The sequence below is a fragment of the Stegastes partitus genome, unplaced genomic scaffold (assembly GCF_000690725.1).
Source record: "Stegastes partitus isolate 25-593 unplaced genomic scaffold, Stegastes_partitus-1.0.2 Scaffold355, whole genome shotgun sequence".
In the NCBI taxonomy this organism is placed as follows: domain Eukaryota; kingdom Metazoa; phylum Chordata; class Actinopteri; family Pomacentridae; genus Stegastes; species Stegastes partitus.
Genome location: NW_007578086.1, coordinates 183,226 through 327,404, shown reverse-complemented (window position 1 = coordinate 327,404; position 144,179 = coordinate 183,226). Strand labels below are relative to the sequence as shown.

At 39.6% G+C, this 144,179-nt stretch overlaps 2 protein-coding genes across 2 annotated transcripts in view; both read left to right on the top strand.

Annotated features, from left to right (window-relative positions):
* The window catches only part of mamdc2a (MAM domain containing 2a), a 54,347-nt gene extending 23,088 nt beyond the window's left edge, over window positions 1-31,259 (top strand). The window contains exons 4-14 of the mRNA XM_008284342.1: window positions 2,060-2,144; window positions 2,267-2,398; window positions 11,668-11,924; window positions 20,137-20,230; window positions 22,190-22,336; window positions 23,793-24,058; window positions 24,207-24,318; window positions 26,354-26,500; window positions 27,665-27,924; window positions 29,238-29,322; window positions 29,872-31,259. Coding sequence (XP_008282564.1) covers window positions 2,060-2,144; window positions 2,267-2,398; window positions 11,668-11,924; window positions 20,137-20,230; window positions 22,190-22,336; window positions 23,793-24,058; window positions 24,207-24,318; window positions 26,354-26,500; window positions 27,665-27,924; window positions 29,238-29,322; window positions 29,872-29,933 — 1,647 coding nt within the window. The 3' untranslated portion in view covers window positions 29,934-31,259. The remainder of the gene's footprint in view (window positions 1-2,059; window positions 2,145-2,266; window positions 2,399-11,667; window positions 11,925-20,136; window positions 20,231-22,189; window positions 22,337-23,792; window positions 24,059-24,206; window positions 24,319-26,353; window positions 26,501-27,664; window positions 27,925-29,237; window positions 29,323-29,871) is intronic.
* Window positions 31,260-41,566: 10,307 nt separating this feature from the next.
* On the top strand, window positions 41,567-124,247 carry arid3c (AT rich interactive domain 3C (BRIGHT-like)). Its single transcript, XM_008284345.1, has 9 exons — window positions 41,567-41,605; window positions 41,895-42,578; window positions 93,858-93,930; window positions 109,340-109,523; window positions 111,658-111,902; window positions 118,108-118,175; window positions 118,212-118,416; window positions 122,923-123,012; window positions 124,069-124,247. Exons 1-9 carry the CDS (start codon window positions 41,567-41,569, stop codon window positions 124,245-124,247), a joined length of 1,767 nt encoding a protein of 588 aa, XP_008282567.1.
* Window positions 124,248-144,179: the final 19,932 nt, after the last annotated feature.

The following is a 144,179-nucleotide window of genomic DNA, read 5'->3' as shown; positions in this document are numbered from 1 at the left end:
TCTTTCTGTGTGGCCCGGAACCAAATGACCCACGGACTGGTACTGGTCCGCGGCCCGGGGGTTGGGGGCTGCTGCTCTACAGCTGAAATCAGTCGACTCCTGTGAAACTTTTATGAGGCATCTGAAAACGTTTTTGTTTCAGACAGGCTTTTGAGTGACCTGTAGCTGCTTTTTATTTTATTTTATTTTATTGTTGCACTGTATTTTAGCTGTTGCTCCCCTGTTTTAACAATTTATTACCTTTATCATTATTGTTTTATTCTTGTTTTATTATTGTTGTAAAGCACTTTGTGATTTTTTATCTGTGATAGGTGCTATGTAAATAAATTTCACTTACTTACTTAATCAATTTTAATGGCTTCGTTATTATTAACCAGAGCACGACCCTCTTTAATTACAGTCTTCTCTAAAAAGAACGCTTCTTAAAATAGTAGACAGCACCAGAGAACAATAGATAGTATTGCATGGTTTTAACTTAAAACTCTATAATAGAACTATAAAGGAGCAGCAGTGGTAGTGGTTAGTGCTGTCACCTCACAGCTCAAATGTCCTGGGTTCAAATGTTCTCCCTGTACTTGCATGGGTCTCTCCAGGTTCTCCGGCTCCTTCCAATAGTCTAAAGACATGGGACATAAGACATACTTAGATTTATTGATTATTCTAAATTGTTTGTAGGAGTGAATGTGAGTTTGCTTGTCTGTCTTAAAGTGTAGCCCTGTGATAGACTGGTGACCTGTTCAGGTGAATCTGCCTTCAGCCTGAGTCAGCTGGGATAGACTGCAGCGCCTCCATGACTCTACAGGGGATAAAGCAGTGTATAGATAATGGATGGATGGATGGATGGATGGATGGATGGATGGATGGATGGAACTGTGAAGTTTTTTTTCCACGTGCCATGCTGAGTTTTCAGTGGAAAGGGAGCTACATCAGACTTCTAAAGTCACGACACAACATACTGTAGTTGACTTACTTACAAGGAATCACAAGCATGTGATGGTGCATGTACTTGTATGAATGTTTTTGAATATGTATGGCACAGAATCAGATTCTGTGTCAGTGTTGTAGTGGTGGATGGCAAGTGTGTAGAGTGTTGCCTCTGCATAACCCGCAATCCCATACCTGTGTAGCCCAAAACGTGCTCATGCAGGACTCTAATGCAAAGGCAGTAGTGTTCATGTGTGGAGTATGTAGTGACCTACTGTGTATGTATGGAATATGGTCCTTCTAGTGGACTTTAAGTGGACTAGAAAGTAGTATCAGGCTCAGTTCATGCTTTCTACATCTGTGTGTGTGGAGGGGATGCAGACTTTGAAAGCAGACGTGCACAAAATTCTATTCATATAATAGGTACACATCGATCTGTTACGCATACAGTCATATTTCCTCGTCAAACCCAGAAAAACTCACAGGGTTCATGTGGATGTTTCTCAAAAGTTGGCTGTAGCTTAGTACTTTCTACAGGATGTAGCAAATAGCTACAGATTGGACTGTAGCACTGGGTCAGTGATTACTGTGACAACCACAGCAGGCGGACTCACCTAAGTGTAGAATTTGAAACTTCTTACTGTGATTAGGCATGTACAAATCAAAGCACCTCCAAAGTCTGACAGGGACTACTTCAATTACAAATCTTTTTATGCTAAATTATAAAGGTGTGTATGAGTCCATCAATGGTGCCCAAAGAACTAAAGTCTACAGAAAACCCGTGCTATGCTCACCCACGGTACTCAGCACACCTCATGAATAATCTGTAACTAACTGTAACATTTAGCAAGCCTTTTAGAAACATCCACAAGAGCCTTGTACAATATGTGACAGATCGATGTGTACCTATTGCAATATGAATTAAACCAGGTGGGCCTAATAACACTAACTACTTGTCCAGAGCTGTCTATGTACACTGCAAGGTTTCATATGCTAGAACAGCCAGCCTGTGTGAGGCATGTCTGAAGCACAACTCTAGTGTCAGTGCAGCAATACATTATTAATTGTGCCTGCATGGAGCTTATTAGTTTTAGCTGTCCCGGTTTGGTTGTAAATCTTTTTTTTGTTTCCACAGATTTTGCTGGAAGGTCGACCTCAACATGGCTCTGGGAACAGTGTGGCCATCTTTGAAATTCACATTGTTCCTGGTTACTGCATAGGTGGGTCAAGTGAGATATTTTACCTCTGAACTTCTGTATGTCTGATTTGAAGCAGCTTTATTCTTGCAAAATACATGTGATTGGGTAAATAATAATGTCCATGTTTTTGTTCCTGTTATCAGAGTGTAATTTTGAGGAACATCACCTGTGTGGCTACAGTAATAGCTGGAACCCAAATGTCAACTGGTATGTCGGGGGGAGTGTGGCTAGAGAGTCTAACCTGCTTGAAAATCAAACCAGCAATAACCAGAGAGGTACACACACACACACACACACACACAGAGTTCCATCCATTATCTATACACCGCTTAATCCTCATTAGGGTCGCGGGGGGGCTGGAGTCTATCCCAGCCGACTTAGGGCGAAGGCAGGGGACACCCTGGACAGGTCACCAGTCCATCGCAGGGCCACACTTAGAGACAGACAACCAAGCACACTCACATTCACACCTACGGACAATTTAGAATCATCAATTAACCTCAACATGTTTTTGGACTGTGTGGGAGGAAGCTGGAGAACCCGGAGAGAACCCACGCAGAAAGATTCCGGTGCCCCCACCGGGAAGCGAACCGGCAACCTTCTTGCTGCAAGGCAACAGTGCTACCAACTGCGCCACAGCCCACACACAGAGTTTTGTTTCCATATTTGCTGAGCATAGGCATCAGCAAATATCATTTTACTAGGCCCTAAACTGATTTATTGATGGGTCATTCTGTCTCAATTCATCAAATGCCCCACACCCAACCATCTTCAATTTGACAGATTTTTTATTTTCTTTTAATGCTGAATATTTATGGAATTGACCAATATTCACCATAAAAAATTGAAGATGGTCAGGTGTAAACTTTGGTGAATTGAGGTGCAATGACCCAGACAGTAATGAGAGAGAGCGATAACTGATATTTAAAACTGATATATTTGTTGTAAAAATGTAAATGTTAATATAAACATTTTTGAATAACTCCAACACAAAGTTCTGCTGAAATGGCTTTGATTATATTTTACATCTGTTGAATTAAAAGAGAACTTCTCAACATTTATCCTTCAGTGTTGATTGACTATAACTTGTGATGTGCAACCAATCAGGGAGAGCCGTGGGTGGGACATCGCACAAGAAGAGAGTTACTACAGCGAGAGGCGGCTGCATCAAAGCAATAGTAGCAGAGTTTTTAATTAAATAATGTTATCTGTAATTGGATTATCTGTAATTTTGGGACTGTTACACTTGTCAGTGTATCATGTTCTCTGCCTCAGAGAACATGATACACTGACAAGGACTGAAGCATTTTTCCCAATAAGTTCTGATATAGCAATCGTCACATGACTCGTCATGAGTTGATGATTCTGGATGCAGAATCTGAAAAGTGTACATACCAGTAAAATGAGCTGTGACATTGTTTTGTTAAATTGAAGCCCTGCATAGTTGGACTTCTGTGGCCTGTGGTCATCCATCTCTGCTTTGTATGTCAAGTCAAGCCAGCATTACTCACACAGCACATTTTAAACAACAGATGTTGAGCTAAAGTACTTTCCAACACATAAATGATGTGTATGTTGCAAATTTGCCTGACTAATTTAAATATTCCCTTTCAGCGAGCACATTAGTGACAATGGAGAGGATGAACTCCCTTTTAGAGGAAGAGACTTCCAGCAGAGCCAGGCTCAGGGCAGGTGACTGTCGACTTTGACCAGATGGAAAGAGGGCAGTGGGTAGAGAGAAAAGGATAACAGAACAAACAGGCAGCAAACAAGAGAACATAAACACTGAGCGACTTGTTGAGGCCTGCAGATCAAAAATGTGCAGTTTGGGAGTCAGATATGCCAGCAGAGATGTGAAAGAAGAGAGAGGGCAAAGAAATCAAAGTCAGTCAGTCATGGAAAAAATTATTAGACCACCTTTGTTTTCTTCAATTTCTTGTTCATTTTTATGCCCGATACCACTAAAGGTAAATTACCTGAAGAATACAATGAACACGACAAAAAATGCAGCTGATTACAAACTACTTTGGCGTATTTGACATGCTTCAGCATGATTGTATTCCCAGGGTATATAAGAGGCCATTTCATGTCATAAGCAGCACTGCACATGAAAAAGCCTAGAGTGGTTTCCTGCTTACATTCAAGCCGTAGCACAACTAAGAAGTTGTCAGCTCTCACATAATGCCTAAAACAAAAGAATTATGTGAAGCCACAAAGGCAGCCATCTTGGCACTGCTGGAAATTGGCATGAGTGAGAGACAGGTAGCGGGGCAAGAGAAGAGTTCTTAACAGGCTTAATCTGAGACACATGGAACGTGGGGTGAATCTTCATGGAAGCGTAAGGTGAACTGCATTAGGAATTACAATTTTCTCAATAGCTAAAGGACCAATAAACCATGGGGCCTGCTTCTTAGACTTAACCTTTTGAGGTGGGTCCTTCGTTTTTAGCCCAACCTCTTGTCCGACAGTGTCGTCAGGGGCCAGGGAATGGCAACGGTTGGCCTGGTGCTCCATTTTTTGAGTGGCCCGAAGAAGCACAGTGCAAGCCTTCTTCCAGGTCCTTTCACACTGACGGATGAAGGTTTGCACGGAGGGCACGGAGGGCACTGAGATCTCCTGTTCTTGAGACGGAAAGAGAGGAGGTTGATAGCCCAGAGAACATAGAAAAGGGGATAGACCAGAGGATGAGTTGGTTAAAGAGTTCTGAGCATACTCCACCCAGAATAACTGATCACTCTAGGCAAAGGGGTTCTCTGAAATGAGGCAACGGAGAAAAGTCTGATGTTAGACTCACTGTAGCTCCTAAGGTAGAACAGAAGGATTTCCAAACTTCTGAGGTAAATTGGGGACCCCGATCTGAGACTGTGTCTGCAGGGATTCCGTACAGCCGGAACACATGGTACAAGATCTGCAGTCTCTTTGGCTGAGGTGAGCTTCGGAAGAGCAACAAAGTGAGCAGCCTTAGAAAAATGGTCCACAATAGTGAGAATAGTGGAATTACCATGAAAGTTTGGAAGTCCAGTCACGAAATCAACTGCGATATGGGTTGAGGGCTGTGCAGGGACCGGCAGTGGCTGTAGTAGGATTTGAGGTTTTGTTCCGAGCGCAGGTGGGGCAAATGGCGACGAACTCCCGGGTGTCCTGTTGTAAAGTTGGCCACCAAATCTTCTGTTTTAGAACAACCAAGGTCCGTGAGACACCGGGATGGCAGGGAAGGCGGGAGACATGAGCCCACTGGAGGACCAGGGAACAGACTGGGTCTGGAACAAACAGAGCATTAGGCAGGCCTTTCCTGGGTCAGGATGTAATACTTGTGTTTGGCGGACTTGATTTTCCAGCTCCCATGTCAGAGAGGCTATCAGACAGGTCTTGAGCAGAATTGGTTCAAGGTCACTGGAAGGCTCTTCGTAGGGAAACTGGTGAGAGAGCACATTAGGCTTGATAGGTAGGGCAACGTGAAGCGGAATCTTCGAAAAATTAAAGTCCAGCGGGCCTGCCGGGAATTCAGTCTCTTTGTCAAACGGACATACTCAAGGTTCATATGGTCTGTCCAAACTATGAAGGGTTGTTCTGCTCCTTCCATCCAGTGTCGCCATTCCTCCAAGGCAAGCTTCACTGCCAGCAGTTCCAGGTTTCCTACGTCATAGTTACATTCTGCTGGAGACGGGCGATGAGAAAAGAAGGCGCAGAGTGCAGCTTGTTGTCTGCAGGGGATCTCTGGAAGAGCACTGCTCCTACTCCTGCATCAGAGGCATCCACTGCAACCACAAACTGTTGCTGGGGATCAGGCTGGATCAGGATAGGAGCAATGGTGAATTGCTCCTTCAGGGACGGGAGAGTCTGGTTGGCTTCATGAGACCACTGGAAGGGGCGAGCTGTGGACGTCAGGGCAGTGAGTGGGGCAGCGACTTTGCTGTAGTTGCAGAGAACCAGCGATAAAAATTTGCAAAGCCAAGGAAATGCTGCAACTGTTTCCTGGTCTCAGGTTGAGGCCATTCAGAAACAGCAATCAGTTTTAGGACATACTCTGCCAGATGATATAACCCAAGAATGAGACGGTGGAGGCATGGAACTTACATTTTTCAGCCTTTAAGAGGCGATTTTTCAGGAGGCGTTCCAAAACTAGACGGACATGCTGGATGTGCTCCTTTTGGCTCCTGGAGTAGATCAGAATGTCGTCAAGGTAGACAAAAAAAAAAGATTAATCATGTTGTGGAGCACATCATTAATCAGATTCTGAAAGACAGCAAGGGCGTTTGTGAGTCCAAAAGACATGACTAAATACTGAAAATGACCCAGAGGGATGTTGAAAGCAGTGTTCCACTCATTACCTTGTTTGATGCGAATGAGATGGTATGCATTCCTTAAGACCAGCTTGGCAAAGACCATGCCCCCATGCAGAGAAGTAAAGGCAGAACAAATCAAAGGGAGAGGGTAAGTGTTTTTTTAACCATGATATCGTTCAGTCCATGGAAGTTGATACACAGCCGGAGGGTCTTATCCCTCTTGTCAACAAGATAACAACCCCCACAGGTGACGAGGAGGGTCTAATGATTTCAGCTGCGAGGGAGTCTTTAATGTACATCTCCATAGCAACCTGTTCAGGTTTTGACAGATTATACAAACAGCTGCTAGGAAGGGTGGCTCTCGGCAGCAACTCAACAGCGCAGTCATAGGGACTGTGAGGGGGCAAGGATGAAGCGTCTTCTTTGCTAAAAACTGGAGCCAGGTCATGATACACGTCTGGAACTTTAGACAAGTCTGTGGGTCTGGGGGTTGGTTTAGGAACCTCAGAGGCTGGAGTTAAAGCCAAGTGGAGGCAGCTAGCATGACAGAGGGCACTCCAGGATTTCACCTCACCCCTACACCAATCAATCATGGGATTGTGTCTTACCAACCATAGGTGGCCTACAACTGCAGGGGGATTAGAGCATTCAATTAAATAAAAAGATAGGGACTCATGATGGTTACCTGCCAGCACAAGATTTACCGGAACCGTCTTCCTCTGGACCATGGCTCGGGACAGGCCATTCAGTGCATGAGCCTCCAGAGGTGTCTCCAGGGGAACTGTGGGTATCCGAATATGCCGAGCTAGCTCACTGTCCAGAAAATTCTCTTAGGCCCCAGAGTCAACCAACACAGAAACCAGAACAGATTGGGCCTGAAAACAGAGTGAAGCAGCTAGCTACAGCCGTTGGAGGGAGGTTGTTGAGGTCCGGCTCACCTGTATTCCCCCTGTTACGGGTGAGCCAGATCTTTTGCTGACTTCTTAGGGCAGGAAAAGATGTAGTGTCCTGCTGCTCCGCAGTAGAATCAAGAATTGGTTGCTCTTCTCTGGTCCCTCTCCTGCTGCGTAAGCCGAGCCCTGCCAATCTGCATGGGTTCTGGATCGGACTCCATTGATGGAGTGACTAAGGGTTGCACAGGAATTGGACTGGTCTGCCGAACCAAATGCTGGGAGTGTTCGCGACATCTCTCTGTCAGGAGGTTGTCCAGGTGGATGGCTGGAGAGGTTAGAGCGTCCAGATTTGATACCTCGTCTCTAATTAAGGTTTCAGTCAGTCCCTTGTAAAATGCTCCTTGTCCTTCCCCCTGCTCTCTGCTGCCAAGGTCTGGAAGTCCACTGAGTATTCTGCCACACTTGGTGTCCCTTGTCACAGGGACATCGGGTGAGTTGCGGCGTCCTGTCCACAAAACGGTCGGTCAAAAACTTTCTTCATTTCTGCCACAACGAGAGAGTATGAAGCACAAATGTCATTCTGTTTTTCCCACATAGCAGTGCTCCAATCTCTTGCTGAGCCCCTCAACAGTCCGATCAAATAAGCTATCTTAGTTTTCGCGCTAGCATATGATAATGGCTGGAGATTTTTTTAAAAAACTAGTTTAACTTGCGTTAGAAATGCTTGACAAGGACCAAAATCCCCAACGTAACGTTCTGGGACTGGAACCAAAGGTTCACAGATTACCTGTTCTGAGGTCAGTGGCGTGCCAGTGGCTACTATGCTAGGAATAGTAGCGGTAGCTAGGGGGTTGCTAGGAGGAGGAAGAAACTGTGACGTAAAAGTAGTAAATTTACCTGTTAGCTGGGAGACTTCCTTGATTAGCAGGTATGTACTCTCCATAAAATTTTTGATTAACTCGTCATGTCGACCGAGTAAAGCTCCATGACTATCCATAACCTGTTGGAAAACTTGTACTGCACACAGAGCGTCAGCACCGGTCATGTTGTCCGCTGAGTTCATCATGGCTGGTCGGTACTGTCACGGATCAGGTTCAGCGACTCAAACGCGGACAAAGACTCGGCAGACGAGAGTGTGCACTCAAAAGAGGAATTATTCACAATAAATAAGGTTTTACAGGATTTCAGAATCATGAACTACAAAATCAAAACAACCAGTGCTGTCTAGTGGGCTTGCGGGAAAACTTGGGAGAATCAATAAACAGAACTAATCTAGCAATTACACTACACAAAAACTATAAATCACGTCTTAAACAACTACAGGCTTGCTAAAAACACTAAGCAAGAGATCAAAAAACTTACTGACAGACTGGGCAGGAAATCTGTGGGAGGACTCCAGAGATCAGTTGTGTGGCAGTGTAGCATGTCCAAGAAAGAAGCCGGTCCAGGCAGGCATTTCTGTGGTAGGAGATGAATGTAGATAATCCAGATGAGATGATTGGAAGACAGAATCAGATGATTAATAACCAGTGAGGTCTTCAGGCAGCGGAGAGGGTCAGAATGGAGGTAGTTTTATGGACTGGCATCGAGTTGTGGTCTGTTAGTGTCTTATATGTAAAGTGCAGAATGACCAATGAGGAGCCCACTCCCCACGGCAGCTGAAAATTATCTGGTGATTGCAGATAAGCTACACCTGCCCTCCACCTGCATGCACACACTGTCTGGAGAAAGGAGGTTAGGAGGAGGAGGGTGAGATACTGTCACTAGATGGAGCCAGAGGTGGAAGGCATGACATAGGAACCTTAAAAATGAATGGGCACTGTCAAGAAGTGTGACTTGTTCGGCAAGGACAGTTGGAAATCGACTTCTTGAAGCTGGTTGGAAGTCACACAGGGCACGGAAGAAGCCCTTCATCAAAGAAAGGCAGAGGAAAGCCTGGTTACTCTTTGCTGGGATTGGACTGTTGATGATTGGGCTAAGGTTCTCTTCAGTGATTAATCCAATTTTCAGTTGATGCCCACTCCAGCCAGCTTAATGGTTAGGAGGAAGCCTGGAGAAGCCTACAAACCAGGCCGTCTTGCCCCTACTGTAAAACATGGGGGTGGATCAGTGTTGATCTAGGCTTGTTTCAGTATGGGTGGAACAGGGCAAATGCAATGGCGTGAAGGGCAAATGAACCAGGTCATGTACAAGGCTACTCTTGAAAACTGTCTACTTCCATCAGCTGGAAAACTCTCTCCAGCCTCCAATGACTGGATTTTCCAACAACACACTGCCCCGTTGCCACACAGCGAGGTCAGTTAAAGCCTGGATGGAGTACCAGAACATTGGAACCATGCCTTGGCCTGCTCAATCACCAGATCTAAATCCAATTGAAAACCTGTGAAAAATCAAATGCAAAATGGAGAAGCACAAGCCCAAAAACAAAGAAAATTTGTTTGAATTTGTGCAACAGGATTGTAATGTCAGAACAATGTCTGAAGCTGGTGGAGAACATGCCAAGATGCATGGCTGCAGTCATCAAAAACAATGGTTGTACAATCAAGTACTAACTCCTGTGTGTATCATGTGACTAAAACAGAAAAGTAAACATGTAATGCCTAAAAGCACTGTTTTTGGCAGTGCAAAGCCATAGCTATTGATGTAAAAACTGAAAATAAGAAAGGGATTTTGTTTAATGGTCAAAAAATTATTATCAAGAAAACTGTCACAACGAGTCAAGGACGTGAACCCAAATGCAAGACTCAGAAACTTTGGTTCAAAGTTCTAACAGATTTATTTAAAGACAAAGTATCAACTTAAAATCTCTGCAAAAACGATAAACACAAAATGTCACTCAAGTGAGGAAAAATATCAAAACCAAAAATCACTCTTACGAGGAAACAAGTAACTTGGAGAATCAAAAAGCAAAACCTTAATTTGGCAGGATCATAATATACAAAGTAGCAACAAAACATTAACAGGATCAAGGCAATGCAAAGTAGCAAATAAAACGTTAACAAGACTGCGGAAAAACAAGGAAGGAAAACAAAACCTGAACTTGGCAAAACTCGTGGCGTGGATGGCTAGGACGACTGATCTGGTACATGGAACAAGACGAACTGGCACAGGACAAAGGGAGACGCAGACTATTTATACACACAAGGGGCAACGAGGAACAGGTGGAGAACATTAGGGCGAGGTAGACAATCAGACACAGGGAACACAGGAGGAAGGGCAAGTCACCTAACACAGAAGGGAAAAAGATTTTCAAAATAAAACTCACAAGACAAAAACCTAACAACGGGTTCGAGACATGACAAAAACCATGGAAAGTGGCTAGATATCAGGTCTTAAATCAAACTCTTGTGAGCTATTTTTGTTGTTATCATTATATTTGTCCAAACAAATATATCTTTAGTGGTACCAGGCATTAAATGAACAAGAAATTGAAGAAAACAAGGGTGGTCTAATAATTTTTCCATGACTGTATATAACCTGCAGCAGTGCATATAAATGCATGAAGTGTGTCTTAAAACAAGAAAATGAAAACAATAGCCAAGGATAGAGCATGTTGGCTTAAATGGTACAGGTAAAACTATATTACTAAAGTCAAAAGACAGGTAAAAGATTAAGAGAGGAAACTGAGTAAAAAAAAAAAAAGGGAGGGGCGGGGGCGCAATCATTGCTGTTTGTTTGTTTATTGCAGGCAATAAACAAACAAAAAAGAAGAGTGGACATGACCAGGGCAGCCTTAGGAGGAAAAGCAAGAGATAAAAGATGAGATTGTGAATTTAAAGTGAAGTTGCTAATTGTAGGCCAGGATTTAAAGATATAATGTTGAGCGGGACACCTGGGATCTTTCTGTGTGGATTCTCCATGGGTTCTCTCTGGGTTCTCCAGCTTCCTCCCATAGTCCAAAGACATGCTGAGGTTAATTGGTTATTCTAAATTGTCCATAGGTGTGAATGTGAGTGTGCTTGGTTGTCTGTCTCTAAGTGTAGCCCTGCGATACACTGGTGACCTGTCCAGGGTGTACCCTGCCTTCACCCTGAGTCAGCTGGGATAGACTCCAGCCCCCCACGACCCTCGTGAGGATTAAGATGTGTAGATAATGGATGGATGGATGTGGAATGGGAAACTTTTTCATAGCCTTGCCATAACTGAAAAAGCCCCATCACCTCTGAATACAATGGCATAGTCATGCTGTTTGCAGCCCAAAAACAGTTGATTAATCTCCAACACTGATGGAGGTGTGTGTGAATCACTGTATGAGTCAAAAATCCTTTTCAAAATGTCTCATAACCCTTGTAAAACTGTGCATATGCTATGAATGTGAACATGTCAGACGTTACTTCAGCTCATCTTTGTCTTACGCTGCTCTAGGCCACTACATGTATGCAGACTCAGTGTATGCCAAACACTTCCAAGAGGTTGCCAAGCTGACCTCACCCATGACCACAGTGCCCATGGAAGGCTGCCTGTCCCTCTATTATCTCCGAGACCAGGAAAGAGGAAACATTTTTTCGGTTTTCACCAGAGACCAGCTGGGCCACTATGAGGAGATCTGGAGGCCAGAGGTGTATACTACAGCGGGCTGGACTCCGGTCAGCGTTGACATCAAGGCCCCACACCCCCTGGAGGTTAGTACTGCTACCAAGAAGCAGAGGGGGGCAATAGGGATGGGTACCGAGCCCCGGTATTAAACAAGCCCTCAGGCAAAATTTTTAAATACTGGAGGATCAATGTGTTCTGGCGCTACCAGTTCTGCTAATGGCACTTTAGAAAGTAAGAAGAACGTTGTGTTTCACAATCTATCTCATCACTGTAAGATGTGTCTGATGTATATGTGTCTATGAAGCACTTTTGCATCAAATCCAAAACAGACAGGTGTTATGTCTGTCAGACTGGTGTCTGAGGGGTGGAGTGGCTCTGTCACTTATCTGCAGCTCCGTGCAGCAAGCACAAAGAATGTCCAAAAGTATGATTACACCTCACGACAGCTGATGTAGAAAATGTTTGTTGCCACAAAAGTAACAAATCGCTCAAACACGGTCAATCTGTTGAAACATTCAGCAAAAGTTCATTACAGATGGAGAAACGTTTGACTGCTGAGCTTGTGGCTCATGCTAACGACGTATGTCTGCTAGAAGCCTGCACACAGACTTATTGACATTATACAAACATACATTAAGCGTTTAACTGTGACTGTGCATCACCTGAGCTGTGGTTCAGAGTTTTAGTTTCACTTTCAGAGCACAGAGCAGCAGGATTAAGTGGTTGGGTGGCTGCAGACAAACTGTCTTACTTTATATTCAGTGTTTCTCTGACTGAATGTTAGTGTTGCAGTGTTAGAAGAAGTACCTCAACTGTTTTGTTTTTGTTTTTTTTTTTTTTCATTAAAACTTTTTAAACCACACAGTAAAAATCAGTGGTGGGCCGTGCATTTTACTCCTAGGCTTTCAGTGGCAGCCTGCCTGAATCAAACCATCTCCTAACACTGTCATTATGACGCCACGGCTACAGAAACCATCAGTATGATGCAGGAAGGCAGTACAGCAGGACGTTGCATCGCAGACAGGTATCTCATGGAGCAAGAATGAATGCCATCAGTAAAGCAAGAAACCAGTTAAAACAATTCAACAAGTCTCCTTTCGCTGCAGCCACAGCTGCACCATGTACATCACATCTAACAGAAGCATCAATATCAGCCCAATAAAATGACAAAAATATATATTTTACTCACCATAACGTGATGATTTGAACACAAACTCCATCCTCCTTTCTTTCATCATAAACAGATCAGTCACTCTGTTGAGCAGCTAATCCGTGCATTTCACTTCCAACATTAGTCCTGTTTTATCGCCATGGAGGCTAATGCTGAAAGTCAGGTCTGTCCAGTCGTGTTTCTGGCATAAGTTTTAATTCACTTTAAGGCTGAGAATGTCCGCTTGCTTAACTTTAAAAAAAACCCCAAACAAACAAACAAAAAAAAAAAACAATACTTTTACAATAAAGTTTTAGCTTGTGCAATTCGCTATAGATACCAAACGCAAGCTTTGGCTAAGCTCTCTGACCATCCAATCAGAGAATGTGAAAGTGATGACATCATCGTAGGCCAGCTAGCTGGCCCTGGGATCCCCAACTCTAAATCTGATTGGTTAAAGCCACAGTTTCATTGCAATGCATTTTAAGCTACCTGTGCCTGCACTTTTGATTCTGAAGGCCTCAGGGCAGATTCCTGTGACCCTGGCAACACATGGTGGCTGAAATATGATTGGATTAAAAAAAAAAGAAGCTCTAATATATACACTGCTGGAAGCACCACAGCCCAGAGACACGCTATTAAATTGGGAATAATGTAAAAAGATTAATAGGAAAATAGGAAAATATTACAACGCAAGTCAGTGATTCTGATAGAGTTTAGGCCAGCAGAGAAGGCCTTGCTGGCCCTGACAGCCCACCACTGGTAAAAATACTGTCAGAGTCCTGCATTCATTTTATACTCTAAGGTGTAGAGTAAACCAGGTTTTATCGGTGCAATGTACTGACAGTTAATATCCGTTCAAGGTGAAGTTTTTAATTCTGATATAATGGTTGTCAGTTCATTGAAACAAACTGCAAAATGTTTTATTTTGTGAGTAGAACCTGGGACACTGTCCTCAGAGATCTGGTCATTCTCATCAACACATTAATGTCTATACACATTTTAACTGATATACAGTACATATGAGAAAATTAAGTGATTTTTAGTCTGGTCTTAATCTGTGTGTTTTTTTTTTCTTTAAAAGTAAACAAACAAAAACAATTGAAAAGGAAGATAATACAGTGAAAGTACCAGGTAGATAAGCAGTATCAGTAAAAGTAGTAGTACCGTTGTAATCTTAACAATACCCATCCCTACTAGGAGAGCATGCTGCTTTTGATCTGAAAAAAAAAAATCGTCATCATTTGATTAGTATAAAGTAGTAATAATTAGTATTTAACTCCTGCCGGTCTAAACAATAACAATGGAAACAGAAACGCAGTTGGGACTTGTGCCATGCTAAAAATGATATGGAAATGTTACTGCCTGACCTTGTAAGATTGTCATCATGACTTTGACAGAAAAGGGACCAGGGTACTTATTTAGACATGAGGCCGACATATTCAGATGCCATCAGATTAACGGAATAGAAAGCAGATTTTTAGAGAACGAGGCAAGCTTTCATTTTGGAAAAATAAGACATTTTAGGGGCAATGCCAATAGTCCACTCTTATCTCCTCTTTTTACATGGGCAAAGTGGTACTCAAAGCGTTCACACACATTCATACACCAGTGGCGACAGAGCTGCCTGCCATTGGGAGACCTTTGGGTTCAGTGTCTTGCCCAAGGACACTTCCACTGTGGAGGGGTGATCGCCAAGCTTGCGATCAGCGGACAACCACTCTACCACTTGAGCCACATACAGTGGGGAAAAGAAGTATTTGAACCCCTTGCGATTTTGCAAGTTCTCCCACTTAGAAATCATAGAGGGGTCTGAAACTTTCATCTTAGGTGCATGTCCACTGTGAGACACATAATCTAAAAAAAAAAATCCGGAAATCACAATGTATGATTTTTTAATAATTTATTTGCATGGTACTGCTGAAAATAAGTATTTGAACCCCTGTGCAAATCAATGTTAATATTTGGTACAGTAGCCTTTGTTTGCAATTACAGAGGTCAAACGTTTCCTGTAGTTTTTCACCAGGTTTGCACACACTGCAGCAGGGATTTTGGCCCATTCCTCCACACAGATCTTCTCTAGATCAGCCAGCTTTCTGGGCTGTTGCTGAGAAGCATGGAGTTTGAGCTCCCTCCAAAGATTTTCTATTGGGTTTAGGTCTGGAGACTGGGTAGGCCACTCCAGGACCTTGAAATGCTTCTTATGGAGCTACCCTTAGTTGCCCTGGCTGTGTGCTTTGGGTCATTGTCATGTTGGAAGACCCAGCCATGACCCATCTTCAATGCTCTGACTGAAGGAAGGAGGTTGTTCTCCAAAATCTCGCAATACATGGCCCCGGTCATCCTCTCCTTAATTCAGTGCAGTCGTCCTGTTCCATGTGCAGAAAAACACCCCCAAAGCATGATGCTTCCACCCGCATGCTTCACTGTAGGGATGGTGTTATTGGGATGGTACTCAGCATTCTTTTCCCTCCAAACACGGCGAGTGGAATTAAGACCAAAAAGTTCTAGTTTGGTCTCATCTGACCACATAACTTTCTATGAGTCCTCTGGATCATCCAAGTGGTCATGGGCAAAGACGGGCCTGGATGTGTGCTGCTTTAAGCAGGGGAACCTTCCGTGCCATGCATGACTTTAAGCCATGACGTCTTAGCGTATTACCCACAGTAACCTTGGAAACAGTGATGCCAGCTCTCTTCAGGTCATTGACCAGCTCCTCCCATGTAGGTGAGATCTTGCATGGAGCCCCAGTCCGAGGGAGATTGACAGTCATGTTTAGCTTCTTCCATTTTCTAATAATTGCTCCAACAGTTGATTTTTTTTCATCAAGCTGCTTGGCAATTGCCCTGTAGCCCTTTCCAGCCTTGTGGAGGTCTATAATTTTGTCTCTGGTGTCTTTGGACAGCTCTTTGGTCTTAGACATGTTAGAAGTTGGAGACTTGCTGATTGTGTGGGGTGGACAGCTGTCTTTATGCAGCTAATGACCTCAAACAGGTGTGTCTAATCTAGAATTATAAGTGGAGTGGAGGTGGACTTTCTAGAGGCGACTAACAGGTCTTTGAGGGCCTGAATTTTTGCTGATTGGCCGGAGTTCAAATACCTATTTGCAGCAGTAACATGCAAATAAATTATTAAAAAATCATACATTGTGATTTCCTGATTTTTTTTTTTTAGATTATGTCTCTCACAGTGGACATGCACCTATGATGAAAGTTTCAGACCCCTCCATGATTTCTAAGTGGGAGAACTTGCAAAATTGCAGGGGGTTCAAATACTTTTTTTCCCCACTGTATATTCTGATTTATAACTGGACTACAATTGTTGCACAATGGCTCAGTTAGTATAAAAAAAAAAATCAATAAACTCATAGCTGAGCCTGCTCTGATTACCCTAAACCCAATAATTAGTATATTTTCCTGGCATACCATGAAATGTTGCGGGACAAAACGCCTTTCCTTATCCTGTAGTATGAAATGAAGAATATCTGCCAGGTGGAAAGGGCACTTTAGTTATGGCATTAAATATTAAATAATCCTTTCTTACTTTTTAGCATTATTTTTCTTTCTTTGAATAGTTTTATAATGTTCAGTATGCAATCTTACGTCTAATGTACCCCTTTAGGCCATGTGGAGTAATTCCTGTTCAAAATGAGAAAGAGTATACATTTTATTTTAGAATGTTACACAATTTAGAGCTCCCTTGTCACATAAATGATTAAAAAATTGAATTGAATAAGAATGATTGGACCAAAGCAACACATTCACATTTTATAGTCTTCAATATTTAACAAATGTGAATTCCAGGTCTATGCAAATTTCACAAACCCTCCTATCGGTCTGATCGTTTCCCCTTATTGAATCTTTTTGCAAAGTCCTCATAATGGAAATTGATTTAGTCTTTTATCTGAAATGCTCACTCATCCCCTTTTCTCCTTGATGTTTATAGGAAAGATATTAGAGCTACATAAATATGAACTGAACCTTTTGGAAAAACTTTTATTGCTTCCAAGCAAATCTCTGTTACTCAGATGGATTGATGTTGATATGTTAATATGAGGTATAATGCAAGGTTTAGGATTCATCCTCTAGAGAGGTTGTCTGCAGTTTTGAGTGGGCATGAAAGGGATTTAATCCAATATTGAGCTCTTTTGTAAATTATGCACTCCAGGGGATTGGAAATAAACTGGAATATATATTGGAAATATACTTCCTCGCTTGTCAAGTATTTAGTCAGTCATCAAATTGTTGATGAGAAAGGTCAAAGGAGAGTGTGGCAACTGACAGAAAGAGAGAGAGAGAGAGAGAGAGAGAGAGAGAGAGAGAGAGAGAGAGAGAGAGTGTGTGTGTGCGTGTGTGTGCGTGTGTGTGTGTGTGATAAGTAACATTAAGAAACACATTTGTGGGACCTAACTTAAGTTAAAAGGCATTAAGTGCAGACCATGTACAAAGCTCACCTGAGCAGAAACACTTGTGCAGTTATCGGATTAATAAGTCAGTTTATTCTCTGCACAATGTCAAGTTAGTGTTTTGTTTTTGATTACATGACACACTGAAGTCTAAAAATGGCTTGAAAAGCAGTCATTGTTACAAAACCTTAAAAAATATATCACATAACAGCATAAAATGTGCAAGTTTATGGACTAAGATAAATCAGAGCAGTTGTGAGCTAAAGCTCATTAGGTTGGAACTCGATTGTGTGGATTTGTTTTGTCTCTACAATGTATGCCCTAATTATTTATAAAGATAAGATAGAATTTTACTAATACAGAGTGCCAGATATTGCTCAGAAAATTACAGTAACATGAAAATAAATGCATTACCTAATGACAAAGCAATAAGATAAAAATATGATGTAAAAAATAAGTAAGAATAGCAAAATAAGAAGTGACACTGGCAATGATACTGAAGTAGTAAAGACATATTGCACATATAATAAAACATTGCACCGACTATCGAGTAATGATGTTGTTGTTCAGTGTTAAGTGATCAGATGTATCTCCAAATCTGGTGATTTTAAATGTTTGTGATAAACTGAAAGATTAAGTGCTTCTAAGCCAAATAAATTATTAAAATTGTCTTTCACAGCTCAGAAAAATGACTATATCTTTTTTAAATGTTGAGACAAAGCATTTTCAAGCTAATCCAAAAGATGAACCGTTTGTTCTTACAAGCCCTGTCTCCAAAAAGTTATGTCACTTTGTATGTGACATTCCACAAATACATTTCTAGTCAGCATATTGTTGTCATTCATTTTGTTGCTTTACTATCTCTTCTTTTTAGCCAACCAATTGTGTATTAGATTGGGCAGCACTCATTGTCATGGTTGTTCCAAAAAATTGGAGAAGTCCCAATTGTGGTTGTGAGGGTGTGTTTTAACCCAAAGCATAATATTTTCCTAAACCCAACCAACTAGTTTCAGTGGCTATAACTAACTAAAAAGCGAGTGAAAACTGACATCAAACTTGAGTCTAACAATATTGTTCATACAGTCTCCTGTGTGAATGTCCTGAGTCAGACTTATGCCACCACAACCCGCGCAACCTCCTAAAACAGACTTTATAGCTGGTGGAAGCTAGAAACATTTCCTACGGCATAGTACTGAAGATGTTTTTTAAAAACATAACGAGGGATGGTATGTATTTGAGTTGTATGGAAACATAATTCTTGGTTTGTTTCTTACAGGACAGGGATGCTATGGGTATCTTGATCATACAGGAAGCACTGCTGCAGGTTAAACAGCATATAAAGTAGTTAAAAAATAGTTTAACCATAAACATGCACAGCAATAAAATTCAACTTATGTATTAATGCAGCAGTAGTAATAATGCTCAGACATCACCTATAATAGTAAAACACTGATAGGGATCATTTATATATTTCACATATTTTAGTGATGCAGGGTTTCTGTGTTCATAATGAGGTATAGACCTTTTTACTTAAGTCAGTGCTTTGAATACCCCTTCCAACGCCACATGGACATGTGCATGTTACATGCAACATTATTAAATCCAATGACTTGTTGTAGAAATGGGTGTGTGGAGGGAGAGATGTGCGACAAAAATACTGTAGCCAGTGAATGGCATAGTTCCATGTGTGAAATTCATTATTGTGGTTTGTCCAACCGACAAACAGATGGGCAGTTGGCGCTACAGCAGTTGCTGAGACACACAGCTTGTTTTTCAGGTGTGACTTAAACTATCAGGAAGATGCAAATCAAGCATCATTCTGCTGAAAAACATAGAAAAATACACTCCTTATATTTGCAGAACCTGCCTGAAAAAAAATAGGTTTTTGTCAGGTGTTATCTTCAATATCAAAATAATCCAGTGACAGCTAGCTCCACAGCTTGTTGCCAGAAATCAGGTTGTGTTCTTTGCTGAAAGTTGCAGTTGTTACCACACCATTATGTGTGAAGTACTGTAAATGCTTTAAATGAGCTGCTTCTTATGCTTGGTTTTAGAGGTTTGTTTCTGCTTGTTGAGTTTGTAGAACATAGCTGCAACTCAATTCTTGTTGTTTTCTTTATAAGTAAGTTTGGGTAACTTTTAATAGCAGTGCATAATACAAACAGATGAGCTATTGCTGTCTTTTTTCCCCCCTTGAGCTAATTTAACATAGTTTTTATCTCATTCTGCACATTTTCAAAATATAAGGGGAAAAAAACAATATATTGCATATATATTTGGCATTGTTGTGTTTTTGCTATGTGCAGCTGAGTAGACTTAGTAACACTCACTCTGTGGCTTTCCACTGCACTTTTAAATATGTATTCTTTCCTGTGACTGCATGGTTTCCTTGCAGAAAACCTCCCACAGTCTGCTGTCGCTGTGGAAAGAAGCTTGTGTAACATTACTAACTGGGTCAGTTCCTCTCTCCAGTCGAGCCAAGAGTTGTACAGAGCTTTTCCATCAAGCAGCACTCCACTGACTAACCCATGTTCCTGAATTTTCCCGACAGTACACTGATATCACAGTCTGGCTTCTACAGCTGTCTCATCCAACAGCATTTGTCATACTTTCATTACATGTCCTTAACAATACACAGAGCATTTTCTCAGGATTCATAGCTGTGAGTCATACTCATTACCTATCTGTTGTTGGTAGTTGTGTAAGACTGTGTGTGTGTGTGTGTGTGTGTGTGTGTTACTAGGTGGTGTTTGAGGTGGCTTTCAACAGTGCCAGAGGTGGATACGTGGCCATAGATGACATCTCCTTTTCCCCTGTATTCTGCCACACTGACACAGGTGAATGACGATATCTATGTTTTTTGTTCTTGTTTTTTTTAAGTTGAAAAAGTGCAAAAGTTGACTTGTTCTGTCTATAACGTACAGTAGACTTTAAGTTTGAAGTCTCAACTGTGACCACTAGAGGCTGCAATGCTATTTACAGCTGAAAATGTGTGTTGGGCTTAGGGAAGTTTATATAGTACGCTTTTAGGTTAAGAGATTCTTAACAATTTTCCAAACCAAGTCCTCTGTTTGACATTTACATGTTACAGGTAAAGCAGAGAGAGAGAGAGAGAGAGAGAGAGAGAGAGAGAGAGAGAGAGAGAGAGAGAGAGCGAGAGAGAACGAGAGAGAAGGCAAGCAAAAGAAAGGATTATAGAAAAGAGATAGAAAACTAGAAACCATAGAAAATAGACGACTAAGGAGGAGAGAAAAAGTCAATGTGGAAAGATGCAACCAAGAAAAAAACCAAGGAGAAAGGTAAGGGGGAGACAAAAGGGGATGCAAAACACAAAATATCAATATTATTGAAAACAAACAAGTCATGCAATTATAGCAATAAAGCCTTAATAGTAAAACTAAGTCAACATTATTATACAGCATATCTAAAACAACAGCTGTTAAGCAAACAGCTTTCCCGTAGAGAAATAAATCTGAATTTATAAATTTACCAAACAAGTTAAAATATTAAGATGAAAACCACACAGTAATAATTAAAATACAAATTTACGTAACTAATTTAAATATTCAGGTAAAGACCCATAGAACGTAAGACACACTAACAAATTACCTGACTGATTTCAGTTTTTAATTAATTAGAATTAGCAGAATCAGAATCCTTTATTATTGTTATTATGTATACGTTTCAATATACACAGCAAAGTTTCAGTCGGAAGTCCTGACTTTCAGCAAAATGGCATAAATAAAGACTTCTGACAACCAAGTATAAACACAAATAAGAAAGTATAAATACAAAAACTCAGATATAAATATAAACATCCTAATGATTGTGATTATGATTGTGAGGTCCAAAGCAACTCTTTATTTTGGCAGGGAAAAGGTTTTTTGTCAATTTCATAGAAATCTGCTTATGACCACTTTTATCAATGAATTGATGTGAAGGTGATGGCATCTGACATGTGGTCATTACACTTGAACAAGCACTAGAGTGGCATTTCAGTTTAAACTCATGACACCACTGTGTGTTGGTCAGACCTGGAGCATTTCTGTTCCAGCAGGGATCAATTCTGAACTGTATGATGTAATATAAAGTCTATGGCAGCTTAAGGCTCAATACACACAGAGACCTCCAGTAAACCACAAAACCAAGTGAATGCACCGGTTTGACATTTTTTGTGGTATTTCTCATGATCAGATGAGTCCATAAAATGTGTTTTTGGTTGAAAAAAAATCAGCTCTTAATGTGGTGCAAAAGAAAGTAAAAATCCTTGGAAGAATTTAGCATATCACTTCCCCATATTCTTGCCAGCTTACAGATTGTGTGCAGCAAGATTCTGTATTCTGTTTCATAAATTCTATTAATGAAAGCCTGCTTCACTAGACTGGGAATAAGCAGGGTTATGGTCATTAGTCATCAATCATTCAATAAATATTTCCTAAAATGTATCAGTGATGCCGCCTAAGAATGAAAAGAAAAAACTTTAATTTTCTCATATTAGTATTTATCAAGCATCATTGTTCTCGAGCAGTGCTACCACTCAAATGCAATGCAATGCTAGACTCTTCCATTTCCAGGAAACAGACAGAATGCAAGTAAATGAACACATGTATGGAAGTAGTGGTTCAAAGTATGTATGTGTCAGAATGTCTTCCTTTCAGGTTCATTAAAATCTGTTGGCTAGTTAGATGTTGGTGCACTGCTCAGCCCTTGGTTCTTATTTTACAGACACTGTTCACATCATAGAGCTCTGTTAGTGAGGCAGGTTCATACTGAAGTTTCTGTGTTTTGTGTTCCAGAACCGACCTTTGACCCATCTATAGCCAACTGTGACTTTGAGAATGGCCTGTGTCTGTACTATCAAGAGAGAGCAGAGAGTAAGGTGTGGAGTACAGTTTCAGTCAAGCCTAATGTCTACAGGATAGGGGACCATACCACAGGGACCGGTGAGTCACACTGCACCACTGAGTCCAGCATCTAATACTGCTCTGTGACAGCATACTTATGGTGACAGGATGAATGCTCTTTGCAGTTTTTGTACACGGACTCTTAACACTGCGATGACCTAGAATCATGGCTCTATGGAAACATATTCCTTTTTTAAATACATATCTGCTATGGGGGTGGGGGGACAACAATGTCTTGGTGGGTGGTAAAAGTAACGTCAGCATGAATGTAAGGACCCAAGGTTTCCCAGCAGAACACTGAATTGTATCAAGATTAGCCATATTATTCACTCCACCTCTTTCCTTCTTTTCTATTACCATAAATGTAGTGGTTTTGACACCAAGCACATTTGAGATATGGTGACAAAACATCTACAGCGATGCTGCAAGACATTAAGCACCTTTTTGATAAACATATTATTTCAAACATTTTTTAGTGAACAAACAACTAAAGCTTCTAGGCTGAATCAAATGACTGACCTTGTAAAATGCAGATGCATTGTAAGGTGTCGCATGTCTTCATGTCAGGAACTTACGCAGCTGTGACCTGGACCTTAACCCTTCCTTCAGGGAAAGAGGTGACTCCTTGCAGTTGCAGTGTATTCCACATTTTATATACCATTTTTTTTAAAAAAAAAGTTATTATCAGGATCAACTGTCATTTTCATGGTTTGTTTGGTAGGACAGTGGAACGAGCTGTGGTAAGGGTGACAGTCGTGGAAGAAGTAAAGGTGACAGTGTCACTGATATGCTTTGATGCCTGTATGGAATGTGAGCTTATGTTGGGGTCACCACAACAGCATCCAGCTGAATAAATAACTACAGTTTGTATTCTTTGTAAGACCGTATTTTACCATTTATTTACCATCCCTATCTGTGGACATCTCTGTTTGAACAACTTCCTGTACTTTTTGCACTTTGACCTCGAAACACACTTCAAAGCCACCAGGCAAATACAACAACAGCAACAGTATGCCCCCTGCTGTCCAAAATTAAAATCTGCAGAAAAGCTACAAACAGATTTTAAGAGTTTTTCAGTGTTTATTTATTTATTTATTTAATTATCTCTGTTTACCACCTGGCTACATATACGTTCACGGTAAGTGTAGTCCTTTTCACAGCACTTTTGGCTTGTCATAGGAGGCACAGGTGAGGCAAGACTCAGCTCCATGAAGTGTCCCAGGAAGCCATAACATTGAGCAGGAGTGTTCAATACAAGGAAACTGGGACAAACCAACATGGAATGTATCATTTGCAATGTTATCAGTTACACCTGTGCTTTTCCTGCTACAACAAGTTCAAATGTCTGCTGTGAAAAGGGTCCGTATTTGTTTCCTGACCCGCTGTGCCATGATGGACAGGCTGATTACCTTTGTGCTGTGTACCAATGTATTTAAACATACTGCAGTAGCTTCACCATTTTTCTTATTAATGCTCTTTTTCGTTTTTTTCTTAGGATCTTTCCTCCTGGCAAACACTCGTTTCATTTCGAGACCTGGTTATGTGGGTCGGCTTCATGGCCCTTTTTTACCTGGAAACCACAAATACTGTCTGAGGTTCTACTACATGCTTCGTGGGTTTAGGAAAATAGACAATGCTCTGGTTCTTTATATTTACGATGAAAATAATGTGGCCCAGGAAAAGGTGTGGAGCCTGACTGACATTTCCCATGCTGTATGGACTGAAGTAGAGATCACCTACATGAAGCCCATGTTGTCCAAGGTGTGAAGCCATATGTGAAGGCTGATGTTTGACTAATATGTGACTGATAGGTTTTATTGACAGCATGGATGGATGTAGGATGAATGGATTAGACTGATAACTGGATGAGTGGTTGAATATTAGTACTCAGGGTTTATCTCTCTTTCAGGTAGTGTTTGTCAGCATATGTAAGAACTTCTGGGAATGCGGCCTCGTAGCCATTGATGACATCACTGTGAGCCTGGGAGACTGTCAGATAACAGCAGGTAAAACACTGACACGTACGCTAACTGATGTGTAAATAAAAAAAAGTCAGGAGCTATGTTCTGGTTGATTTACAAATGCATGCTGTTGCCATGCTGACAGCAGGTGCTGTTTAATAAGACAGCAGTGGTTGTGCAGCTGCTTTGCAGAAATACAACACCATCTTGTGTCTCTGATTACAGAACAGGCAAACAGTCTCAAGTTGTTTTAGTAATATTATGAGAAAAGCTTGAAATGTCCCACATGGTGAAAATCAGTTTTTCTATCTTTTGTGGTTGTTATAAGCTTGGAGGTGTAAAATAAAAGCTGTTAAGATATAAAAACGTTGACTTCTGCTATTCCTCAAATCCCCCCAAAACTAGTTTAGCCTCCCCTTTGTAAGAATTACTTCTGTAGCACCAAACCAACAAATACTCATCCAGCTAAAACGGTAACTGACAGACACAGACCATGTGTTTTTCCAGAAGGGGACCGGAAAAGCAGGAGCAGCAGTAGCTCAGTGTGTTTTAAGAGCAAACAGGCAGGTCAAAAAACAAACAGTAACTTCACTAAACTTACAGGCAGCAAGCAGAAAGTGGCTGCAAATCCAGATTTAACAAGAACATCTTCACATGAAAAAAAATTCAAAAAATTCAAAGAACAAAGAGGGAACAATGAATGAAAAAAAAAAAATCAGAAAAGCGTAAGGAACATGCAGAGATTTGCAGGGAACATCAGCAGCCAAGGAACACAGACAGGTGAACAGACAAACTGACAGCTGAAAAGAGGCAGGACAAGACTATAAATGCACAGAGAGGCAAGACTGGTGAAATATTTAGACAGTCACAGAAGCTGGAAAACACTGGAACCAAAGACACACAGGAAAGTGATTACTGAAGTAAGACAGTCACAAAGTTACTGAAAAAATAGGACTAGAAAACACACACATACACAAACAAACAGACACACTGAAGTCCCTTTCGCACATGAACTCCCTTCTGTTATTCTGACAGAAACTGAACATGATGTGTATGTTTATATGTAGACCATCCAGCATCATGAAGTGTTTAAATTCAAACTCATCTCTCCACGTTTTACAATCTGAAAACCTTGCTATCCGACAGGTTTTTAGGAAAAACAAACGGAACCCATGAAAAATAGCCTTAAGATACCAACAGCCTTGGATTCCGACTCCGATATGACATTTTATGTCACAAATAAGGATATCGGCATATTATCTGATTTAACAATCCGACAGATTGACTGCATTCAGGCTCAATTCGGATTTTTCTGTGAAATCCTTTTTTATTTTTTGCAAGTTCGTTCACATTTCCAATTGAATGCGACTTGTATGTGATCTGCTGTATGAACCTTATACGACCCAAAAGTGTCCTGCATGCACAGAAGAGGCCACAATGACGTCACACACAGCGAGTGTGCTCAGCGTTTCCATAAGTAAACACAGATGGTAATGGTGGAGCGTATCTTGCGATTTTAAAGTTTTTTTTTTTTTTTTAAAGTAGTTGTCAAACCGGAGCCGGCATATTTACAACGCAATCGCTATGGTTGTGGTGGTATTCTTCCCCCGCCGCCGCCGCCACCGATGATGAAAGCAGAACTGTGACCGCTAACCAAACTGGCATTAGCAGCCAAGTACTGCCTGTGCTTTCCCGGCCACTTCCACCCCATTAGAGCGCATCCCTGGGGTGGAAGTGACCGTTCAAGCATCAAGCCCTCCTTGTATCTCGACCTCCATCTTGACAATCCAACAGCCTTGCTATCCGACATAAAAGAAGGTTTGACATTTAGTGTCTGACTATAGAGTCACAACTGTAATTAGGACCAACATTGTGATATTGTAACTTAACAAGTAACGGAACATGAATGTAAATGTTTAAGAATTAAAATCACTGCGTTGTTTTCTCTGAGTATGGCAATTCTATAGAATTCCTTCCACTGAACTATGTTGACTGGACTCTCCTTTACTTAAAAACTACAATAGTGCCATTTTTTTAGGAAATCTACCTCTAAGGGTTCATCTTTACTTTGTGGACTGACTGCTTTGCTCCACAGCCTCCCTCCCAGGCCAGTGTAACTTTGAGGGTGGAGTATGTGGCTTCATACAGGATAAGAAAGGGGATAAGGCTGACTGGTTGCGAGTCCAAGGACACACCCCCACCTCCTATACGGGACCCAGAGGAGATCACACCACAGGGGTGGGTGAGTCATTTCCTCATTCATTAATGTATTTATTCATTTAATGGACATACCCTCACATATTGGCTGAATGGAAACCTGTATGTGATGTGAAAATTAACAGATTCATCATCGCACTGTTTTCAGTCTCAGGAATTCAGACTTTTACAGTTTATATTTGTATCCTTTCAGCATATTGCAATTAATTGGTGTGAGAGGAAATCAGATTCTTTTACCTCCTCTTGTGTCTGTTTTCATCCATCCATAAAATAGTTACACACGCTTAATCTTGTACAGGGTCATGGGGGGCTGGAGCCTATCCCAGCTGACATTAGGTGGGAGGCGGGGTAACACCATGGCTCTCACTTGACTAGCAAACTAAGTACTTTTTGATAGTGATGATAGTGTTAACCACGGCATCACTGTACCACCCACTCTGTTTTCAAGCTTTGGAAAATCAATCCCATGATGGAGACTTTGGCCAAAGACAGGTCTTTTCAGAGAGAGGGCGTCCTTTCTTTTGGCTCATCTAAAAATGCAGCTGTGTGTGCATGTTCCTTCAGATAGTGGAAAACCTGAGTCAATGGAGGAAAATTCTGTCAGAAAAGTTGCTATTTTAGCATTCACAACAACTTGCTACACTGCAAAGCATCCCAAAAAAATGAAGAAAAACTTATCAAAAAGAGAGTCTGAAAGAGAGCCTGACACTAAACACAATGAAACGTGTCAGTGTGCCCATAGAACTGGAGTTACATCCATTAACTACTGTTTTCTGAGCTTGCTGTTCTTCTCCTGCACAGGTAAGCTGTAAACTTCATTTTCCTGTAAAATCTAAATGTGTTTTGTTGGTTAAGGTTGTGAAGGCAGCTGGTGTTGAGTAGCTATGCTGAATATTGCAACTAATGTAATCTTCTGCTACCTGTTACCAAAGGCGAATGACTGCTGCAGCAGATAATTCAATTTCCTTGGACAGAAAGGGAAGGGAAGGGAAGGGGGGGGCAGCAGTGCCCTATTTTCAAATTCTTCAGTTGACTTTTTTTCTTTTTCTAGATTTCTGTTTTCCCCAGTTTTAAGATGTTGTAAGATTGGAGCTGTTACTGTGATGTTAACACGTGCTCTATTCTTTGTGAGTCTGTGCAGGAATCAAGTTCATTGCTATAAAGTGTGAGCACTGTGTGCCTCCTCCAGGTTATTTCATGTACATTGAGGCATCACTCATGCGTCCGGGTGACAGAGCTCGACTGCTGACCTCTGACCTGCGGGGCTCATCATCTCTTCAGTGTTTAATCTTCTACTACCACATGTATGGATCTGGCACTGGCATCCTAACTGTGTTCCTGCGCCATGGCAGCAAAGAGCAAGACACGCTGCTGTGGAGACGGCGTGGTGAGCAGAGTGTCGGCTGGATGAGAGCAATGGTGGACTACTCCTGTGATGCCCAACACCAGGTATGTCATTGTAGATTGCAGAAGTCACAGAATGACTCCTGACAAATAGGTATTGAGAAATCACCATTAAGTAACGAACAACAGCTCCATATGAAGTTGAACATACATAAAACCTTTTTTTTTTCACTGTCTGACATTATGTGTGACTAAACTTTTCCTGTTTTAGGTCAGTTAGGATTACAAAAATTATTTCTATCTGCTAAATGCCACAATAATGAGAGAGAGGATTTTTTTTCAGAAGTTGACATACATGTCCTTAATATTTGATAGCATTGCCTTTCAACTGCATGACTTGGGTCAAACATTTTGGGTTTCCTTCCACAAGCTTCTCACAATAGTTTGATGAATTCTGGCCCATTCCTCCTGACAGAACTGGTGGAACTGAGTCAGGTTTGTTGGCCATCTTGCTCCACACGCCTTGTCAGCTCTGCCCACAAATTTTCTACAGGATTGAGATCAGAGCTTTGTGATGGCCATTCCAAAATAGGGACTTTTTTGACCTGACGTCTCCTTGTAACTAATCTGGCAGTATGCTTAGGGTCATTGTCCATTTGAAGACCCATTTGCGCCCAAGCTTTAACTTCCTGGCTGATGTCTTGAGATGTTGCTTCAATATTTCCTGTTCTTTCCCCTTCGAACTGCCACCTTATTGTGGTGGGGGAGTTTGTGTGCCCAAATGATCCTAGGAGCTATGTTGTCTGAGGCTTCATGCCCCTGGTAGGGTCACCCATGGCAAACAGGTTCTAGGTGATGGGACAGACAAAGGACAGTTACAAAACCCCTATGTTGAAGAAAAAACCAAGGGCCGTGACGTCACCCGGAATGGCGCAGCCGGGGCCCTACCCTGGAGCCAGGCCTGGAGTTGGGGCTCGCATCTCAGCGCCTGGTGGTTGGGCCTTTGCCCACGAGGCCCGGCCACCAGGCGCTGAGATGCCTTAAAATACATCCACAGGTGTGCCTCCAATGAACTCAAAAGTTGTCAATTAACCTATCAAAAGCTTCCATCATCATCTGGGCTTTCCCAGATAGTTTGAAGGCATAGTAATCTTAGTGTAGGTAAACTTCTGACTTTGAAGACAGTGATAAAAAAATTCTGTCTCTCATAATTGTGGCATTTAGCAAATAGAAATAATTTTGGTAATCCTAACTGACGTAAAACAGGAAAAGTCTAGTCTGATTTAATGTCAGACAATGAAAAAAAAGATTGTACGCCTTTTTATACCGCGTATGTGAACTTTTGGTTTCAATTGTATATTGAAATACTGAATGCATTGTGTTCACAACCTTAGTCACAATGTTTATGTTTCCTACAGATTATATTTGAAGCTATCCGAGGCCCATCACTACGAAGTGATATTGCTATTGATGACATCCTTTTTAAAAGGGGACCATGTGAAGGTACAGTATAAAAATCACAGCTATTGCACCGTAAAAAGCTGTTGTTGTGTTTCTACTTGTGTCTCACTGTCACCCAAATTGTTGGGCCATGTATGTATGTCACACTTAGTTGCAGAAAAATGTTTGAAACTGTAAACAGGCCACAAGTCAGATTTTTATTGGGCTTGGTTAGCTATATGATATCTAGCAGGATTGTCATGAAATAGCAGTTCACATTTTATTTGTTATATTATTTTATTCTTTTATTAACACTGTTTGAATTTAAAATGGTTGTCTGTCGAACCTTCATACAGAGCACTACTAAGTAATGCCTGAGATGGTATTATTATAATTACTGTCAGTCATATTGCTTCAGCTATTCTTGAATGAATCCTACAATCATATCCAACACAGTCAACCTTTCTCTGAAGTTTTCTATTGCAGATTTGTTGTTACAAAATAGTAATTTTCTAATGAATTACCAGTCTAGTGATTTAGATATTTGTACAGAACTATAGATGCTGTTTGATGAGTGGAACTGTAAAATTTGTGTTGTCTTGTCTTCTTCAGATTCTGGGGACAACACTCCATACTCAGGATCCTCAGAGTATTTCAATGAGATTGAAAACTGACGTTGATGAGAAGTCTGTTGTGCTAGTTTCTCAGAGTTGGCTGGAGTGGTTTTCAAAAGGGTGAATGCCTATCCACTGTCACATTCCCATTACATTACATTACATGGCAATAAATCACACGATCACAATTCAGTGCTAAGTCTGGTAGATACTATGTACAGAAAGTTGTATAAGTTTTTTTTGTCACTCTGTTTATAAGGTATAATTTAAAAATGGTGATTGCTTTGCTACATCTGTGACCTTGTTTTCTATACTTACATCAAGACATAAATCAAGTGTTTGTCCGGTTGCTTTTCAGCAGAAATGATCGAGGACCCTTGCTTCAAAATTTTATTTCCTTTGTCCTGTCATTTACTTTATTTGGTAAATTATCACCACAGAAAGACTCTCAGATAATAGGCAGAAACAGAGGGAGAACATGAACAAGGTTCTAAAGAAATCTGACCTTTTCATACTGATGAGGCTCCTATGAAGATACAAATTTTACAGTTTTACCCTAGAGCCCTAAACAAAAAAGCATCAAGTAAAGTTATTCTGTAAGTCCATGCCTACCAGCTTGTGCATTTTGTGTTCAGGTTTAGGGAATCAAAGGTTTTCTTGTAAGCACAGATATTTTCTGTTTGGTCTTATAAAATATTTGCAAAGTAGATTTTTCTAAAAAGTTTCAGCACTGTTTATTTGCTTTGCTGTCTTTTACTGTACTGGCTGCTGCTTTGCTTCCACGTGTTGGTCGAAGGGATAACACAACACCATTGGTAGAAATGCATCCACATGTCACCTTAAGGTATGTGCATCTTTGGGAGACTGCATGAAAACACATAACAGGGATGGGGACTCACACATAAGAGATATTCTCTTAAGCAAACTCCACAGTACACCAATCACTGCTTTGTTCTTTTTTCTTTTTTTATTTATTTCTACAATGGTTTTTAAAATCTGAAAAGTACATTCAGTCATCACTCCCATCAGTGGAGTCACCTTTTAAACCTCATCTGTGGCTGCAGCTGCAGAGTCAAAACACAAACATATCTCATCTCAGAACACAAATAAGGTAGTGTAAGTTTCACCAGAATTCACTAATTCACTCAATGTTTTTTATGCTATTTTCACTGTGACAAAGGACTTGGGTCCAGCTCTTTAGTTCCTATCTATCTATGACCCAAAGGTGTTCTATTGGATTTAAGCAAGGCTACATAATTGTCCAGGTCACAGTTTTCACTTTATACCTCTCTCTTGCTTTGGCTTGTTATGCTGAAATGTTCTTCCTCTGCCAAACTGGATTGGAAGTCATGTAGTCAGCCAATAGGTTTTTCAAATCCACAAGCATTCATAATGCCATCTAAAAATGTAATTGTTCCAACACCTTTTGCACTCATGCAGCCTCATATCATTACACTCCAACATCTACACGTTCCTGTCAGGACTAGGTCGTCACTGCGGTAGTCCTGACCAGGTTATCACCAAACATGCTGGACCCTATCTGAGCCAAACAAATTCATCTGGTCTCATTTCTCATTCATTCATTAGGGTTTCTTTTGGTTTTATTGTGTGTTATTAAGCAAAATGTTCCCTTTCTTTTAGTTTTGCGGAAAAGTAAAAACAAGGGTTTGTTACTTGGACACCCTCAAAAAAGACTGATATGATGCACTGTCCTTCACACTGTCTGAGCTGTCACAGAAAGTCTGATTTCCATTGACAACCCCTGTGTCTGAAGCACCTGCCCAACTGTTTTTTAGAGCACGTTGTGCATGTAGTACTGTGGCTCATTCTATACCTCCTGATTACTGCTGCAACTGTTTCCACTGATTTTTAGTTGCATGTCAGTCTTCGTGTATCCTTTTCCATCTTTCTGGAGCCTTACCATCACATTTTTTCATGTCCTTTGGCAGTTCTACCATCTGCAGCTATGATGTACACATACAGAAAGTCACAGTCCACAGGTCCAAAACATTCTGATGTTCACAGTCAATTTTATAACAGTGTTCATGACCATTCATTCAGTTCTGCCATTGGGCCAGGAACCAAGAATGAAAAATACACAATATGGGAGGCTAACCCACAAATACTTATTATGCTTAGTCGCATCTTCCATTCTAATCTCACAGGTAACAGGGTACAGGTTACTGTTTGTACAGAGAAATGGTAGACAAAATAAACAGAATCATTACCACAAATCATAGTAACAGTTTTGTAACATTTTATTTTATTCAATTAAGCCAAAGTTAAAATGAACTTTATTGTCACTGTCTTCTACATGTGCAGTACATACAGAGAAAGTAAAATGCCAAAGACACCAAAGAAGACAAGGTTGGAGGGACTCCCTCTGAGCAAGCAGTCGGCTCCAAAGGCATTTTTGGATTGTTGGGTTCTTTGTTCAAATTTGTTACTATGTTATGCGCTGCGAGATGACATATGTTGTAAACTGCGCTATACAAATAAAACTGAATTGAACTGAAATACAAAATACACCATCACCCATAAAGTTGGAATCATTTTTGTTTCGGACACATTCCTCTTTTTATTTCTATTTATACACATGATTACATACTGAGTCCCAGTTACCAGGTGAAACCAATTCTGACTTCAGGATCTGACTGAAGAGTGGGACGTCCTGCCCATTGACACCATCAACAAGCTGGTGGACAGTATGCCATGATGTCTTAATACATTGATTGTGTCAGGGTGGCCAGACTCAATATTAGTGACTGAGGGACATTTGAAAGAGTAATATTGGACATTCTTATGCATGAAATCCCTCGAATATGAGTTTCATGTTAAATTGACCAAGGTTGAAAAATTGAAACAAAACCCTTAATCTATTTTTTTCACTACCAACCCCATTTTAGTTTAAGCCTGAATACACAGTTTGCAAAAGTTAATTGTGGTTTAATTTTTACTGTGATATGTATTGTATGTATATTGTGAAATCAATAAAGTTTTGAGAAGATATACACTTTATCTATCAAGAATAAGTTGCTTTGTGACAATCACTTCATGAGAACAGGTTAAAAAAAATTTTTTTTCCAACTTTATGGGCAACAGTGTGTAAATACTGTGCAAAATTGTATCTGTAGCAGCATACTGGGAAAAAGTGATGGGAATGTGACACAGATACATCTGTGAGTCATATTTTGCCACAAAAAAAACAGCATTTAAGGAACAAGCATCCAATACTTCTAAGTTGTACAGAAATTATAACATTTACAAAAAATGTGACATTGTACCTAATTTCCCTGTGTGCCATGTGCATGTTTTTATTGTGCATACATCACTCACACAGCATGATCATTCTATGAAAAAGTTTTACCACGCCTCTGTTTGTACTACTACCAGAGAAATGTCATCTCCACAGTTCTGTCAGTATGACCGTTAGAACAGGCCTTTTTCTACTAATAAATTTTACATGCCACAGAAAAAAAAGCACAAGTGTGAATACCACTGATTATTAGGTTTCCTAGTAGAGTAGAAAAAAGCCATTGTTCATCCATTATCTATACACCGTTTAATCCTCACTAGGGTCGCGGGGGGCTGGAGTCTATCCCAGCTGACTTAAGGTGAAGGAAGGGACACTGTGGACAGGTCAGCAGTCTATCACAGGGCTACACATAGAGATAGACAGCCAAGCACACTCACATTCACACCTACAGACAATTTGGAATCATCAATTAACCTCAACATGTTTTTGGACTGTGGGAGGAAGCCGGAGAACCCGGAGAGAACCCATGCTGCACGGGGAGAACATGCAAACTCCACACAGAAAAATCCCGGGCGTCCTAATAGGGACGCGAACCGGGGATCTTCTAGCTGCGAGGCAATGGTGCTAACCACTGAGTCACCTTGCAGCCCATGAGTCAGAATGGGTTTTAAAAAATATGTATCGAAATTGGACAATGGTCACATGTCTTTCCACAAATAAAAACAGAAGATGCAGTGTAGTGAGTTTTGATTTAGTAATTGTTTTTTTAGTCATTGACATGTAAGGCCTGCAAGACATTTTCTGTCTACATTGAGCGAGAACTCATTGTGAGAATCTTATAAGCTGCAGTGTTAAACATTTGTGTAATGATGTTTAAGAAGTGCAAGAAATATATTTGAAACCAGAGACAATTCAGATTTTCACAACATATACACTAATAATTAGCAGCAGATACATTTGCAATGATCAAAATAAATATTGAATCTCCCTGTATGCTGTAAATATCCCATACAGGGGTTTCACACAAAGGCAAAAAACTTTAAGGAAAGTTAGTCTTCTACCAATATCTGTAATCACTCTCTGCTACAGTGTGTCTGAGGGTGTACAGGAAGTGTCTATTGGGTAAGAGCACCCTCTGATGGTTAGAATATTCCTTTAATCTGAGAGGAACAGCAGCAACCTTCACAGCTTTCATTCATTCACTATAATATTTTCAATCATTCATTCATTTAACTCTTATGCATACTCGAGACATCATTGATTGACCCTCTTTTTTTTAATGACACTGAGTTAGATTTTTTTTTAAAAGAAAATATACATAACAACACAGTTCATACTGTGTCATAGTATTGTATAGTGAGTGTGTCTGTGGGGTCTAACTTTATTACTAATTTCTTATTCTAATTACATTCCATTGTGATCAGACCACTATATTGTTAATAGTAATAATGTTATTAAATTGCAATAAGAGTAAAGAACGTTGTTAGGTGACGTAGTTTTAGAGCCATAGAGTCACAGATCGGAGAGGATGGATGGTCTAACATCGCATTAGACTTAAACACGTGAGAATAACATTCTTTTAGTCACTTTTAACCATGGCTGTTCCTTCACTGCATGTTTGTAATTGTAACTATTCAGTGGAGGCTGAAGGCTTACTGGTTTAGTGGTGGCTGGCTGTAGAACAGCGTAAAATGATCAAGGTAGAGCTGAAGGCTGAGCACATGGAACATTGGCGCACAGGTGAACTGTGCGGCTGTTGCTCAGGTGGTAGGAGCGAGTTGTGGACTGATTTAAAAGTTAGTGGTTTGGTCCCCTGTCCACCCACTTGTCCTTGAGCAAGACACTGAACTCAAAGTTGCTCCCGATGTCAGGCAGGCACCTCAGACAGCTCTGTTGCCATTGGCGTGTTTAATGGGTGAATGAGAAACACACTGTAAAGTATCACTAAGATAGAAAGGCGCTATCTAAGTGCAGACCATTTACCATTGATAGCTGAGTTACAAGTAAGGCATACAGAAGATCCTACATAAGAACAGACAATGAGTCAGGAAAGTATCTCAAAGTTAACAAAAACAGAATACTCACCTGAATCACTGGAGAAGAGGAAAGTCCAGAGTTTTATGTAGCAAGTTGTTTTGGTGCCTAAACTTCACATGAAAGCTGAAAATACAATATTTTCTACTGTCAGTGGTCAGTCAGGCAACCCTTCTACCAGTCATATCAGAGGGTAGACACTAATGAAGGACTATAAGGTCATTCAGGTTGGATGATTTGTTGCAAATTAAATTTCAGCATTGGGATTTTGCCATGTTTTACAGCTGCATTATTCAACAGAACAGATGTATTGCTGGTTTGTATCACTTTGTTTCCCCACAATTCAGCAGGAAATATTTGGGTTTTCAGAACCATTCAAAAAAGCATTCCTTGTTTTGTCAAAGCTTTGAACAATACTTAGTGATCCTCGGCAGTATGATTTGGGAACACACAGAAGAGATGGCTTAGAAAAGGTTTATAAGTAAACCGGGCATTATGTTCTTTCCCTCATACTTTTGGATTTTTTTTCCAATGTCAAGAATAAACTTACAGGCTCTAAATGTTGTACAGTGACTAAATGTGATGATGAATAATACCCCAGACACCACTGTGGTCCCTCGGAGTGCAATGGCATGAAGAGAATTCCAGTGTTCAGCATTTGCTTTTTCCAGTGTCAGTTGGGGCTAATTGTAATTAAATGTAAGAGTGGAAGTAAAATTAGTAGGTGAATTATAAACAATGCTTCAGGACTGATCTGTTCTGAATTCTTGGAGTTTTTAAAGGTGGTTTGTAAATTTTGGATGAATTTGGATTTGATTTAATTGTCTGATTTGCTGAAATAAGTAGAGAGTAGCATAAACTACAGCAAGACGACAGTTAACCTGCAACAGAGGATCCCAGATAATGCTTTCTCAACCACAGGACATAGTCATTATACTTCTCAGAATAAAAAGGCTAAATAAATTATTGAAGAATCAATGACCTTGCAGTGAGAAACAACTAATTAGTTTGTCATCATTAGTGGAAGTAGTCAGTGTTTGACAGTTGTGAGGCAATTGATTGCACCTGGCGATTTGGTTGACAATCCCTGGAGGTTAATCATTGACAGGATGGAGGGGTCAGCCTCTCCATGGCTCAAGGCTTACAGGGATGGTCGATAATCCTTCATCTGGAAGTCGCTGAGAATTGGTCTTGAGAGCCACCACTCCTCAAATCACCAATAGCTCCTAATTTTATGAAGAGATTAGAAACATGGATGGACTTACGAGTTTGAAGAGACATGGGCTCAGGTGACCAACAAACAGTCTAAAAACAGCTCAGACAATAAAAGCAAAAAAATGCACACCACAAAGACTATGTGGCATTATTTCATATCATATGTAGATAATCCTGTATGAGAGTCACTCACTGAGTCTACTCAAGAGCCGTGAGACCCAAATTACAGAGAGTTGCACTGTAAAACACAATTCATGTATGATATCGCAAGATTAAAATTAAACAATTAAATGTATGCAGGCAAAAATGAAAAATTCAAATTTGCTGATTTAGGTAAACCTTCTAAGTTTCAAGCATTATTTTAATAGGCTGGGTTGATATACTCATGTTCGTAGTGAAGCAACATGCAACATGACCTCAGAAATGTGGGATTCCAAATAGAATGGGCTCAACTCAGAGTTCATCTGTGGTCTTTGTGACATCTACTTGTTATGAAGCCAATTTTCAATCAGTGGGTCTCTCTGTTATTTTATCTCTTGCATGTATGAGGTGTGTCAGAAAAATTTCAAGACTGGTGTCACAAAAGATATATTTCAAATCCAAACTACAAACTACATGTTTTCCCCTTCCAAGTAATCCCCCTGGAGTCTAACACACTTTCCCAGCCTTCTCTGCCACGCCGCCATGCAATCCTGGAAGGATTCTTCCAGGAGCCTCTGCAGCTCCGTCGTCACAGCCATCTGATGTCGTCCACGTCTTCAAAACGGGTCCTCTTGATGACCCTCTTGAGCTTGGGAAATAGGAAAAAATCCCACGGATTCAGGTGGGGTGAGTAGGGAGGTTGCTCCAGCACGGCGATGTTCTTGTCAACCAGGAACTGTCAGATGCTCAGGGCATTGTGAGCAGGCGTGTTGTCATGGTGAAGCAGCTACGACTTGTCCTGCTGCAACTCTCGCCTCTTCTCGCCACAGGATCTCTTTGTAGACGTGCTGGTTGACTGTCTGAAGGGGAAAACTCCTAGTTTGTAGTTTGGGTTTGAAATGTATCTTTTGTGACACCAGTCCTGAAACTTTTCGGACACACCTCGTACAAACAAGCAAACATAGTGATCATCAGCAAAGCCAAGTGGAAAGACAGCCATTAGCTCGTGCTGGTTTTGAATGTTCAGAAAAACTGCAGAAGAAATATATTGCACTGTTGAGGTAGGAACACTGTGGATATATGAGAAATATAAATGATATAAATAAAGAGTTATTATAAGTAATATAATATATATAAAATATATACAAAATATAGAATATAGAATAGTATAATATATAATAGTTAAAACATAATTATAATGTAATATATCCTCTTCCGCCTGAAGTCCAGCACCAACTCCTTAACTTACCTCTCTATTATATATATATATGTCTCTCTCTATCAGCAAAAAATTATTACACTGAACTGAAAAACATGCAGTTCGGTTGTTGTACATTCTATTTTGCCTTGCATTTAAATCTAAATCAGCTTTTACATATCTGGATGTCTCAGCTGTTGGCATATCGGGATAATGTAGTCTACTGCAAGTGCCCAAATGGACAATAATCAATTCAGTTTTTTTTTTAATTCAATTTTTTTTGTGTAGCGCAATTAACAACACATGTTATCTCATAGCACTTAACATAGTAAAGTGAGAAGGGAGGAGAAAAAAACCTCAGACAGAACCAGACTCAGGGAAGGCAGCCTTGAGATGCCTTGGGTTGAGAGTGGGGATTGGGGGGTGGGGAATATATAAATATATATGTATATAATCAGCCCAACCACAGTAATGTCATCCTCAAATGTATGTTTTACTGACTATTCAATTAAATTCAAAAAGACTTTATTTGTCTCAAGGAGGCAATTTAAGAAACAAAGTGCGGTTGGATCAGCATATAAAACTGAATGTAAATGTTACTTTTTTCATTTTAACACTCAGTCTTCAGACCCAACCCATGCTTACTGAAGTAGTATCACTTCAGTTTTTGACTGCTACAGCTCACACAGGAGGACATAAAGTCTGTGCACTTTCCTTAAAGCTTTTAGACGGCACAATCTTCTCTGCCATGATTCACATCAAAGCAGCCAGCGTAATAGCAGTAATCTGTTAATGTTTTTGACTTTATACATTCAAAAACCATGCTGCCATCTTAACTGCCATCTCCACAAGTTACAAAAGGGGAAGTGTTTCCATTTTCAAGATACTGGCGAGTATCATTGATCATTGTTGACCTCCACATAAATTCATTCACGAGAAGTGCTACTTGGAATTTTTGATGGTCTGTTGGTGGTGCATTTAACCATCATTTATTTATTTATTTGTTTTTTGCTTAGAAAATGAGTCTCTGCTTGATGTCTGTGTGCCGACTTGCTCAGGAACCTTCAGCTGCTTGGTGCCTTGTCCTCTGAACATCCACTAGGTAGAGCTGTTCCACAGCGCACTTTACAGTGAAGCAGGGCTGCAAGTCAAATACTCAATTAGAATCCTGTTAAACAAATAAAAATGAGGCTGCCTCAGCAGCGATTGTGCATGCCCACATTTTTAAAAATATGTTATGTTTGAAGCCAATTCAGGGAGTGATCATAAGCACAACATAGTTCTTCCTCAGCAGCTGACTAAATGCAGTTTTAATATTATGCCTCGTTCTTTTGCTCAGCCCTCGAACCACATGTGACTGATACAAACTGATAACATCAAAAGTTATACCAAAGAATTAACAGGAAACTGGATTATTCTTCAACGTGGAGAAAACCTGTGGGGATCCCTGATGTCCTGTATCTGTAAGTCCAGTCTTTTCCAGTGAAATGTATCTAGTGCAAAACACTGCTGCTTGGCTCAGTCAACATCCCTCTCCAGGTTGACCCTCAGGCACTGCACCAGTTCACTACAGAAGACGATAAGACAAAACAGTACTTTATAAATCCAGAAAGACATTTTTGATTTTTAATGGATATTAGCATAATTTGTCATAGAAATTAATTATTTTAAGTTGCCTGTCTTGAAATTTCTGTAATAAATAATTGTAACTGTAAAAAGATAATACGCTAGACACAGAGACTGGCTGAACATCTGGATGACAACTTGAAGCTACATGTTTAAGATCAGCTCTCTGTGGCAGGATCAGTCCAATACCTAAAACCAGCACAGAACCGCTCTGTGTGTTGTTTCAGTGCAGAAGCAGTACATCTGTTCTGTGAACCCTATCCCAGAATACTGGCAGACAGTTACACAAGGAAGCCACTCAAATGTTTTTCACCATACGACCTGTTTAGGAATTTAAAACTAACATGAATAAAAACAATCAACAATCATCATATAAAAGATCACACGTCAACCTAAACCCGACGAAAAAGAAAGAAAATAATAAACTAGAACTCAGTATCTCTTATTACACTTTACCTTTATTGTAAAGCACCAATATATTGAGACAGAAAACTGTTTTAGACTCATACTCAAATTCTGAATTAAAAATTAAACAGACACAACCTCAAATGCAAAGCCACATTTTATTCACCTCATTTTATTCAACTTAGTAAAGTTCTGCAATGTATTCTTATCAGTGGTCATCACTCACAAAGATGAAGAAATGAGTCTGTTGCTTTTATAAAAACATGCAATGCACATGGTTTGGTTAGCTACTAACAGATTCCCAAAATAAGCAACATTTATCTGAGATAGTTTTTCTTTCAAACCAGACAGAAAAAACAAAACACTTACTTTTAGGTGACATTTCTTTCATTTCTACAATTTCTTCTTTTTTTTCTTCTTCTTCTTCTTTTTTTTTTTTTTAGCATAAATCACCAAACCAGTGCTGACCATGCAGATGATAATTGATTTGCTTCAGTCAAATGATATACACTACATCACACAAAGCCTTAATTGCAGGATCAGTGTGGTAAACAGCAGGCAATTACAGGTTTCACCAGAATTATGTTTGCACTGCAGTACAGCCCATGACATACAGTATAACAGTTCTTCACTTGAGACAGCATTTTGGTTAAAAAAAAAAAAAAAAGTTGAACTTTTATATTGCGTGTTTTTGCTGATTTTGAGATCAATTAAAGCAGTTTGCATTTGGATTCCATTATGGATCATAGAAACACACTAGATTTGCCAAATACAATGCATTTTCTTAATGTATGTTGATTTCTGGCTTTCAGTGTAATGAACAGGGCAGGTGGACTAGCACTGTAGTACATGTTTTAGGGTACACAGGTGGCTGTAGAAAGTCTAATCTCAGAGTTGAGAATCTGAACAGCAAAAGTGTCTTCTGTCAGTCAGTGCAAAAAGGGTGTCCTTTTTTGCGCCATACATGTAATGTATCTTAAACGGTGGTGTTTTTGTGATCTCTCAGGTCAAGACACTGGACACAGCAGTACACTGCAGGTGAGAGGTCACAGTAGGGTGGTCTAAAATAAAAATATACATTTATCAAGCATTAGCAAATTTTTGACAGTGTGTTACACAGAGACACGTCTCGTTTTGTCTATCTGGGTGTATCAGGTCATCACTGAAAATCACTATGTCTGGACAACATTGAAGTTTTACATGGGTTTTTGGCATCAGTGTGATAAATACCTTGATTTTGTAGAATTAGACACAAAAACCTTTATGTTGAGTATTATGTAGAGAAAAGTTTACTTTTTTTTGTTATCATCATACCACAATAAAAACAGAAGCAGGTCAGTTTTTAAATAGTCTTGTCTGGTAAGCTTTAGAAGATACAAAAGGAAATGGAGTTTTAAATGTTTGATCACCACAGTTAATGGAAACTATTCCAAACAAAACGGAACTAGTTCAAATTATTTGGCTGAATGAATGAATGAATGAATGAATGAATGAATGAATGAATGAATGTGACGCTGGTGGGAGTGAGGTGTGCTGAGCAGTCCTGGGTGTACCTGACTACTCCTCGGTATTGACGTGTTGTTGGCAGATGGAGCAGGAGGGCTGATCTCTGCCTCCGGAGGTCATTCTCACAGTTGCCACTTGTTGCCAAAAGCAGCTCGGGCTCCAGCATTCAACACCAAACACATTTCCAGTAATTATTCAGCCAGCTATCCACACCGAAGTATCTGGATGTTGAATGCGGGCCGTTAGTCTGGACTGAGAGAAGACTCCTGTGACCTGGTTCAGAACATTTGTGCGTATCTGCCGGACAGAAGCATGGTTGATAACTCCAGTATAGCAACCAAATCTGCTTTGGTAAGCGTCCCGTCTTTATTTCTCTCAGCCCGGATTATTACACAGCTGCTCTGCTGTCCAGTCTCTCTTCTTTTCCAAATGCACGTAATGAATAATTCTACACTCTTGTAAACTTTGCACAGTTTTACATTGTTCAGCCACTCGGTGCAAGTTTTCCACCATGGTGAAATATGTCACAGGTTTATATTCGGCTCCACTTCACAGTCTGGTAGCATGAGGCTAATTAGAACAAGTGTTTTAATCTTAGAGAGTGCCGCTAATAATCATTACACGACCACCTTCCTCGCAGCAAGGCTCCTTCTCGTCCGCCAGCAGCCTTCCCCTCCAGGCTGCCTCCGCCTCCTCCCACAGCCCGTTCCCCGGCGCTCAGTCCCACCAGCCGGCCAGCGGCGGCATGAAGCTGGAGGCGGTCATGGAAAACCTGCAGCGGCAACAGGCGGCGCGGCTGGCCCTGGAGGAGAAGCTCCGCCAGGCGGAGAAGGAGAAGGACCTGCGCTCCATGGTGGAGTCCCAGATTCATCAACAAGCTCTGGCTTTCCGCCACTACCAGGCGGCGATGCGCGGCGCCCTGGCTGCCGGAGTAGGCAGCTCGTCCCCCGGGGTGACACTTCCACACTTGGACGTCCGCAGATCCGTGGAGGACGGGAGCTGCAAACCGGGCAGCGACTTTACGGAGCGGGGCGAGGAGGGAGATGACATGGAAGAGCAGGATATCATGGATGAAGAGGAGGAGGAAGAAGGGGGTGATGTCGGGTTAAACCACTTCCAGTACCGGCACTCTTCGCTCCAGGGAGCTTGTCTGTCTCCGAAGAGCGCCGCGGTGCATCTCTTGGCCAAAGTCCCGGCGGCCTTCGCTCCGGCCCGCCGCGCAGAGTCTCCGGCGGCACAGCCCCAGTCCCAGACCCAGTCCCAGCACCAGTCCCAGTCCCAGTCCCAGCACCACGAGTGGACGTACGAGGAGCAGTTCAAACAGGTGAGGCAGCAGCGACCCGAACCGGCTCTCCGGGCTTCATTCAGTTCTGTCAACACTTTGACTTTAAACTGCTATTTCAATTTCAATTTCACATTTATTCATACAGCGCAATTTACAACATAATAGCTCACAGCGCTGAACACACTGAGGTACTGAGCTCAGGGATTTTAAGCAGAAAACCCAACAATCTAAAGCTGCCTTTGGACTCAGGCGCTCAGAATAATTTCCGGGAATTCCTTCATTTAAATCAGCCAAACAATTGTTCAATTATAGTTTGTTTAAATTGTACACCGGTCTTCGACTTTTTGCTCACTGTTTTTGTTCCTTGACACCATCACACAATGAGAACATGACTGGATATGAATTTAGAACACTTTCTGAAGAGTGCCCGTTCAGTAATGGTCTGTCCACATAAGATGCTCTCATGTAGGTTTGTGTCAGAGGACACACAGCACATGCAGAATGCTGACAGTCAACCAAGTTTCTACTGGATTGGGACGGCAATTTGGTATAAATACGGTTTTAACAGGCTGTCAATTAGGGTTATTAATTTGCAATTGATAGCTTTGATAATTATGATCAGCTATAATAACCTGTAAGTTGCATGTTGTAACATTATCCCTTGACTGGACAATCCAGTCGTTCAGTTTCCAGAAGAGAGCTGCACAGAATCTGGATCTAAACACATTTATTTACAACTTATCAGGCATTTTTTGATGGGTTGCAAACATTTATAAATGCATTGTTAGCAACTACAACGTACATTTATTTTGCAACAATTAATAAGATTACATTTTGTTAAATACTTTGATTTAGTTTTAAGGCTTTTAATCTGCTAATGAAATAGGACTAAATTCTGGTGATTCATTATTAAATGATCAGTAGGTTATTAATAAATTAATTTCTGTTTAAGTCCTGTTTCAGAAGGTATGTGGTAATGTGGTGCATTTAGCTGAAGGGATTTTTTATAACCTGCTGATAATAAGTCCTCATAATAAGAATAAGAATAAGAATAAGAACAAGAATAAGAATAATGTGTCCATATTATTATCATTAATACTAATACTACTACTACTAATAATAATAATGGATTATCATTGATCCAGAATGCATTTGTAAATAATTTGTCAACCATTATTTGAGTAAATACAAGGTTCCTTGTCTGTAATGCCTGTCATAGACATATGTTTGCCTGTACAAACTAATGAAGGCCTTTCTACTAAGCAGCTCTTTTGTTTTCTTGGCGACTGGTTAATAACAGTAAGTTATTTGATTGATATACAGATGTCTGAATTTATTTCCAGCATGCAGCAGACAGATCTATACTCTGAGCGATTGTGGATGCTCCATGTCATCTTTTATTTATGATGGATCATTTTCTGACTTCCATAAATGTGATGTGTACATTAGTGACTGCATTAGTGCTGTACATTAAAGCAACCCAGTGCATGGAAATGCAATTTAAATCGGGGGTGAAACCAATAGCTTCAATATAGGGCCAATTACGTGTAGAGGATGGTGAGATGACGCTGTGGAGAGAACGCTCATCATCCACTTCTCTGTTTTCTCGTTGCATCTATGATTCATTCATTGCCTATTTACAGATTTTTCTTATTATCAGTAATGTGGCATTGGGAAATATACATTTAATGCCACAGAACATTATTTAAGTGTTCCTCTTGTCCTGTTATTGATTTTAGATACACACTCATTATAAAATGTTCACTTTTTGCTGAAAACTCTTATTTTTATTGAGACAAATTTCCTTTCGCTGTACATGTCTACTCCATGTAAAAGCAGCGTCTACACTTCAGAGATTCCTCAGGATGTGCCGTATTGTGGGGGTCATTTGTATGTAGTCATTCAGTGTAATGGTCATGGGACAATAAAAAGATGCTTATGGCTGCTAGGCAGACAGAGTGGAGCCAGCGTAGTAAGCATGCTCAAAGCTGCAAAACAAAACCACATTTGAGGGCAGTAAATGCATCTTTGGAAATAGGAACAAGATGTGGGCTAAATATAAAACGACCCCAAAGAGGCGGGGACGTTTTAATCTGATCTTAACCAAAATGGAGCAGTCAGTGTTTAGAGTAGCTCCTAAATCATCTCTTCAGACTTCTAAAAACAACAAGAGACTCAGTGCTGGTAAACAGTCATATTTTTTACTGTTATAAAAATATGAACTTATTTGCATTGCTTTTGTTTTTATTTTACATTATACTTGCTGTCTTGAATAGCATGTCAAAGTGTTACCATGACCCAAATCTTCAGTGCAAAGAGTGGTGACAGGCAGCTGGTCAAACTTATTTTAGCCTCTAATGACATGAAACGAGGCACTGTGAAGCAGAATGAGATGAGAGATGAGAGAGAGAAAGAGATGAGACTGTAAAACATAAAAGAAACTCCTGGCAAAGATGGAAAAAGTTGCACAGAAAGTTGACAAAAAGAGCTGAGGCAGAGAGAGGGGCTGTGGCGTGCAGTTTTGGCAGTGGCTCAGAAAATGTAGGAAACTGGATCTGGTGGTATCCCAGTCTGGCTCGCACCCAAAAGTGCTGGGATCTCCCTATCAGGCAGCATGTGTGTGTGTGTGTGTGTGTGTGTGTGTGTGTTTGTGCATCTAGGAGTTGGCTCAGTGCCAAGCTATTACAAAACAGAAACCCATGCTGTTGCACACTTGGCTGTGCTTTCATTCTGACATGCACACACATTGTTTACAAGCGTGTTTGCATGGACATTCAAGCCTGTAGGCATTTACATAAGCACTAGTACTCAGTGCTGGTTTCTATGAACTTTGTGTTAAACCCACGTGAATAACTAACAAAGGAAAACAAAATAACATGTAAATAGATACATTTTTCCATATCTTTTGTCATTGATTATTGTTTTTTTTTTTTTTTTAAATATATCATTTGCAGCCTTTGTCTGCTTCTTGCTGACCATGCATTGATCAAGCACTACATTACAATCCTTTGCCTAACATTGTGTAGGTTCCCTTGGTGCTGCCAAAACAGCTCTGACTCGTCAGTCCACAGACTTCTGAGGGGATCCTGTGACACAAGGAACTTTTAATGACCCTTCTAATGAAAAATCTGTTTTTTTCTATGCCAATCTCCACTAATGGCTGAAGAAATAATTTTCTAAAACACATCTCTTATTGTACATGTTTTCAACTTTAGCTCATGCTTTGTTACGTGCTGCATTTTGTGAAGTGCATATCTTTTAACCTTTGAGTTTTCACTTGTATGTATCCCAGTGTTTAGCGCATTTTGGGGATTTGGATAACATTTTTTAGAAAGTTTGTACCATTTTAGATGTTTGTTTTTTTTTATATCTGGTTTAGTTCATTGGCAATGTTATATTTTTACAATGTAACGTGTTAGACTTTGTCTAGAATTGAATGATTAAGTCCTGAACTGATTTTTGTAGTTTTCTCTGGTGCCTTTGTTATAACATCAGAGACAGACTATACAACCATCAACCACAACATTTAAACTGTCTGACTAATACTGTAAATCCCTCTTGTACTGCTTGCTTGTACTTGCTCTGACCCATCAGATCATGAACACTGGGGTGTCTGGCACCAGGATATTAGTAGTGGATCCTGTGGGTTGCGGGGCCTCCATGGATCAGTCTTGTTTCCTGAGTGAATAATGTAATTTGATGAGCCGCATATGCATTTGTGTTTGGGGAGCCACTCCTTTTTGTGGATTGTACCTCTTTCAGCTTGTTTTTCCAAAAACTATAGAAAAGTGGAGGAGGGAGCTCCATCTGTACTGGTGTATGATTTCACTCCCCTCCCCCTGCAGCTCAAATCTACTACATTGCAAAACTATCCATCTTCACACATCATGTGGTATACCTTTTAAGGCAATCAGCAAAGAGGAAAAGATACATTAGGGTTTTTAGAAATGCACGATGTACCTGCAGCTGAATGTGTATCCTGTCTTATTTGATAATGACGACTGGGTTTTGGAAAGTTCCTACCAACACGGCAGATTTATTAAATATTTCACTAAAACTGGATTTTAAGAAGCTAATAACTGGCTGCAGGTTAAGACTGGCTCGGATATTTTTGGCAGTGTGGCATTTTTTTCAGATCAGCACTAACTGGAACACAACATAGGATCACTTTCATGACTTTTTATTCCGTTCTTAAATTCTATCATTCCTAATTAAAGCCAGGCTGATAGAGGAATTGAAGCAGTTATAAATATTGATTCATGACTGTACAATATTACATTTTTATAACACATGCACACATTCATTTCCTGGTTTGATTTGCTTAACACACATTTGAAAATTGCGAGAGTCGTGCAATCCCTCACCAGTATAAAAGGCTAAAAACATTTTTAAAAAAAATAAAAATTCAAAGGGTCCATCTTGAAAAACAATCAGTCCTCCAATGTGACCCCCCTGCTACTGCACAACCCACTTTAGTGTGACCATAAAACCTAGCAGGGAAACCCCTTTTGAAGGAGACACATGCTGCCGCTCGGCTACTCCTGTGTCAACATTCTGTCAGTCCAATCTCATGAAGCTATTGTGAAATGTATTACTTAATGCTCCATATGGCAATGCTACACTTTTTTTCTTTATTTATTTTTGGATCAGGCAGTACAGTCAATAGGAGGAGTGCGTAAAGCCCCGGCCCTCCACCATGAACTTTGGCTCCACAACAGCTGTAACTCACTTTAAAACATGCTCTGTCACTGGAAATGCTTTAATGGTATCCTGGGATTCTTTCACTGTGTGCCATTACAGCTGCCTGGTAGACTGCCACATGGACAAGAGGGAGTGGGGGGGCTTTGAAGGGGAAACAGACGTGAGAGGGCAAAGAGTAGTTTGAAGTGTGTGTGGTGTGTAGGTGTGTTGTGTGGTCAACCTAGTTGGCATCAGTGTCTGTAAGGCATTAACTAGTCAGGCCCCAAAAGATGAACCATAACTGGTACAAACGATAATTGTTTTCAAAACTTCAGCCTGGGCAGTTTAAACATAGATTCATACAGTTCCTCATTCAAGAAAATATGCTGAATTAGTCACTTGCTTATTTGATTTGAAGGCCTTAAATTGTATTATTAAAGCATTAGTATAGTATTTTTAGACCTTAATTAGAGACAATAGAGAACTGACAAGAAATGGCAGAAAGAGGCAACAAAAATTCCGGAAGACAAGCCGGGGGTTCCTGTCGTTTTAATGACTGGACCACTGGGGTGTTTAAAGGTTGTAAATATATAGACAGTGCACAATTAGAATTTTAAGCATTTGGTATTTGTATTTCTTCCAGTGTTGGCATTTTTTCATAAATGGTTGGATATTCTTTCATCACTTTCCTGGGATAGATTACTTTAATTTTAAGCTCAATGGTCAGTTATATGTTCTAGTAGAACTTAAGTGAATATTGTTTATTTTATCTGATTAACAGCAAAACCCAAAGTAATTAGTTTAGAGTTTTATGGAACATAGAGAAAATCTGAGGCTGTTAGCTGCTTGACTAATACTTTCATTATCAAGATTATCAGTAATCAGTAGCAACTGAGTATTTGAGCTGTCTGCTCTGATACAAATGTTCAAAGGGTGGTTTCTTGGCTCGCTCTGAGAGAAATTAAAATGGTCATTCAGGTAAAAAGTTTGATTTTACACTTGCTATACAGTATGTTCAAAAATTTTAACAAACAAATGATCTCCTGTTCAGTTCTCAACAGCATTTAAATGGTCTTTAGGAGGAAACATCTTAATTCATGTTAATGCAAGAACTCACAGACACATCCCCATGTCAGTTCCTTTATAGAGCGAGGACAACAGTGTGTTGGGACTGGGTCTCTTGTTTTCACTCTGTATCACTGCAGGAAGGGACCTGGGAGTCTGCATGCAGTGAAACATGGGCCTGGCACAACGTGCCATTGAGACATATTTGTTTTTACTGCAAATGGCTCCTCTCTTTTCATTAAACTGGAGGCAGGGTCGGCTTGTTCAAACACCCTCCCCATCCTCAAAGTGGGTGTTACTTTTTAATCGCAGCGGCCTGGAATTTCTGCAACTGCTTGCAAAAGCCCCTCTCTGTTTACGAGATCTTAATATTAGGCAAACATTGCGTCAGCACTGCATCTCTGACTCGCATTTTTTCATTTCACCATTGTTGGGGAGGCCCCCAGAATTGCTGTGATGATGTGTTAACTTTTGAATGCATGTGTATGCCTGAACTTTTAGATTATTGTCTATCATGTCATTTCTAGAAACAATGTTGTAATGCAGTATAATGGCATGGTGCTTCAAAACACAAGTTACAGGGAACTGAGAGGCTCCAAAAGACAGAATTTAGAGATTGATGTCTCAAAAAATAAATCATGAAAATAAATATACATGAACATTGAAGTGGGGCTGCGATATTTTGTAGTGATGACTTGGTAACATTTGTAATGTGATTAAAACTAAATCTTCTTCAACATCAATATTGTGATACACTATCGACTTGACACAAAGGAAGCTCATGGCTCAAAGATGACATGATCCTGACTTTAACTCTTGGTCTCTTCTCCCACCATACTGCGATGCCATGTCGTCTGGGATCTGGCATGTAAGTGTATTGGTATGTTCAGGAATGAATTTGAGGCAGTTTTTTTTTCTTGGAATATTTGCATAAATTTTACTGCTGGGGTGTTTTAGCAGTCCCTATTTATTTGCTACAAACACTCATTGCTTACTCCAGACCATCAGGATTAGAGTCAATGGCTCAAGGCTCAAGCTCTTTATTGGATTTGCTTGCAATCGTGACACCTCTAAAATTAGCTCTGCATATAGTATGAACAATTCTGAGCAGACTTATTTTATTACTACAGGGCTCACTTACCATCATTCTAGCCCATCCCAATTGAGTTTCGCATGATTTACCCACAAATCATCAATACCTTACATTAATCTTAACTATTTTCAAAGTAACAAGATTTTTTGATTGCATGTTTGATTTTAGTTATTCTGACACATTAATATACAGAATTGTTATTGTTAGTGTTGTACTTTTTCAGAAAGACTGAATATAAAAACCATAACAGCACAAACACACATCTGTCCCTGTCGTTGGAGGTAACAGATAACAAATCCAGAGTAGAAAATTTACTTATTCTTCAATATATGTGACCTTCAGCCTCATTTGCATTCACTATAATGACCTACTCAGCATTTTTGGCCCAATGCATGTAATCAAAAGCTGTACAGTCAATGGCTGGAGATTTGCATGTGCCACTTGGGTTGCTGCTATGTGCTAACAAGATTGAGTATTCATTGATAGACAAACGCCAAGCTAGCAGATTGGATTGCTGCCATAAAGTCTGTGTTTGTGTGTCAAGGTCTTTCTAGCATGCAGAGGAGGAATCGCTGAATCGGTTCCTGTATAATGAGCTATTTGAGGTGCTTACTTGTCAGTGTATCCATAGTACAAGGCTGAACAACCTTTTTCTCTAATTTCCCATTCAGTGCCTTCAGTTTTGTCTTTTTACACTTGTATTTGTAACTCATCATAGCCTGAATAGAATAGAATAGAAAAATACTTTATTTATCCCAGGCCTGGGAAATTATTGTGATACAGCAGCAAAAAAAAGAAAAGACACTAATCACAACAGAAAAGGGCTAAAGTTAAATACTATTAAATTTCTCTACCAGCTATCCTCCTTTGCTTTCTTCTAAGTATATATATGTATTTCCTTTTCTTCGTTTCTTTTACTAAAATAAACCTATATTACTTGGCCCTCATAAAACTGACCAATTTCCAACTAGTTATTTACACTGATGTCAAAAAATGTAGGTCTGGGAAGCACAAGGGAACTCCTATAATATCTTAATTCTGTACTGATTCCATGTTCATTTTATGTGAAGTGCAGTTAGGAAATAGGATACATTTAGATATGTATGATATGCAAATAATTGCAAGTGTTTTTCTTAGAATTAAACATATAGCAATATAATCATAAAATGTTGGCATGAAGTTTACATACACTTGTAAAGACCACATATACAATGTCAGTCTTGAGTTTTCAGTGACTCCTACAACTCTTTTATTTTTCTAAAATGAAATGATTAAAACAAAAACATCTTTGTTACAAACAAAAGTCATGCATTTTGGTTTTTCATATATTTACTATCGATCTTCTGGAAATATGACAAAATCTGCTGAGTCAAAAATATACATCCAGTAATTTTGGTGATGAACTCTCTCATTACGCTACGATACAACCACCACAATAGGCCTTAAGTTGATAGCTAGACTCTTCTCCTCTGTGGTTCCTTGGTGGTGGAATGAGTTACCAAACTCTGTTCCATCTGCAGAATCCCTCTCAAACTTTAAGAAAAGACTAAAGCACCAAAGTCCTATCACACTTGAACTTGTTCTATGGCACTTAGCCAGGTTGTTTTCTCCTGACTAGATCCTTGCTCGCGTTGTATCTGCTCTCAGATGTACGTCGCTTTGGATGAAACCATCTGCTCAATCAGAATTGCAAAATTGTGGAATCACTGGAAACTCAAGACTGGCATGATGAACATAGTCTTTTCAAAGTGTGTGTAAACTTTTTTTTTGCTAAAAAAAAGTTCTTGCAGCTATAGTTTGGATCTTGACTTTGAAGCTATTAATTGTGATAGCTCTGACACGACTTGATCTATAAATGCTACTATTTTGTCTGCACTGATTTGTATTTGAAAAAAAAAAGCTGATAAGATAATAGCATGATCCAAAAGACAACTTGGTTAACTTATAAATGGCCCAGCAAAACAATAAATTTATCTCAGTTGTCAAAGTCAAGTCTCAGCTTGACAAGTTGTCTCACTTCTAGACAAGATCTACATAACAAACTTCATTACTTTGTCACAAATTTCACCAATGAATGAAGGAGTCTATGTCTTGACAACTGTATAGTCAATCTGCTTTAAAGTTGGCGGCTGTATTGTTAAGTTTGAAGTTAGTTTCATGAAGAATTTGTTGTTTGAGTTGTTGGAATTTGTTGTTTAACATTGCCTCTGTACAGTGCTTCAACTGAGTAAAATGAACTGAGGTCATGGGTTCATGGTTCGTCCCTTCACTCCCAACCCAAACTACAACAGTTTACTATCTCCTGTCACTCTACTTCTCTTGTGATCCTTGCATCCCAGCAACCTCTGCAGAATAGCATAGAGAGCATTTCATAACCAAGAAAAACACTGGTATCTGCTTTGGTCCTGGGTGGACAAGACATGTTGGAGGTAAAGTTTGGAAAGTTCATTTGAAACCCAGGAAGGACTGAAACGTGAACCAATACAGTATTTTTGGGATGGAGGGTGTATGCAAATACAACGAAGGATGGTAGCTGAGGGACACAAAAAGATATACACACCAATTCAATCTGTTGTGCTTCCTGTCATAGGTTAATGGGTTTGTGCAGGTGTGTTTGCGCATGCGAATGATGCAATGCATTACATTCCTATTTAAGGCCTCTCTGTATCAGTGCTCTCCCATATACTCACATGCCAGATAGTGAAACAGACATGTGTTTGCAGTTTAGCCTCCTGGTTTCAATGTTTCTGCTGTTGCTCCAGATTGATGGTAATCTCGACCTGTCCAGGCTGATCTGTTCAGTCCAGCAGGTCACAAGATCAGGTGTAACATAAGTTAATTAACCTCTCTGTTAATCCTGCTCATTGAGGACTTTATTTTCATAATGCTTTGCACTACAGCTTGGCATAAGCCTCTAGCAGTGGACTGAGGGACACTGTGTAAAGAATTAAATTAATCTGAGAGAAAAAATGATCATGACAAGAAAGAAAAACAGATTCAGACCAGAGAGTGACAGAAAGAAAGCAAAGTGATGATATAGAGTCACTAAAAGAAACTAGAAAGCAGAATTTGTTGTGTTTTTTGCCATCTTGATGTCAGCCAATGTATAACCTCTTGCATGTTTTGCATTGAGTACCCCACAGAGATTTTGCAGATTTATTTGTATTTGTATCTCTTTCTATATGCACATTTTTTTTTGTGTATATTGAGCTTCACCCCATTTTCTTATAAAGTCACTGCATGCTGTCTAGGCCTCATGGGAACTGGAGGTAACTGTACTGGCAGTTCTAGATGTCACCGGCCTGCCTCCTCAGTGAGTGTGGACTCCGGCTCCACTGTCTGGGGCTAGCTGGTTAGCCATGACTGATGTTTATAAATGAAATACTGTCGTAGGCCACCACTAATAAATGAACAAGGAAAACACTATAATCGACTCCATAGAAAAACACACCCGTGCCCTGACACTTTCTTCGATGCAGTGATTCACCACATACACACACATACACACGCATGCACACACACACACTTTGTGATTTTCTACTATTGCAGTTATCTGACATTGCAGAACACAACACCTGTCGGTGATGATTTTGCTGCTGTGGTGTGAGAGCTGCCTCCAATATCAGAAACAGATAGTCAAGTGTTCAGTGTCCTCAGTCCAGTAGAAGCAGCTGTCTGGCATAGCAGAAGTTGGGAAATTCCAGTGGTGGTAGCAGTTCAGAGCCTCTGATACGCAAGGTCAGTGACTCCACCCCCCCATTCCATCTTGGCTGTGAGTGACGGGGCAACATCAGCCTAACAATAGCTGCAGGTCATGTTTCCTGCCCTCCTCTCACACTCCTCTAGCCTGATGGAAAGACAATACCCTTTCTGGTTGATAGAGAAGTTTGAGGTGACACTCTACTGAGAGAGCTTCCTCAGTCAGTCCACTAATGAAGAGAAACCATAAAGAGGAGGAAGGGGCAAAGTCTCAGGTTACAGCATACTGACAAAGGTACAGAAGATACTTCTGCAGTACTTGTGTGACATATTGTTGAAAAAAAAATTTGTAGTGGACTCCAAGACATAAGATCTGCACAACAGCGACTCAACACCTTTAAACAGTGTGCAAATACAAGAAGCCGTCCTAGAACATGGTAAAACTTTGAGCAGCTAAATAGACAGATGATTTTTCAGGATTTGGTGGAGACCAAAAACAAGCTAAACTACAAGGAAGACTGTGCCTTCATGGGGTTGACACAAATATCTTTTTAAAGTCATGAAATTTTTCTTTGTGTCAGAAGGATTTATAAAGTGAGTGCAACTGACAGATGGTCAGATGGCAATAGAAACCCCCTCACTTCACATTGTTCAGAGGTAATAAGGAGGTGGCTATCTGATTGAAAATCAGAGGTGTTTATAGTTGCACCCGCTTCCAACTATGATTGGTCCACTGTACAAAGGTCCCCCTTTCAAACAGAGTTAAAGAAAGTGCTACAGATAGTTGTCCTTTTAGCAGGTTCTGTCATCACTGCAGAGGACTTCTAAAGCTCTTAGAGTGACCATTTTGTCTTTGGACTCCTCCCTGACCAAGCACCTACTTGCTTGGTTACGGAGTTTGACAGGACTGCCCATGGTTTTATACCCTTACCTGGATCTATGCTGGATCTATGCTTTATGGTTTGGTTTTTTCCTGACATACAGTGTGAGATGTGGGATGCTGCACAGGCGTGAAACATATGTCCAGGACTTGAGGTTTGCCACAGGTGGAGTCATATGTGACATGTCTGTTTCAAACGCAGCGTTTTAAAACTAGAAAGCAGCAAAACTCCATGTAATGATTAACTTGTCAGGACAGAAACTATGTGTATATAAAGAGGGATTCTCCAGAGAAACAATGCTTTTGCCTAAGATAAGTAAGATTTAAAAAAAAAAAAAAAAAAAGAATAAATAAAAAAGTTTTACAGTTTAAATTGATCTGTCGGATATCCTGAGGACTGATATCTCTTGTGTTCCAAAAAAAAACAAAGTGACTGTACTTATCTGGACCTGTGTGTAATAGAGGCAGAACTCTCTGTGTGCTTTTCTGTCAACTAAACCCATATAAGCTGCAGATTTTGCACTTTCTGTTAGGTTTTGGATCCGTGATGGTGTTGAAATGTCGAGGAAATGTAAAGCGTATTTCATGTGGAGGAAACCTATAACTTTTTTAGTACTTGTCATCCAGGACTGGCTTTGTAGCTTGCTTTGCCCTGAGATTTGTTTGGGCAGCACAAGAGAGTGAGATAGAGCCTGAAATTGGGTTTTACACCCAAAGCGTGAACGCATATAATTCTTCTTGCAAATGTACCAGTGAATCGAACTCTGAACTGTTTATTTGGAAAGAAAACCTGCAGAGCTTTGAACATTAATGACTACTGCTTGAGAGCTACTGTGCTAAATGAAGATCGGGTGAAATTAGATGTGACGGATGCTGAGTATTTGGCCATAGGTGTTAATGGGAGCCTGCAGTCAATTATCTGCTCTGTCTGAGTTTTATCCCAGATGGTCAAATGGACAGCTGGGGAGGTCAGAGATGTCGAAAAAACCTCTCATGATATTTTTTTTTTTTAGGTTTTCTTACTAGCTTCGAGCTTGCAGTGAGTGCCATGTGTTGCAGGTTCAAACTACTCATGATATGTATCATCCCATATCATTCACTTCTGTGTGTTTAAGTGTGTTGACAAGAGGGTAAGACAACTGTTGCAATATCTAATGATTGTGTAACTTGACCTTCATACAACAATGAGCTTAAAGGTAGTGCCAGTATTGGGAAAGCAGCTCGGCAGTGTCTTTGCTCGTACAAGTGATCAAAGCAACATTGCTCTGCAGAAACTGTTTTAATCATCAAGCAGTTGCTCAAAGCTGTTTTTCCATACAGCATCCTTTGTACACTGTTCTCAGTGTACATTACTTTTCTTTTTATTCACTGTATTAGCATCAGGCCATAGGAACTGTTACCTTTTTTTTGGCTTCTGAGAATTTGTTTTTATGAAATGGATATGACAAAATTTTCTTTTCTTTTAACTATTTAAGTTTCTTTACTTTTTCAGACAGGTTAGTGAGGATTAAGCCCCAAAACAGCCCAATGTGCCTTATGACATTGTGCTGTATTTGTAAATGTAAATGTCTAATTTTTTATGCTGGACAACGTTGCACTGTTACTTTGTGAATCCATTTGATAGAGAGGGCTGCATTTTTCATGAAGGGGTCAAATGTGTCTGAATGCAGCCCATTTTTACATTTAGCCAGTTAGATATTTAAACTGGGCTGCAGGGTGGCGCAGTTGGTAGCACTGTTGCCTTGCAACAAGAAGGTTGCTGGTTTGCGTCCCGGTGGGGGCACTGGAATCTTTCTGCGTGGAGTTTCTCCCCATGCAGTGTGGGTTCTCTATGGGTTCTCCGGCTTCCTCCCACACAGTCCAAAAACATGTTGAGGTTAACTGGTGATTCTAAATTGTCCGTAGGTGTGAATGTGAGTGTGCCTGGTTGTCTGTCTCTAAGTACCTGTCCAGGGTGTCCCCTGCCTTCGCCCTGAGTTGGCTGGGATAGGCTCCAGCCCCCCTGTGACCCTAGTGAGGATTAAGCAATGTATAGATAATGGATGGATGGATATTTAAACTAGAAATGTGTGTACTCAAAATCAATATTCACATACTGCAGTTCAGCTTGTTGACGTTCCTCCAAAACATAAAGTCATCTTTATGTGTACAGCACATTGTGGACCCCAAGTGCTTGACAATTGAAGATTTACAATTCAAATTTAGATGTATTAAAGAAGTAAAAATTATGAAGTTGTCATAGGGATCTTTAAACGTTCAAGTCAAGGAACTGACAATATTATATAGAGAAACCCAAGAATTCCCTTTGAGCAGGTTCTTGGAGACTGTGGAGAGAAAAAACTTGCTTTAACCAGAGAAACCTCTAGCATAACCAGGCTCAGGGAGGCTGGCTAGTTGCCTCGAACAGCTGGAGTGTAGGTAAAGCAAAGAGAGACAAATGAGCAGTGAGAAACAACAAAAAAATGAACTAAATTATAATAGACAATGGGCAAGTTGGTGAAGACTGCATGTCAGAAACATGAAACTTTTAGCAAGAAATACCTGCAGAGAAGTATTACTATGGAAGGTAGAATACACAAATGTAATGACATGTAGTAGTGGCATGTACAACCAAAAACATGAATCTAAAAAAATACACAAAAAGACAGACGGTTGCCTTTTTTTTTTTTTTTTTTAGGTGTGAATGGGGGATGAGAGGAGCAGTTCTGATGATGATCTAAGAGGCAGGAAATGAGCTTAAGATATCTGTAATGTATTGTGGACAGGCACGTTGACTTGGAGCAACAGCACACCACTCAAAGCTTTCCTCTCATTTTTTTCTTTGCTTGCTTCCGTAAGTTATTGCAATTCTGATGCTTAGTAGGCCCCATTAATGGTTTGACCCCTTAATGGTTTGAGCAAAAAAATCAATTGTGAGCAATCCCTCACTGTCCCAAAACACAGAAACCATCACCGTGCCAACAGATGCCACTTGCTTGAAGTCTTTGGGAGCTGGAGAACTGGTGTTTTCATTTTTTCTTTTGATTCTTTGATCAAAGTGGTAAACACACAACCTTACAATTAACATTGACACCCAGAAAACATCCGTCTGGCTAAAAGCTTAGTTTTGCACAAAAATACATAAAAATAAATATGGCATGTTTACATGTGAGTTGAAGTTGTTGTCTTATTCGTCTGTTATTTCCTAGTGAATGTGTACATTTGAAAATTGTTGTATTTATGTCTGCCCCTGTCTGTGGGCCAGCACAATAAGAGTGAGCATGAGAATGTTAGTTCCATTGCAGGAGAAACTGAATGTCTGCAGTCAGGTGGTGAGAAAATTGTTGGAAAATACCAGCACTTCAGTTATTGACAAAAATCAGTTACTTTGCATCCCTTACCCATTTTTATCTTTCAAAAGTGACTTGAATGTGATAAGAAATGAGGTCCACAATCTGGGGGTGACAGCCCAATGAATGCCACTTACCAAAATTGCTTGCATGGTTGTTTGTCCAGACTTGCTGCTAACACCTAATATCAAATTCAGGCAGTGTTCGTGTCCAGCCCATGACCATTTACTGCAGATCCTTCCCCCGCTCTTCTCCCCATATTTCCTCTCTCTCTCTCTCTCTCTCTCTCTCTCTCTCTCTCTCCACTTAAAGCTACAATTCAGGCTAAAAAAGTCCAAACAAAAATAAATAAATAAATCTATAAAAACGTGCTTCCAAAATCCTTATGATTATGAAAAAGAAAAATCAGCTATCACTCAATTCAAACTGAAGTGTAGCTGAAAATATAATTGAGATTCAGTTCTTCATGTGTTCATGGAGTCTTTGGTGTGAAAAAAGGAAACAGTTATACTTCCTGTCTTTGTCTCTTTCTGTTGAGTTTGCTTGAGAAAACTTGTCATGCAAACAGAAGGAGGCTCGCAGTGCTGCCAGAGGAGCTTTCATTTAGAAGTAGGCAGAATAGTGACAAATTAAAGGAAAAACCAACAAACTTTCTTATTAAGGTCTTAAGGGTTATCTAAACTCTCTCTCTCTAACTAGGAAACTAAAATGCAGAATTACTGATGATCCAACAAGAATCAATAAACAAGAACAAGCAGATGAATGTAATACTACTCTACTCTAACCACTAAGGTCAGTCTGAACTGGGAGAGCGGTCGGGGGAATGTGGGCGGGGGAGGTGTGTAGCGAGGCAAGAATGGCTTCTCAAGCAGGTGAGGGTGCCAGGTGTGGATCCGTGGAGGTAATCAAAGATAAACCAGGTCCAGACAGGTTGTGGAGTGAGCCGTGGCTTTCAGCAGGAGGTACAGGCAGGGAGCGACACAGAGAACTAGACAAAGGAGAATCAGGCTAGCAAGAGCAAGGGAATAAACTGGAGCAGAATAGTGGCCTGAGTTGACTAACTGGAGTTTGTTCAACGGTCCTGCATCGAGCGGTGGTTTGAGCCCATCTTTGAACGTGATTGAATGATGAGCCACTCCCTGCTGCAGGTGTCCTCATTCATGTGATTATCCAATGGGCAGGTTAAATACACATACCAGCGTACACACCTCACTCACGCCCACATGAAGAGAAAGAGAAAAGAAGGAAAGGGCAAGGAAAGGCTGCCACTAAGCAGAGGTGGAGGTGGAGGGCATGACAACCGGTTTCAGTGTTTTGATGATGGCAGTGGAGAGTGCTGTCTAACACAATGGGCCAAAAATGTACTAGTTGCTTACTTACTTTTAACATGGCACAGGTCTAATCTGCACCCAGGCACATTAACAGATAGACACGCACAAGCAACGGTACTTTGAGCTGTATAATGTGATTTGGGAAAGACTTTTTCAATATGTCAGCACTGATACTGGTCCTGAAACATCACCGACAGCAAAAGACATGAGCCGCAATCACAAAACACCTTTTCGTCTATAATTTCAAAGCTGTCCTCTGAGCTTATTAAATACCCGTAGCATCAGGCAGCAGCAGGATCCATATGAGCGTCTTCAGAAAGAGAGTTGGTCACATTTACCCACAGCTGTTCTGTATTTTGCTTCGTTATAAATATAAATTATTCCCTTCATGGAGAAAGGATTTATCAGGATCTAACAGCAAGTCATACTCTTCTTTTGCTGTTGGTAAAGTAGTCGTTAGATGATCATCATAAGTTCAAACTTTCAGTGTTTAGGAAATCCTAAATAAACGTGACTGTTAGTTATTTGAACATTTTGATAAGCTACTTTTAGATTTAGTCTTTTGTTTGTTGTTGCCTTATTATGTATTATACTTCACTTGATGTTCTTACTAATCTCCTGTGAATGACACATATTGTGTACATCTTTCTCTGTCACTGTGGTGGGCATGTCTGAATGAAGCCACGGAAAACAAGAATAGAAAAGTGACCTTTGTCAGGATGACAGAATGCTGGCACTTTAACAGATTGATGAAGCATCAAATTTACGTATCGTATGTTTAAAACAGGCTTAAGGGTCAAGGGTTCAAGTTTTTCCTTTCATTTGTGACCTATTCATATGTCCTTATTAGTAATTTCTGAAATTATTCCAGGTGTTTAACTTGTGAAAAGATCTGTCACAAGCAGCACTTCTAAAAGATATCAACACATGTATGAACACATATAACATGAAACCATCCTGTTCTCTTCAGGAAGAGACCTAAGGGTGCATAAAACAAATCGTCATGGATTTGTTTCCATCCCTCATCCTATCCAGGCTCCTGAAAAATGTCTCAGTGTAGTAAGAGATGGACGTGAAAAACGTTATTCAGCGTTGCTCACATGGGAATGTTAAATCAATATTGACCTTGTTGGAAAAAAAACCCAAGGGAGACCTATATAATTTGTGAGGGAATCAGCAGTAGGAAAAAGTGTTCTTGTTTTGTTTTAGTCCAGTGGGCCCCTTGTGATTGTGAGGAAGGATGTTAGCAGACAGAGGCTTTCTTTAGGAAGACATCTCTAACACACAGTCAGGAATTACAGATAAGATTATTATGAAGCTGGACCATGCTTTTACTGTTACTGTTACCTCTCTCCCACGGTCTGTCTTGAGTTACAGGGTGTGATACAGATTTAAATTCTTTTGATTAAGCAAAAATAACTACCCATCACAGACATCCAGTGTCTGCACAGTGGAGAATCTGTCTCGTCTGCCTAGCATGTCATTTTCTGTCATATTCTGTCCTAAAAGGACATTTTCAAGTTCTTAACACTAGTTAAATTGTATTTTCTGTATTGTTCTGCCTTTTATCAAATTAAAAATGGGACATCTTGCTTTTCAACTGCATTGTGATTTTTATACTGTTTAATCTGTCGTATTCAGTATTACCTCATTTAATCTTTAACTTTACACCTTTTGTATTGCGTTGCTTTTCATGTATTGTATTTAAGAGAAAAATGTCCCTGATTTGGTTTAGCTGTCCACAAATATGAAACTTCACACAATAACACATTAATCACTTCAAAACACATTTTTATTATAGATTAATAAATAGGGAATTTAAGGAGCTGCACTGAACTAATCTCAGCCCACAATGCACAGAAGTCCAGGTGACTTTGTAAGATGGACAGTTTGACCGTTGTTTTTTTTTTTTTGCTGTTGAAAGAAGCTATGACCTTCGTATGGTGTGATAAGAGATGTGACTATGTGTCTGTGTTCTTGAATGAGCGCAGTAAGTGTGCGCAGTCATTCAAGCTCTCTGTAACTTTAAGAATGTGACCCTCCCTTGTAATGTGATCCTCTTTAATTGGCATGCACTCCTGTGAAATCTAACATGAGCTTGCTGACACTGTTCCTGTTTGGCAGAAGCACTATCTGACCGCCTCTGACCTACTTGCGAGCTGATGCCCATCACAATGCTCCTTAGTCCGCCCACATACCTAAGTTGGTCAGAGATCACTGAGGGGATCAACATCAGATTAAAACAACAGATTAGCCCATAAAGCTGCAGCCATTTCTGTTCAGGGCATGGTGGACGTGGGCTATTTAAAAAAAAAAAAACAAACATTTTACCTAATTTTACTTCAATATACTTCTCATAAGCTGGTATGCATCTCCTCCTTTGATCTTGTAAAACCTGATTTTACAGTCAAAGTACTATGCACAAAGCTTAGATCTTGTTGTTGTCCATATGGTTATTATTACCTAATGGCAGCTTATCAGCTTGCCATACTAATCCTACATCCCATTTCAGTGGTCCCAAAGCCCGGTGGGTTAGCTCCATGTGGGGTGGTGTGACGTTTTCTTTTTCACCTCCAGTAATGTCATTGTTTAATGCTAAGGCATGTACTCCACCATTTGCAATTACACTCTTTTGACACATGGTACTTTATATGATCCACTTCTTCATGCACTGAAATTCAAACGGTAAATTTTGGACTTTTATTTAGAGCATGCAAACCAGAAGTGTTTGCTAATTTCATTACTAATTAGACTGACTTAATGTCAGTCAGTGATTTTTTAAAATTTCTCATGACATGAGAAATGTCTCAATGTGCAATGTCTCAAACATTTCATTCTATCTGAGAAAAATTGTTCAACACCTAAAGATATTCATTGTGTGTGTGTGTGTATATACACGTGTGTGTGTGTGTGTGTGTGTGTGTGTTTGTGTGTGGTTGTGTGTGTGTTTCCAGTGTTTGCTTTGATTCTTTGATTCAGGATTGAAATGGTAACGCCATGTCTCATTCTGGGTCACAAATCTCCTGAAGAATTCTGCTCGATAAGCCTGAAATGAGCCAAAAGTGTCCTTGAAATTTCCATTCTCTTCAACTTCTGTTTTGTGTCAACATTCAGGCCATCCATCTTGAAGGCAGTTTGCTCATCCCCAAGACGTCAGTCAAACAGCTTGAATTGAGCCGTCACTGATGTCCATGGTTTCTGCTTGGACAGTCACATGTCTATCATTAGTGACCACAAATGTCCCCTATACTTGATCGTCTGTTGTCACTGATTTTGGGCGTTCTGATCTTGGGTCATTTTCGGTGCTTTCCTTGCCTTGCTTCAATCAGCAACACACTTCTTTACGACTGAAAGCAAGAGGAGACCTCACTAAGTGTGTTAACCTGTCTTTGTGAATTTCCTTGAAGGTCATTAAGTTTATAAGGTTTTGAAGTACCCTTGTATTAGTTGATCAGAAAGCACTAAAAAAGTTTAAATCATCAATTTCTAAGTAATAACCTGAGCTAAGAGAGCCAACATGAAATGAATGAAGTTTAAAAAAGCTCTTATAAGTAGAAGTAGCTTGGGGTTCTAACAGAACCCTGTTTCAAAGTTCCTCTTTTTAACAAGTAACTGTAAGTCTTCTATGTCCCCGGTATGTTTAGCTCAAGTTTTAGCTCAAAATACTGCACAGATTCTCTTCCTATCATGGCTGTAACACCCCTGATTTTTAGCACTGTTCACAAAGGGGTTTTTCAGTGTCTGTAGCTTTAGATCCAAGTGACAACTCCCCTTTCAGGAAGAGACCAGAGGGATGTACTACAAAGCGAGATTAGTAGGTTAGCAAGGGATGTTGAGCCTAAAGTCAGAGTTTTCAGTGTCTCTCTTTTAACCTGGGAGATTGCCATGGTAACTAATGCTGTGGTGCTAACCTGGTTGAAAGTAGGTTAAGTTCAGAGCTTTGGGTTTAAATTGGCTGGAAGAAGGATGTCCTTTTAATGAAATCGTTTCCTGGCAATTGTTAATAAGTGATACAGATTCTCAGGAAATATTCAGAGGAAATATGTTTTATCTGCAAACATGCTGAGCACAGTCACATTAGAATCACCAACTAACCTCAACCTTATGTGAACGCACACAGAGTCTGAAGCAGAAATTCTGAGTTAACAAAGAAAGTTGATAACCACCTTGATGATACCCATGATGTCTGAATGGGGCTTTAGTTGTCATACTGACTAATACAAAGAAAGCTTGGCCTTGTTAAACTTGCTTTGTGGTACAGACCTCAGCAGGCACAGTACTTCCTGTATCTACTCTGTTCAGTGGCCCCATCGCCACACTTACAGACTTTAAGCTGTGATCCTGCTAAGTGAGTGAGGAACATGCAGACTTTATTAAGGGACTTGCCTATATATCATTGTGATCATATATAAACATGGTAGCTCTGGCTCCCCTCCCCCGCTCTAAATTTTTTTAAAAAGTACGCAAACCTTGCATGGTTGGTGTTGAGTGAGAAGAAACCCGAAAAGAACTTTTTCTGTCGGTGACATCTGTGACTGTTGTGTGATTTGTTGCAAGTTTGTAGAGTAGTATCTATTTTCTGTCAAGTGTTTGCAAAGGATTTACAGATGTCCATAGCTTCCCTGACTCCTGATTGTTTGAATGAAGTTTCTAGACATAGTAATGTTACAAACATTAGTGAGAGCTGAGCGGCTACTCCAGCTGTCTCTGGATGGCGATGAGGGTGAGGGTTTAGTGTGTGGGCCTTAGGGCCGTGACTGCCTACAGTCCAGTGAGTGGCAGACAGGAGGCTGGAGGCGGAGCCAAGCGGGGCTGATGTTTTTCCTGTTGTGACTTAACTGCATGCTGCTATCCTGAACAGCTCATCCAGACACTTTCTGATCTATAGAGAAAGGAGAGAAATGAGGGTATGGTCTTTATTCATATGTTGTGAGTCTGTAGACATACTGGGAGACACGTAATTATGTTGAAAAATAATGAAAAACTGCAATTTTTATAATACAGCCTTTTGAAAGGACATTTCTCTGGAAACCAGTGACTCTTCATAAAGATAACTCAGCAAAGTAAACTCACTTAGCTTTGTAATGTAGAATTATGACTTAAGTTTTTTATGTTTTTGTTGACCAACTTGCTTTTGTTTTCAGGAAATTAGGGACCCAAACTCTAAAATCAGTTGCACCAAAGTTGGCAAGTACTTCAGTTTTTTTTTCATGTTTTTTCATGTAGCTGTAAAACAAACTCAAGTGATTCTAATTGGCATGCTGTCATGTCAAATCAAACTTTATTGTTTTCTTTTTTCATGAATGTATAACATTTGCAAAATTGGGTTTAATACATAGTTTGCAAATAGGATGTGAGATAGAAATGGTTCGTTTCTGATATCCCATGCGGCTGGCATACTCAAGTGTGATTTTCATCGGAATTCTACATTCAAATCTTGTTTACTGATGAGCAACAAGAACAAATTAAATCAATATGTGACTGACACCTTCGCATCCAGAACATTGTGTCTTCATTTCCCTTTGCTCAGCCGTTCTGCTACTGGTGAGATTTTAATTGAATTTCCATCATCTAATTTATCCAATAGATGGATGCAAGTCATAGCATAATTCAAGTGACACAAAACAAGTTACATGGCAGGAAATCTGTAGGCTAAGCAATTATTTTTTTCTACATTACAAAAACAAATAAAAAACTAAACAAAAACACTTTGATACATAACATGGTGTAGTAGGCTGAGTATTGATAAAATCATTCAAGTTTTACATTGTTCAAAGAAGAACCAAGTGTAGAATTGACTCTAAATATGAGAGAGACAGTAAGTGAATGTGGAACAACGCAGATGGGGGATGGGGTGAACCGGCCGGGGAAGGAGGGGGTAGGAATGGTAAATTTATGGCTCAAAGTGCCACATCATCACACAGAGCTGGCATTTCCTGCCAGGACTTTAGGCAGCTCAGACCTGCAATATGAAAGCCTATAAACAAGATACCATAAAGTTTCATCTGTACAAAACACACACGCAGTGATGTTTCCCGTTATTTAAAGCTTTGACTGACTGTTGATGTACAGAAATATTTAAGTCCTGCTTTTTGAATTAGTAACAGTTTTCTTAGTCTGTCAACCCTAAACTTCCTGTTTTCCTGTTACACTTTCCAAGTGACAGGTCTCTAACCTGAGCCCTGAGTCCTGAACCAAACAAACATGACAAAAGAGATCACACAAAACAGGCATCTCATTCCTATCAAACTACTACTTCGGACTCCAAATTTACATTCTACAATTTCATTTATTTTACAATTTCATTTGGCAGACACCTTTATCCAAAGCGACGTACATCTGAGCAAATACACAAAAAATTTACGAAGTGCTAATTACAAGCAACCATTTGTCGACAGGAAGTCTATCCAAATTACTGTTCACCTGAGATCAGATGTGTAAATATGTGAATAGCTGAATTACTCCAACATCAAACTTGCCATTGTGTGGCATCGACTAGTTCTACTCTCATGCACTTACTGCTGATTTGTCTAATTAGATCCCTTGTGAAGTTTCTTTGTAAACAAACATTTATCCTCAGAATATATTTGCATTGCTGTTTCTATTAAAATGTTTTAGCCTTCATTGTTTACTTTCATACTCAGTATCTTTCATTTTCCTTTGGTCTTCTTGGCACATTGCTGTTTTTTTGAAATATTACTGGCCATATTTTATCAGAGGGATAAAGGCTAATCAGGATAGTTTTCAGACAGGATTTTTTTACTCGTTTTGAAACTTCATTCATACTTAAATTTGATATATCCAGTGTTTGCAAAGCAATCAGTCCTGACAATGTGTAGAAAGGAAGATTAGTTTTGAAAAAAGTTAAGAACCTCAGACTGATGTTAAAAAAATGCTAGCCAGTCTCATGAATCCACAGTGGAGTCAATGAGGATCAGCTCATCTGCTAGTGGGCAGAGAAAAGTGCAAGGGCTCTCATGTGCTTACCAGGGGTGATGTTTGTTGACTCTTCTATAAAAACAATTGTACCATGGGAATGGCAGCCATTTGGAGTGGCTTGTCAGGCTCTATAAAAGGCCAACACATACAGGGACAGGCTGTCAATTCGGCAAAGCTCCCTTTCTTTACTGCTGGGGTTAATGAGACACACACACACACACACACACACACACGATCCACATCCTCCTGCTGTAGGAAGGAGGAGAGGGACACACTTTTTTCTGTTCTTTGTCTGGCAGAGCCTGATACATTACTTGCCCAGTGTGTTTGCTAATATCGAACAGAGGCTTTTTGAGGTTTTTTTTTTGTGTGTGTGTGTGTGTGTGTGTGTGTGTGTGTGTGTGTGTGTGTTTGTGTGTGTGTGTGTGTTTTCGTTGCTCATCTTTTACGTTTGAAATTTCATCACATAACAGCCAATATACACTAAGTGTATATACAGCATATCTGACAAAAACAGGCGATTATTTGGACAGATATACTGATATGAGCCACAATTTTAGTGGCAGTGGTAATTTTCATATCTCTTTTCAACTCAAACAAATATAAAAATGATGTGATTGTTCCTGCAGCCTATACCAAACAAGCATGCTCCCTTACATCTAGAGAGTAAGATTTGTAATCTGGGGAATCTTTGCTTCACTTATTTATGGTATTTGTTATATTATATCTTTATCAAAAATTAATTAACAATTGGGCTGCAAGGTGGCGCAGTTGGTAGCACTGTTGCCTCGCAGCAAGAAGGTTGCCGGTTCGCGTCCCGGTGGGGGCACCGGAATCTTTCTGCGTGGAGTTTGCATGTTCTCCCCGTGCAGCGTGGGTTCTCTCCGGGTTTTCCGACTTCCTCCCACACAGTCCAAAAACATGTTGAGGTTAATTGGTGATTCTAAATTGTCCGTAGGTGTGAATGTGAGTGTGCTTGGTTGTCTGTCTCTAAGTGTGGCCCTGTGATGGACTGGCGACCTGTCCAGGGTGTCCCCTGCCTTCGCCCTAAGTCGGCTGGGATAGGCTCCAGCCCCCCCGCGACCCTAATGAGGACTAAGCGGTGTATAGATAATGGAGATAATTAACAATTTGGATATTGCACTTGGTCATATTGCAATTGTAACAATATTTTTCAATTAACTGTTTAACCCTAATGTTTACTTTGGATGTATTTCCTTTGATTTTACTTTGAATAGATACAGTAGTAGCTGTATGATGCAATAGCTTCAGCCATTTCCACAAATAATAGGATAATTGTTTTGCTTGCTGAGCTATCATCTATCTTTACTTTTCCAAACTGAAATCTAATGCATGTAATGTTGACATATTTCTTTTAAAGTAAGAAAAATATATATTTCTGAACAACTTACACAAAACACAAGGAACACAGCATGCATGTGTAGAATCGTGCTTAAATTACCATCTTCATTTCTGAGGTGTATATGAGCTGCAAGCTCATAAATTAGTAAAACTTAATTAAATATTATCATTATTGTAATCTTATATTGTTACGCTTTCTGTTTTGGCCTTTTGTCTACATGCCAATACAGTTTCAGGTCTTTGAAAACAGACCATTTGCAACACTCCTGTGAAGAATGTGTAAAGAATTTCAGAAACCCACTTGTGTTGTTGACATGTAGACAAGAAGAGCCACACTTTTGGAAATGATGACGAAGACACACACACATTTGGGTCGGTCACCTTGTATCCTTTCCTCATCCGTCATGCCAATATCACATGACATAAAATGCATTATTTAGCATTATACAGTTCAAAATATAGATGTAGATTTTTTATTTTTTTTTGAATGCCTCAAAAAAAAAGTGAAGCATTAAAAATTTCCCAAAGTTAATCGGAAACTTGGAAAGTGTTGTCTTTATGTGAAAACATTGCAAAACTGAGTGCAAGAAACCATCAGTGTTCAAAGCCTATAGATGACTCCAAACCCATCCTTACACTGCCTGGAAGAACAGCATTCTCCAGGTAGACCTTTTGGGAAAGATACTAAAAAAAAAAATTCTAAGTGCTTACATCTTTTATCTAAATCTTCTGAGTAGTAACCCTAACCCTGACTCTGTGACTTAAAAGACCCACATCCCACAACAGATTTAGATAACTTATATAATTTGGGCCGCCGCTATAGCTCACCTGGTTGAGCTGGCGACCCATGTACAGGGGCTATAGTCTCCGATGCAGCAGCCATGGACAACCCTTCCCCCATTCTCCTCCCCCAATTTCCTGTCTCTCCTTCAACTGTCCTATCTAAGAAAGGCAAGAAGGCCAAAAAAAAATAACTTTAAAAAAAAAAACAAACAAAAAAACTTCTGCAATTTGTAAACTTTGGAATGTTAAAGTTTTGCTAAGACTAAAAAAATTCTCAAAATCAGGTTTTTACTTGATGCCCAAAGAAAGTAAATAACTCCTTGAAATTGTAATTGTAATCCAAAAGTCTGAAATATATAGCAATATTTGTTATAGATTACATTGGCATGTGTAGATGATGATATAATATTGCATCAGTTGTTACTTTCAGCAGTTTAAGCACACTATGCAAGAGCTGCAGCCATCACTTGCTTGTGGCAGGATGGTGCTTGGTGAACTTTTCATTTTGTTTCCCCTTTAAATGATAAAATAAAGCAACTTTGAGGGTTCCTAGTAACATTTCAGCCAGAAATGCTCCAGCCCCTTGCGACCCCCCACAGGATAAAGCAGACTTAGCAAATGGATGGAATGGATGTTTAAAGGATGCTTTTACAATTCAAATTGGAGATTTCTTTATTGTCCATTGTTTTGCTGTATTACTCCAGCAGATGGTTGATGTAAATTGAAGAAGAAAACATCAAGTTTCTTACCCCAGTTTGTGTGTGTGCACTGTAGAAGCCATTTGCAGACCATTTAATCACCTTTAGGCTTGTTTCAGGAGAATTAACACCAGCTTGTTGCCTCCTTCACGCATGTAAAAATTCTACTGAGTGTTGATCCTTTTGCTTGTTGTTGTGTGTCTGCTGCCTATCCAGTTGGCTCGAGACTTCGGGTCCCACTCTGTGAGTGTGGGTACTTCATTTTTTGCCATGGCATCTGTTTTTGGAGGTACTGAAGGAGCTCAGTGGTGCCTTGAGGAGCGGAAGCAACTAAAGTAGTCCCTGTCGTGGGCTGTATTCTCCTCCTTTGCATTCTCCAGATCTTGTATGTCTGTCAGAGCTAACGTCACAACACACTTGGTTTGACCCTTCTCACACTACTTACACTACTGACTTCTTTGCCAGAGCCTGCACTGGCCTGCAGCCAGCTGGCTGGATCCCACACAGATACCTAAAAGGCATTGGAGAGTGAGATTTACGCATTCATCAACCATAGCAATGTGCTTCTGTGTTTGGGGTCACTAACTTACAACCTGTTTGCATCCATTCTTCTGAGGACCATTTTGTATTTCAAATTTTCTGACAGAGTTTAGATGTATGGGTACACTCAAATATTGGATAAGATTAGGATCACACTGGCATTTTCCATTGAACCCTCTTTTTGATGTATTATTTTCTGTTTCATCTCTAAAATTTTGCCACTGACATCCTGACTGAAGATGTTTATCTGTCAAAGTGGCCTGAACTGTTCCACCACCACACCCAAAAGCACCCCTGTAGCTCCAAAATTAGCCATCCAATACAGGTTGAGTCATTGGAGGAGCAAGAGTAAGGCTAACTATCCCTTTCTCTTGTCTTGAAAGTCTCCTTTCCATCCTGCTGAAGAGCCCTAATGTTCTCAAATGGCGCCCGGCACAAACATGCTGTCGCTTGTTAGTGGGCAGAGTGTGAGAGACAGTGAGGAGTTGATGGGAGCAGTGGAGGAAGGTGGTTTAGACTGTGTACATAATACGTTTCTGCTAGTTAATTAAGATTCATAATCCTTGTTCAGATTCTTTAAACAGAAAGCAAAGTATGTTGAAAGAAAATAAATACATTTTTTAAAAAAAGAAAGAAAATAGGTGGATTGCTAACTGGCCAAAATTATCAATGTTCATTGTGCTTTGGGTAATTTAAATCAACTCCAGTTAGTACATTTATAATACCGAACTACAGAGACCCCCTGTAGATATGAGAATTAGTATATTTTAGGAAAGATTTTATATACTGGATAAATTAAATAAATATTTTACTATGATTAAATATGCAGCCCCATTCAACAACACGTGCAATACATTTTTTTCTTTCTATAAATCATGTCTAATTGGAACTACAGATAAATACACATGTACGTAAATCTGGGAAATTTGGAGGTACAACCTGAGCAACACCAACAACCCATCACATTGCTGAGTTCTGATCGTTCTACTAATTTTCCATTACACATTAACTGCGGTGAAAGCCACGTTAGACAGGAGTGGTGAAAGCAATGTAAAATGCTGAGTGCTGACTAGAGGTATTTTCCTCCTTTAAGCAGACGTCAGTAAAGGGTAACCAGGCATAAAAGGCAAGTTTGTGCAACTGATGGAGGATTTAGGTGTTGGCCTTTCGTCTGGCAGCCTAGGTGTGGTTCTGAGGGTGGGGGTTGCAGACTCATTCACATCAGCGGCAAACTCAAGATTAGCACCCATGGTTTATGGCCACACAACTACCCATCCTCTTGATTGCCTCAGTTTGAGGTAACCATTTGGTTGATGAAGGCAATGAGAAACTGAGAATTGCTTCTTATTGAGCCCTCACTCTTTAATTAGCTTTCCATATCTGTTCCCTTAAAATGGTTTGCTTTCTTTCTTAAAATATTTTCCAGAGTGAAAGGAGGAAACTTCAGCTCTCTAAAGTAGATTGAAACTTGACTGATATGACTTCAATGTAAGGATAGAATAAGGATGAAAATTACTTTTCCAGATTCTTAAATGGTGGCCTTATCAGTGACTCACTACCCCTCAACATACATGCCACTGCCTGTCACATGACCCAGAGGCATGCTCAAATCTGAAAAAAAAAAAAACCCCACAAGAATCACATTGTGCATTTACTTGTGTATTTGTAATGTGAGCAACTATAGAAATGTAGCATTTTCACCACTTGAAGTTTTTTTTTTTATAACATAACTTTCTTTATGCTGCCTTTAATCCATACAATCTCAGCTAATGTAGTCCATAGCTTTTGATCACCACACTAGATTGTCACTTCCACCTGGATCGTGGCTCTTCTCAACTTGGGTGCTGCCTTGTCCCACTGTTGGAAACGTGAGGTTCCAAGGCCCTGTCTTGGTGTTTCAGTGCTCTCATGTAGCCTCAACATGCTCTCAGCCTGAACAACAGATGTATCAGCTGCCCACTTGCATCCTGGTCTTATGGTGATGCCTGCACGTCTGACTTGTTCATCCTGGGAGTCTCAGTATGTCTTTAGGATTCTATACTTTGCCATCTTCAACTCCTCCAACGCGGATGACAGGGGAAGTTGGAGCTGACCGGATCTTATGTATAAGCCTACTGATGTGAAGGGATTCCCAGTCACATCCAGAGGTACTTATTGATCATTTTTTACACTCCTTCTACTCTCGTTACAGAAACCTCACACACTGTCAGCAGCCACGTGGGTCTCGGCAGCAGTCCATGTTGGTAAAGCCATGTTTTGAACTTTCACGGGAGCCCTGAATTTTCTATCCACCTCAGCCATTCTTCTGTCTGTTTTTCTCTACTGGAGATGTTTTTCCTGTCAGAAAGTGAGATGTCGAACCACTTTCCAAGGCACTTGATTGGGTTCTCTTCAATCGATGGAATCACTTCTCCTTGCACTTGATGCCTGACCCTGTTTATCAATTTACCATTCCTGATCACCATGCTCCTGGATTTCTTTGACTAACACTTCATTCTGGCCCACGTAGCTAAGAGCTTTAGAACCATTAGGTTGGGACCCGGATCATCTGACTAAGAAGTCCAGTGTTTTCCAGACATGCAGAGAAGCCTGGGGTTCCACCTTTCTGGATAGAGGTGCCAACATGTCCATTCTCTGTCATGTATGAGGTCATCCTTCTGGCCAGTACAGAGATGAACATTTTGCCTTTCACAATGAGGAGCGATACTGTCCGGAATTGGTCAATGATTAAAGAGCCGTCTTCTTCTGGCACAAAACAGCCATCAACCTTCTTCCAGCATGATGGAATGGTGCCCTTTTTCCAGATCCTCTGGAACAGCTTCCAGAGCATCGGAAGGAGTATTGGGCATTTCTTATATACTTTATGTGGTATCCTGCTTGACCCAGTGGCAGACCCTACTCTGACCTTCTTCACCACCTTTTCAACTTCCTTCTAGGATGGTTTAGTGATGTTGAGCACTTTTCCTGTTTGTTTTTTTTGTTTGTTTTTTTTTAGCACTGGTGCTGTTTGGGTTGACATCCAGGGCCTGGTTTCTGAAGGTGTCATTCTGGGTCTCCCTCAGGAATGACTCCACATCTTCTCTGGGGCTGGTCAGCAATCCAGATTTCATTTCTCCCAGCCGTTTCCTGGTGACCTTGAAAGGGTCTTTGGTGAACTGTGCTCTTTAGTTCTCCCTCTCCCTTCTTCTTTTCCGAATGCTCTCTGTTCTGTGGACTCTGCAGCTGAGTCGCCATATCCTTGATGCCTTCCTTTTCATCAACAGGGGCTCAAGCAATCAATTTCTGTCTCCCTTCTGCATAGCTGGTGTGCAGTTGTGGTGTTGCACTGTTTGTCCTCCACTCCGAAATGCTCTCTGGCTGGACTGAATGTTACCGTTGTGAGAAAAGTGACTTTCTGCTCAGCTGTTCCTGCTAGTGTGAACTCTAGTACTTTGTCGAGGGCTAGTTGGCTCCATACCTTGGCGTCATTCATCTTGGGCCATTTTATTTGTTCCCTTGCAGAGTAGGTTTGGTTCCCTGTGGTGGTATCCTGTGGGTCCCTTTTGAGGTCTTGAGGTGATCTAGGTCCAGCGCTTCCTGCCTGGAGATCTCCTGCGTCTCATCAGATGCTACTGTATGCTACTGTGTATGAGGTTGCTGGCCTCATACACCGCTACCAGTTATTCCTGGAGGTCATCTGTCCTTCCAGAGTCATTGAACTTTCTTGATTGCCATCCAGACTTTTCTGGAAGTCATTGGTTGCCCAGATATCTTTGAATGTAATTACATGCTTCTCCTTCATTTACCTTTGTAAGTAAGGTCAGTAAGCAAGATCCAAGATGGCAACATGCATGGACGCAGCGGCTTCTCTTTGTTCCATTGAAACAGTGCTTTCGTGTTTTTTGTCTTGCGAGACACAGTGTTTTTGTATGTCGACTTCGTGTCTATCTGTCTCCAAACGCACATACTATCGTGAGGCTCTGCTTGGAGTAAACAGAGCCTGTTTTTCTGGGTTAAACTCTGCACGTGTTGAAGAGCTATGGGACTGCAGTCTGCTCTGGGAGCCTACACCATCGACGCCCCCCACTCCTGCATCTCGCCCACCCTGGAGGCACAACGAGCGATGTATCAGGAAAGAAAAGAGGGGTGAACGCGGAGGTATCCGGACTAGGCTAGCGGCTAACCAACACAAGCCGACTATCCCCACCATTATGCTGGCCATTGTGCGGTCTCTGGATAGCAAGCTGGACTATATTAGACTGCTTCGCTCATCCATGAGGTCTGTATGAGAGTGCTGTGTGTTGGTTTTTGTGGAAACATGGCTCAACAGCGACATCCTGGACTGCACAGCTAGACTGGCTAACATGCCAGGCGGACAGAGCTCTCATTAAGGGAGGAAAGACCTGCAGCAGGGGGCTCTGTGTTTACATCCATGATGCCGGGGCCGTGATGCTGCTGTGGTCTGCAAACACTGCAAACCCCTGGTAGAGTTTATCATTATTAAGTGCTGGCCATTCTATCTACCGAGGTAGTTTACGGCCATACTGCTTGTTGCAGTATACATCCCTCCCAGCTTCAGCAACAATAGCAGGAGTGAGGCACTGAATGAACTTTACCAGCACATCAGTGAGCAGCAGACAACCCACCCAGATGCTTTTCTGATTCTGGCTGGGGACTACAACCATGCAGACCCAAGGACAATTTTTCCCAAATTACACAAATACAGTGATTTTCCTACATGGGGAAACAACACTTTGGATGTTTCATCACCATGAGTGGTGATTACAGGCCCTGCCCCTCCCTCACCTCACTGTTATGCTAATGTCAGCATACAGACCACTGGTAAAAGTCTCCAAACCAGTTCTCAAGCAGGTACGAGTTTGGCCAGAGGGATCCTCAGAGGCACTACAGGGCTGTTTTAGCTCCACTGACTGGAACAGGCTGCCACCAACAACAAACCCACAGACCTCCTGAAGGCTCGGGATGCTGCCTTCAGAGCTGGAGACGAGGCGGGCCTGAGGACAGCTAGGGCCAACCTGTCACGTGGCATCAGAGAGACTAAGAGGCAGAAAGAGATTGTTGTTGACTTCAGGAGAGCACACACCCAGCATGCTGCTCTGACCATTGACGGTGTTGCTGTAGAAAGGGTGAGCAGCATCAAGTTCTTGGGTGTGCACATCATGGAGGACCTCTCCTGGACTGACAACACCGCATCACTGACCAGGAAGGCTCAACAACGTCTGTACTTCCTCCACAAACTGAGAAGAGCCCCGGCCCCATCATGTGCACTTTTACAGAGGCACCATGAAGAGTGTTCTGACCAGCTGCATCACTGTGTGGTGTGGTGCCTGCAGGAAGACCCTCCAGTGCATAGTGAGAGCAGCTGAGAAGATTATTGGTGTAATGTGCGAATATTCAGATATTCGCTATTAAATGGGCCCGAATATCAGAAATTACTATTTGGACCAGCCCTAATTTCTTGTTTATCGTTTATAGTCAGAATTATGTTCCATGTTTATTGTCTATATCCTGTCTACAGCGATATTCTATTTTTGCTATTTTCCCTTTTTATACTTTTTTTTAATGTTCATTGTGTTACGAGACGGTTCGAAGACTCATGCGCGAGGCAACATGACACGGCAGACAGGCAGTTTAAACAATAATTTATTGGTACACATAGAAACAGGTACAGAACTTAAAGATATTTGCTGGCAAAGCAAACTATGTCAATAGTGACTGAACGAAACAAAAACTAAAGGCACGGACCTGAGCTCGGTACCACCGAGTCAGGAACCGAGAAACCAAAACGAGACTATACACAAGAACAACTAAAAGAGGACACCAAAAGGCGTTGACAAGGAGACTCACTAAACAGAAAAAGCTAGCAAACCAAAATCTATCTAATAAGCTAGCGCTACGCACAGACAGGCGGGCTAAATGCAAAACAGAAATCTACAAAAACAGAAAAGGCTAGCGGACAAAAGGCTATCTAGGAGCTAGCGCTACGCACGGACTGGCGGACTAAATTCTGGACTAGCAGATACAGGACCTACAGACGGACTAGGAATCAAACGCTAACGTGAGATTCATACAGGCTGACTAAATACAAAATAACGAGCTACAAGACAGACGGACTGACAAACTAAAAACGTCTCAGGGCTGGCGCCACAAGAGACGGGCTGCGTACGGACACTAAGTCGGAATGCTAAAATGCTCAGGCTAACAAAACCCACACCGGGAGAACCAGACCTGACGGGTGCCGACCGAGTGGAGAGGGGAAGCAGGGAGGAGGGTTGGAGGTGCAGAGGGTTTAGGCGTTGCCGCGGTTGCGGTGGAGTGGCTGACGGAGACTGGGAGCAGACGCCAGGGAGTGAGAGGTGAGCGGAGCTGGTGCTGGTGAGCAGACGGAGCCGTAGGTGGTGGAGTGGCGTCAGGACTGACGGGTGGCCGAGAGCGGGCAGGTGACAGGTGGTGAATCCGGTTTCCGTGGCAGGAGTGGAATGGTGACAGAACCGGTGAATGGTTTGACGGCGTGGCGCTGGAGCACTGTCTGGCCGGAGCTGAAATACCAGCACACTGGAGGTTGCAGCTGGAGCGGACCAATCCCCACGTACCAATCAGTGGATTGGTAACCAGGTACACCTGCCTGCGTGCTGGGATGCCAGAGAGAGAGCGCCAGAGAGAGAGAGAGCGCCAGACAGAGAGAGAGCGCAGGACAGGGGCTGAGGCTGCAGGGACATGACACATTTTGCACTGTGGAGCCTTGGAGTATGGCAATTTCAGTTCTCTGTACGTTGTCCATTTGGCAAAACTGACAATAAAGTTGTCTTGACTTGACTTGGTAAACGTAGCCTTAGCGAGGAGGAGTTGACGTCGTCAGACAGCGTCATTGTACTACTTAAAGTGGTAGGCTGTGCATAGAGACTTTGAAGAAGATAGTGGTCTTTGTATTTGTACATGTCTAAAACAGAAAAGTCTGCATTTTGCTCTACACACACACACGCGCACAGACACACACCCAGAGTTGCCCCGCTTGGTAGCACGAGTGGACACCTGGTTGGTTTCTTCCAATCTGTCATTAGGCTGAAAATGTCCTATCAATTATCGTACAGGTCAGGGTGATGTGCATAGAGTCTGTTTGATGTCCTTCCTGAGAACAAAAGATAGTGTATTGGTAGCAAAAATAAATGTTGATACCAGTACATGAGCTTACTTTTGAGGCCAGCGTTTGCTCTAAAAAATGCAGTGTATATCAATGCCTTGCACAGTATGTGATGTAGAGCTCCACTGTTGTCCCAAAACAATTGAAGACCCTCCTCCAATAAACCTTGTTTAGTTCATACGGTGTTTTTTGTATGCCAGAAGGAATATTATCTGTCAAACAAGCAGTCAATCCACCCTTAAACTGCAGAGTGTTGATGACAGTCTTACGAACACCAACAGCCACAGTTTCATACATAAGAAGCCGAAGGAACCAATTTTGTCTGTTTGCAGGGTGGAGCTTTTTGTATCATTATCCTTCTTCCTTATGAGTTTCTGGTTTGACCATGTATAACTTAATTACTCCAATAACACTTGCCATTGTGTAGCATATGGTGTCTGAACAGAGTCACAGGTAAGCTTGTGTGTTCAAGCTACCAGCTGTGGAAGGATTGGTGGAGAGAGAGGCAGGGACGTCATAGATCTGCACACTGAAACTGAGGCAACATTGTAGAGTTACATCTAAGCCATTTTATAGCAGCAAGGGATTATTTTCATGGGGAAAAAAAACATTCTAATTCAAACTGTGATGCACAGAGATGACAATTTAGGGGTTTAGTCTCCGACTGAAGAGACACTTTAAAGACAACAGTGAGGCATTGTGTTGCATTTTTAATAATTTTAGTTTTGCTTATTACATTACTAAATAAAACATCATCATCGTCATTATCGTTTGATAATGGTTGCCTGTTGCCAACTGGACTGACATTTTCTGTTATGCTTTAGAAAATCCCAAAAGTACAGTGTGTGAGACAGTGTGTGTGTGTGTCTGTGTGTCTGTGTGTGTGCGTCTGTGTGACCAATGACCAAAGCAGGATTTTATTCAGACCTGCATCTGTGTCATTAAAGCTGGAGTTAATGTTTAAATGGATGAATAAGTTAGTCACAGAGGTCAGCATAGCCCTCAGTTAGTCAACAGACCAAGACCAGAGTGCATCAACAGGATGTTGCTAAACATAAAATGCAGAAGAAGAAATGTTTTATCACTGGAAATTAAACCAAGCCTTTTAGAATAGTTGAACAACACACAAACAATGGCTCCATCTCAAGTCACAAGTACTATCTTTCACCAACTTCTCATTTAGACAAACACACACAAAACATTATTTTAGAATATTTTTGATTTTGTGTGCTAAACAGACAGTACAAAGTGGAAAATGAGAGCAGAAATGTGGGGGATTCTAAAGCAGAAGACCTGATCTTGAACTCGGGACAGTGTGATTACATGCTGTTAAGATCTCCACAGCATTGAGCAATTTTTTAATCCTCAACATTGCTGCCTTTCTTATATTGTGTAAATAGACTGTGAAAAAACTAAAAACACAGAGAGGGAGTGGAGCATGACATGCAGCAAAGTTCCACCCAATTCAGCAATGAATTATCACCAGGCTGTATTGCACAGCGTCAATGTTGGACACTGCTACTGCTCATGTGGCAGAACATAGGTGCAAATCACTGTAGCTAGGTCCAACACCTGGTAGAAAGCCTGAAAGCAGAATACTGGAGACTACTGTAGCAACACGTAAATGCCCATAGTTTACTTTGGAATCACATTGTCAAATGTTAACCATGGTTAATGTCCACATACTTTTGGCTATGTTGTAAATGTAAACTCTTTATTTTATGCCCTGTTGATTAAATTTTTGACTCAGGAGATCAGTTTGCATCCCTAGCAGCATAGAATAAACTTAAAATAACAAGAATGAAAGGATTCTGGTCTTTTCTCAGTTGGAATGAACACTATGCTGAGGTAGCTGTAAGAGGAGCAGAACCGAGTTTGTCATTTCTAGATGTCCTGCCACTGCTCCAGAAAAACCTCCACTCAGTTGTAGGAAGTCTTATATCATAGAATACATTTGAAGTTGAAGCCTGGGTTTATAAAAATGTTATTCATCGTGATGGATATGTTGCTGTATGCATAGACTATAGAGCCTATAGCAGACGTCTCAGGTAGAAACTGAGTAAATTTGTGTCCCATTACAAATTTTTAATTTTTTTTAGCAACATTTCACAGCTGCTTAGTGAGTTTTAGGTAGGAAAACAGCAATGATAGTGACTCATTGCCAATAAGATGACAAATGGCAAAGAGCTCGATCATGCAAGTGCACTGTTTTCAGGTCACTTTTTAATATGTCTTCATCTTGTATTTTTTTTTATTTATGGCCAGCTGTCACTGAAACATATACACAAAATGTCTACAGCGTGGCACCATTTTTCAGCAGTCTTTTATATATTTTATATTAATTTATAAAACAAAAATTGTCCAAGTTAATAATTTTCATGTATATATAGACAACTGAAAAACTGGTGCATTCTGTATGCTTTGTCAATCAGATAACAGCTTTGTGTAGTTTTAGCTTGTCAACAGTCACCATGAGTTTGTTTTATATCCAACTTATCAAGTGTACAATTAAACAATCCTTTCGTCGTTTCCTTTCTGTGCATACAACACATTGCATATGTGCAAATTTGTTCTTTTTCTCTCTTTTTTTAATGTTAATGACTGTTGGAATTTGTTTAACCTGTCTGGTGAGCTAGTAACTTTTATCTTCATACTTTCAACCGAATTTCTATTCAAAAGCAGCTAATTGTCTGTGTCTTCAACTAACATTATAGATCAAATGATGCAGGACTAGATTTATTCTCCCAGGAAAACTTGGTTATTACATTATATTACAGAATAATGCAATACAGCAGTGTCACCTATGCCTAAACATAGTCCCTGGATCCCCTCACTGTGGTTGTCAAGGGTTCAGGCATGTACAGTTCTCCTGGTGGTGCCTCATATGCAGCCACTTGCATTAATATGGTGACAGATGACTTATCTGAACATTTTACTGTTTTCCACATCTCAGTAGACTTTAGTTTTTGCTTCACTCTCAGATATGCATTCATCTTTGTAATGAGAGGTTTATACACTGCAACTCTGCTATAGTATCACTCCCTGTGTAACTGCTGAAGTACTGTTTTATCAAACAGTCAAATCACATCCTTAAATGTACTTTGTTTTCCACAATTTTTGACCCCGTTCACTGGTGTCTTTCTTTATAGATTTAAATGCAGATGTCACTTAAGTCAGCTGAGCAGTTTTTGTGAGTGAAGCAACAATAAACCTTTTTTTCAAACTTACTGAGATCTTTTCCTCTTGCCTTGCTGGCACAGATTGATTTATTAATAGTGCATGTGGTTTCAGTTATAAGGCAGACAGAGTTTGGTATTTTTGTGGCCAGAGGTTTGCAGTGTCAGTGTAGCACATTTAGACAGTGGTAGGGATACGTAATATTTTATAAGTGGCTATTGTACTGATTGATAAATAATCAATAAAATGAGGTCCTGTAATTGTTTTAGAAGCAGTGGACCACATCAGGCACATTTTTAATGACAACAGTACAGAGAATCTGTTGTTTTGTGCAGGAGGTGCACAGTGACACAGCAGCACATGATGCCCCCTCTTATCTGGAGAACTGAAAGCTGGCCATCATGTTTAGCACATCAAGTGTCATACATTACGTAACTCGTATTCAATAGAAAGTAAGACGTATCACTTAATAATGACAACCAATCTGTTTCCTTTTTAAGAAAAAAATGACATTTATTATTGCATTTTATGCAAATTAGTAAACAGTTTCATTTGTTGTTTAATTTTTCATTTAAAATGATCCCACACCTTCAACATCTTCTGTCTCTTTCACTTGTTAATTTCACTTTGCTGGGCTTGCTCATTTTCGTTTTTTTTGTTTTTAATTTTGCCATTGAAATCGGCCATCATTAAATAAATCAATTTGTCCTGTATTGTTAAATGCTTGAATGTCAAATTTAATCAAATGACAGTAATGTGGGGTGAAACTGGCAGCTTTATGTCCAACCCTCTTCCTTTATCTGGGCTTTGGACCCAAAGTGAACGAAAGACACTCTGGCAGAGTTACTAGAGGTTGTTTTTCTGACATGATGAGCTAGCTAGCTAGATGTTTATGTCATGTCACAGAGAGGCACACACAGTGGACAAGGTGAGTAAGTGACTTAGGCTGTGTGAGTCAAATGATTTATTTTAGTGTGACAGTGAAAAAACTTTTGCATTCAGATCTGCCTCTGTATGCCAAGCTGGGATCAATGGCAGCATGGCGCATGTGCGACTCATTTGAGTGTCTCCTCTGATCCATAGACTGTATAAAAGATGGACGTAGCTACCATGACGTCACCCATTGGTTTCTGCACTGAGAAAATGAAACCAGGGTTTTGCTACTTCCTGGTTGACATCTTGGATTTTTGGAGCCAGTGAAGCAAAAATCGTCAGAGGGGGGCGGAGCCATAGGAACAGCGATTGGTCAGACGGATTGAGAGGCAGGCCCTCTCTGCCCGTCCACATTTATCGCCTTCTGCTCGCTTCGTCTGAATCGTTGCTGCCGACTGTCAATCAAGCCAGCCACGCCCATTGCCCCGATTTTTTTTGACGATTTTTTAAAAATTCAATTTTGATTTATTTTTTGAGATTTGCCACCTGATCTCTGGATTTGACTATGAAAACTAATAAGAAAAAAATCCTGAGCTGTAGGAATGCAGTATTTCATGATCTGTTGTGATAGTGATCTGTGATCACTTCTTTTCCAATTCAAGTCTATGGGAGCCAGGGCTTTTTGAAGCCAGCAACTAGTGGACGTAGTGATATTGCAGGTTTTTGACACTTCCGGGTTGGCTTAATTTTTCAGGGCCGGTTGCTACGTCCATCTTTTATACAGTCTATACTCTGATCCGACCGCAGCTGCGCAGGACTCCTGACCGCCTGGGAGAGCTTCAGGACGGGGAGGAGCTCACGGCAGCACCCGCTGCTCATTGAGGATAGTAACAGCACAACAATACGTGCTTTTCCGTCAGTCTCCAAAACACCAGAAAAGTCTCCAATAACTCCAGAAAAAGTCACTAGATTTGTCGCTAGTCGCTTTTAGAAAAAAAGTCCCCAAGAGGATTTGGAAAGTCACCAGATTTAGCAAGAAAGTCGCCAAGTTGGCTACACTGCAGGGGATGCATAGCGTGTGTCACACTAAAAAGAGTGAGCTTTAAATTTAATTAAACGAGGCTTTGAGTCAGAGAAAACTCCTCGATCATTTTTTTGTAATCGAGGTACTCGAGGAATCATTGTAGCCCTAAAAATCAGAATGCAATATCACACATTAAAGTATTTTATGCTGCTTTATTTATGTTTAATATTACCAAAAGCCATTATATTTCTTCTACACTATTCTGATAGTATTTACTAATATGTACTTTTCTATAGAGAAATATATGAAATGTGGTGACCCGTCTACAGGCTTATGTCACAGGTTCAGGATAGAAAGTTGAGCAATTGTGCAACAATAATATGGTCAGTTGATGGATAATCGTCTGACCTTTGTGTTGCTTCATTTCAAGCCCTCACACAAAAAAAAGGCTTTCACTGACGATTCTTAAAAATGTATATATTTTGCAACCTGAGATTTTCTTTAACCAGCCCCAGTAACATATCTTTTTGCAGAGCTTGATACTCTGGACTTTGTGACTGGTGCTGCTCATGTCAATATCACAGGCCTCTTGTTTAGCTTTAGCTTTTTTAAGAGCCCTCACCTCTGGCAAGGAATAAAGTAATCAAGCATGAGAAGGAAAATCTGGTCTGTAAACAGTCCATTAGGCAGCCAGCTGGCATAGTGTGAAGGAGCATTTTAATATCAAATGTCTCTGGCTGCTTGTCTGACACTGATTAACACTGCTGTGTGCAGAAGCATTCTAACTTGCTTAGCAAGTCTGTTTTAGAGGGCCGGGAGGAGGATGTGCTCTGTTTCAGACGTGACACCAGTGACTCTGTACAATGGATTGGTGCTCACAAACATGTGAGATGGGTCACAGAAACAAAAGGTGTTGTTGTGATATTTATTTAGAACAGTGATAATCAAAGAATAAATTATTTTATCTAGTTATTATTGTAACTTCAGGAATGTCATAACATCAACAGTGCTGTAAAGTTTAGTAGTTTAAGGACTGTGCAACAATTTTGATAATGATATTGTTTTTAATCAAGCCTGGATGATAATGATGATGACAATATCTGATATCAATTTCTAGGCATCCAGAATAAAGAAACCCAAAGCAGCATTTGTTCTGAACCATTTAGCTGTAGTCGGAACAGCTCAAATTTATTTCTGAAAACATTCTTAGACAAGATCAGTTTGTTTTCTCATTTATCCAGTATGGTTTAGATGGGAACTATGTATAACTCCAGCATGTTATACATAGTACAACCATGCACACTTACATTCATGCCTTCAAACGGTTTAGAATTACCAATAAACCTCAACATGTCTTTGGACTGTGGAAGGAAGCCGGAGAACCCAGAGAGAACCCATGCTGCACGGGGAGAACATGCAAACTCCACACAGAAAGATCTCCTGCCAAGATTTGAACCTAGGACCTTCTAGCTGTGAGGAGGCAGGGCTAGCAGTGCCCTCTGGTTATATTTGTTGGTGGTAATAGCACATGCTCTGTCATCCACTCAGGCTCCAATTGCAATGAGGAGGGGCAGAGAGTACAAACTTGATACACACTGTACAGTGCTTAATGCTAATGTAGAAAAGCGCAATATAAGTGCAGTTTGATTTTCTCCCAGGTATAATTTGGCAATTTATTGGTAATGGGTTTCGACTTTTCTGTGCTTGTTTCCATCTAAAAGCTTGTGCAAATTTGTCAGTTGATGCAAATGACCAAAGAGTTAACAATGGACAATTTGCATGAGTGGGTTTTTATTCAACAAATGTTACATTAAATTCTTAAATTATTTACCTCAGCTTCACAGATAAATGGTCTTTTCTTGAAAAATAAAAAAAATGGAAGTGATTTTAATTTTTTTCCCCCAAAGAAATATTCTGTAATATTTTAGTAACAAGGTCAGCTTTCGATGCTATCTTGCATTTATATGTTTACATCCAATGAATTCAGTATATTTACACAGCGCAAATTCCATCAGTTCAGCAACAGTTATCACCATTCTGCTGTTGTGTATTGAATCTCTATTCATAGAGTCTGTATTCTTTTTAGTTTGTTGTTTAGTTTTGTTGTTATAAACAAATGCTTTTTTGCACATGTGAAAAGTCTGCAAGCTCACAAAGCCCAATATCCATGTCAAAGGGAGCTATTGTCTGCCACAGTAAACACTGCTTCTTTCCTGCCAGAGACACTTGGTTTGAAGTCCAGGATTTTCTTCTGTGTCCTATTACGTCACTGTGTAACACAAATGCATGATGCCTGTTTAGTGGCTAGTTTGGCCTTCAAACAAAGAATGAGCAGCTCTCTCACAGCTCGTCATTACGTTCTTACTATGCTAGGGTTACATCGTTACACTCATAGATCTGTCACCTCACTCGACCCAGCTGAGCAGCCAGAGCAGACTGTGCTTTTAGGGAAGATCTGTTGGCAGTCCGTTCCCCTTCTGCCAAAGTTTGTGGGCAATGACAGGTAGCTTGGAAGCTTTAACAGAAGAGTTTTATACATGAAAAACTCAAGATGAATATTACTTCTTCTTTATAGGAAAGTGCATTCAATTTAATGTTAGACTGCACAAGAGCTTTACAACGGACAGACAGCCTCTACCTCTACAGGATACCAAGCTCATTTCTAATTTTGAGACACTGTTTATATTAATGATCTCACGCTACTGTCACTGAAAGACTTTCTGCAATTATTTAGTTCACATTAAGACTGTTCGTAAATTCCTTTCCTGGTAAGCTTCAATTTGAAATATCTGAAGGAAATATGTGTTTGTATTGACAGTAGAGTAACACATTCAAAAGACTGTAGAAGTACAAGCCACTGAAATTCAAGTGAGAAGAGTATTTCTCTTTAAAGGTCCGGTATGACAGCACAATGCTATTATACTACTCATTATTACAAGGCTTTATTAGTGACAAATGATTACTTGCTGTTTTTTTTTTGGCTCCACTTTTCTATAAAAAATTAAAAATTGTCATTGCTTGGCATTTTTGCACTTATTGATTAGTGTAAGTGAGAAAAAGACAGGAAGTGAGGACAAAAGAAGAAGGATATATGACTTGCAGCAAAGGTCTGGACAATTTCCAGTGACAGCACAGGACTGACCCTATGACCCAGGCATTAAAACAGAAATATTAAATTAGTGTTTTATTCAGGTGATTATGTTCAGAGCTGGGATAATGTCTGCTTACTGTTAAAGCTGATCCTCCAAAGGTAATTTAGTTTATCAATTGTCTAACTACACAAAAACGATGGAGCATGTGATGTGATGTGTATTTCATCTGTTGTCACTGAATAGAATATATAGAATGTATCTTTATTGTCAACATGTACAACGAAAATCAAGTGCAAACCTGAATCAGTGCAAAAATAAAAGGTATTAAAATATTGTTAGACCATCACAGTCATGTTAAACACAAGGGTCGTGTCAGTGCAGTAGAAACTGAAATAAGACAGTATTTTACTTATAAACGCTCTACAATAAGAAACCGCAAGAATAGACAAGGCCTGAATAGTCAGCTCAAGGCCATTATCAGTCCATATTGGGATTTATTGTGATATTTTGCATGGTGGAACAATGTACCTTTATTGTGACCCTGCATTACTGTGACTAAATGTATTTGTAAGAGAATGTATTTTTACAGAAACCAGATGCACTGTTGCATATTAATACTACAGTAGCACTGGAGATCTGAAGGAGGTTCTAAGGATAAAAGAGTGGGAGGGAGCACATGGCAATTTGGTGTCTGCTGTGATTTACAGCGCCTTGTATCTGTCGTTTTGGCTGGAGGCAATGTTGGCCTTTGAAGTGGTCCAGATCAAGGAGAGCAGTGTGCTCTGAAACATGGGAAAACTGCTTTTAATAGCTGTGGTCATTGTGTTAGAGCCCAGAAGCAGAAATGGACATGTCGGCTCATGTCAGGTGTTCTTTACACATACAGACGCCATCTACACAAACACAGACATGTATATGTAGCACATTTCGATTTCAGCTTGATTTGACATATTTGATATTTTTAATCCTTTGATTATGGTCACATTGTTCTTTGTATCTTACTCAGTTCACTACACACAACAAAATCAGCAAACTAAATGTGCTGCTACATAGTCTAACACAATTAATTTCTTGATACTGGTATATTACCTTTCGTATGTCTTCGTGTGTTGGCCTCACTAAGAAGAAACTATGAGTATATAATTTCTCCACTTTAATATTCAGTGGAACTGCAGATTAATTTATTCTGAAATCTGTTCAATTAACATTCCACCTGCAGAACTAATAACTAAAAGCTAATGAATGTAAAATAAATATATAGTGCATCTTAAATATACGGTTTGTCATATTCATCACTGTTTTTGTTCTCTGCTTGTTCTCTCTGCGGGTGTTTCTGATCTGCCTACTGATCTGGCCTCAACGACCTCCAAAATGTTCATTGTTCTGTTTGTATTGATTGTCTGTTCTCCATCTGGTATCCTGCTATCCTGTTATCCCCCACCCCCATGCCCAATCTCACCCCAACCGGTCGAGGCAAATGGCCGCCTTCCCTGAGCCTGGTTCTAACTGAGGTTTTTTTTTTCTCCTCCCCATTAAAGTTTTTTTTTTCTGGTTCCTTCCCACTGTCACCAACTGCTTGCTCATAGGGAGTCCAAAGGCAATTTTGTATTTTTGGGTTCTCTGTTCTTTGTTTAAAATTTATATGTTTTTACCTTAGTAAATGAAGGCTATGAGATGACATATGTTGTGAATTAGTGCTATATACATAAAATTTAGTTGAATTGAAGTGAATTGAAGTGAATTGAATTGAATTGAATTGAATTGAACTGAACTGAATTGAATTGACAACTCCCAAGGGAAATATAGTATCTGTCTCTTTAGCTGATAAAAGCTGCATTATGTTAACCAGCTTGTCTCCACTGTGTTTGTATAGTTTTTGCTGCTGGATGGTGTTTTTAGAGCTACAAATGCAGCCACCTGCTGAAACTGCAAAAAGCGCTATGAAAGTAGTGAACCACAACATTAAAGTTAAACAATACTTACAATACAATAATTCTTAGAGTACAGGCCCCAGGTCTTTCACTCACCTTAACCAAAGTGCTTTTGCTGGTTTAACCAAACAATAGACAGGAGGCTGGATTTTGGAATGTAATCCAACCAGAGTTATGTTATACCCATATGTGGTTTAGACAACAGTTTTGTTGTAATATCCCGGAGATGAGTTTTGCTATCTTTTGACCGTCACTCTCCAAACTCATCCAGTGTTTTTTCTAAGCATGCCAATGGCACTTTATCTACTAAATCTGTGCCACAATTTTTCAATAACGCTCACATTAAATTACGCTTGTGCAAACCACAATCAGAAATACCCCTAACCCACTGGATAGGGGCTATTGCTTACTCCTAACCAGACTTTATGCCTTTGTGTATAGATAATGGCTAGATGGATGGATGGATGGATGGATGGATGGATGGATGGATGGATGTGAAATGTCATCTTTACACCATCTGAACAAAAATACGAGGTTCTGAGGTATTTCTACTAAGACAAAAACAGTACAGCCAACCACAACTCTTGTCATTTTGAAGAGGCTTTAAACATCCTTGTAGTAACAGCTCTTCTGTGTCAAATATGGATTTCTGTGTCCAGGACAGACCTCAGGATTAACTTTACAGTCCCTCGTTCTCCAAGTGGTAGATGATAGAGAGTAAGGGAGAGCAATCATGGGAGTCAGACTATAGACCGTTAATCCTCAAATTACCAGAATCTTCATCTGCAGAGAAAGCGTTGCAAGAAGTAAGTGATTTGAGATGATGACTCTGGAATCCTATGAAACCTTATTAACATTACTGACAAACCTTATTACTGAGCTTTTACAGCATAAATCTGAGCCATAAGTTCAGGTTTCAGAGCAGAGATGGACTGATTGATGAGATCAGTTTGAAGCCAAAAATCCACAGGCTTAACTCTGCATTCATTGTTTTCCAGAGCTTGTTAAATGGATTGTTTTTGATAGGAAGCTTTCCGGAAGCTCTGTGGCTGTTTTTTTTTCTTTTTTTGGTTGTCTTTATTTATTTTATTAAATTTTTTACAAACCTTCCCCTAGGTTTGGGCAATATAGCTGAATATTGTGCATGATTGTCAGAAAATATTGCTGATCATTTTTAATCAAGACTTGCAGAAAAAGGCTTGTTCTGAATGTAATCACTATCAAGCCACACAGATAATTTTATTGTTAACATTGGAAAACAATACATTTCACAAACTGATTGAACAAATAAGGGAAAAAGAATGGTCACACCTTTCTACATATTAAATAAAAAAAAGTTAAATCAACTCTGAATGTAACTCAAACATTAACAAGCTTCATTCATTGAAACATTAATGCAAAACTGGAATTTAGGAAATAAAACAGCATGCAATGGAAAAGTGTTTGGTACCCAGCGGCGCATGCAGGGCGACAAGGGCGCGAGGTCAAGATTCTGATTGGCCTGCCACAAGGGCCACTCATGCCACCAGATGAGGAACCTGCAACAGCCTTTGTGCAAACACGACTTGAATCCGTCAGTCCTCAGGGCAGGGCACCAAGACTGCATTGCTTAGGTGGAGGAGGTGAAGAACACAGGGCCATCCAGTTGGGAGCAAGGCTCACACTGGAAAGTGTTTGACTGTAAATCCTGTCAGCCACTGCCTCCACAATGGTGTAGGGCTGTTTATGGAATGCGCTGTTAGCTCACCTGGTAAATAAATGACAAGCTGTTTATGAGCCATGGAGAGAGCATACTCCAGGGTCCTCATTTATCATCAGTGCATACGCACAGATATGTGCGTAGAGCGTGCGTACGAACATTCCTATGCAAAGTATGGAATTTCTCAACTTGTACTTATACTTACGAATGTGCGTAAATATACACACATCTCTGACCATGCGTACGCACATAATCTAGCGGTAGAACAGTGAAACTACAAATAGAAAGCATTCAGGGATTTTGACCACTGGCTCATTCCAGCGTGAGGTTGGAGACTTATGCGGCATTTCCCAGCCACCACTGAGCAGGATCAAACCGGCAGTGTTGGATACCATAACTCCCCTGGCCCCAGCCTACATCCAGTTCCCTTACAGCCATCACCGATGAGCCCAAATCAAACAGGGACTTAATGCTGTCGCTGGATTTACAAACATAAGTGGAGCCATAGACTGCACCCGCATAGCAATCAAAGCAGCATCACTAAACGAGCTTAATTTTGTAAATAGAAAAGGGTTTCATTTAATCAACGTACAGATAATTTGCGATGCGCATTTGTCGCTATCCAACGTTGTTGCCCAGTGGCTTGGAGGAACACGACTCATTCATTGAGCAGAACAGTTCTGTTGGTGCCTCTCCAAGCAGGAGCTGCTGAAGACGTCTGGTTTATTGGTGAGTGTCACAGAGTGTGAGATGTTTTAGCTGAACTTAGTTTGGTTATTAAAACATCTTATCTGTAGGTGATCAGGGTTATCCACTGGGTGAAAGCTCGGTATTAATTCGTCCTCCTCCAGTTGCAGTCATTTCTGTTTCATGGGCTGTGATGCGTCTTTTGGCACTGAGCTTAACGTCAAACCACCAATTTTGCTGGCGATCTCCTCTGACCCAACAGCAGTAACTGCAGTGGTTATCTTGTCCCATGCAGCATTTTTTCTTTTGCTGCTTATCCCAACATTTCACGCACCAAACAATATTTTCTGGTTTACAATATTTTCTGGTTTGCTTCAACCTTGCTGACAATTACCTTGATTTCAGTTTCATAAAGGTTCCTGTTTTTCGCCCTTTTTGCCACAATGATGACGAGAGGCGAGGAAAAAATAAATCTTCACTTGCTTATAAAGAAGTGTGTTGTTGCACGGAGGTTAAGAACAAGTGGGATTTATCAACACTGACATTTGATAAATACAGATTTTTTTGTACTTACGCACACTCTAAATTTCATGCGTACGGCAGAATTTAGAACCTTTTCTACGCACTGATGATAAATGAGGCCCCAGGTTTGCTCATGCAACCAATTTGTCAAAAATGGTATCATATTATAATTGTCCTCTTACATTACATTACACCACGCCCACGTCATTTAAGCCATTCATGCTTTATCAGGAGTGTTTTTTGTTTCAGTTTACCAAAAAAAAGCTGGTGTTTGCTGAATGGTTGGTATGGCACATTTACAGCAGTACCATTCACCATTTTGTCCAAGCTTGCTCTATTACCTGTCTGGTGCTTTCAAATCTGCATTCTCCCACTTCTTAGGTCGCATTTGATCTCTCCATGGAGCTCAAATTGGCTGCAGACTCACGAGAAATGATGCTTGCATGTAATGGACATCATATGGAAGACAACACCTTAGAAAGAGTTCACTTTCAGTGCTGTTTGTCATTTTCTTCATTAATCTCATGGTTTGTTGAGAGAGAACACAAGCACAGCCACTAATAAGGATGACAGGACCAGAGGCTCAGTGAATAAGGTGTCCATGTACATATTGTGAAAATAACAATAACAATACCAAACCAAGCAGGGGAGTGATCCAGGGAAGGTCAGTAGGCAAGCAAACCGAACTAAAGGCTAACTATGTAACTATGGAAACAGAATACAGAAAACCCAAGAAAACAAAACTCACAGAAGGCCAACAATAAATACTAAATGCATGAAGCAAACACACTGGGTTAAGAATCTACGGGGAAGTCACAATGCACCAATTACCAGCTGAGCTTGGAAACAGGACAGGTGATAAACACAGAGTACAAGGAGCTAATACATGGAGCTAAGAAGCTAACACAAGACCTTAATTACAACCCAGTCTCATGGCAATTCGTTAAATAGTCACGAAATTTAATCTATTGTTTCTATTGCCCGACTTTTTCATGTTCTCCAGCACGAATTTCAAACCAATACATTTAAATTGGCTTCTAATTCAACAATGAAACGGGCTAGAATCACGGGACCAACTGTTATACAAAGCTCTTGACTTCTACTATCATGTAGGCTGTGGCTTGATGTTCTCACCAGCAGGGAGCATCACAAAATGTGGTAAAAATTTAATTTCACCTATATATATCAATTTCATTTGTAAAGTCAGTCCAAATAAACATGGTCCTCATCAATGTAAATCCCTAAATGGACTTAAAGTTTTATATTTCACCCTCCATTTAGGAGAAACGGCTATTTTGAAGAAAGAACTACAGCTTCCAGTAGCATTACAATACAGCATGATTGGACACGCCATGAAATATGGAGTTCTTCTTGGGGTTTACAACAAGGCTTGTGTTTTTGTGTTAATAAACTAAAACAAACGGATTGAAGTACTGACAATTGTGCTACTGTTAAAGTACAATATGTGTAGTATGAAATAAATTGCCACGAGACTGGGTTGTTAATTACTAACAGAGCTAGGAGACAAGACTAAAGGCTAACCAAAACCAGGTATAACCAGGCAAGGAGAACCACTAGGAATAATGCTAAGGAAATTATAAGGAGTGATGGAATTCATAATGGAAAACAAAAAAGAAACACAAGGCAAACTTAGCCAGCAGATTGGGCCAGGCTCTGCGCTGATGTCCACACACTGCTGATGAGGTAGCAGCACACACACCGAAGGAGAGAGGGAAAGTAGGAAGAGAGACTGCAGCCAATCAGGGCACAGACTAGAACTCTGACGATTAAAAGAATGTAACAGAATGAATAATCTCACACATTGTTTGGCTGCTTTACAGGTGCACTAAATTTTCCATCAATTTTCCATCAATTTCCGGCATAGTTGCTGAACTTATTCTTGCTACCAGTGGTTGATATTTGTGTCCTTTACAAGGGAACTTCAGTTATAATTTTATAATCCCATAATTCTGACGTTGTAAAACAAAATCATGACAAGTTTTATCAGATAAGTCGTAATGAGGACGATCATTTAACATATTTTTCACACAGCAACGTGCTTCTATGCAGCACGGTCCCATCTGCTATAACATTACGTACTTTACAATGAATATACTTGCACTTAATTAGCTTCATTCATCCTGAACAGATTTCAGTTCCCTCACTTTTCCCTGTCTGTCCTTGCTGAATGAGTCTTATGCACTTTTTTAGTGTAACCTTTTGTTTATCAATGCTGCAAAAATATGTTTAAAAAAAAAAAAAGCTTTTAAGTAGCTACAGCAAATACACCAGTTTCATAGAGTGTATAGACTTAGAGTTATATTCTGATTGTGGTGAAAGGAGAAGGGCCATGAGCCATTTCCAAGTTCAATTTCAGTCAGCTTCCCTTAGCTGAATGTGGTGACTGACAGCCTGAGAGCAGTACGGGAGCCTCCAGGTTCAGCTGAACTCAGTGTCCTTCAGCCTGCCGCAGCCTGTCTGTCTGTTCATTTACTTCACACACACAGAAAGCAAACAACTAGCTAACAAGTAGTGTTCAAATAGACTGGAATGTTACCCAGTGACTTTTTGATGACTTTTGGTGATTATATAACAAAAACAAACCTGTAACCCAGTGAATGATAAATGTAATTACACCAAATAAAATCTAATGAACAATAGCAGAATTTGTAGATTGAATGAAAATTCTGAAGTCAAACACAAACAACTATGTCATGGAAGTAGAACTGAGTGGGATCTCCATAAAACTCAGGTTAGAAGCAGTCCTTAAGGAATACTACGAACTAAAAAGCCATTCCTTTGATGTGGAAATGGAGCCAAGCGAGTCATGAAACACAAAAACTGGGTCACAGACAAAGTAGGAAGGTGCTCTGGACTTCATATTTGAAATATTTTTCTGCAAAACATGTATATACAGTATGTATACATTTATACATCCACCTTTTTAACCCTCAAAGTTACTTTTTCATATGAAATAATGTTAGAATATTGTTTGTTCAGCTGTTGTGTGTTTGTGTACATGTCAACATTTGTGTTTCTGCATTTATGAGCAAATCTTCATCATTGTCTCTGCACATATGCCTTTGCACTCCATGGACCTCATAATTGATCCTGCAGCATTGTCATCTGCTGTGCATTTGTGCACTTAACATTTTTGCAGTCGCTTGCTGTTCCTTTACCTTTCGATACTGCCTTCACCATGGACTGCCTGCAGTGCAGCACTCACAGGGTACTCAAAACTCCCCCTCCGCCAACACAAAGACACACATACACACCACCTCCCACCTCCGGTTTCCTCCTGAGTGCTGACCTGCACTGGTCCTTTAATATTGGTGACAGCTAATACACTTCTAAATGATCAGTTATTATCTCAAGGGCCTCGTCCATAGGGCCCCACTGATTCCAAAGGTCATCCCTCTGTCTTCCAGTATTGATTAAGTGGGCCTGTTAACGTGGCTCTGGGCCTTACCGAAAGTGAACATTGCCACTAACATATTTCCATCAGCTGTGTCTGGCTGGAGAGGTCCATTTAAAAGCCTCTTTGACTCTGTCGCAGCCCCAGTGAATAGGGCAGGATGAGGAGCATAATGGATATGCCAATAAGGAAAGTAGAGCTACTAAAATATACCGAGGGCCACAGGCAAGACAGACACAAGGCGATGTCCTGCTGAGATACTATAGGATTTTTTTTACTCAGTCTTGTCATTTACCCTCCTTTTAAAATGAACAAATTTTAAGATAGTAATTGGAGAGGAAATCTGACCATTCTGACTCCACATTTAATATTTTAACAATATGTTTTTGCAATTCATAAGAAATGTATATAATTATAATGCAAAGTTGCATTGTCCTAATACTGGGAACGGAGAGATGGTAATGGAGTATAGAGAGAAGGACCCTAACCCCGACACTTCAGCAACACACAAAACACAGCAGCTAAAATAAAACAAAAACAGACAATGAATATAGTTGTTAAATAGAGTTGCATGGATAATAAGTTAATTTTATAATATTCCTCCATTTGCATATATTTTACTTGACATACTTGTGTACTGTAGTTGTGAGAGTTAAGAGTTACAATGGATGAGAAAGTAGAAAAAGCACAAATCCAAAACAGTACAAAAAGCAAAAAAGTGTTTTTCATGCAGTTTTTGTGACTTTTTTCATTGGAGGCACATTAACAGACTTATGTGTGGGTCTGCTATGATAAGCTGCTGTTAACGCCGTAAAAGAGAAACTGATTCAGTTGGTCATCTTTGAAATGATTGTTTTCAATAGTGTCTCAATTTCACTGTATTTCCTGCAAATGCTTTCAATATGAAGTCAGCCATTTATTTAAAAAGGTTTGAACACAACATTACAAACACCTTGCGTAGGGCTTTGAATGAACTGATTTCATAGCATTGTATGTTTGTGCTCAGTGGCTGTGTTTTAGAATCAGTTAAATGTGAAACCTGATGCAAGGGATTGTTTAGAGCTGACAAATGTCTTTCTAAGGTTCCTAGATGTGAAAATAACTATTTAATTTTCCTGATATTGTGCTAGCACTAGTGTGGCAGTGTACGTCTGAGTGTGATACACTCAGTGTGCTCAAGGTTATTTAGAGATATGCCTGAAAGAACTCAGTGTCCTGATCTGTGCTGGTCATAATCGTAAACAACTTGTTCAGGAAAAAACCCACAGACCTCCCCCGTTGTCACTGACCAAGTGTGCTGATTTTCTTTGGTTGGAAAATGTTAAAGAAATGACATCATTTTTTTCTTTCTTTTTCAGTTGTATGAATTGGATGATGATGAAAAGCGTAAAGAGTTTCTTGATGACCTTTTCAGTTTCATGCAGAAACGGGGTAAGTAATATTCTTCTACTTATAATTACATTTCAGTTTGCCCTAAAGTCAATTTACCTCACTGGGAGAAATTCATATCATCCACAACCAAAATGTTCCATAGCATATAAGCAACTATACTGCATTTCAGTGACTAAAACCCCCTATCCACCCCTATCACCTTTCAACAAGTTTGAGACCCATCAAAATCCAATGGAAATGCAAAACAAAACTATTTTGGCCAAATGGGCCTGTCAGACAAATTCTGTACATGAAAAATCGTAGACTCAAATTTAAAGCTTCCCAATCTCTCCATGGCCCATAGTGTTATGTAAGGAAACTTAAAAGGGACTTTATTAAACATTAATATAGTGTGTCATGTAAATGATATGTATTGTAATTACACATTATGTACGTATTATTTAGGTTAGTGTATAAATAATAATGCAATAATTCATTTTGTAATTGTTTTCACATATTTACGGGGGGAGGTCAAACAGTTTGTAGAACGGGGTATTTACTCAAGCTTCACACATAATGTCTTTACATATCTAGACAACGCAACGTTTCACTAGTTCAGACATATCAAGTTTACTTGTCACAACACATTTGTGTGATCCTCAGAGACATTCTAAGTTGATGGCCATCAAGCAGTTTAGGGCAGTGATAAAATTCCTCACAAAAGAGCCAAATGCCAAAGAAATCCACCAGTGGCTGGCTGAGCTATATGGTGATATTAGTCCTGTCGAGAGTCCTGGCTCCACCCTACAGTCCAGATCTGAACCCCAGTCATTGTTACCTGTTTAGACATTTGAAATCACATTTGCATGGAACTAGATTTCCTGATGATGATGAGCTCAAGGCAGAGGCATGGTTTGAGGACCAATTGAGGTCAGTGGTGACTATATTGAAAAATAATAGTACAATGCATTGTCTGCTGCTGCATACTATATATATATACCTTATTGTTACTCGTTCTTTCAACCTCCCCTTGTATGTGCGTGTTCTATGGCAATATCAGAATGGAAATGGGAAGGCTGTTTGATATTTAATTTTCAAAGTTTTGCCTCATTGTACAGTGGACAATAATTAAAAGCAAAAGCTCCCAGCCTGTTGCATTTATGTTTACATGTCACCAACATTTGAAAATGTAAATGAAAATTGTATTCAATCTTTCATGTTTAAAGACGAAAGCTGCTGTACAGTCGGCAGTATTCAAATAGAATAAGCCCCCAGCCTTTTGTATTTACATTTACATGTCGCCACACTCTTTTGGGTCACAATGAAAATCTGTCAGTTCTCTCATCAAGGCATAGCTTCAGTTGGAATGTGTTTCCTCCTTCAGCTCCACTCTAAGAGCAGTCATCACTGTGAGGACAGATGCAGCTTTGCCCACAATTTACATAGTAGAAGAAGAATAAGACATTACAGGCTCACAGCTATTTTTTTAAGTTACCACACATCATTGACAACAGTAGGTGGCAAAATTGTATGATCTGAAACACCCAGTCGTACAGTGCTGTATGCTGTGTACTCTGTTGTTCTGTTAAAATAGCCGCTGCTTTCAGTTTGCGTAAATGGAAATTAGCATAACAACTGAATCACATTCTATTCAAGCTACCTGTCATTCACAAGGTGTGCTAACGTGGTCACTGCTTGCTCATTGAATTTTAGGATAGGTTTGGTAGTGGTAGATATAACCCTGCCATTGGCCAACAATCTCAGTTGGCATTCTCCCCCCCTTCACGATATGAGTGTTAAAACTTTGTTTGAGACCGGAAACTACAACAGCAAGCTGCAACCTACGACACTGAAAATGACACTGAAAGTAGCTCAACAGGCTGATCGGGCAACCCATGAACAGGAGCTATAGTCCTGTTTGTGGGTTTGAATCTGGGCTGTGGGCCATTTGCTGCAGGTCCTTTCCTCACTCTTCTCAACTTCTGTGTCTTCCTCTCTCCACTTCCCTGACTAATAAGGCCAAATAATAATAATAATAATAATAACATTAAATCTGCTATTTTTTGGGTTGGATTATCCCTTTTAGTCACAGTTCTTGTCTTCCTGCATGCAGCCAAACTAGGTAGTCTGAACATGAAAACGTGTGGTGTGTGTGAGCAGTTGTCTGTTGGGGTGTATGAAGGTGACAGGTGAGTGGTTTCTCTGTCGGTCTGGTAATTCACTGTGGACAGAGATTTATACTTACTAAGAACTAGAGAATGCTATTTTTTGTTAAAATTTTGTAAACTGTGTGGACATAGTCTATAGTGCAGTATTTCTGTCAGGTTTATATGTTTCAGTCTCCTGCCAGTGCACCTGCAATGGACCTGTGCACAGCATGGTGGAACTGCTGCTACTTATGAACTATCTATTGCTGCTGCTGCTGACCAACTTCATATAATATGACTTGTTTAGCAAGTCCTGAGAACAATAACATGATTATTTATTAATCATTTATATACTTTAGAAATCACTCAATGAAAATCTGATGTCCTTTGACACCAAAAAGTTGTGGTGACATGTAAATATAAATGCAGAAGCTTGGGATTATTGCATTTGAATGTTGTCCACTGCACTGCACTGTAGCAACTGTAAATTACATGCCAAGAAGCACTACTATTTTCCATTTAATATGGTAATAGAAGATCAATACATTTAATTTTGACTTAAAAAACATGTACTTATTCACAAACTTGTAACACTGTTGTACAATGTTTATTTTCAACTCTATGTTATGATTTTAATGAATAACCTTATGGGCTGGTAAATAAAATGGTAAACTAGGAATGATGAATACAGCAAAAGAAAATCCTTATTCACTTTTTATTTTTTTAAAAGTCATTTATCAAATGTAGCTGTCATGATGTCACTTCCATTCAAACATGTGTCCAAACTATGTTTGCTGAGGAGGATTTTGTGACAAAGTTAAAAGCTTTAGAAAAACTCAATTGGTAGACTGCATTATTTATGTATAATTTAATAATAATTTATGAGTCTACCAACGGAGTTTGACTTGTTTGATTTATGTTTGCTAAAACTCATTTACAATTTAGTTTATTACACAAGAAAAAAACATGACAGAAATTTTTTTCTTAATCACTGAAAAACCCCCTTACACCCCATTACTTTTTTCTCAGAGAATCATTAAAATAGTTCTTTGTCATGAATGTAAACATAAGCAGCCCTGCAGGTTTCAGCTTCTGTGCTTGTACATATACACTTCAGACGTAGTTGAAGGAGCCCCCCCCCCCCCAACAGGCTTCTTTTTTTTTCACCTATGGTATCATTAGTGTGTTTTCCCAAAGATAAGATTCCTGTTTTTTGTGGTTTTATTGGGGAAATGTATCTATGTTTAAACCCTTGCATAATATGAGGAAGTTAACCACCCAACCGACAGGACAGAATAAAAGGCACAACCACAATGACTGTCTATTTTTAGGAGCACAAGGCCTGCGTGCCGTGTTTTTGTTGTTTTGAATGACTTGTTCTGTATGTTTGACAAGCTTGCAGATGCCCTTGTTTTATGTCCTTAACTGCATGTCCTTGACTGACAATGCAATGACTTGGAATTAGGGAAAAAACAGATATTTTGTGTAATTTGTTTTTAATTCTATCACATCTGAATTTCTAAAACAAGGACACCAAAAAATGGTCTATTTTGGATTGTTTTTAACCAATCAATTTTATTTCTTTGCCTAGCAATACTAGGTTCTAACATTTAGTTTCTTGTGCAATGTATTGTAAGAAAAAAATCATAATTACCACAGCACACGTCAGAAATAATATCCATCCATCCATTATTTATACACCACTTAATCCTCACTAGGGTCGCGGGGGGGCTGAAGTCTATCCCAGCTGACTCAGGGTGAAGGCAGGGGACACCCTGGACAGGTCACCAGTCTATCACAGGGCTACACTTAGAGACAGACAACCAAGCACACTCACATTCACACCTACGGACAATTTAGAATCATCAATTAACCTCAACATGGACTGTATGGGAGGAAGCCGGAGAACCCAGCTGCACGGGAGAACATGCAGACTCCATGCAGAAAGATCCTGGGTGTCCTCATCGGGATACGAACCGGGGACCTTCTTGCTGTGAGACAACAGTGCTAACCACTGAGCCACCTTGCAGTCCTCAGAAATAATATCAAATATAAAATCTAAATTAATATAAAAACACTGATTGTGTTTTACTCACAGAAAACGTAACTCTTATGTACCCATGAAGGTAATTTTTATCCTTTTCATTTTTGACTTTTAGATCATTTTGGCTGTACTATGCATTTGTCATAAATTGTAACCTCCCCTATAATACATCAATAATACACTGTGTGCGCAAATAAGGATCAGGACGCAGTCAGAACCATAAAGACAAAAATGTCCCGATTGAAACCCATTAAAACTTCTATTTTTGATCTCTATACCATTACATTGTGAAATCATGCATTCTACCTTATTAGGCTTTGATTCCAGAGCTTTGGCCTTAAAATTGTCATCTGTATTGTTTTCCACTAGATTGTTTCATTTTTACTTATTTGACCGCTCCAGCAAAAACAAGCTTTACTTGATTTTTTGATTTCTGCTATATTATAGATCACAGAAGGTCAATGGAATCAGTGTTTGCAACTAAAATGCTTTGAGGGTGTTGGTAGGGATGTCACAGTGTGGTGTGTATGTGTGTATTGAAAAATTTGTCTGTGTGTGCGTTTATGTTCGTGTACATTTTGAGATATAGAAATTCTAATGTACTGCAGATCACATATTACACCCTACTGCCTCTTTTTGTCTTCTTTTTGTTCTCTCATGTCCCAAGAGTTTTATTAAAAATCTGAAAGTGTATGAAAAATAACAATGCATCATAGTCAGTATTGGTGCTAATAATTGCACATCCTGGACTGTGATTGTTTAAAAAAAAAAAAAAAAAAAAATCTATTTTGCAAATGTTATATGAAAAATAATGTTTTTTCCAGAAAAAACAACTATGGTGTTATGTAAACACATATGCAGCTAAAATCCCCCAAACTAGTGAATAATTTGTTGTTATGATCAGGAATGATGAGAAATTGAAGGTGAAATGTAATGTCAATATGAAACATTTTTGTGGCTGTTTTTTAAGAAGCCATTACTTTCTTTAAGGCCCTAAATGTGAGTTTGTTTGTTTGTTTTTTTCCTTTCTTTTTACAAAAGAAAGGGAAAAAAACCACAGCGGCATCATATAAACAAACTGGCCTTTAAAGGGGTAAAATCCTGAAAATTAATGAATATTTGGTAATTTTTATTAGGACATGTTGAGTCATTGGAAGTAGAAAATATTGATATTATATTAAAATGTTTATGGTGTGTTTTTTGACTTGGACGTTTTTGTCTTTGACGACCTCTGTGTAACTTTTCTGAGAGCCAGATTTATATGGCCAATTTTTGGATAAGTCATTATTTGCACAAACATTCAATTTCGGTACACTGATGCAGTCAAATTTAAAACACAAAAAAATTTAAAACTGGCTTACAAATGAAACAATCATACGAAGTTCCAACATTTCTCTATCTCTTGATGTTTCGAATCTATTTGCTGCTGAATTTCAAAACATCAACAGTAAGCTGGGAGGAAATGCTATAATGTTTCTAGGAGCTAGTGGATAATATAAACACTTATGTATCAATTTTTTAAATTAATTAATAAACATTTAAAGCAACACCACATGCAAAAGCAGCTTTTGTAGACCATGTCTCTTCTTCACCTTCCTGTATTTATATATTGCAATATAATCTGTATTTATTTCAGTTGATGTGTATAAGATTAAAAAGAAAAAGAAAATGATGATACCAAGTAGGTTATTTAGCTGTGACACTCTGCTGTATGTGTGACAGTCAGAATATCCCAAAAACTAAAATCCTGTCCAGCTGTGTGCTGTGACAGCTGCAGAAAAGCCCTCTTGATAGAGTAATGTTATAGTTAGGTGGTCTCTTGGGTTTAGAGACAGTATGGATTGTTGTTGGAGCGTTCAATTAGAGATTGATTTTGGACTTAATGTAGGGAGACATTGTCAGTGCGAAGCAGATCAGCAACAGCCTATCTCTACTGCTCGTGTCTGACAACTGTGATGAGAGTGGACTGCTCTGAATATCCGAATCAATGTTTCTTGAAAACATCACTGTCATTCAGCACGGACAAAGAAATGTCAGCCAGGCAGGCTTGCTAACCATAGATCCCAGAGAAAAGTGTCAAATATACTGTGCTTCTTCAATATCGTTGATTTACTGACTGACTGAATCGGTTGTTGGGACACTGATGGCAGGAGCGTCAGTCACACAGACTGTTTAACTAACTGGTGTTTCAATAGGAACAGGGACTAAAGTGACTTTAAGAGGGTCTGTAATTGTGGTCAACAGCACACATTTGAGGACTGTGATGTAAAGCGACATGATATGATATGTAGAGGAGAAACAGAAGATCTAATATTTCACAGGTGACTGAGAATGTCAGTGCGGGACATGATCTGACTGTTAGCAAGAACAAACTGTGAATATCTTTTTAAAATGTGGTTTTATCTCTTCAGTAGAGTTCCAGAAACTTGGAAAAGCATTTTTTGCACACAAACTCATGTTCATTGCGCTCAATCTTCCTTTCCTTTTCCTTTCATGTTCTCGCTCACTTTAATACTTCAATGTTTCTTTTTAAATCCTCAGATAAAATTGGTGTTTTTTGATCTAGACCAGGTACAGAGCAACACTGTTTGTTCGTGTCTTCCAAAATTAGTACCAGTGACTGTGACAAAACTGATTTGTACATGCATATTGCCATGATTGAGGCTTGGTTAGCTTTCGGCTTCAAAAGTTCTTGGTCCCATGTGGGGAAGCATCGTGCTCAAAAGTTTCCAATGCACACTATTATAGTAAATGACCAGAAAAAAGTTAAGCTTTGATGTATTAGGTCAGACTGAGATTGAATCTGCATATAAATGTAGAAGTTTCACAGCACAAGAACAGCTTTTAAATCTTCCTTTTTTTTTTAAACTCGGATATGCAAATTTAGCAGTAGTGGTAATCATCACAAACACTTTGTATTTATAATGCCGTGAAAAAGTATTTGCCCCCTTCTCTAATTCTTTTTTTTTTTTTTTTTTATATTTCATCATCAAACAAATTTAAATATTAGACAAAAATAACCAAAATAAACACAAAATGCAGTTTTTTAAAAAATGATTTAGTGTTTTAATGGGAAAAAGCTATCCAAACCTACCAGGCCCTGTGTGAAGAAGTAATTCCCCCCCTTGTTAAATCATCAATTAACTGTGGCTGATCACATTTTTTGGAAATCTGAGTTCAATTTCACTGACCAGCCAAGCCTGGTTACCTCCAGACCTGTTCAATCAAGAAATCTCTTCAATAAAACCTGTCTGACAAAATGAAGTCAGCCAAAAGATCTCAAAAAGCTGCAACAAAATGCAGCAATCCAAAGAAATTCAAGAACATGATGAGAAATAAGTGACATCTATCAGTCTATAAAGGGCTGCAAAGCCGTTTCTAAAGCTTTAAGACTCCAGCGAACCAAGGTGAGAGCCATTATCCACAAATGGAGAAAACATGGAACAGCGATGAACCTTCCCAGAAGTGACCGGCCTACCAAAATGACCCCAAGAGCACAGCAACGACTCATCCAGGAGGTCACAAAGGAACCAAGGACAACATGTAAAGAACTGCAGGCCTCCCTGTCCTCAGTTAAGGTCAGTGTTCATGACTCAATAATAAGGAAGAGACTGGGCAAAAATGGCATCCATGGCAGAGTTCCAAAACCACTGCTTACCAAGAAGAACGTAAAGGCTATCTTACTTTTGCAAACAAACATCTGAATGATCCCCAAGACTTTTCTATAGACTGACGGGAGCAAAGTTGAACTTTTTGGACGATGTGTGTCTCGTTACATCTGGCGTAAAAGTAACAGCATTTCAGAAAAAGAACATCATAGCAACAGTCAAACATGGTGGTGGTAGTATGATGGTCTGGGGCTGCTTTGCTGCTTCAGGACCTGGGCAACTTGCTGGGATTGATGGAACCATGAATGCTACTCTCTACCAGAAAATCCTGAAGGAGAATGTTCGGCCATCGGTTGGTGACCTCAAGCTGAAGCACACTTGGGTTCTGCAGCAGGACAACGATTCAAAACATACCAGCAAGTCGACTTCTGAATGGCTTTAAAAAAATAAAACTAAGTGAAGCTTTTGGAGTGGCTTAGTCAAAGTCTGGACTTGAATCTGACTGAAATGCTGTGACATGACCGTAAAAAGGCTGTTCATGTTGGAAAACCCTCCAGTGTTGCTGAATTTAAACGATTCTGTAAAGACGAGTGGGCCAAAATATCTCCACAGAGATGTGAAAGACTCATTGCCAGTTCTGGAAAATGCTTGATTTCAGTTGTTGCTGCTGAGGGTGGCCCAACCAGTTATTGGGTTTAGGGGGCAATTACTTTTTCACACAGGGCCAGGTAGCTTCAAATAGTTATTTTTTCCTTAATAAATAAAAATATCATTTAAAAACTGCATTTTGTGTTTACTTGGGTTATCTTTGTCTGATATTTACATTTGTTTGATCTTAAAATGGGGGAAAATATGCAAAACAATAAGAATTTCAGATGGGGCAAATACTTTTTCACGGTACTGTAGGTGAAGTTGTGCAGATATTTCACTTGAGCATGATGTGTTTCAAAGTGATGTGTGTAGTTACTGCCTCCATGTATGCTATCAATCCAGTTTCATTGTGCAGTGCAGAATAACACAGAGAAAACTCTTGTTAACTAAGATACTTTTTTATTCACCAACTCTGACTGCAACATCAATATTTCTTTGCTACAGATTTATTAGGAAAAGCAGCAGCATTGCCCTAAAGCAGTTTTAATAATGGCAGTTAAACCCGTGCAGATCAGATCACATGTATATCCCCAGGTTCAACAAACTCTGAGTCTAATCCTGAGCTCTGAGTTGCTCTACTCTGAGATAGGAAACTGAGTTTCTGGTTCCAGAACAGCAGATTTGAGTTAGTTTCATCAACTCAGAGTAGTTTCACCTGGAGTTAAGCGCGTGCCCCACAACTATAGAAAGCCAGCATCAATGGAGTACTGATTCGACAAGTCACCATGGCAACGGGGAAGCGGAAGGCTGCGTCTTTCACCCACTAGAACTGGAAATGTTAATGCGCTCATACGGCGAGTTTGAACACGTTTTTTAAAAAAAGTGTAACGCCGCTGCAGCTGCAACACAGAGAGAGACGGCATGGAGAACATTGCTGCTCGGGTCAATGCGTAAGTTTAAATGTCGTCCTTTGCAATCACAATAATATTACAGGAAAACTGCTTGAATGGTAGCCTATTAATTTATTTCATTTGGGTGCAATCCTGCAGGAAGAAGCGAACTTGGCAGCAGCTTAAGATGAAATATAAAAACGTTCTTCAAGTCTGAGGTTGCAGCATAATGTCACCAATAGAATATAATTTAAAATTAATCTAACAGATCTCTACATCATTCTGCTGAAATCCTGTGGAACTCCTCCTTGATGGCTCTGACAGGTTTTTGTCCAGGGAAAACCACAAAGATGGGGAAAAGCTGTTTAATGGCGAGGCACACTTTTCTGACCGCCCTGCATACAGTTGCCGTAGTCAAGTTCTCTGCATCTCTGACATTGTACAAAAAACTTCCATTGGCAACGAAACGCAGCGCAACACACAGTATCTGCTGGGATGTGAGAGCATGACTACGGTTGGTAATGCTGCACATGTAAGGACGAATTAGGTTGTGTATGTAGATGATGGACTGGGACATGAAACGGTAACTGTCTGGAAATGCTAGAACATCTGTGCTATGGTCTGATAACCATCTCCTGACGAATATTTAATTCTCTGCGCAGTAATGCTGCACCTTCCACCACAGGATTGTTATCAAAAGGACATGTTAGTGAAAAAAGTGACCACCTACTGTGCCTAATGGACTTCTAATAAAGACTACTGACTGATTTTTTTTTTTAATGATTTTTGACAGACGGGCAGAACTAGGCTATGCCAAAACTCGCCTGCTGACTGAATGAATGAATGAATTAAATAATTAATTAATCAAATAGCGCGTGTGGTTGAAAGAGGGCTGAGACAAAGACAAACTCAAGGTTCGTTGAGAAAAGCCTGGTCCTGACCAGGTTAGGTACATAGAGTCTGTTACTATGGTAACTGACCGAGGCTTTACATTACCTCTCTCTGTGAAACAGGCAAGAGTGACCCGTCTTCGTCTGGTTTGAGTTTTCCTCCCTTTGTGAAATGGAAAACTCAGACTTTTCCTCATTTCATTGTTAACAGACTCAGAGTTTTCACTAAACCTGCTTTGTGAAACAGAGTGTGTGGTGTCAGTCTTCTAATGCCTAAACAGGACACAATGATACAGAATTGCTCGGCTTATTGTCAAAGTAACATGATGGCACTGAAGCTGGTTGCAGGTTTAGTTCAAAGCAGCATTTTCTTTGATATTGGAGAGTTCTGATGACAACAGCTCTGTTGATGAAGATGAATCCCAGGCTGCTGTTGATGGGGAATCAGCATTAGTACGAGCAGCATCCGTAGCTTTTGGCTACTATTGAGTAAAAGTTACATAGTGTTCCTTTATAACAAAAAAGCAAATACTGAGGCATCATTGTTTGCCTGTCTCTTTTTAACTTCATACTTTCTTTCTCCTCATGTTCACATTTGCATTTCCAGTCTTTAAGATGGTGGCAAGTCATATTCGTATTTCAACCCTTCTTTTTTATAAAGCTGCTGTACATTTCAGACAGTGAGTTCATTATTCCCTAAAATACATTTTACTCTTTTTCCCCTACAAGAAGCACAGATGTGCTGTCTTCATTTTCACACTATTCCTTCTGGTAAAGCAGTGCCGTGCACTGTCTTTCACTGCTATATTTTCTCTTGTCAGAGTAACCTAAATGGCTTCAATCATGCTGCAGATGGTTGGAACACCTTTGTGTTGGTTTTTCCTTCATGGAAGGAAAGACATGGAATCCTAATTGAGTGATTCCATCAAAAGCAGTACAGACAATGGCTGGAATGGCCTCCTTTGTGTGTTGATAAATACTCAGGATGATTTACTGTTGCTTTGGGACTGTGGGTATTAATTGATTATTATCTCTAAGACTTCCTATCAGCACTTTTTTTTCAAATAAGTCAACTTTTGTTGCCCACCTAATTGCTCAACAATACTATGTGGAGGAAGAAAAGGCTACTTAAGAGTAACCTTAAAAGATGGGAGAGTCTTCGATCCAAAGACAATGGTTACCTTGCTGCTGCATCCAGCTTTCACATTTCACTTGACTAACCTAATTTTTTTGTTCTCTTATGTCTTTAGTATAATTATCACACAGAGTTAACTTTATGTTACAATTTATGTAGGTATTTGAAGTTTCCACACAATTTCAGATTGCATTTTATCACGGCACTGTGGTTTACAACCAGCAGTTAAAAATTAATAAATCCCTAAAAACTCATCTCTGCGCATCAAAGTCACAAATGTAAAAGTTTTTTTTTCTCATGAAAATAACCCCTTCCTGCCTTAAAATGTCTTATATGTAGGTCTACACAGTTGCTTCCTCTGTAATACATAGATTAATGAAGTCACTGTCTGTTTGTCCACCCACCCCTGTTTCACTTGCTGCAGCTGTAGTACACCAGCTCAGCAACAACTTTGACCCAGATGTCTGAATCTGTGTTTCTGAGACTGTCATCAGTGCACTGCTCTGCTATGGCCCTGACTGTTTCTTTCTATGCCTGGAATGTCTTGTATCAAATAAAAAACCCACCATAAACACAAGTTGAAACCATGTTAAAAATCGTGATCTTCATTGGATGGGAAATGTTGCTTTATTTTGCAGAAAGACCATTATTTGGATTGCTACAAGTAAGGGACTATAAGTAGTACTGATTTGTAACACTACGAATATAAGCAATATTCTACTGACCATCAAAAATAAATGAATATATTTAACTAAACACTTTTGTGTATCTTCAATATAGTTTCATTTATCTGAATATTCCACTCAGCATCATCAGTTAAAGGAAGTTACATTTTGATTTCTATTTTATAACTGCTTGCAGCTTTATAAAGTATCATGTATAGTTTTTTATTTTTAGTTACCACTTGGTGCCCTAGTGAGTATTTGGGCCAGCGTGGCAGTATCTGTGGGAGTAAAAAATAAACCGCAGTGTGTGTGTGTGTGTGTGTGTGTGGTGATGAAGGAACATGTCACCCAGTCTAACAGTGAGGCTCACTGATGCATGAATCACAGTTTTGGGACAACAATTGGGCTTAGTGGCACAGAGGAAACATTAGTTAGTTTTTGTATTGGATTTTTAGACCAAGCAAAAGCATAGAATAGCATCCTCATGGTTGGAATTAAACTGCCTGGGTGCCCAAAACATCCTCTTCTATCCTTGAACCTTCACATGTTGGCGATGTACGACAGTCTGTGCCTTACAGCTTCTTTTTTGTCTTTATTTAGGGATTTGAACAAAGTAGATAAACAATTGGTTTCCCCTGCGTCCCTGCATTACTCGTTCATTTCAAGGGTTAAAAGAGCAAAGTAGCAAAGTCAATGAGGAGGAGAAATTGTCATCCCATTATCGGCTCGGAGGTGCAAAGTGATGAAGCCAAGCATAAAGATGATTACTGCACTACTAGAGGCCCTGATGTTCCATATTGTTCCAATTACAAACTGCTCTTCTCTGAGCAGCTCAGAGATTAACTGAAGTAGACTGCTAGACTCTGTGCAAAGTGGATTTCTTCCACTCTGTCCACCATTGCTCACTGTCATAATGACACATGACCTGATGAGATAGTTTGTGCTGACAAAAGGCCTCCATTCTTGCTCTTTTATTCCTTATATCTCTTTCAGGGAATCAGAGAGACAAATACATCACCCTCAGTATTGAAAGCACATAAATCTTGTTTTAAGAGGCTTGTGTCTCCTCAGATTCCGTCAGACAAAGGCTGAGGCTTTTATTTATTATCTCAATCTTTGTTTGGCTACTGTGTCTTCAACCAAATACTAGTTTTATACATCAGTACACGTGCATGTTTTAATTAGTGGTGATAAAGGTAAGCTACAAGGAAAGGGTGTTTTTATTTTGTATCATACTATTTTACTGTAATGCTCAACTCTCCCAGCAGCTCATGCCAATGAAAACCATTCACTGTATCGTATGTTCTTTTCATACCACACGAATAGTTGATGCTCTAATTTTCTTAATGTTCGCAAGCAAACTGCAAATATGCTTTAGTTTTTGGGCTCAGTTTTAAATCAAGATCACCTCAAAATTATCAGATTGAAGTTGGGTTAAATATAGTTGTGTAGTATAAGTTAAGTTACAGACACACTCAGGGATTTTGTTGCAGCACTAAATTATTGTCTCTGTCTCCTTTTATTCCATATATGCCAATTAATAGATGCAGATTAAAATAAAAGTAGTTGACAACAGAAGTAAAATGTAGAATATAAAGAAACAACTGCCAAATATACTAGCAGTATTTTTTTTTCAGTAGAACAGACAAGATGGCTAGTTTTAAACACTGTGACAGGGTAGTAGGAGCTGTGCAGCAAAACTCTCCTAAGTAAACTATCTTGATTGTATCTTTACCTTAAACTTAGCCTTATTTATAATGATTTTAAACTACTTAACATCTGAAAATTGAAAAAAAACAAGCAATAAAAATGAATACCACAGCAGACTTTTGCACCATTTATCGTGTTGTAGATTAAATTCTAAATAGATATCGTTGCCAGTTTGGCATCAATCTAAACTGAGTTTTCACAATAAAGTGAAAACATATTTTTAGAAAATTTTGGAAATGTATTAGAAATTAAAAACTGAAACCTTTCATTGTGTATAGAAGAAATGCATACATCAAAAATGATTTGGGCCCTTGCTGCCTCAGAGTTCGCACTCCTGATTGCTTGAGAAAAGAAGACTTTTCTCTCTTTTTTTTGCTGGTTTTTAGACAGCAGCAGTGTTCTTCATAATCTGTTGTGCTCTGACTCTGAGCCATTTTGTGTATAGCTGAAGAAGAAGGTATTGCACTGGCTGTGTACTCAGCTGATCACACTGCTCTGCAGGGCTTTGTGGTCCTGATCGGTGCTGATGTCATACCAGGCAATGATCATCCGTGCCCGGAAGCTTTCAACAGCACTACAGTAGAATTTCTTTGAATGGAATTTCTTTGAGTTTATGAGAAAAAAGGTGGTGCATCATCCTTCAGTGCTGCCCAGCCCATGATGGATCGTGCAGGTCAAGTGTTGTGTCTTTATAGTTTTTGTCTGGGTTTCACATTTACTTTCTTTAATATAAAATCTGTCCTAAGTCAGTCGACTCAACAGTTACTTGTATACAGAAAAAAAGATTGCACTTATTCTCATATAAAAAGTGAAACTCTCTCATAAGATTCATGTCATGTCATGCAAAGCATTGTCTTCCTTTGAATTATACTGAAATCATTTGTTGTTTAAATCAAGCCTGTCCTGCACTTTCTTTTCAAAAGAGCAAGTCTGAGGCACTGCAGCCTCAGACCTGCTGCTGGTATTGTCTTTAGAGGAGAGAGGAACATCAATCTTTTGTTTAATAGTGTCTCATTCGTTCACATGCCATCACTGCAAAATGAAGCCGTAATTACTGGCCTTAATTGATGTGGCTTTACCACCTTAGACGATACTTCAGAGTCCCCCCCTCCCCCACTGTATAGGCCCCACTGCTGTTGTTTGCACTATATTTCTGCAGCTATTGATCACTATTATGGTAAATCCGATGAGCACAATGGAACTCTGTCAGCGAAATGCAGGTTAATTATCTCAGGGTCAACCACTTTGGAATCTTCACAAAGAACCGGTCGTTCTCTCTTTATGTCTAACATTAAATCGCAAATAGAAATTATTATTGGAGCCCCTTTATTTTGCTCATAAGGGGGCAGGGTGACAGGTCATTAATAGATGACTATTATTTTCTACCGATTGCATTTTTAAAGTTTTTTTAACAAGTCAAGAGTAATTAATGTGTGTTTCTTCTGTTTTCCCACATCGTAATTACTTCATCTTGCAAATTGTGCCTGATATGTATATTTTGTCTTACTTTATGAACAGGAGAAAGGCGTTTTAACACTACATTATGTTATACAAAGGCTATTTCACTGTGTCACAGAAATAATACTTTGTACTTACTAAAGAAGTTTCCAGTGAATGCACAGATTAGATATTAAAAACTTTTCTTGAAAGTTATATTTCTTGCTCTTAACAAAGCTGTCAGACTTTTGACTGGCTTGAGATAAATTAGCCTTATAAGAAGGTGGAGAAGCCTATTGATGGGAGGAAAGTTAATGGAATTGATTGTAGATATTGTGTTTGCTTTCTGCAGGGACTCCAGTGAATCGGATTCCTATCATGGCCAAGCAGGTGTTGGATCTCTACATGCTCTACAAGCTCGTCACAGAAAAAGGCGGCTTAGTGGAAGTCATCAATAAAAAAATATGGCGTGAGATCACCAAAGGCCTTAACCTCCCTACCTCTATTACCAGTGCAGCTTTCACTCTCCGAACACAGTGAGTACAAGCAAAGATGATAACCCCAGATGACTGATAACCTGCACTCACACTGCTTCACTGACATCAGGTCAACTAAGTGTTATGTATGTGCCCTGGATGAATGAGATACTTTGTTTATTTTGCAACCAGTGAGTTTTAGATTGTGTGTGTTACTTTTTTTTTCTTCAAATGCCTCTGAAAGGTTTATTTCTTTAAATGTCGGCCATATATGTGTAAAGGAGGTAAATTTGTTTTCACCACTGAGTAAGCTGTTACTTCAAACAAGATAATTACTAAAGATTAATGTCGTTAGGTTTTTGCTAGAGCATGCATTTCAGATAATACAGGACTTTTTGGAGTCTGGTCTCTATATTGGTCTTCGAAGCCATTTACCCATAGTTACACACAATAATAATCTACACGTATACAGACACTGTATATTAAAACATGGACATAGCACTTATCTAAGCTGCATTAAATAAATAAGTAATCCATTGATGTGGCTACAGTATACAGTAGCATGTAGTTAAGTGTCCCTCAGAAAGTATGCAACAACCCAGTATCCAAGAAAATTGACCTCACTTGTCCAGGTGAAAATACTAATATTTTCCTTTTTTCATTGTCTTGAGAATGTGGAATGTGAAATAAATATCAAAATTCATAAGTGATAAATAATTGCAAAGTAATTATGGAAATGGACCTCTCTGTTGCATTCTACAGAACACTGTGTAGAGCGAGAAATAATGACACAATTAGAATGGACAATTTCTGGAAAAATTGCAGTGTGTTTCCTAAAAGCTTTTGCAGCTGCAGCGGCTTCGAGCCTTTGGCACATTGACGCAAGAAAGCTGCGAGTGAACCTCCAGCCTTCCTAATATGGATCCTCCCACTATACCATCTGAGCCATAGCTGCCAGAAAATATCCAACCATGTTTGATCACATTTAGCATCCTCCCTAGAGACTTTGCTGTTGAAAGTTGAAATACCAATAGTGGCTGGCATACTACTGTTTAGCTTGTAAATCTATTGTCTGCTGTTGAAGAGACACAAAACATATATCAAAAAAGCAATAAACATTAGCTTCTTAGAATTACTAGTCTTCGGAAATTTGAACATCAATGTAGACAATCATTAAATTTAACCCTATTCAGGACTTTCATGTTGCCATACGTAGAAGGTCTTTCGGGGTCCATTGGACCCCAAAGAAAGAATATGTGCAAAATATTTGTTGGTATTCATTATAGACCTTGATACAAGGTGACGTATTTTTGGTTCCAAATGCATGACACATGTCCCCCTTTGTATAGTTAAAAGTTTTAAAAAAAAGTCTTCAAAAATAAAAATAAAAAAAACAATACCTGTCACCTAAACCAAATGGCCTGGGGTCCAAAAGACCCCAAAAGTCCTGAATAGGGTTAAAAGATGGAAAACACACATCAAATAAATGTTCCTACAGTGAACATGGTAGGTGATATGTGACTCATTTGTGCAACATTCCATACAGTTCAGGCCTGAGGACATCTACATGCCCTCAACACAATCCCTCAACTGTCCCCATATGTACAGAGGAGCAAGGGCCCAATCATTGCTGCTTGCAGCTTTAATCTCAAAATGTATTTTTGGGTCAGTGAGAGCAGGTCATGTTGAATTACACAACTTCTAACATTAGCTCAAGAACATGACTTACTTGTTAACTACATTGCCCCTGGAAGACGTTACAGCTTTCTTGTAGCTTACAGTCACTGACGGTAACTGACGGTCTCTTTAACTAACGGTAAAAATGAATCCTATCAGCTAGTCATAAGTTTATGTTCTGTCCTTGACACAAACACACAGCCAAAAGTTCTTGTTTTTGCCCTGTGGACAAAGAAGCTTTTTGAGATTATTTGCTATATTTGTAAATTTTGTTCAGCACGTGAAATCAAATAATTGAACTGTACATATAACCATTTCATTTCTTCATGGAAACACACAAGATGTTCTAGTAGTAAAGGCATGCGGCTAGTTTAAATGGCTACATGGCTTCATTGTTTCATCACTGATTTTTTAGTGCCACTCCCAGATTGATGATTGATTGACAACATGTGACAAAGGTGCGAAGTGAAAAAAAAAGCTAAGTAAACCATTAGAAAAATCTTCCTCTACCCTGCAGGTACATGAAGTACCTCTACCCATATGAATGTGAAAAGCGGGGACTGAGCTCCCCTGGAGAGCTTCAGGCAGCTATCGACAGCAACCGGCGGGAAGGCCGTAGGCAGAGCTATGGCTCCGCTATCTTCAACTACTCTCCTGTGGGTACCCCCACCCTCCTGTCGTCACCAAAGATACAGATGTCCCACCTACCTATGCTCACTCACACAAGTGGCCATATCTCTCAGGCGCCTATAATCAAAAAAGGTAAGATGTGACAACATAAGACATAGGACACAAGCTTTGAAAACGTGACAAAATAAAACATGAGTCCACAAAGTTGCAAAATTAGTCTTACCATTTAATTCAGCTGTGGAGCAAATTAGTCTTTATTTGAAACATGCTTATGTGAGATGTTATCACTTCCTCTGTTTTAGTAAGTATATTTTAAGAATATTTGATCATGTTTTGGTAAGACATTTCCCTGTTTTTCATCCACTCCGATTGTAATTTGTTATTAATGCAACACCATCATTTATGTCTACCTGCTGTTTTGATAAATTCAGAGCATTAATTCTGTCAGTATGTCATGTCATACTGCCCACTCAGTTCATTTTCTCTCTTGAATACAAATACCTGTTGTCTTTGTATTTATTTATACTCAAGCCTACAAAAATGTTCCACATTAAATGCATTTATGTAATTCAGCTGGTAAAATGCCTCCCTTTCCTGAGACGTTTTAATGCGAAACATCTGCAGGCAGTGTTTTATTGAAAATATCAAATGCTGCAAAATACAGTGTGTGTTATCAAAGTAGCAGCCTGATAAGTATGGCATGGTTTTGTTTATGTATGAATGAAATAATGCTGTACAGATGTGCATTACGCTAGATGTACCATACAATTATTTGCCTTTTTTCACGACTGAAATTTGATGGAGGCAACATTTTCTGTGAAAAATGCATGACAAGTGTCCCTTTTCTGGAACAAACATCTGGCACATTGATTTTATGTATTTATTTATTTTTATTAAATCTTAATCTTAATTTAAAAATCCTTTTGGTCATAAGGCAATTAGCAGGCCAGATCAGAAATAGACAAATTCTGTTTCTGTCACTCTGAAGGATGGTCCATTTCCTCCTCTAAGAATACTTTGTCAAAGAAAAGATTGCACATGGTATAGTACACCGACCGCAACATCGATGAGAAATTGTGGCATGATTACCACTTAAGCAGAAGTCACTGTGTTTGCATGTCAGAATTTGATTTCACAACTGCTGCCTCATTTCCATCCATTCATGCTTAAGTAACTTGTGGGTATTGTGGTCATTCCCACCTAAGAGGAAACATCTTGCAGGACTTCCTCATTTTCCGGGACACACTAATGCTCTCAAAAAAGCGCTGGGAGCGCTCTGAATATAGGTCCTCATGAAAAAAATATCACCTGTCTGATCTGTGTAGCGTGCCATAGAGATATCAGACGTGTAAAAATACACAGCTATTTTAGTGTTGCCAGTGTTCACCTACAAACATTAAGCACATCCTTTATTTTAATTGTCAAATGGAAAAAATTCCACTAGTAGGTTAGAGTTTGTGCATTGTCATATAATCAGCTCCCTCATGTGCCTTTGTTGCTGGCTAAAGGGTTGAAGGTGAAGTACAGCGGTGGCTCCCTGTCTGTAGTACCTTAGAAAGTATTGTAAAAATGTACACACAAGCAATCTGTGACCCCACCAGACAAAGTATGGGAGTCCCATTAGCATGTTGGGTGGATCGATGATCTAACTAATGCCAAATCGCAAAAAAGTATCCTGTCTATCTCCACTGTGCTGTATAAATAAGAAGAAAACTATTCTTAAAAACTACATAGGAACCTTTTAGTGCTGGGAATTTTGTTCCTGTCATCTTTCCATTATTTTGAAGGTGATATTTGGCACTATCTGCCCATTAAATTCAGTTCAATTCAATTTTAGTTGTATGGTGCAGTTTACAACACCCGTCATCACACAGCACTTAACAGAGTAAGGTATAGACCTTACAAATTTAAACAGAGAACCCAACAATCCAAAGTTGCCTTTGGACTCCCTCCCTTGGGAAGGAACCAAAAACCCACCCCAAAGGAGAGGGGGGGGGGGGAAATCCAGCAGAACCAGGCTCAGGGAAGGCAGCCATCTGCCTCAAATGGTTGGGTAAGAGTGGGGATGAGGGGGTGGGGGGAAAAAAAGGGTAGTAGATGGAGAGCAAGCAATAGAACAGAACAATAAATATAAATATTTTGAGGGTCGGTGAAGCCAGCAGCTGCAGGTCAGGGACGTGATGGAGAGGAGAAGAGAGGAGAGGAGAGGAGAGGAGAGGAGAGGAGAGGAGAGGAGAGGAGCTCAGTACATCATGGGATTCCCCTGACAGTCTAAAGCTATAGCAGCATAACTAAAGGACAGTTCAGGTGATCCTGAGCAACTATCAGCTTTATCAAAGAGGAAAGTTTTAAGCCTAATCTTCAAAGCATAGAGGGTGTCTGCCATCTGAACCCAAACTGGGAGCTGATTCCGTAAGAGAGGAGCTGATAACTGAAGGCTCTGCCTCCCATTCTGCTTCTGGAAACTCTGGAACCACAAGTAGACCTGCAGTCTGAGAGCGAAGGGCTCTGTTAGGATGATGCGGTACAATAAGGTTTTTACGGTCAAGTGGAGCTGCTCATTAAGAGTTTTATACATTAAAAGCAGGAGTTTAAATTCTATCCTGGGTTTTACAGATAGCCAATGAAGAGAAGCTAATACGGGAAAGATATGATCTCTGTTACTGGTTCCTGTCAGAACTCTGACTGCAGCATTTTGGATCAACTGGAGGTTTTTAAAAGAGTTTTTGGGACATCCTGATAATAAGGAACTACAATAGTTCAGTCTCGAAGTTCTTTGGGTTCTTTGAATTGCTCTTTGTCTGGTCCCTCCCCCAGAACCATTTTGCCTTGGGAGACCCTACCAGGGGCTAGTGCTCCGGACAACATAGCTCCCACAATCACAGGGACACGCAAACCCCTCCACCATGATAAGGTGGCAATTCATCGGGGGGCAAAGAACCTATTCATGACAACGATGAATAGGGAAGCCGCCACCTCGCCCGAAAGTGGGAAACCGGGGCACCCTCCTGGAGCCAGGCCTGGGTGGGGAGCTCGCCGGGGAGCATCTGGTGGCCGAGCCTTGGGGCCCCATGGGGCTCAGTCCTGCACAGCTCAAAGAAGTAACATGGGGCTACTGCCCAGAGGGCCCACCACCCTCAGGGCAAAAGATCGAGGTCGGATGCTATGCTCACCGGGTGGTAGACAGGAGCGGGCGTCCTGGCGTAACGTCCCTTGGTGGCATAGACTAGCTCTGGTGACGTGGAACGTCATCTCACTGGCGGGGAAGGAGCCTGAGCTGGTGCAGGAGGTGGAGTGTTACCAGGTAGATATAGTCAGGCTCACCTCCATGGATGGATGGATGGATGCATGGACAGTCTAGAAATTCTAACTGCATGGACTAGTTTCTCAGCATCACTCTGAGACAGGATGTTCTTGATTTTTGCATTATTATGTAGATGAAAAAAGGCTGTCCTACAGACTTGTTTTATATGGCTATTGAACAACATGTCCTGGTCAAAAGTAACTTTCTTTACAGTAGAACTGGAGGCCAAGGCAATGCCTTCTAGAGTAACTATCTGGTTTGATAGTGTGTTTCTGAGGTGTTAGGGCCAAATACAGTAACCTCAGTTTTGGCTGAATTTAAACGAACAGGTCATCCAGGCCTTTATGTCCTTCGGACATGCCTGGAGTTTCACCAACTGATTGGTTTCATTTGGCTTCATAGATAAATATAACTGGGTGTCGTCTGCATAACAGTGGAAATTCATGCAGTGCTTCCTAATAATATTACCTAAAGGGAGCATGTACAAGGTGAATAATATACGTCCTAACACAGAGCCCTGTGGAACTCCATAACTAACTGTACTATGGATGAATGAATCATCATTAACATGAACAAACTGGATTCTGTCTGATAAATATGATTTAAACCAATTTGGTGCTGTTCCTTGAAGCCCAATTAAACATTCCAGTCTCTGTAATAAGATGCTGTGATTCACTGTATCAAATGCAGCGCTGAGATCCAGTAGAACAAATATAGAAACTAATCCACTGTCTGAAGCTAAAAGAAGATCATCAGTGACCTTCACCAGTGCTGTCTCTGTACTATGAGTCATTCTAAATACTGATTGAAACTCTTCAAACAAACCATTTCTATGCAGATAATCACATAATTGGCTTGCAACAAGTTTTTCAAGAATTTTAGAAATAAAAGGGAGGTTGTATATGGGCCTATAGTTTACTCAAACACCAGGATCTACGGTAGGCTTTTTGAGTAGTGGTTTTATTACAGCTCCTTTAAAAGCCTGCGGTACGTAGCCTGTTAATAGAGAGAAGTTGATGATATTTAATACTGCAGTATTAATTCAAGGAAAGATTTCCTTGAACAGTCTAGTTGAGATGGGGTCTAACAGATGTTGCTGGTTTAGATGAATTTACTATCTACGTGAGCTCTGAGAGATTTACAGCAGAGAAGAAGTCCAAGTATAAATCTGTTCCTGTGGATGCATCCAAGGCAAACGCAGTGTGCCTTGATGGACTGCTTAAAAGACATTGGACGGAAAAAACACGAACGGATCACAACTCCCTTAACCTGAATGAAAACAAAACTATAATGTTTGGTTGACCAGACCTCTTGGACGATGCTGTCCGCACTCGTGGTCCTTTGGCTTTATGTAATTGCTCTTTTGGGAAAAAACCTTAGTATGATCAGCTCCTTTAGATTTGATAGGCAGATCAGCTCAGTGGTCAAAACCAGCTTTTTTCAGTTAAGACTGTTGGCATAGATAAAGCTCTCCGTAGCTCCCTCTCAGTGACTCTGAAAAAGTGATACCTTTTAGTCCCACACGGCTAGACTGGAGTTCTTTGTATGTAGGCATGTAGCAGTCGCTCCTTCTGCATCTGCTGGTTCAAAATTCAGCAGCTCCTCTCTAAACAGGAAAAAGAAAACATGATCAAATAACTTCAGCCTTTAGTTTTAGCCTTTATTGTACAGGTAAGTGGAGAGGGAGACAGAAAAGGCAGGGAGAAGAGTGGGGAAGGACTCAAACCATGGCCGCTGCATCGACCACAGCTCAATCAGATGCTCCTGGATGTTTCGAGGACTAGACTCAAAAAAACGCTGCTTAAGACCCACATTTTTTTTATTGGCGTCTGATTCAAGTAGAGCCTGACATCCTTACTTCATTTATTACTGTGTTGTATTTTTGTTCTTCCCATTATTTTTTGACTTTTGTTTACTTTTGTTATTGTATTTTCTTATTTATTTTTGTTTAGTTATTTTTTTATCACCAGAAATTGTTATGTGTTGTGTTTTGTTGTCAACATTCTGGACTGATTTTTCAGATAGTGTACTCACATCTCATTTTTGTGATATCCAATTACAGACTTTGATGGAAGATTTAATCCTGAATGCTTGCAAGAAAGTGGTATTGGCATTTCATTTAAAGTCTGATATCAGCAAGAATTGTCAGCCTTATATGATGACATCCATTAAAATGTTATAGTCAACAGCGTCATAATAATAATACCAGTAACAATGTAAGCCTTCAGAAATTAGTTTAGCAGAAAGCAATGATGCAGGAATGAAAATGTGTAAAATGTCAACCGATTCATATTGACAAGATATAAAACAACAAAATTATGTCACGAGAAGCATCCATCCATCCATTATCTATACACCGTTTAATCCTCACTTGGGTCGCGGGGGGGCAGAGCCTATCCCAGCTGACTCAGGGTGAAGGCAGGTTCACCTGGACAGGTAACCAGTCTATCACAGGGCTACACAGAGAGACAACCAGCACACTCACATTCATACCTACAGACAATTTAGAATCACCAATTAACCTCAACATGTTTTTGGACTGTGGGAGGAAGCCAGAGAACCCGGAGAGAACCCACACTGCACGGGGAGAACATGTAAACTCCACACAGAAAGATCCCAGGTGTCCGAACTGGGATGCCAACGGGGGACCTTCTAGCTGTGAGGCAACAGTTCTAGCCATTGAGCCGCCGTGCAGCCCCAGAAGCACACAGGAGCAAAAAAAATATATGCTGCATTCAATTGGAAAGAACCTTGGAACAGATTTTAAAATATCCAGTCCGAAATATCAACTCAACTAATATATTTCCTGCTAGTATTTTAAATCTACATCTCTTTCATAATGCATGTCTAAGAATTTTTTGTGGTGCAATGAAAGCAAGGACAAAATACAGCATATTTTATAGCAGGGTATTAAAAATATGATTAGACTACGACCAGGAGCAACCTGTTTATGGCTTTTGACTCAAACTGACTTCAGATCTGCGTTGTTTAAGAACACAGAGACAGCTATCTTAACAGTGTTTTTTTCTCCAGAGGAGCCCATGATGACCAGCTGCCTACCCAGCCGGCTGACCCTCCCCATTTCACCCAGTGGTCATCATGCAGCAGCTGTGGCCAGCCAGGCTGCAGCAGCTCAGGCAGCAGCAGCAGCTCAGGCAGCAGCAGCTGTCCAGGCAGCAGCTCTGGAGCAGCTCAGAGAGAAACTGGAAAGTGGTGAACCACCAGAGAAGAAGATGATGATGGTGACGGAAGAGCAGCAGAGGATCATGCAGCATGCCCTTCAGCAAAACTTGCTGGCAATGGCCACTCAGTTACCCCTCAACATCAAACTCAACAACAGAGGTGAGACACTAAGTGGCTATTTAAGTACACAGAGTGCGCACGGCACTGCATGGAGAGTTTATTTTCTCTTTGTGTTCTCTAGGACCATAGCATTCTTCATGGAAATAGCTCTTAGAAATTACAAATCTGTGAAATATGTGTGTGTGTAATTGTGGAACTGAAATTTCTGCTTTCGTTGTTTAAAAAACAAAAAATCCTCCAGTGACTTCTGTGTACTCCCTGGCAATTACAATATGGGCCTGTTAGAGCTTTTGTTCTTTCTCTCTGCATGGCTTTGACAATGAAATATAAAAGTACACTATATCAGAGGCTTAACAGAAGGTAGCCACAGAAGCAGATTCTTCTTGTTTGAAAGCTCAGTGTGGTACTGTTTGCATGCGACACAGGTTTTGTTCTTTAATTCCTTTGCATGCAGCCAACAATACAAAGAAACGGAGACTTTTTCTATGATATAATGCCTTTCTAACTCATTAAACACAAAATATGCCATAAGTCTGGTCATATCAAATATTTCTACGATTATAACCAATCTCTTAAAAAAGAGCCACACCAATAATAATGTATTGATCTTATTAGCACATATTGGGTCTGTTTCACAAAGCAGGTTTAGTGAAAACTCTGAGTCTGTTAACAATGAAATGAGGGAAACTCTGCGTTTTCCGTTTCATAAAGGGAGGAAAACTGAAACCAGAGGAAGAGGGGTAACTCTAGCCTGTTTCACAGAGAGAGGTGTAATGTAAAGCCTCAGTCAGTTGCTGTAGTAACAGACTCTATGAACCTAACCTGGTCGGGACCAGGCTTTTCTCAATGAACTTCGAGTTTCTCTCTGTCTCCGCCCTCTTTCAGCCACATGCTATTTTCCTCGTTAATTCATTCAGTCAGCAGGCGAGTTTTGGCATAGCCTAGTTCTGCTGTCTGTCAAAAATCATTAAAAAAAAAATCAGAGTCAGTAGACTGCACTAGAAGTCCATTAGGCACAGTAGGTGGTCACTTTTTTCACTAACATGTCCTTTTGCTAACGACCCCGTGGTGGAAGGTGCAGCATTACTATGCAGAGAATTAAATATTCTTCGGGAGATGGTTATCAAATCGCACATAGATGTTCTGGCATTTCCAGAAATTTATCTTTTTGAGTGGTACCATTTCACGTCCCAGTCCATCATCAACATACACAACCTAATTCGTCCTTACATGTGCAGCATTACTAACCATAGTCATGCTCTCACATCCCAGCAGATATTGTGTGTTGTTTTTTGTACAATGTCAGAGATGCAGAGAACTTGACTACGGCAACTGTATGCAGGGCGGTCAGAAAAGTGTGCCTCGCCCTTAAACAGCTTTTCCCCATCTTTGTGGTTTTCCCTGGACAAAAACCTGTCAGAGCCATCAAGGAGGAGTTCCACAGGATTTCAGCAGAATGATGTAGAGATCTGCTAGATTAATTTTAAATTATATTCTGTTAATGACATTGTGCTGCAACCTCAGACTTGAACAATGTTTTTATATTTCATCTTAAGCTGCTGCCAAGTTCGCTTCTTCCTGCAGGATTGCACCCAAATGAAATAAATTAATGGATTACCATTCAAGCAGTTTTCCTGTAATATTATTGTGATTGCAAAAGACGACATTTAAACTTACGCATTGACCCGAGCAGCAATGTTCTCCATGCCGTCTCTCTCTGTGTTGCAGCTGCAGCAGTGTTACACTTTTTTTTAAAAAACGTGTTCAAACTCGCCATATGAGTTAAGATTTCCAGTTCTAGTGGGTGAAAGACGCAGCCTTCCGCTTCCCCGTTGCCATAGTGACTCGTTGAATCGGAGCTCCATTGATGCTGGCTTTCTATAATTGTGGTGCGTGCGCTAAACTCCAGGTGAAACTACTCTGAGTTGATGAAACTAACTCAAATCTGCTGTTCTGGAACTAGAAATTCAGAGTTTCCTATCTCAGAGTAGAGCAACTCAGAGTTCAGGATTAGACTCAGAGTTTGTTGAACCTGCTTTGTGAAACGGACCCCTGGTCTATCTATCTATCTATCTATCTATCTATCTATCTATCTATCTATCTATCTATCTATCTATCTATCTATCTATCTATCTATCTATCTATCTATNTCTATCTATCTATCTATCTATCTATCTATCTATCTATCTATCTATCTATCTATCTATCTATCTATCTATCTATCTATCTATCTATCTATCTAATTGCGGTCTTACAATATATTATATTTTTGTAGATGACAGTATACAACAAAAACATTCTCCACAATAACTATATAGTAAATATAATCGTAGTTGTAATTTGATCTAATGAACAATTCAAAATCATTCTAATTCTAGAACCTAAACTATGTCCAACCAAAGTGAATAAACACTTGATTAGAGATATTCTGTTCTCTTATTTATAATGTGCAGGACTTGTACAATACAAATGTTTGAGAGATATTTTTCTCTTCTTCTTCTTCTTCAAATGGTAATTTTCATCTGCTGCGTTTTTGTTATTCTCTGTTCTACTTTAAAATACTCCAAAGTTGTATATTAGACTACAAATTTGGGTAAATAGTAAATTGTGTGTGGCATAATTGTTCCGCTATTGTTCGTATGGTTAACATACCTCCAAACCATATTTGCTGCTGTGGTTTGGCTTATGCTCGATTGCTTCTGATGCTGTCATACCCTCCCTCATGTTGGTGAAGTTTCACAGTGTGGTTTCTGTCTCGTTCATGCAGTTCCTTACAATTTAGGAGCCATGTTGCATGAGACGTGATGTAGGCGCCACTCAGATGAATGTGGTGTTCACAGGTTCTTTATAAATTTGTTCATGTAGTTAGCCTTAAGTGGAAACTACGTGTGCAGTCACTTTTGTTGCAGTGGTCACAGATGAACTGACTTTTGCTACACTGAGGATGTTCTTTGTGGTCTGTTTTTTCTGCAGAGAAATGAGAATAAGAAATAAGCTGCTTTGTTTTTAATTATACATAACATGAAATATCCTACACCTTAACGTAAAACTCATACTATTATTTGTAATATTAATACACTGATGCAATTTGGAACCATTAAATATTCACAATCAAAACCGCCAAACCTATTTAAAGCAAAATTCAATTCAAGGTCTTTATTGGTCACAAACACAGTGATACATGGTAAAACACTCAGTGAAATGCATTGTGCACCTGTTCCAAACAGTAACGGTGCTGGACCAGGTATGATGGCTGCCACACTCACCGGTGTCATCTTGGGAGAGGTCGCATAGAGATACATGATTGCCCTGGGTGAAATGTCCCTTTATCACTACAGACACACACATCGAAGTTTATGTAGACTGAATCTCACAAACAATACTGACAGAGCACTGAATGTGTTTTAGTCCATTACTAAAAATAGTGTCAAACAAAGGATGTGTTGCCTCTTGTTTGAGTAACATTTATCAAGAATATGAGAGACAGACAAACACATTGCTGATTCTGGTTTATTTTAATGTATAATTTAAAATCAGGTGTTCTTGTAATGTGAGTTTGTTACCTGCCTCCAAATTAAATGACAATGTGTCTACCACCGTGGGTGGCGTGTCAAAAGCAGCTAATGGCCCTACCAGAGAGGCTGTCTGAGATTCTGCACTGAAACGCCTGAACCACTAATGTGCACATAGTTCATCATATAACATGTGTAATTTGAAACTTGGCTCCATAGATGTTTTGAAGAAATAATTTTTCTTGACCGCAGGCAGAATCCAGCCTATCATGAGTAAAAATGCCCGTCTGGCTGGGCTTTTGCTGCAGCCAGCGTGGCTCATGACAAGCCATAAGTCACATATGACTTAATGATAGAGGCTAAAGGAAGAATAAGGGGCCTATCTGCTCAAGTGTGATATCATTTCTGTCTGCATCACTGCCTCTCTCATATTAGTCATAATAGTGGGCTTTGCACTTGATACGTGATGGAAAAATGAGTGAGAATCTTTCCCAGGTTAATTCCCACACTGGCTGTCTGGCTCTGGCCCTCACAAATAAACACTGTCATTTAAAGATTACATCCAAACACTATTATTTGTCTCCACCCAGATGCACTTGGATGGACAAATTTGTGTTCACAGATGGTTTGATATCACAGCAGCTCTCTGAGATAACTTTGTGTGTAAAGTTGCTCCATTTTCTTTACCTTGGTAAAGGTTGTCTTCTTTTCATGTTTGGTGTCAGACCCCCACCAAGACCTTGCTCACTACTGATTCCCCTGATTAAATAAAGGTTTGAAAAAATACATTGCTGTTCACAGCCACATTTTTCGCCAAGTTTTCCAACTGCGATAGGATTCATCCGTAATTGACATGTACAAATTGCTGTAACATCTTTTGACAGTTCTTTCTCCCCAGAACTCTTTAATAAAGTTCTCCTTATCCTGTCACTCTCTGAATTATCACCAATACTCCTCTTGCTTCTTCTGTTCCCTTTCTAAATGCTCATATTGAGTTTTTCTCTCTCTCCTTCTGTGCCTCCTCTCTTGACAGATGATAGACAAGAGACCGCATTGAACCTGTCTACCAACGGCATTAGCAGCATCAACATGTCAATAGAAATAAATGGAGTTGTCTACACAGGTAAATAGAGGGGCCGTTTGCTGATGTAATTGCAGGCAGGAAATTCAATAAGTTATAGCAGCACCCTGGTGCTTAGTCCCCTACGCAATTTGATGTTTTTGCTATAAAATCCATTGTAATGAAGTGGCAGTCCAATAGAGTTAAAAAAGTTAAATATCTCAAAATTGGGCCTGTGGATTTGAGGTCGATGGGGCTTGTTGTCTTATGTGCCTGCCGTGTGTGTGTGTGTGTGTGTGTGTGTGTGTGTGGGTGGGTGCGTATGTGTGTGTGCGTGCGTGCGTGTGTGCGTGCATGTGTATGTGTAAATGGAGGTAGCTTGTGTCTTGAAGTAATTACTGCCTTTCTGCTTTAACAGAGGCCATTGTTGTCAGCATATAAGCTTGGTGGCTGTCATATAATATCTGAGGTTTCTCTTTGAGAGACAGAGTTCAGTAACCACAGTGCTGATTTGATCCAGCTCAGCCTGCCACAGGCTGACACCCACTTTATTCTATCTATATATTTGGATCTGTAGATACTGAAATATAACAGTTACTGCTGAAGGTAGCAGTTCACTGTCTTTAGAATACTGCAGATCTGCATGACAGATGTGCCGTAGATGTTGTTTTTACAAGTAGCAATAGAAAGATATAATGGTAAATAAAATGTCTTACATATAATGTTAAATACACTTTATATTGTAATTTCTATCATTACTGAACCTAATTATGTATTATCCTGAGCTGATAAATTTATAGGGGAAAACTGTACCTACATTATATTTAGAATTAATATTATTGTATTTAAGCCACTACACGTATAGAAGTGTAGCATCTTTTACACTATTCTGACAGCATACCTTTTGTTTGTTGGTAAATCAGAACACAATACACAAAATAACTTTAAATTGCACCTTAAGTAGGTTTTCTTACCAGACCGTATTTAATGAAAAAATGTTACCGACTATCTGGTAGCTGCATATGAAATAAACAGCCTAAAATACATAAAACACTTCAAGAGCTGGAGTCAGGACAGTGTGACTGTGAAGCTGACTTAGATTTGATGTTTGCTCCTCAGGCATCCTGTTTGCTCGGCAGTCAGCCATAGCAGGGATGACGGGACACCGTGGGAAACACAGCAACTGTCAGACTCAGGGAAAGACAAGTCCTACACAGTTCCAGCCATCCTCTTCCTCCTCCTCCTCCTCATCGTCCTCCTCTTCTTCACTTCATGGACAGAGAAGCTCCTCCCCCTGAGTTCCCTGTTCCTCCTCACCACCCCTTCTCACCCCACCAAGGAGGAGATCCATCCTCTTCTCAAAGACACCAAGCAGTTGGAGTTGGTTTTGAAGTTTGCGTACTTTACATCCGTTCAATCAGATTCATTTTAGGTCAGCAAACAAACAGATTGAAAAACAGCAATCTACTTACAAACTCAAGATCTTCCTGTCCTTATTCCCACTGTTCCTAATTTGAATGAGCATTGTGTTTTGAGGACATTTAACCTTTATGTGTTCACATTGTCTTTCATGTCCTCATAGACATCTATTCAGTGTGGAACAGTTTGGAATGGTCACCCATTAACTTAAGGTGCAACCTGGATGAAGCCAAGCTAAGATTTCCTTTTGTGCATCCTTATAATCAAAAGATGTAGGGGGTTGGGCTTTCTGACCAACCCCAGAAACTCTTACAGCAGATACCAAAGAAGAAAAAATGCTGGTTCAACATGTCCAGCATTAATGGTGAGCTTTAACACCATTCATCCAGCCTGAAGATGATAGTATGAATACAAGCAGACAATGCATACCCTTGGAAATCATAGTATATTCTGTAGAAAAGCAGTTTCAACTACTTAGCTTTGTGTTCTTATGAGAAGCTTATGACAAAATCTCTCAAGTAAGTCAGAATTTCCTTTGGACAGTTAGTTAATTAAGTTGCAACACACAGCCACAACATTGCTAGAAAGAGTGATGTGTATGGACATCCACAAAGAAACATTCAAAGCGAAAGTGACAAGTGTAGTATGTGGATTTATGAAGTTTTCTACTCCCTGCTCTTAAACGTGATCAGCTCAGTCTACTAAAATTCAGCAGCTGGTGTTAACTCGTTGCAAGGACAATGGAACCAAGCTCACTGCAGTATGTCCCAATCCCATACTGTATTCTAATGTGACTGTTGTCATGATCAGATCACATTTGCTAAGGGTCCCTCAGAAACCAACCAGCATTACACTAAAATTCTGCCCTGCCCCAAGTTGGCTGTGTGTCAGTTAGTTTGTGGTAATATTAATAAACACAGCTGTTAAAGGCTCAGGTGGCAGAGTGGCTTGACCTCTAATCGCAGGATTGGTGGTTCCATCCCTGCCCCGCCAAAGTCAGTGTCCTTCAGCAAGACATGTACCCAAAGTTGCTCCTAATGGCAGGCATCACCTGGTATGGCAGCTCTGTCACCATTGGTGTATGAATGGATAAATGATAAACACAGTGTAAAGCGCTTTGAGTACCACTAAGGTAGAAGGATGCTATATAAGTGCAGACCATTCAGAACATTTACCACATTAACATGCTATCAACCTAGTTATGTGTTAAAATTACATTTTGATTCTGAGCTCCTTTACAAGAAGCGTTAACTGAAGGGCAAAAGGTTTTCAATTGTGCTTTAGTGGTGCACCATACGTATTGACTACGAATTGGCTTAAAATCGAATCAAACTGAAACAGTAACTATAATTTTATACGAATTGACTTGAATATGAATTCAATTTCTCACATTACTCCAAAATAGTTGACATATACACAGCTTGGGGCATTTTTTCCACAAGAGAATGTATATTCAGAATTTTGAACACGGGTATTAGGTTTTAGAGTGCTGATCAGATGTATTAGCTACAGTTAACTGTCTAGCTCATAAGCTCAACAGAGAAATCTGACATTTACATGTGACGAAATAATTGGTTCCCAGCCACAAACCGCTCAGTAACTAATTATGCCAGATACAGCAGTGGTGTACATGTAAAAAAAAAAAAAAGCAAGGGCTGTTCACAGCTCCTGTATATGGATGTCCAATATGACATTACTTGGAAGCCCTTTACTATGGAAGACTGTTTGGTGTTGCACTTAGTAAGCTGGCGGATTCCTTGTCTCAAGAACTTGATCACAGAATAAATTATTTGTTGAGTATAATTTGTTTTCTAAGTATGAAAACAAATTATATTAAAAACAAGCTTGTTAGTCCAGATGACAAAAATTCTTTGTAGAAAAGTGTGCTTATATACATTACATTTTAAATCTTGTCCTCTCTGCCTTCCAGAGTGTAAAGTGACAGTCAACAGGTTAATTTGATGTGATGACAATGATTCAGATAGTGTTTTTCTCATTCATTAGGGCAAATGTTGCAGTCAACATTGCTCCACTGTTGTGGTTGTGGTCAGAAATACTCACTCAATCTTTGCTGAGGCTGAGTGCGGTATACCTTCAGTCTATGTGATTGCATTGTTTTTTGAAGAAATCTTTTGCAACGTGCTAAAGTCAGGACCATTACCATGTAGAAAATATTGGTGATGTGAACATAAGCCAGAAGCACAAAGCTTGCGATGCTCATGGGGAAATACAGGTCATGAAGCCTAGTGAAAAAATAATCAGAAAAATCTTTAAATGGCTTTAGATTCCAAGAGAAATGACTGTGACAGGAAAGAGTAGACCACTTTAGCCTGCAAGCTGCAGGTGAACAGAAGTCAAAGGAGGTGACAGCAGGACACACAAAGAGAAAGAGACATCTGTCACACAGTGGGTTTATATTGTGAATGGAATCTAGGTTTCTGTTTTTAGTAATGCACTTGAGTCTTACATCAGAGAGTGTCTCCCTCTTTCAGTTCTTTCTTTTATTTTTCTTTTCTTTACTTTCATAAGATATATAATATTTTCTTTGTTGTGAAGAGAAATGGGAACCAGTTTGAAGATATATGGGTTTTTAATATTTCTGTTAAAGCATTTAACTGCAGATTTTATTTATTATGTTTTATATTTGATCCTGCAAACATTCAGCTTCACCACTTTGGATGCAAAATCTTTTAAAGAGTCCTATTGAATGCAGATACCTCATCGATTTACTTGTATATAGTCATAGTATATTATGAATACAAAATATACCTCATAAATTTCATTTATTTGTATTGTACATCCACTTGAAATCAATGTTTTACTTTAACAGACCACTGGATTTTTTTTTTTTGTTCTTTTTCATATTTTGTATGATTATACCAAAGAAGGGAATATTTTATTAACACACATCTACCTCATTTGTTATAGACTGTGCCAATCACCATGTCCACAATCTTAATTGCCAGTATGTTCACAATGTTTCATCTCCATGTATTTTGTGAACACAAAATGCTTTTCAGTCAAAAGAACAAAACAAACAAACAAACAAAACAAAGAACACTGTAGATTATACAAACGGTTTGAACATGTTCAAAGTGCTTTTACATTGGGTGTCGTGGTGGCTCAATAACACAGCCTAGAGGCAGCTGTCAAAATGAATCCAACCTGCATAAAAATATGAATAGCTTGTAACAGTAAATGGCCATCACTTGTTCCATTTGTCTTGTCGGCAGTAGGACCTGAGGATGGTGGGGTAAGTCCAACAGTCTTAGAGTTTGAGATTTCCTGCCATAAATGAAGTTTGATTCTGAACACAGAAGTACAGATAACTGATCCTGTAAAGGTATTTACTTTATGTGCTTGTGTGGTGTTTTTAACAAATTTCTCTGCTAGATTGCAGGATTCAGTTGAAAAGCTTGTGTCTTGGACCCTTGAGGGAACCTTTGAGCTGAGATTATACTGCCGCACATCCTGTTTCTAGATTAGAGCCCAACAGACAAATCAGTGAACCAATGTCTCAGTCAACATTATCACCGAGTATATCATATTGGCTGAAGTAACAAGAAATGTCAAAGACATGGTAGAGGTCATTTACAAAGAATTTTTTCTATTAGGAATAGATTTCTGGTACAGAAAAAAAACAGAATTGCAATTATCCATATTCAGTCCTAGCTGGTCTGCCAGTCCATTTGGTCAAGACCTTGTTTCAAATATTTCCCCTCCTCCTGGCTATCGTAGAGATTTTTTAGACCCACAAACCTTGAGCTCTCTAGCATTACCCTTAGGTGCACAAAACATATCAACAGGTGGGTTAAGATTCATTTATTGTACATATTCACATTCTCGGGACATGAATGCATGAATATAATGCCTTTCATTTTAATGACATTTCGTGTCACGCCACCATCAGCCATCAACCAACAGAAAAAGGCAAACACTTGTAGTTTAAATACTAATGAAACCTCAAAAAACAGCCTGTTTGTATGTATTTGGCTGTCTTCCTCACTGTGCAGGATTTTTCATGCAGATTGTTCACAGCTCTTGATTTAAAATGCTACAACTAGTTTGATTTCATGATGACTGTGTAATGTTCAAGGCTGATTACTACTAATAAAGCCAATAATATATTGTGACTGTATGTATAGATGGTAATGTTGAAATTGTACAAACACAATTGTGCAGCAGAGGACAATCCTCAGCCAATAAGATGAGCTGAGCTCTTAGCTGTAAGTTGAGCTGTTAGAAGTGGTTGTGCTGTGTAATTTGTGTGTTCACTTGAAATGTGTTCTTTAGCAATCAGACAACTGTGCAGATAGATACAGCAAGGTCCAAAAAAGAAACTCCTTTTTATACAGGCACTTGATGTTGCATCTTAGATTACTGACAATAATATCAACATTATTAGACTTCTTTTTTAAGTAGCTGAACTAGATAGGCTTCCCTAGTGTGAAAAATGTGGAGCAGTGTTCCAGCCCTTTTGATGTTTAAATTGGAGCTTGGTCACCTCAGACCTCAGATAACTACATTTATCTGGCTCAGACATTTGCACATATTTACCTTACCTTAACAGACTTGCAAAGTGGGAGAAGTTATTTTAGGCACAGAGGGCCCGGCTCTGGAAGAACGTGCAGTACATCTTATCTTCAACAATGTTTGGTATATCACAAGTGATCAAGCTCATCAAGACTTATAAACATGAAACTCTGTCAATATCCAATCTTTTCCTAATTCTGACTATAACCAAGAAGGTTTTAACCACTATCACCGTTGTTTATAAATAATCTCATTCTTGTCATTTTCATTTTTAACAGTTTGGAAAGGCATTGAAAAAAATGCCCATCAGGGGAAGCAGGGGTAAGAAAGTTACTTGTTTGGACTTTGGGCTGACAGTGACAAATTGTCATTTTTGTAGTTTAGCTGTAAAAAGACTTGTGAAATTAGCACCTCTGTTCCTTCATTGCAACAAGGGTGTTGTAGTCTTCATATCCACCTACCAACCAAATTGTCAAAGAAAGTTGATGTAATTCAAACTGATGGCCATCCCATCATCCTGAAGGACCATTAAATTGTCCAGGAGACTCCATTGTTTCTGTGTTGTCAGCAATAAGGAGATCATTCAAAGAAAGCTGAGGATTAATTACTTTCTGAACTAGCTGCTTCTCCAACTTCACAACTCTGTAGCACACACTTTATAAGAAGTGCCACATGGCTGATTCTGGAGTAATGTCTTTGGTTCAGTCCCTCATTTACCACTGATGCTGATAAATTCTATTCACCACAACTGTTAGAGTATGTGTCATGGTCCTGGATCAGTAGCCCACACATTTCAGTCACTCAGAGACTCCAAACACTGAAAATACAACCTCACAGGCAGCAGTCAATTTTCTTAAAGATTTTTGAAGTGTCAAATGGTAGAAGTCTGCAGTAAGAACACTGACTTTTACCACAAAGGTTGTCCTCCACTACTGTCTGTAACAGTATTGGTTAAGGAAGGAAAGACCCAAAAGCAGAGGCAGGTAGTTCAACGTCCATCTCACTTTTAAAAAGTCCTTTTCCAAAAATGCTAGGTTCCTGCTAAACAGCTGTCATTACCTTTTTGCAATGGGGGCCTCAAATTTCCATATGCAAAATTAGGTTTGTGGCAAACTTGATGTAGACTTCTTTCATACATCAGTTTATCTACCCACAGGGGTTCTACAACGATTAACACTGGCAATGAAGCAAAGTACACCCTGGACAGATCAGCAGTCCATTGTAGAGCAAAAAACATTCACATGCATGTCCACGCATAGAACTTGTTGTAAACAATGCAAACATGACAGCACACCTGCCACACATTTCCCATCAGGTTAGAGGTTCACCGCAAATTTGCCACAAATCTGATTTGCACATAAAAATGTGACCTTGCTGCACATTTGCAACAACGTTGCCAAACATTAACCATGACATACTATTGTTAACTATGGCAAACACAAACTGGCAAAGAGAGAAGAAGTTAAACACTGCTGTCAAACTGTGGTGACAAATCACTGGTAAACATGTTTTCCAGGAGAGGCAAATTCCTCAATACAAAACAGAAGGAAAAGAAGGGATGGCATAAAGGCAAAACTACTAATGGTGTAAACACTGTCTGGTAACTGAGTAGTGCACTGGTTTGAGTATATATACAGAGATGACTGATTGGATGATTGAACTCAGGTGAAACATAAAACTAGCAGGAACCTAACAAAGGCAGGAAGTCAAACAGCCTGGAGTGTATTCAGGTGAATGATGACAAAATAAAAACAGGAGTAAGGTTGACGAAAGTCCGTGCAGATCATCTCCGAGTGAATACAAACAAATATTCAGTCAGTCAGTGAGCGAGGAAGCAAATCTTGATTTTGTGTCTAATTGTTCTACCAACTTAAATGGAACAGACTTTTCTTTGGCAGTAAATTGCCTGTGTGTGTGTGTGTGTGTGTGTGTTTTGTTTGTTGTTGTTGGTTTTACACATGCCTGACTAAACGTTCTCACCTTTAAAGTTGCTAATGAATTTGCCTCCCACCTAGTGAGTTTTTTTTTTTTTTTTTTTAAATATGCTGTTATGGGGCTATAATATAAGAAACTTTACAAATCTGAAATTTCTATAATACTGCTATGGAGGATTGTGTAATATGATGACCACGGTCCAGGCTCATTCAGAACAGGATCTATTTTCTACTTCCATGATCCAGGTGTTCCTGATAGGGCAGTCCAGTCTTAACTGTCTCTTTCTTAGCCCCTCCTCCTCTACAAACTGAAGTCAGTCACTGAACACTTCACAGAACTGTGCATGGGATCACTAGCTTTCTTCTCATCTAAAAGCTTTTGTAGCTGTGATCACACACTTGATTTCTAGGTCATAATCAATTGCAGAGCAAAATAAGTAAAATAAAGGTGACAGTTCATCATGAAAAAAAATAATGAAATGACTTATGTAATCAATTAACATATGTTTACTTTGTATTTTGGCTATGCTATGCTAGTAATTTTTCAACACTTATTGCTTCATTAGCTGTGTAGAAGCTTTAGATGTTTCTTTTATTTCCCTTTTGTTGGAGGAATCCAGTGCATTATAGGATGCTGGATTGTGGTGCTCAGGGGTTTACAATGTACAAAAAAAGAGGTGAAATTGGTGTTTTGCCATTTGACTTGCAGCGTATTTAGAAATAAAATCATGCTTTTAACTTAAATGGAAGCTTTCTGCTTTTCTGCTACTTTTGTTCTTTCCACTATGGTGTACGATTGTGGCCAAAATGTTAACACTGTGCCAGGCTACACCCCACATCATTTCAGTGGATCAGACTGGGTTCATGAACTCTTTTTATATACATTGTGATGCCAGGTTCATCCTCTAGCCACGATTACTTTGTATCAAAACAGTATTCTAATGTAGTTGTATTTTACCACTTGTGAATGTAGCTTATGTCTGCGAAATGGAAAAACAACATTGACATTCACATGCTTTATATAATAGTTTAAACAAATTACATTGATCTGTTTGAACTTGTTTGAGAGTCTTTTAAATGCTACTTAGGTAGTGTTACGTTATTCTTTTGTAGGATTGTGAATTGTGAATCTTTTTATCCAACACTTGTCTTTTCTATTGCACAGGAAATTGGTCATGGTGGTTTAAAGTCTTTGAGTAAACATATTTTCAGTTCTTACAGTTTTGAGTGTTGAAATGAGCCTATATTAGAAAATTGTCTTGACACCGAGAATCATAGCTAGACGATTAGCCTTGTATCACAATGCAGTTCAAACTGAGACCTTTCATTTGCTATAACATGTTCTGACCAACCACCATCACACATGCTGATCTGACCCACAAAAGTTTATTAAAATGTACTTTTTAAAGTTTTTTTCTGGTGAATTATTAGAAAACAGAAACCATATACCGGATAACAATGCTTGTTCCTAAGACTCTATTTCATAGACATGAAACTATACATATAATATATCCCATGATATTGATGTGCAACAAACAAAAAATGTGCAGAACAAAAATAAGACTTTGGCTGTAGGTTATGAGACCCTGAGTGGGTGGAAAATTTTATTATAATATTTGGTTGCAATTTTTAACAGAAAGGGTTGTTTAAAGTGTTTTTCAGCCCTGAACATGTCATGTGTCTATCCCCCATACTTGTAAAATTATGAGGCTCAAAAATGATGGAAAAAGCAACGTAAATTAAAAATAATAACAGTTCAACCCACCCCATGTACTTCAAGTTCATGTAGAATTAAAAATATACAGTACATAGTATGGAGGTCATTTTTTGGAAGGCTTAATTGAATATACTAAAGCTACTGTACATAAAATATCAGCTGATTCTAAAAGGATATTTTATGTGGAATGACCCATTTTGTAATGTCAAGATTTAAGATTCAACTGTTGTCGCTGCAAAGTCCCATTATGTCCAGTCCCTCAAATCTTTACAAACCATCAAGTTGCCCTTTCATTAAGTTCACTAGTGGATTGCCAAGGGTATATATTCCACAAATGAACTCAGCAGTAATGGAATATTTTCACCTTTTGTAGTTCATTCTAACCAACTTGGCCTAACTAGCTGACTTTTAATCTTTTTTTTTCCATATACTGCATTTTCTTTGCGAGAAGTTGCCTTATTTTCCTAATTATTCCCTTCACTGCAAGACAACCTCCTGGAGCTTGATCAGCAGCAATGTCATGTCATTTCCATCATAAACAATAACTTAACTCAACCCAAACCCTCGAACCCACGTCAAGAACACAACTGACAAGCAAAATTAAGATAAGTGGGAACAGACACTTGATACACTCATCCTTTATTTAGGTTATTCCAGTTGAAAACTCTATTTAGAGTCCATTAAACTAACTTCCTAACCGCAAGGATGCCTAAAATAGATCTAAGTTACCTTTGTTAACATGATCTTGACTTGTTGCAAGTTATCTGGTCAGTGGAATTAAATATTTATTTCTTTTAAAAAATTGATTAATCTCCTTTGTATTAAGACAGAAATGCCATATTTCAAAACTTCAACGACTAAAACTAAAACTCTCTGAAATGATACATTTTGAAACTTGTAAGCTCATTGGTGGATTGAGCAATATAACCTCAGATTGTGGCAACACTCACCATTCACATCCACTGAACTGTCCTGAATTCTGTTGGATGTTTTCTAAGGTACCGAATGTGTGATGAAATTCACAGTGTTTCTTTTGACAGGTTGGTGCAGTTAAACTCTGTGTCATGCATTGGCAAGTTCACTCAGTGTAAATATTAGACTGCTTCAAGAAGTACTGAGACAAACGAATACATATTGTGTATATAAGATGTTATAGCATGTTTTTTGTCCAGGAACCCTGAGATATGACTGCATGCCATACCAATACCATACCAACACTCATTCTCAGTGCCCAGAGAAAGAAAATAAAACATCAAGATTGTAAATAATGAAAGCAATTGCTTTACTTTAAAATGGCAAGTGGAGAACTTAAAACTCTGATTCAGCAAATGCACACAGTTTGCTTGAGCGCAGCATTTAGCAGGTAAAATGCTGTAAAGATTGGTTAATTAAGGCTGAGGATCCTGATGTAATTAGGAACAGCAAAGATTAGTGGCCGTCAATGGTGCAACTAGGATTTGTAGTAATAGACTTATTATTGAGGCTTGCTGAATGTTACTTTATACTTCTGAATAAACAAAAACAAATTAGACGTAGTTGTCCAATAATGGGTTATCTTGTCAAGGGCTGACAGAAATCCATGGCCCTATAACACAGTGTTAATTTTATGCACCACTGACAAGCACAATGGTAATCAATAACACTTCTATAAAATAAGGTGAAACATCAATCTACAGTGAAGGTGTTGGATGGAGCTGTGAACACAGCAGAGAAAAATGTCAGCAATGTTTTTGGAGAAATTTACTAGTTGCTGCATACATAATGAAGCCTGTGCACAGTGTGTTACACCCAGAAACTGACACAGCAGGTTGGGGGCAGACTGCTGATATTCTCTCTCTGCTACTTCTTGGCTTTACTGGAAGATCAGCATTATCTTTTTTAACAGAGCTCTGTTCTGAAACAGTTTTGTTGGAAAAACTAAGACATGAACCAAACCTTTGTCTGTTGATGTGGAGTGAACACAGCTGAACATACAGTTGGAACTTATTGAATTCTGTGGTGATGATCCTCTCTGTGGCTAAGCTTCCACTAAAGGATTTCCACTCCAGAAGTTATATTTATTAATAAAATAGTATGGAACACCACACTTGACACAACTCTGCAACATACAATGCATGCTGAGTAGTCCATGTGGCATGGGCCAAGTTGTAGGTGAAATGTAACTTTTTCATAAAAAATATAAAACATGTTACACAACCTGTTTTTTTCCCTGTCTGGTGAAGGGGAATTTTGTCTCACCACTGTTGCCAACTGTGTGCGCTCTAAGAGAAAAAGGAAACTTTTAATTCGTCAAGTCTAGTTTTGTAGGGCTTCACCTTACTATGAGAAGTGCCTTGACAAGACACATGTTGTTAAGTGGTGCTATGTAAAAACAAAAAAGAAAAAAAGGAACACATTTTTGTGCAGTTTGGGGCTCTGAGATTTTTCGCAATTTAAGTCATCACAAAGTCTAGCTAGGTTCTCAGATAATGTGATTTCCTTCTTACACTATCTCTAAAAATCACTCTGTACTATTCACCAGTTTATGATGTTGCATATGGTATCATTGTAATACCCTACCATCAAAACACATAGGCAGACACCCCATTTTTGTGATATCATGTTTGGTTTATGAAATATGAACAAAATACATAACAAAGGTGTGGCAAAAAATAAATTGATTGCCATGGCAGGGTTTTGTGATGGTTCGATTTCTCAAATTGTTCAGCACCCGTGCACCATGTTCCATGCATTTATGAAAAACTGAGCATCACCTGACATGGCTTGATGGGAAGTAATGTCACTTCAGAAGGCATGCCTTATAGAAGGAAAACATTATGTTTTAGAGGAAGTTGTGTTTTTAGAAAAAAAATGTTCTCGGACAATATCAGTTCAGTGCTGTAACTGCCATGAACATTTACTGACATACCAGCAAACCAAATCTATCATTGAAAGCAAGCCTAAACAGCACGATAACAATTTTAGCTATTATATTTCTCTCTACATATGTACATGTACATAAACTATATGTGTGTCTTACTTATAATATTTTGTACCAGGCTTTGGTTAATTGCATCTTGCTGTTCATTTTTATATATGAACATGTATGTCAACAACGGATCCCATCAAGATCAGAAAAACAGAATCGAGTTAATCTGCTCCCTCAGTGGCCATTGATCCTGACGGTGACCTCTGACCCCGGCAGTAGACTCCTCTCTGAATAAAATCATCACGTCTGTCAGGAAGGGATTTGCACTGGTGAGCAACTGGATGCAGCTCCGTCAATACCAATTAGCAGCTACTGCACACATCTTCAGATGCACAGCTCCTGACAGATGTCTTACCCTAGCTTAGCATAAAGACAAACGGTTGGCTATAAGACTGATATTGCAAACTGTGTTGCTATTTCACAAAATAATCTTTCATTCATTTACTAGTTCAAACTGGAGCATTCAATTCTATCTTACACTCTTCAATAATGGATTCTGTTTGTTCATTTGTGATGTAGTGGGTATATGTTGATGAAGCCTGTGAGATGCAGTTAAAAGCTCCAGAAAATAGGTATCAAGAAAATTATCCTAAATTCTATTATGCTTAATGTCATATAAATACTGATTACAATTTTGGCTTCCCACAATAAAAAAAAAAAAACAAGAGACTGTGAGATTGATGATAAAAATGAAAAATTTCCTGCATATCAAATCTACCACCTTCTAAACTGACAGCCAGCTACCAGCGAGCGATTGAAATGTTTCACTTTACTTTTGGGGAGCTGCAGCAGCAGTCTGTGCAAAAGTCTCCTGAATGCTGCAAATTCAGTCTAGAGTAGAAGAGTAGTATTCAACAAAGAGCAGACCAGCTAAAGCAAAACCAGATGTTTAAAGCAAAAGGTGAGGATCGAGTCCACTGGACTGGATCATTATCCAGTGTTTGTCTTTTAGATTAAAGACAAGTGATGTACAGGTGCAATTGAGTTATTAAATCAATCTCCATAAATCAGACTCACAAACAACTGGGATACCACCCTCTGTTCTGGTAAATCGAATGATTTATTTTCATAAATCAGTCTCATATGCTAAATTATCAATTTGGTGTTCTTTTCAATAATTATTTTAATAATTACCATTTTATTAGGTAGGTTAAGGGATTTTCTTCTCTGACTCGGGGAGGGTAGCAGCAGGACGGGTTAACAGCAAAACACATAATATATCCGATATAATCTGATTAAATGTATTTAAAAAGAACTAATGAGGTCATGTGGTATATGTTAGAGTGTGAGTTTGTGTGTATGCACAAGAAAGGGGTTTGTTCGTACTTCCGCCGTATGCACCATGTGCAGGGCATAAACCCATATATTTGGTCAAAAACGAAGAGACTATGTAAAGCAGGATTTTTCAGTGTTCTCTCCGCATGTGTGTTGATGCTTGAGGCAAATTCAAAGCAAGCATATGTGATCTGCATACAATAATTATGCCAAGTTCGAAAAGTGGATGTTTGTATGCAAGACCCTGTGTCTGTATGTGGCATAAGTAGCACTAACCGAATGGTGCAGCAGAGCCAACAACCCAATAACTAAGCCATGAAATTAAATCAGCATTAACAAATATAATCCAATATGTTGTTGTGTAAACTGTTGCTGTGCTAACTATATAAGATCCAGTTGCCAGTCAATGAAAGTGATAAGGTTCTTTAACATGTAATTCTGTTAGCTGCACGTCACCTCAGCAGAAATCCCATAGACTATATAAATGATGGCTGTAGTCTCCAGTTCTGAAGTTTGAAACCAATGCATAATATCCTTAAACCTGTATTCAATCAACCAATATTCTTTCTACCAGACTCCTCCAGTTGAAAAAGAGGTTTGATTGTATAGAAAGCTGTGAGGAAATGACCCTACTTCTTCCCTGGTTGCCTCAGTAAACAGATTCCTCTTGAGTTTATAGTCTTAATTGCAAGTTTCAAGACTTTTTAAATATAGTATCATGTTCATTTAGTAAATTATGTTACTATTTAGAGTAAAAGAGATGACAAATTGTGGTATGGTTTTGTTAAAACTCAGTCTGCCAGCAGTGGGTCAGTGATGGCCAGGCAGCTTCGTCCAACACTTAGTCAAAAAAATCACTTCTGGATCAACTATTGGTGTCTTTAAAAGTTCTCAAGAAAAAGTCTTCAGACAGCTCTCAGAGTCTGATGTGAACAATGTTTATTCAATACAGAGGCTTGTAAGAATAAACATGAGTAAAATCTTGAGATTCAACTGACTAAACAATGCATTACAACTTCTTACATACTTTTGCAACTTCTCCAACTCTTCCCCTTCTCCTTTGAAACCACAACCCATTCTTTTTTAAAAGACCAATCAAGACATCTCTGCCACCATTATGTTTGCATTTTTTCACATCTGAGGGTGTCCTATCTAATCATGGCAAGTTTTTAACTACCCCCTTCTAAATAAATAAATAAATTATCACTCCTGGGCTACACCTACGTACCTCTTAGACAGAGAACACCCTCTGGCACATCTGAACCCAGAGAGAGCATGTATGCCGCTCACTCTCCCTGTGCTTTGTGTTGCAGCCTACTAGCTCGCACGCTTCAGAATTAGTGATTCTAAATTGTCCGCAGGTGTGAATGTGAGTGTGCTTGGTTGTCTGTCTCTAAGTGTAGCCCTGTGATAAATTGGTTACCTGTGTGTGTTACCTGGTGTCCCCTGCCTTCACCCGAAGTCAGCTGGGATAGGTTCCAGCCCCCCGTGACCCTAGTGAGGATTAGGCGGTGCATTGATAATGGATGGATGGATGGATGTTCAGTTTAAAGATCCCACAACATTTTGGGTCAGGGTGACGTTGTGACTGGCCGGTCTCTACTGTAGTGGCGTACACAGTGCTGTTGAGGTCTCAGTGAAACACATTCTTCGCTCATTATGCCACGCTTCAAAAGACCAAGATGACAGCAGCCAGATTCCAACTTACGGTGGTCAACAAACTAATGGGTGAAGTTGCGATGTCCATCATTTGCATACAGTTTATGCTGAATCTTTGTCTTTGCCCACCATCACATAACAGTGAGCATCACCGCATAATGTTAAAGTGAAAGCAACTCTGTTGATTTAACTTTGGGTAAAAACTTTCGGTTCAATATTATTCTCAAGATTCCAACAAGATAGCCGCACGCAGGGATACAGCGGCTCAACACTTTAAAACACTCTGGACCTGAGTACCTGTTAATTATCTATGCGCTTTGTATTTATTTACGATTTATTCTAGGATATACTCTATAAATGAGGGCCAGTTTTATTATAATACAAATATATGTGCATTAGCAGGAATGTTGCACAGCATGGAAGTAAAAGCAGTGCTCTGTTTAAATTGAAAGTCCAATAAAAGTATTTTGTTGAATGAGTAATTGATAAATATTAGTGATGTTAATGTTGATTGAAATAATCTAATTATCCTTTTTGCCATAATCATGCATGCCTATTTCCTAGACTCCTAAAATCCATTTAAAACCTTTTGGTCCATGTTATGAGCTGTCATCATCAATACAAGCAACACGAGGACACCATGGGAAAGCATACCTTACCCAGTTATGCTGTTTTCATTACTGGTTGAACTGGGGTTATGCTAACTAGCTTCTAGGTGTGAACTGTCAAGTTTTCCTGTCTTAAAAAATGGTTAAAAAGCTCTGTTTCATTTTAACATTCTGTCTCATGTACGATGAAAGCTGTCATCCAGGTGATTTTGCATTTTCACATCAGCTGTCGGGTTATGTTTGTTGACACTCCTGTCAGAGGAATGGAGGTTACTATACCTGCAGGTTAAAGCATACGGCTTTAGATTTCCATATTTAATTATTGCATATGGTTGGGCTGTTTAGGTGTCCACATATTTAGAGAGTTCATACTGAAATCATTAAAAATAGAACAAACAAAAAGTTCAGGCAGAGAGAGGGTTGAGAAGAGAGGGAGTTTTTTTCCTTTGGTTTTAAGAAGACAAGTCATTCAGAATGCATTTGTGTTGGACGTCTTATTAAGGCAATGGGAGGATGAAAGGTAAAGGAATGCTGTCAATTCAGCAGAATCTGAAGGCTGTGACAGACAATCACTAGGTACCTGAGCATAACTGTGTTTTGTCATATAATAGATTGACCATTGTGACCAGCTGAATGGAGTAATTGCTTTGTGGCTTTATGTGAACAGGAATCATGTGAAGAATGTCTTGGTTATTTCTCTCTCAATAATGCAACCTGTGGAGGAGAAAAAAAAGTGTCCTTTCTTACTGTCACACTTTTCCAACATAGTTCAAAAAGTCAGTTAAGTCGCAGTTTCTTGAGACATTAAGAGACATGTCACCAGTGTTCCTCATAAATCTTTTACAGGATTAGTTGCTCAGCAACAGTCCAAGAACATGTTGGAGACGTTTAAGCTAGACCTGTTTATTAGATCAGGTTTCCTTTATTTGCAGGGGAGTTTTCCTGAGTGGAATGTTGAACATAACAGATTGAATTTCTTAATGCAAAAACCAAATCCGCTTTCATCCACCTCAGGTTTCTGAGTCACTTTGTCTTGGAGTTTTCCACAACAGTGTGCCTGTAAATTATGATGTAAATTAAGATTAAGACTAAATGTATAACATGTTGGCCAATGGCCAATGACAGTGCTTTACAATTCATTGTCTACGACCAACAATAAAACATTAGATACAACATATTCCATATTTAACATGAACTACATCATTAAGCTGTTCCCTAGATATTTGGTGATTCAATTTCTAAGATGCCAAAGCATATCATTCTGTGAATTCTCCAATCACATCATTTGGCCATGTTTAGAAATCCAAAGTCAATAGCTGCATCATGGTGACAAAACCATAAGATTAAAGACAATTCCAATTCTGCAGTTTTCCTCAGTTGTATTGAGCATAGAAACAAACATTGTTCAAACCCAAAATACAGCTTTATTGTATTTACTAGCTAAAAGTAACTAAGTATATTCATCCAAGTACTGTACTTAAGTACAAATATACAATGAGATACTTGTACTTGACTTGAATATTTCCATTTTATACTACTGTCTTCGTCCACTGCACCACATTTCAAAGAGAAATATTCTATCTTCTACTCAACTGCATTTATCTGAAAGCTTTCGTTACTTTTACAATGAAGTCTTGACACAATGAATAATATAGCAAGCTTTTAAATACAATACAGAGTTGAAGATTAAAGCCGCAGAATCCAACGTTTCTGACTTCTAATGTCTTAATGCAATAATTATTATAACTGTGTCTATTGCTTTCAACCTTTCACCTACTAGTGTGAAGTAAAATAATTATTTCAATTTCTGATTAGCTTTCTGTTAAAGTCACCTGTATTTATAAATGTTATGAGTTAATAATCAATCTGCAGTTCAATTCAATTCAATTCAATTAATTCTTATGTATATAGTACCAATTCACAATATGTCACCTCAAGGTACTTAACATAGTAAGATGAAGAGCTCACAAAATGTACACAAAGAAACAAAACAAATATAAAGTTTCCTTTGGGTTCCCTTTGAGCAGCGCTTTGCAGCACTGGTAAGAAAAAGATCCTCTTTTACAGGAAAAAATTTTTGGCAGAACCAGGCTCGTTAATCTGCCTCAACTGGTTTGAGTGAGGGGAAAACGGGAGAGAGAACCGGATAGCAAATAGAGGACCAAAAAACAATGCATATTGGAACATCAGCCCCTTTAGAGTTTCGTGAGATCATTACATGCACATCAGAAACATGTAGCTCCACAGCCACAACCACCTGCAGAGACACACAGTTAGTGCAATGCAAGGGTGGCATATAAATGTATAGTGAGAGAAAGATGAGCTCAGGTGATTCTATATATCTGATAAAGCTATAAGCTCTATCAAAGAGGAACGTTTCAAGCCTAATCTTAAAAGTATAGAGGGTGTCTGCCTCCAGAACCTACACTGCTGAGCTGATTCCACATCAGAGGAGCTGATAACTGAAGGCTCTGCCTCCCATTCTCCTTCTGGAAACTCGTGAAATTAACTAAGCTGTGAAGTGGTCTGTTGGGATTATGTGGTACAGTAAGTTTTTCAATATATGATTAAACATGGTCATTTTCAGCTTTGAATGTCTAATATTAATCTTTCTTACTCGTTCCTGTCGAAACTCCAGCGACAGAACAGAGTTTTTTGATCAGCTGGAGGTTTTTCAGAGAATTACCAGGACATCCTGACAATAAGGAGTTACTACAGTCCAACCTAGAAATTATAAATGCATGGACTAGTTTTTCAGCATCACTTCGAGGATTGTTTTTCATGTTGACAATATTGCGCAGGTGAGATGTCAAACAATTTCTTTTACTCATCCTTCTTCTACCTGATGAATTAATCAGCTAATACATTTGAATGTGTACCTCAACATGCCAAGGAGTTCTTGATATTATTGGCTCATCAGTGCTGTAATAACCATAACCATTTTGATTCTTATCAACCTTAATAAAGGATAAATTATCAGGAAGTTGAGGCAAAATGTTTAAAAATCTTTAGGAAAACCTACGTGAAATGAAACATCAGCGTGGGTTTTTCAGGTCATGATGTACAGAATCAACTGTCTTTTCACTTGAAGTGACAACAATAGCACATGTTATACAAATTTTAGAGATTATGTCGACAAAATGCTTGTGTAAAAGTGTAAAAATTGGCAGTAATACAAATGCAATTTTGAGATGACAAAAACAAAGAGCTTTTATTAGAAAGTAGCATGAGAAAGTACTTTAATAAGTGTCACATGATATCAACAGGCGATGTATGATTTTTCTGTGAACAAATTAAATATAATTTAGACTTTTATTATGCCAGTAAGACTTGTGTGAAACACAACTGCAGTTATGCCTGTCTCATAGTAGTAGCTGTGCAGCAGCAGCACATCCTTACAGGATACATATCGATGTTACTTACACCTCCGTAGTCACCACTACATCATTCAGCACAACTCCTGAAGTACAATATAAACCACTGATACTGTAAGAAATCCAGCGTAAATTATTTTTCCTTCAAACAAGTTGTAAAATCAGCACTGTATTTAACTTTTTATGTCCTGCTTTGCACTACAAATCCACAACAACAGATTGTTTGAGGACTGGAAGAGTAAAGAGTTCAGTCTTGTGTGCACCTGCCAGCGTGTCCCCTGAACTGGAGGATGTGGAACATTTAGTACGCAAATATATTAAAAAAATAAATGAATGAATAAACACACACACACACACAAAGGCAGAAGCGACATGATATTGGTAAATGTCTGAGTAGCTAAACTGCTGAGAGCCTAATAAAAACAGCTGTGAGTCTGCTGTTCCTGACAAATTAATAGAGCCTGTTCATGGCTGCTGCTACTCCAAAGTACAAGTGACAATATGAGAGGGGAAAAACAGCTCTCTCTCTCATCCATGCTCTGTCTTTCTGCTTATCCACAGGATCTCTGCTGGACCTGTTGTTCACTCTACTAGTTGAGACTTACTATCTGAAACAGCCAGCTGTCTGTGGGCAGAATAAGATGCTTGAACCAGATGTGACTAGTGAAGCTCAACAAAAGTGTATTACTGACCTCCTCTGGTTAAAAGTTTTAGTTCTGTTGCATCAGCAGTGATCCTGGGTGTGGTCAGGAGTTTGTCTGCTGCGCGTGTAACCACACTCAACAGTGAAGTCAAGGTGACACTTTTAAACCACAGCAGTCAGGTGGCGAGTTCAACCATATGAGCAAAATCAGCAACAATAACCATTGTTTTTACTAGAACAATGTATCAGATGAGGGGAAAATCATATAAAAGTGGAAAGCAGTGATGAACATCAACGTACAGTAGTGCTTCTACTTTTGCATAAACAGGCCCTAAAATATCATCCAATTTTTACATAAGGCCGAGGATTAGGTAAAGAGGCCAACAAAAATGAACTGAAGTATTGCCTTTTTGTACTTTGGAAAATGATCTAATATTACATATATGTGAGTGGTAAAAGTATGCGAACCTTTGCTTCCATCCGTTGTGACCCCCTTGTGCAGCAATAACTGCAAGTTAATGTTTCCGCTGACTGTTAATCAGTCGTAGTGGGAGGAGAAAACACACAGAGTTTGTGTACAGCTAAGCCCTGCAAACAAAAATCCACTTGTCTCAGACAAGCAGACGTTTTTGAACGAACTGATAAAAAGCTCTCTCACAATACAGTTCATAATTTCCCTTGATTAGGTCAATGCAGTTCGTCTATGACAGACTTTCCCTGGTTGTTTTTTGTCTGCTGTTAACACAACAGTCTCAATAGCATGGTGTGATATCCTTCACAGCCTGCACTGATTCTTGTAATGAACACAAGCCTACAAAGTGTGTAAGTGATGCAATTACAGCACAGTACAGAACCACACCACAACATACCTGAATAAAAACATTTAAGAACATGTTTAAAAAAAAAATAAAAATCTGAATACAGAAAGAGCCGTTAAACCAATCCATGTGGTTTAGGTGATGAGCATAATGTTGCTTAACAGGTTTCATCCATAATTGTTTAGCAGGGCTATATCGAGGACAGAGGCTGACAGCTTAACAAGGCTCCCAGGCAGATGTGAGACAAAAGCTCCCAGAGGAAGAACTCCTCCCGCAGCGAAC

Excerpts from the sequence above, each read along its gene's own strand:
- arid3c (XM_008284345.1), top strand. The coding sequence starts at position 41,567 with ATGGTTGATAACTCCAGTATAGCAACCAAATCTGCTTTG. Across the intron at positions 109,524-111,657 it reads GCTTTCACTCTCCGAACACA|GTACATGAAGTACCTCTACC; the intron begins GTGAGTACAAGC and ends TCTACCCTGCAG. Across the intron at positions 118,417-122,922 it reads CATCAAACTCAACAACAGAG|ATGATAGACAAGAGACCGCA; the intron begins GTGAGACACTAA and ends CTCTCTTGACAG.